The sequence below is a fragment of the Oncorhynchus keta genome, chromosome 1 (genome assembly GCF_023373465.1).
Source record: "Oncorhynchus keta strain PuntledgeMale-10-30-2019 chromosome 1, Oket_V2, whole genome shotgun sequence".
In the NCBI taxonomy this organism is placed as follows: domain Eukaryota; kingdom Metazoa; phylum Chordata; class Actinopteri; order Salmoniformes; family Salmonidae; genus Oncorhynchus; species Oncorhynchus keta.
This window is the reverse complement of record NC_068421.1, coordinates 40,766,290-40,883,202: the sequence shown is the minus strand read 5'-3', so window position 1 is coordinate 40,883,202 and position 116,913 is coordinate 40,766,290. Positions and strand designations below refer to the sequence as shown.

At 42.9% G+C, this 116,913-nt stretch overlaps 4 protein-coding genes, 1 long non-coding RNA gene and 1 pseudogene across 10 annotated transcripts; 3 read left to right on the top strand and 3 right to left on the bottom strand.

The window, feature by feature from the left end:
* The first annotated feature begins 28,754 nt into the window (after positions 1-28,754).
* Positions 28,755-62,052, top strand: gipr (gastric inhibitory polypeptide receptor). Of its 4 annotated transcripts, XM_035772305.2 has the most exons (16): positions 28,755-29,064; positions 45,686-45,716; positions 47,463-47,523; positions 49,621-49,791; positions 50,279-50,375; positions 50,636-50,743; positions 53,492-53,613; positions 55,107-55,213; positions 55,664-55,817; positions 55,965-56,124; positions 56,216-56,276; positions 56,372-56,441; positions 57,354-57,442; positions 58,327-58,465; positions 58,689-58,730; positions 59,173-62,052. In XM_035772305.2, exons 4-16 carry the CDS (start codon positions 49,738-49,740, stop codon positions 59,527-59,529), a joined length of 1,560 nt encoding a protein of 519 aa, XP_035628198.1. In that variant the 5' UTR covers positions 28,755-29,064; positions 45,686-45,716; positions 47,463-47,523; positions 49,621-49,737; the 3' UTR covers positions 59,530-62,052. The 4 variants fall into 4 exon arrangements, with proteins under 4 accessions (XP_035628198.1, XP_035628208.1, XP_035628188.1 ...); XM_035772315.2 differs by lacking the exons at positions 45,686-45,716; positions 47,463-47,523 and adding an exon at positions 31,230-31,355; XM_035772295.2 differs by lacking the exons at positions 45,686-45,716; positions 47,463-47,523.
* LOC118385298 (cytochrome P450 2M1-like) lies at positions 61,951-73,511 on the bottom strand. The gene is made up of 9 exons (XM_035772326.2): positions 73,181-73,511; positions 72,280-72,442; positions 71,983-72,132; positions 71,557-71,717; positions 65,942-66,118; positions 65,581-65,722; positions 65,032-65,219; positions 64,808-64,949; positions 61,951-62,406 (listed from the first exon to the last, which is right to left on the bottom strand). The coding sequence occupies exons 1-9, from the start codon at positions 73,370-73,372 to the stop codon at positions 62,207-62,209; spliced, it is 1,515 nt and encodes a 504-aa protein (XP_035628219.1). The 5' UTR covers positions 73,373-73,511; the 3' UTR covers positions 61,951-62,206.
* LOC127931716 (uncharacterized) lies at positions 67,408-71,216 on the bottom strand. Its single transcript, XR_008142673.1, has 2 exons — positions 70,735-71,216; positions 67,408-70,338 (listed from the first exon to the last, which is right to left on the bottom strand). It is a non-coding gene; the product is annotated as an uncharacterized LOC127931716 (long non-coding RNA).
* Positions 73,512-79,916: 6,405 nt separating the features above from the next.
* LOC118385265 (CAP-Gly domain-containing linker protein 3-like) lies at positions 79,917-97,360 on the top strand. 2 transcript variants are annotated; one of them, XM_035772257.2, is made up of 15 exons: positions 79,917-80,084; positions 83,171-83,323; positions 84,222-84,361; positions 87,747-87,840; positions 87,996-88,157; positions 88,735-88,853; positions 91,046-91,282; positions 91,575-91,634; positions 92,349-92,484; positions 92,675-92,824; positions 93,304-93,438; positions 93,558-93,681; positions 93,936-94,003; positions 94,122-94,194; positions 94,328-97,360. In XM_035772257.2, the coding sequence occupies exons 2-15, from the start codon at positions 83,191-83,193 to the stop codon at positions 94,380-94,382; spliced, it is 1,686 nt and encodes a 561-aa protein (XP_035628150.1). In that variant the 5' UTR covers positions 79,917-80,084; positions 83,171-83,190; the 3' UTR covers positions 94,383-97,360. The 2 variants fall into 2 exon arrangements, with proteins under 2 accessions (XP_035628150.1, XP_035628158.1); XM_035772265.2 differs by lacking the exon at positions 91,575-91,634 and having other exon boundaries at positions 79,923-80,084.
* A 60-nt stretch (positions 97,361-97,420) lies between these two features.
* On the bottom strand, positions 97,421-99,036 carry dharma. Of its 2 annotated transcripts, XM_035789013.2 has the most exons (4): positions 98,792-99,036; positions 98,212-98,265; positions 97,848-98,035; positions 97,421-97,744 (listed from the first exon to the last, which is right to left on the bottom strand). In XM_035789013.2, exons 1-4 carry the CDS (start codon positions 98,835-98,837, stop codon positions 97,604-97,606), a joined length of 429 nt encoding a protein of 142 aa, XP_035644906.1. In that variant the 5' UTR covers positions 98,838-99,036; the 3' UTR covers positions 97,421-97,603. The 2 variants fall into 2 exon arrangements, with proteins under 2 accessions (XP_035644906.1, XP_035644897.1); XM_035789004.2 differs by lacking the exon at positions 98,792-99,036 and having other exon boundaries at positions 98,212-98,731.
* Positions 99,037-112,246: 13,210 nt separating this feature from the next.
* Positions 112,247-116,913, top strand: part of LOC118396388 (uncharacterized) — an 8,251-nt pseudogene continuing 3,584 nt past the window's right edge.

Genomic DNA, 116,913 nt, shown 5'->3' with positions numbered 1-116,913 from the left:
GGTTTAGATTGTACAATGATTGTTTTGTCACAAACTGAAATTAGGCAAACTATTAGGATTTTAGCAAGCAGGAAACAGTGGAGTGATTTCTGAAAATTACACCTTAAAGAAACAATGTTCTTCTGTTGGAAATTCAGTATTTGTTTCCTTTTGATTCTATTTAAAGTCATGTTCTCAAATTGTTCTGAGAACGTTAAAAAACTTTCCATAAAGAATGCAATGAAACTTTAGTAATATTCAGAGAACATTCTAATAATGTTATTTAAAAACATATACATTCCGTTCTCAGCATAAATAAAACGCTCTATCCTCTATTGTGTGGTCAGGTGTGTTGGCCACACCCACTAATTGGCCGCACCTGATCTTACTGAGAGCTTGTTTCCTTTGAAATGGGGTATGTTTGAACAGACTAAAATGAGCAACTTTGGACTGCAAGTCCAATCCAGGGGGCGCAATAGAGTAATTCCATGGATAGAGAAGAGAAGATCATAGGTTCAAATCCCCCTGATGCTATGTCACAATAAAAATATATATATTTGCATGATTAACCTCCTCCACCTCTTTAAGGAATACCTAGGATAGGATAAAGTAATCCTTCTCACCCCCCTTAAAAGATTTAGATGCACTATTGTAAAGTGGCTGTTCCACTGGATGTCATAAGGTGAATGCACCAATTTGTAAGTCGCTCTGGATAAGAGCGTCTGCTAAATGACTTAAATGTAAATGTAAATGTAAATTAATTCCTAAGGATATGAATTTCTATTTATGCTTGGAATTCAAAAAAGTTAACAAGAAATAAGCTATCAGTGTTATTAAAAGTCTTATTGAAACATTCTGTGAAAGTTTTAAGGAAGTTACTGAAAAACTCAAAATAACCGATCATTTCTGTTCTCAGGGAGTTAATAAAACTTCCCAGGAAAACTTTCAAGAGTAACATTTCAGAGTAACATTTCTCAGAACCTCCCTGCAGCTTAAGAATAAATGTTTCCAGAAATGAAAAAAAATAAAATAAACGTTTCGGTTCTCAGAAAATTTAAAAACATTCTGTTTTACCGGTCAGGAAAAACCAATGTGAAACCAAAAACATACGTTCTCACAACTTCCAAGGACCCACATTTGCTAGCTAGGTAGGCTGCTTGTTAATACTGGAACACTTCCACGATGATGACTCACGGGTTTCATTTAGCCTCTACTCCTCTATGGTGGGGATTCTTCTAATTCCCCACAGTTTAATATTTTATGAAGCAGCCTTTCTCAACAGTCAATCAGGAGTCTCGCTGAGTTTCTGTGGTGCTTGAATATTGTTAGTTGATCCCTGGAGTCCGAGATGTCCCTTGTCTTTAAACTATTATGTCTTATAGAATAACAACAACAAAAAACATAACATTCTAGTGTTATAGTATCATGGTGGATCCATGGACAAATGAATCAATAGAATGATGTCTAACTCATTGTCATTCGTTGCTCGGTGATCTCTGTGTTCACTGAAGCAGCTCTCTGTGTCTGGACATAAACTCCACCATTGCATTCCTCGGAACAAGCAATATTTCTGCAATACGTCTGCTTTACCCCTACTGCCTTTACACAACACTAATCTACAGAGACACCAAAATGAGCAATTCTGCATGTTCAGAATAACTGCAGCTGAGGAGAGAAGACATGGTCAGATGCCATTGATGCTGCACAGCGTGACTGTCTGCTTGTGGAAGTGTTCCATTATGAACCAGGTTCTATAAATACACCTCCATTTAAATGTTTTAAAAAACATGATTGATACCACCCAGTGTACCGCAATAACTCCAGGTAATTGTTTTCCCCCTGTGCTTGTTTGCACATTGAACTCTGGGTGAATGGAGGAAGAGTTGAAAGAGGAAGGCGGCAAGAGAATGAGTAGGCTGTGTGCTTGAGATGAATTCGGAAACTACCTTGCGTCTCAAACGCGGAAAGCGGCCATGCCCATGTCTCTGAAACGATGCCAGTGCCTGTCCCTCCAGTCCCATAAGCAAGGCCATGACGTAACAGGCAGCATTAGGGACCCAGGCTGGTATGGCCAGATTTGAATGTTGACTCGGGGAGATTTTGCGAAGGGTGTGGTCCGCCACGGCCATCTGCACACATCTAGAGTAGGATACCGAGGGCAGCTGCTTGGTCGAGTCAACAGACTTTCCAAGTCGATTTTTTTGGTCAGAAACGGGCAGCAAGGGACGTGCTGGGTAACCAGGCAGCATGTTTGAGTGGGCACAAAGGTCAGTGTCGTGAATGATTTACATCAAACTCCACAGCCCCTCATTGAGTATCCTTTACCTGTGTGTGTATACACCTTTATGACAATAACTACATAATAATTACAGCTCTTGCAGTGGAAATGTGTGGAATTGAGAGTTTCAGGAATAGTGTACAGAGTAAGGTGTCCTGGCTTTAATGTTGACTTGTGGTGTATTTGTATGCGCTCATGCACTCTTGCACAGTATAGAGTATGTACTTTGTAAGGCATGCGCAGGTAAGGGTGAGTATGTGCAAGCTCTTCTTTCAATGTGCAGGCAGTTTGGAGGCTTACCTTTCTATTCATACATTGAGCTGAATTCTGATGTTGTAGAGAAAGTGGTTAGGCTACATTCAAAGCTGTCACCACCTCGTTCTCATTCCCTGCCAAGATTCCATTAAGGAAACATTAAGGATTTTTTGACCTTCGACTAACAACACTGTTCTGACACATTCAAATACTACCTCTGGGCTATTTTCAAAGTACACCACCCACACAATCTACACAGTGTCCTTCGGTAGTGGTTAGAATCATGAAAATGTATCAAGACCGCTTGAGGACTTAACCAAAGATTCTCGGCGGTACCTCTTTTACATTTAACAGTTACCATGGTTCATTTGATGTGTATATTGCTCTCAACAGCCTGTAAGTCCCCATCAGCCGTGGGCTATATTTTTCTTTGCTATAACTATGTTCTATATATTAAGAATCTGTCTTTGATTTGTCCAAATCCATTTCAGTTGCAATGCAATATTTTGGCGTTTAAGTCAATTGTGTCATAATATATTGCTTGGCTATGAGGATCCTTCCGGTTCATATGATCCGTTATAACATCATGGCCACCTAATCATCCCTAGCTTACAATTGGCTCATTCATCTCCCTTCTTCTCACCTGTAACTATTCCCCAGGTTGTTGCTGTTAATGAGAATGTGTTCTCAGTCAACTTACCTGGTAAAATAAGGGTAAAAAAAATATATATATATATAAATAAATTCTCATCAGCAAACCGTTAAGGATTAACAGACACCTGGACATAGTGGTTTGACAGATGTAATACACTGCTTATTGTTCATCATTGTTATCATTGGTTTCACTACAGTGGAATTCTTCCATCCTGTTATTTGATTTATGAGTCTAGATGGATGTTGAAATGTTGTGATGCACTACATTCCTCAGCACCTAAAACAAGCTCTTATTTTGATATTCGCCAGTGACCATCTATCTGTCCATTAAGCGTTCCTCTAGTCCCATAGACGGTGTATCACCCGTAGAGCCACACACTTTAAACCATATGTCCCTTCCACACTGGCCTGGGGCCCCGCTATGGCCCGCAGATGACACCCCTATGGTGTGGTCTAAGATGGGTGCAGATGATAGTTCCTTTCTGCCTCCTGGGGGGATAAAGGTTGGAGGAATGTGTCCATCATGCTTTACCTACCGAGATCTCGAGAACTTGTGATAACAGTCTACAAGCAGTTCCAGAAATACCAGCGAGGCATGTTTACTATGATATGTAAGCCCTTAAAAGTCTGTTTTCACAACACCAGAAGGTAAGTATAGTATTAACACATGGGAGAATGTGTGAAGGAGGGTGTGAGGGAGAGAAAGAGAGAGAGAACAAGAAAAAGAGAGAGAATTAGAGAGAGCAGACTAAAATTCACACAGGACACCAGATAAGACAGGAGAAATACTCCAGATATAACAGACTGACCCTAGCCCCCCGACACATAAACTATTGCAGCATAAATACTGGCGGCTGAGACAGGAGGGATCGGGAGACACTGTGGCCCCATCCGACGCTACCACCGGACAGGGCCAAACAGGCAGGATATAACCCCACCCACTTTGCCAAAGCACATTCCCCACACCACTAGAGGGATATCTTCAACCACCAACTTACTATCCTGAGACAAGGCCGAGTATAGCCCACGAAGATCTCCCCCACGGCACGAACCCGAGGGGGGGCGTCAACCCAGACAGGAAGATTACATCAGTGACTCAACCCACTCAAGTGACGCACCCCTCCTAGGGACGGCATATTTCTTGAGATTCATTCTGGGGATTTTGAGGAAGTGAAATACGCTTCCGCATCTACAGTGTCTCATGGGGGACAAACATCATCAACCAAATGTTGAGTCGGTCAGGAAACTGTGTTGACTCTGTTTCGGTTTCATGTTTCTACAATTTTCCTGTCTCCTGTTTTGTACTATGTTCTATTTATTATTTAAATTATTCGCTCCCTGTACTTGCTTCCCAGCTCATCAGGCTTTCATGCCTCAGCTGGCTCGTCAGGTTTTCAAGACTCGGTTGGCTCGGAAGGCTCCCCATGCCTCAGCTGGCTCATCAGGCTCCTAAGCCTCAGCCGGCTCTACAGGTTCCCGTGCCTTGGCCGAAGCAACTGGGGATGCCGCAGCTGGCTCGACAGGTGGCTCGACAGGTTCTCAAGACTTGGTTGGCTCTGCAGGCTCCCATGCCTCAGCCAGAACTACAGGTTCCCATGCCACGGCCGAAGCAACTGGGGATGCCTCAGCTGGCTTGTCAGGCTTCCATGCCTCAGCTGGCTCGACAGGTTCTCAAGACTTGTTTGGCTCAGCAGGCTCCCCATGCCTCAGCCAGCTCATCAGACTCCCATGCCTCAGCCATGAGCCGGTTCGTCAGGCTCCCATGCCACAGCCGGCTCGTCAGGTTCCCGCTCCTCAGCCGGCTCTACAGGTTCCCACGCTTCAGCTCCCTGTACTTGCATCCAAGCGCACACGTTACATCGGTCACATCACTTCCTGTTAAAGCCTGATTGGACAGTGTTCTGAGGCAGTCTGCTGGCTAGGAACAGATGGTGATGAGATACCACTGGCCATTGGGGCATTATGGAACCCGCTGTAATTGTTTGTTCATCATAAATAAAGAAGTGCTGCATAGACAACACTGCCTTAAGGGACACCTTGAGTGTTCTTTAGATCTGACTACACATGAGTCATTACATGAATAACCAAGCAGTAGCCTAGGCTATAGGTCATTCTAATCAGCATATCCCTCGACCTCTGTATCATCAAATGACATTTGACTTTAAGAGATGCACTCTCAAACTTGTATATCATTTCAGCCAGTGGTTTTAAAAGTGTGGATCACGAGCCAAAAAGGGTCCCCGTTTTTTGTATACAAGGTCATCCAGTTGTGTACTACGTCATCCATTTCACGTTATGTTAACGAATTTAGCCATTTGTATGATATCATATTTCTAAGTGTGAGTCTATGCTGTATGTACATATGTATGCAAATGACAAAGTTTTCCCGGGTTGCAAACTTGCGTTAGTCAATAGCACACTACAATCTCCAAGACTCTGGTTCTTGTCCCCAACAGTGCCAGACTGTGCCTGACATGACTAGTCACAGTAATGATAGAGGGAGCCATGTTGGTGGTTAAACGGCTAATATGCCCCAATAGAGGAGTAGAGGAGGGGTGTGTGCAAGGCTGACGGTCCAAACTCAATAGAAAAAGAGAACAGACTCACGGTTCAAAATAATCATTTGATGAGGTCATTTGACTCAAGTAAATCAAAATCGACAAACCATGACATGTTTTTATTTCTCTGCAATCCAGAATGTGTTGGTCTGTTTGGTAATGTGTGTAAATCTTTGAGATACATCAGATACATCATTTATTTTTTTATTTTTTTTAATCTTATTTTTCATGTGTAGCAGACGTTCTAATAGAGATTCTAACCAGCAGTTGTTAAGTCCAGCCCTGGTTTCAAACAAGGCTTACATTTGTGTGTTCCTGGGAAAGTGAGGACCAAATTACAGTTACTATGGATAGATGTGATTATAACATTCCCAGCTCTGGATAAGAGCGTCTACTAAATTACTGAAATGTAAAAATGTAAGTGGACAATATTGGTTTTGTGTAAGTCCTTGATATTGGATGTCAGACGTCTCCCAGCAATCAGGAACATTCCCAGAACATTATCTAAGTTTCACTTTAAGTTCTAGTTAGGGTTTTATCTACTGTGACATTAGGATGATACCAACAAATGTTAGCAAATTAAATATCTTTGGAGTGTTCTCCGAAAGTTCACTAAAATGGTGTGCACAACGTCTGTAACAACCACCACAGAACATTCCCCAAATGTTCTCATTAGGTTTCCAGGTAACGTAACAACACAATGTATCAGTTATGTTTTTAGGACATACTGTGATGACAAAATGTCAGCGCAATCAAAATGATTCTGAGAAAACACTATGGGAACGTTCTGCTAATGTTGATGGAAATGTTATTAAAAACACCCATAACAACAAGCAGGGAATATTCCTACAAGGCTCTCATAAATATATACTGTGACGTTATGACATGATTTTTTCCAGTAAAGTTCCCCAACAATTATTCAGCAATCATGTCTGGATGAAATCAGTTCTGAAAAATCATGACTGGATGAAATCAGTTCTGAAAAATCATGACTGGATGAAATCAGTTCTGAAAAATCATGATTGGAAAGCTCCTCTAACTTTAAGTAGAGGATGTCCTAAAAATGTCCTAAAAACATAACTGCCTTATGTTGCCAGGGAATGTCATAACACAATGTTCCGGTAATGTTCTTGGCGCAGCGGTCTAAGGCGCCACTACAGACCCGGGTTCGATCCCGGGCTCTATCCCAACCGGCCATGATCGGGAGTCCCATAAGGCGGTGCACGATTGGCCCAGTGTCGTCCACGTTTGGCCTTACAAGTAGGCCGTTATTGTAAATAAGATTTTTTTCTGAGCTGACTTGCCTAGTTCAATTAAGGTTAAATAAATACACAAAATGTGGGAACAATAGAATAGCAAGCAGGGAATATTCCTACAATGGTCTCGTAAAGTTATAGCGTGACATTATGACATGATGGCTTTAATAATATTTCCTGAGCATTCTTCAGCAATAAAACGTTCGAGCAATAGAAGCTGTTCTAAATAAAAACATATTCAGCTAATGTTGATGGAGACGTTACCACTAACAGAGCAAGAATAAGAACAAACAAGAAACATTCCTGCGAGACTCTTAAGAGTTTCTCTGTAGAGATGGAAGAACCTTCCAGAAGGTTCTGCAGCACTCCACCAATCAAGCCTTTATGGTAGACTGGCCACAAACCACTCCTCAGTAATAGGCACATGACAGCCCGCTTGGAGTTTGCCAAAAAGGCACCTAGAGGACTCTCAGAAACCGGTAGGCATTATGACAGTAACCTTATTAAGCCTATTAGATGTTGCTCTCCTTTTGATCTCCCTTCTCCCCCTCTCCTCTTCCCTTCTCCCCCTCTCCACTCTCCCTTCCTCTCCTCTTCCCTTCTCCCCCTCTCCTCTTCCCTCCCCCCCCTCTCCCTCCCTTCCCCCCTCTCCTCTTCCCTTCTCCCCCTCTCCACTCTCCCTTCCCCCCCTCTCCTCTTCCCTTCCCCCCCTCTCCTCTTCCCTTCTCCCCCTCTCCTCTTCCCTTCTCCCCCTCTCCTCTTCCCTTCTCCCCCTCTCCACTCTCCCTTCCCCCTCTCCTCTTCCCTTCTCCCCCTCTCCTCTTCCCTTCTCCCCCTCTCCTCTTCCCTTCTCCCCCTCTCCTCTTCCCTTCTCCCCCTCTCCACTCTCCCTTCCCCCCTCTCCTCTTCCCTCTCCCCCTCTCCTCTTCCCTTCTCCCCCTCTCCTCTTCCCTTCTCCCCCTCTCCTCTTCCCTTCTCCCCCTCTCCTCTTCCCTTCTCCCCCTCTCCACTCTCCCTTCCCCCCCTCTCCTCTTCCCTTCTCCCCCTCTCCTCTTCCCTTCTCCCCCTCTCCTCTTCCCTTCTCCCCCTCTCCTCTTCCCTTCTCCCCCTCTCCTCTTCCCTTCTCCCCCTCCCACTCTCCCTTCCCCCTCTCCTCTTCCCTTCTCCCCCTCTCCTCTTCCCTTCTCCCCCTCTCCACTCTCCCTTCCCCCTCTCCTCTTCCCTTCTCCCCCTCTCCCCTCTCCCTTCTCCCTTCTCCCCATCTGACTCCACATTAGGGGTCCAATCAATGCTGAAATGGTGAAATCTTTAAACCCCCCCTCTCACACTGGCTGGGGTGCCTTCCACACAGCCTACTTTCAACCTCTGGACATTAATAACATGGGTAAAATGCATGCGTGCTACCCAGGAGAAAGGTATTTGCTGAAGGATAGGACGGCCTGTAATGAACGGCTAGTGATTGGCCTTACGTCGTCATCTGGTGCCAAGCCTCCACTGTCTGCCTGACATTCATCTCCAAAGGATTGAACCTCATTGGTGAGTGGTTTTTAAATGTAATACATCATCGCCAAGAGTCATATACTGAATATAATGCACCTGCTTCATCACATCCTAATGGACAACTTTCAGCAGTGCTCCATCCATTTATCTGGAGGGTTTGGCATGTGGCCGTGGCCAGGACAGTGCCTTCAAAAAGTGATTGGCTGAGGAACACTTTTTACACCCCTCTTCCGCTTTCCCTGCTCACCCTTGCTTTTGAATGATGTGTTTATATTCACCTCTGAAAGGGAAAGGAGCCTGTCCTTCCCCCTCCATCTCCACTGAGAAAAGATTCCTCAGGGACTCTGTCCCTTGTTAAACCAATCCAGCAGCATTATTACATAAGTAGCAAAAGCACTAAACTGGCACATTCAGGAGTCATTCCTCTGCTTATTAATCACCCCACTAATTCCAATCACATGAAATGGGGGCTTAAACCAGGGGTGGGTGAGTTTGACAAAAGCCGTGGTTGGTTTGAGAGCCAAACTTGCATAAGCTCACTTACTAAGCAATGATATTTCTCTGGTACGTTTAACGACAATGTTACGTTTTATGGCTCCAGTCCATGGCCAGTCTGTGGCTAAAGTCTGGGGAAGATCAGCTCTGTGTTCTCTCACAATGATTAAGCAGTTTAAACTAAGTTGTCATAAATTGACCAGAGTCTGCAGATCTGCTTTACAGTGCAAGCTCCCGAAATGCCTCAGTATATAAAACATTGTCAATCAACACTGAATAAGCCGCCATGATAATCCAAGTCTTAGAGTGGGAAACAAACACTTGAAGGGGTTGACCTAGGACCTAACTCTGATGAAAGAAATACCAGTCGTTTTAAAACCATCTTAGAGAACGTTGGAGAAAATAGAAGGTTGGTGTATATTTGTTTAACCTTAGTTTCAGTGATGGTTGAAATGTGGTCCCTGAGAACCAGACATCTATCCAATCTCTATGTTTGTTTGTAAACTGACTGGGAATATAAAACTATTGCAGGTATAAGACAGTGGTTATGGACTGGTGGTGTTCACATTTGCAAAAACTAGCACTCCTTGCTCTAAAGCCATGTTATGGCTGTGCCTTGCTCTACATAATAATCCAGGATATGTGACAGAGAGGTGAAGGGAATTAGCCATGCGATGTGAAATGTTATATATATCCAGCCCAGTAAGCATGCCCCTGGATGACGGGGTATTTCGGCTGCCTGTTTGTGTTCATGAAGCTCATTAGGCTTACAGCAATCAAGGCTTGGATCACTTCCACCTCAGCCACAGCTATTATGCAATGTCATGGATTGTTTCAATGGCCACTTTCCATTTCTTTTTTCACAGGTTATCCATTTGTTATTCACCAACCCCTTTAACGGCTTGGATAACCTTCACACTGTTTTTTAAATGTATCAATGGCAATACAGTGCCTTGCAAAAGTATTCATCCCCCTTGGCATTTGACCTATTACAACCTGTAATTTGAATGGATTTTTATTTGGATTTCATGTAATGGACATACTGTCACACCCTGACCATAGTTTGCTTTGTATGTTTCTGTTTTGTTTGGTCAGGGTGTGATCTGAGTGGGCATTCTATGTTGGATGTCTAGTTTGTCTGTTTCTGTGTTTGGGCCTGATATGGTTCTCAATCAGAGGCAGGTGTTAGTCATTGTCTCTGATTGGGAACCATATTTAGGTAGCCTGTTTTGTGTTGGGTTTTGTGGGTGGTTGTTTCCTGTCTTTGTGTTTGTTGCACCAGATAGGGCTGTTTCGGTTTTGCCACATTTATTGTTTTGTATTATGTTCATGTTGAGTTTACCTATTAAAAAACATGAACTATAACTACGCTGCATTTTGGTCCGCCTCTCCTTCCCAGGAGGAAAACCGTGACACATACACAAGAAAAAAAAAGAACTTGTTTCAAAAAATAAAAAATGGAAAAGTGGTGCCTGCATATGTATTCACCCCCTTTGCTATGAAGCCCCTAAATAAGATCTGATGCAACCAATTACCTTCAGAAGTCATATAATTAGTTAAATAAAGTCCACCTGTGTGCAATCTAAGTGTCACATGATCTGTCACATGATCTCAGAACACCTGTTCTGAAAGGCCCCAGAGTCTGCAACACCACTAAGCAAGGGGCAACACCAAGCAAGCGGCACCAGGAAGACCAAGGAGCTCTCCAAAAAGGTCAGGGACAGAGTTGTGGAGAAGTACAGATCAGGGTTGGGTTATAAAAAATATCAGAAACTTTTAACATTCCACGGAGCACCATTAAATCCATTATTTAAAAAAGGAAAGAATATGGCACCACAAACCTGCCAAGAGAGGGCCGCCCACCAAAACACACAATCCAGGCAAGGAGGGCATTAATCAGAGGCAGCAAAGAGACCAAAGATAACCCTGCAAAGCTCCAAAGCAGTAATTGGAGTATCTGTCCATAGGACCACTTTAAGCCACACACTCCATAAAGCTGGGCTTTACGGAAGAGTGGCCAGAAAAAAAGCCATTGCTTAAAGAAAAAAAATAGCAAACTCTTTTGGTGTTTGCCAAAAGGCATGTGGGAGACTCCCCAAACATATGGAAGATTATATACGGGTCAGATGAGACTAAAATTGAGCTTTTTGGCCATCAAGAAAAAAACTATGTCTGGCACAAACCCAACACCTCTCATCACCCCGAGAACACCACCCCCACAGTGAAGCAGTGGGATGGCAGCATCATGCTGTGGGGATGCTTTTCATCGGCAGAGACTGGGAAACTGGTCAGTACTGAAGGAATGATGGATGGCGCTAAATACAGGGAAATTCTTGAGGGAAACCTGTTTCAGTCTTCCAGAGATTTGAGACTGGGACAGAGGTTCACTTTCCAGCAGGACAATGACCCTAAGCATACTGCTAAAGCAACACTAGAGTGGTTTAAGGGGACACATTTAAATGTCTTGGAATGGCCTCGTCAAAGCCCAGACCTCAATCTAATTGAGAATCTGTGGTATGACTTAAAGATTACTGTACACCAGCGGAACCCATCCAACTTGAAGGAGCTGGAGCAGTTTTGCCTTGAATAATGGGCAAAAATCACAGTGGGTAGCTGTGCCAAACTTATAGAGACATACCCCAAGAGGCTTGCAGCTGTAATTGCTGCAAAAGGTGGCTCTACAAAGTATTGACTTTGGAGGTGGGTGGGGGGGACATTTGTTTCAAGATAAAAATATTTTGCATCTTCAAAGTTGTAGGCATGTTGTGTAAAGCAAATGATACAAACCCCCCAAAAATCTATTTTAATTCCAGGTTGTAAGGCAACAAAATAGGAAAAATGCCAAAGGGGGTGAATACTTTCGCAAGCCAATGTATGTCAACTGTAAAAGGGTATTGTTACAATTATTTATTTCCCACAGTGTCTGACATGGCATATTTTGCTTATGGAAAAGACTTCTGTTTCTTTTAGCGCTCTTCATGTTACATTAATGTATAATCTATACATGTACTTATTGTATACTGCATCATCTTTTTATTACACCTTGTATGCTTGCCATATTCATCCTTTAAGTAATAGTTACACAGTGCTATAATGCATTTGAATGTCACATTGTTCATGTTTGATTGTTCAATAGTACAGTCGTGGCAAAAAGTTTTGAGAATGACACACACATACATTTTCACAAAGTCTGCTGCCTCAATTTGTATGATGGCAATTTGCATATACTCCAGGATGTTATGAAGAGTGATCAGATGAATTGCAATTAATTGCAAAGTCCCTCTTTGCCATGCAAATTAACTGAATCCCCAAAAAACATTTAGACTGCATTTCAGCCCTGCCACAAAAGGACCAGCTGACATCATGTCAGTGATTCTCTCGTTAACACACGTGTGAGTGTTGACGAGGACAAGGCTGGAGATCACTCCTGTCATGCTGATTGAGTTCGAATAACAGACTGGAAGCTTCAAAAGGAGGATGGTGCTTGGAATCATTGTTCTTCCTCGGTCAACCATGGTTACCTGCAAGGAAACACGTGCCGTCATCATTGCTTTGCACAAAAAGGGCTTCACAGGCAAGGATATTGCTGCCTGTGTCCGGAGAAGGCAAGGTGAGCACGACCATCAGTCCTGTGTCATGCCAACAGTAAAGCAGCCTGAGACTTCTCCCAACCATCCAGGAACAGTGTGGTGACGAACAATGCATTTTCCAGCATGATGGAGCACCTTGCCATAAGGCAAAAAGTGATAACTAAATGGCTCAGGGAACAAAACATTGATATTTTGGGTCCATGGCCAGGAAACTCCCCAGACCTTAATCAGGATGTGGCCCAGAAGTTAATTGATAGCATGCCAGGGCGGATTGCAGAGGTCTTGAAAAAGAAGGGTCAACACTGCAAATATTGACTCTTTGCATCAACTTCATGTAATTGTCAATGAAAGCCTTTGACACTTATGACATGCTTGTAATTATACTTCAGTATTCCATAGTAACATCTGACAAAAATATATAAAGACACTGAAGCAGCAAACTTTGTGGAAATGAATATTTGTGTCATTCTCTAAACTTTTGGCCACAACTGTAAAATAAAGGGTTCACCCATCAACAAATATCCAAATTTTTTTTTTTTTTGCTTGGATTGTACAGCAGTAATTAAATTATATACTGTATTTGACAGATATTAAACAAATGGAGCCACATAAAAGCCACATCATCTCCGAACGTTTCTCTGTCTTCTTCTGAGAGACATTCTGAGTGATATGGATCACATTGGAAATGGAATCGTTTGTTTATGTTATCCAGTGAAGAGTACATAGCATTAGCACCTGGCTGAGATGAGGCATTCATACAGATTATTTAAAAAATGTCGCTTTGTTGTGAGCCTAAAGAGGTCATACTCCTTCTCATGTAGCCAATCAGGATTCATCATAGCACAGCAATGCACTTGAGACTGCAGAGACAGAGCTGTTTAGCGTGCTTGTTGAATGGTTTGCTTCTTGGAATAAGTCATTTTTTACTGTTTTGATATTGTATTACTTAGTAATGGAATTGTTGTCATGCTAGAATTGTTATCGTACTAGAATTGTTGCCCAACAAACCATAGTAAATGTATTTGCCTAAGCTGTCACTTATCAGCTTCCGGCGCCGACTGAGATGGCCGCCTCGCTTCGCGTTCCTAGGAAACTATGCAGTTTTTTGTTTTTTTACGTGTTATTTCTTACATTAGTACCCCAGGTCATCTTAGGTTTCATTACATACAGTCGAGAAGAACTACTGAATATAAGATCAGCGTCAACTCACCATCAGTACGACCAAGAATATGTTTTCCGCGACGCGGATCCTGTGTTCTGCCTTACAAACAGGACAACGGAATGGATCGCATGCAGCGACCCAAGGAAACGACTCCGAAAAAGAGGGAAACGCGGCGGTGTTCTGGTCAGACTCCGAAAAAGGGCACATCACGCACCACTTCCCAGCATTCTTCTTGCCAATGTCCAGTCTCTCGACAACAAGGTTGACGAAATCCGAGCAAGGGTGGCATTCCAGAGGGACATCAGAGACTGCAACGTTCTCTGCTTCACGGAAACATGGCTCACTGGGAAGACGCTATCCAGGGCGGTGCAGCCAACGGGTTTCTCCACGCATCGCGCCGACAGAAACATACATCTCTCTGGTAAGAAGAGTGGCGGGGGCGTATGCCTCATGACTAACGGGACATGGTGTGATGAAGGAAACATACAGGAACTCAAATCCTTCTGTTCACCTGATTTAGAATTCCTCACAATCAAATGTAGACCGCATTATCTTCCAAGAGAATTCTCTTCGATTATAATCACAGCCGTATATATCCCCCAAGCAGACACATCGATGGCTCTGAACGAACTTTATTTAACTCTTTGCAAACTGGAAACCATTTATCCGGAGGCTGCATTCATTGTAGCTGGGGATTTTAACAAAGCTAATCTGAAAACAAGACTCCCTAAATTTTATCAGCATATCGATTGCGCAACCAGGGGTGGTAAAACCTTGGATCATTGTTGCTCTAACTTCCGCGACGCATATAAGGCCCTGCCCCGCCCCCCTTTCGGGAAAGCTGACCACGACTCCATTTTGCTGATCCCTGCCTACAGGCAGAAATTAAAACAAGAGGCTCCCACGCTGAGGTCTGTCCAACGCTGGTAAGACCAAGCTGACTCTACACTCCGAGAATGCTTCCATCACGTGGACTGGGACATGTTTCGTATTGCGTCAGATGGAAATATTGACGAATACGCTGATTCGGTGTGCGAGTTCATTAGAACGTGCGTCGAAGATGTCGTTCCCATAGCAACGATAAAAACATTCCCAAACCAGAAACCGTGGATTGATGGCAGCATTCGCGTGAAACTGAAAGCGCAAACCACTGCTTTTAATCAGGGCAAGGTGTCTGGTAACATGTCCGAATATAAACAATGCAGCTATTCCCTCCGCAAGGCTATTAAACAAGCTAAGCGTCAGTACAGAGACAAAGTGGAATCTCAATTCAATGGCTCAGACACAGGAGGCATGTGGCAGGGTCTACAGTCAATCACGGACTACAAGAAGAAACCCAGCCCAGTCACGGACCAGGATGTCTTGCTCCCAGGCAGACTAAATAACTTTTTTGCCCGCTTTGAGGACAATACAGTGCCACTGACACGGCCTGCAACGAAAACATGCGGTCTCTCCTTCACTGCAGCCGAGGTGAGTAAGACATTTAAACGTGTTAACCCTCGCAAGGCTGCAGGCCCAGACGGCATCCCCAGCCGCGCCCTCAGAGCATGCGCAGACCAGCTGGCCGGTGTGTTTACGGACATATTCAATCAATCCCTATACCAGTCTGCTGTTCCCACATGCTTCAAGAGGGACACCATTGTTCCTGTTCCCAAGAAAGCTAAGGTAACTGAGCTAAACGACTACCGCCCCGTAGCACTCACTTCCGTCATCATGAAGTGCTTTGAGAGACTAGTCAAGGACCATATCACCTCCACCCTACCTGACACCCTAGACCCACTCCAATTTGCTTACCGCCCAAATAGGTCCACAGACGATGCAATCTCAACCACACTGCACACTGCCCTAACCCACCTGGACAAGAGGAATACCTATGTGAGAATGCTGTTCATCGACTACAGCTCGGCATTCAACACCATAGTACCCTCCAAGCTCGTCATCAAGCTCGAGACCCTGGGTCTCGACCCCGCCCTGTGCAACTGGGTACTGGACTTCCTGACGGGCCGCCCCCAGGTGGTGAGGGTAGGCAACAACATCTCCTCCCCGCTGATCCTCAACACGGGGCCCCACAAGGGTGCGTTCTGAGCCCTCTCCTGTACTCCCTGTTCACCCACGACTGCGTGGCCACGCACGCCTCCAACTCAATCATCAAGTTTGCGGACGACACAACAGTGGTAGGCTTGATTACCAACAACGACGAGACGGCCTACAGGGAGGAGGTGAGGGCCCTCGGAGTGTGGTGTCAGGAAAATAACCTCACACTCAACGTCAACAAAACTAAGGAGATGATTGTGGACTTCAGGAAACAGCAGAGGGAACACCCCCTATCCACATCGATGGAACAGTAGTGGAGAGGGTAGCTAGTTTTAAGTTCCTCGGCATACACATCACAGACAAACTGAATTGGTCCACTCACACTGACAGCGTCGTGAAGAAGGCGCAGCAGCGCCTATTCAACCTCAGGAGGCTGAAGAAATTCGGCTTGTCACCAAAAGCACTCACAAACTTCTACAGATGCACAATCGAGAGCATCCTGGCGGGCTGTATCACCGCCTGGTACGGCAACTGCTCCGCCCTCAACCGTAAGGCTCTCCAGAGGGTAGTGAGGACTGCACAACGTATCCCCGGGGGCAAACTACCTGCCCTCCAGGACACCTACACCACCCGTTGTTACAGGAAGGCCATAAAGATCATCAAGGACATCAACCACCCGAACCACTGCCTGTTCACCCCGCTATCATCCAGAAGGCGAGGTCAGTACAGGTGCATCAAAGCTGGGACCGAGAGACTGAAAAACAGCTTCTATCTCAAGGCCATCAGACTGTTAAACAGCCACCACTAACATTGAGTGGCTGCTGCCAACACACTGTCATTGACACTGACCCAACTCCAGCCATTTTAATAATGGGAAATGATGTAAATATATCACTAGCCACTTTAAACAATGCTACCTTATATAATGTTACTTACCCTACATTATTCATCTCATATGCATATGTATATACTGTACTCTACATCATCGACTGCATCCTTATGTAATACATGTATCACTAGCCACTTTAACTATGCCACTTTGTTTACTTTGTCTACACACTCATCTCATATGTGTATACTGTACTCGATACCATCTACTGTATGCTGCTCTGTACCATCACTCATTCATATATCCTTATGTACATATTCCTTATCCCCTTACACTGTGTATAAGACAGTAGTTTTGGAATTGTTAGTTAGATTACTTGTTGGTTATCACTGCATTGTCGGAACTAGAAGCACAAGCATTTCGCTACACTCGCATTAACATCTGCTAACCATGTGTATGTGACAAATAAAATTGGATTTGATTTGATTTGATTTACTGTGCCTGGGAGAAATAAGCTTGTCAAAACTGGTAGATGTTGATTCAAACATAACACATGCAGTATATTTATCCAGCCACGTCTATCACAGGTCTGCATGCATATTGTCACAGCTCTGTGTAGGGCTATTGCTCTGTATTTGCACTCTCTTCAGTCAGAATCCTCTTGTGGCCATCTCTTAGGGTTTATATTGGCACAGTGTGTACAAATGTCAATAGTGTGACTGAGAGTCTATGGTGAACTGTGCCAAGCACCTGTCTCTGAACTCAGTGTCCCTCAATGTTGTGAAATGGTTATCCTCGTGGAAGGTTTCAGTGAAACCTTGAAAACTATAGGCTGCCATAAGTCTGCAGGATAACCACTCCTCTCACAGCCCTAAGTCTAGATTTAAAGCTATTAAACTGGTCTCTGGATTCTGTATGCCTACATTATGCTATTTTGATAACCCATGGACACTGTTTTTTCTGCAATCTGAGAATGTGGTACAGGTGTGCTGTATTGACTATGGCCATGTCTGAAATCTGGCTTGCGTACAATTTACTTAAACTGCATACTGTTTACAAATTTTACTACATACTACTTAGAATGTCCTGTTGAATACAAATGTCTGCAGTAAGCAACGAATATCAACATATACTCATCCCCTATTCTGATGATCAGCTGTTGTTGAACACATGTCCCACTGGGCATTGTCGTGACGTTAGCCTGGGGGTAGGTTTATGACAGTCATAAATACCTCTTCCCCCCTTTTTCCTCTCTCTACCCTACTGATGTTACATTTGTAAAACCCTTGGTTAACATAGAGATTCTGGAAACATCAGAAGGTGGGGGGAAATTAACTATATTCTGGTAATCCGACCAACTGAACATATGCGGTGGTACTTAATGAATATGATGTCAGTTCGGTTGTCATCTGAGACATTCTCATCAATGATAAGATGATATAAACTTTAGAGTGGAAAGTCTACACATCAGAGTTATCAGATTGACATGGAATTGTTGTTCAATTTAAATGTTTGAAGATTAAATTATTCGTGATGGGATGAAATGTGATTTTAGCCTCTAAAATGTGAGATTTGGGTTTCACTACAGAAGTGATACCTCCTAGCCGTTGAGTTAGCAACAGCCGCTGCAAACGAGGGTTAGGAAGGAACAGACAGAGTATTCCGTCTACCACACAACAACGTTACTACAACGTATTCAATTTACCAGCAGAGACATTCTTCAAAGGACTTGGTTGGGCAACACGGCCTTCCATCTACCACCAACCTACTGAAGCGCAGCTCAGAGTAAATATTTATTGCATTTTCCTTTTCCAAATGGGCAGTAATTTAGAATGCATAAGATACTGTATTTACGATAGCACAGCTTCGCCCTTTGTTCTTCAGTCTTCCCGCTCTTTCACTCAAACCCAGCCCCTTTTCTTTTGTGTAACCAACTGTCATATCTGTTCCGCCCTCTAGGGACGTTTTCCTTTATGACATAAATTGTCATCAAGTTATGATTTAATTATGTGTATGTGTAATTCTGTGTGATTAGTTAGGTATTTAGTAAATAAATAATTCAACCCAATTTTGTATTGCTGATTCAAATTGTTAACCAGGGTTCGTGCAGATAACCAATAATTTACAACTTTCAGATGAGACTGATTTAAGATGACGATTAATATTGACTGCTATGGATGTAAAACATTACTGGGTCTTTAAGAGTTTATTCGGAAGATAACAGCTCGATAAATATTATTTTGTGGTGCCCGACTCTCTAGATAATTACATTGACATGATTAGCTCAATCAGGTAATATTAATTATGGAGAAATTATTTTACAGAATAGCATGTCATATTACTTAATCCGGCATAGCCAAAGACACGACAGCACAGACGTCAGTTCAACATCTACGTTTGATTTACATTTACTTGAGTTGTCAACTAACGTCAATTCAATTTGAAATCAACAAATACATTTACCATGTCATTTGACTTAGGTTAAAAAGTTAGGGGATGACCTTTTCAAATCCAATCAGTTTTCGACATTGATTCAACATCATCACATTACATTTTTTTGTTAAAATGGCATAGACAAAACATTGATTCAACCAGTTTTATTCCTGGTGAGGTGGTGTGGAAAGATGATTCTCTTCCTCAATAGTCAAATCAAATGAAAAAAATTGTATTTGTGTCATGTGCTGAATACAACAGGTGTAGACTTTACTGTGAAATGCTTACTTACGAGGCCTTTCCCAACAATGAACAGTTACAAAGTATTTTTTATTTGTTTTGCTAAATAATGGTAACTCAATAAAATAACAACAGCGAGGCTATATACAAGGAGTACCGGGACCAAGTCAATGTGCAGGGGTATGAGATAGTTGAGGTAATTGAGGTAATATGTACATGTAGGTTGAGGTAAAAGTGACTTGGCAATCAGATTATATAATAAACAGAGTAGCAGCAATGTATGTGAAGAGTGGGAAAGTGTGTCTATGTGTGAGTGTGTGTGCGTGTGGTGTCAATATGCGTGTGTGTGTGTGTTTACTTTTTGTGTGAGCATATGTAGTGTGCGTGTGCGTGCGTGTGTTGGAGTGTCAGTGTAGTATGTGTGAGTGTGTGGGTGGAGTTCAGTTAGTGTGCATAATAGAGTCCGTGCAAGAATGTCAGTGAAAGGAAAATGTGTGCAGTGAATTCTACTCGATAAAAAGCAAAAATGAATATGATATTTCAACAGGAGAACAGAAAGATGACAGAAATCTGTCAGTCATTGTGAGAGGACATAATTTCTGTATGTGAATCCATGACAACAATGATGGAAAAATCTGATTATCTCGAGGGACAATGAAGGCGGAACAACATTGTTGTGGACGGAAAACCCAACACCGGCCCAGGTGACAGGCCCAAGCCAAATGTGTTCAAGTTTCTGGGGTTCAAGGACAAGGTAGCTGTTCTGGAAAGAGCCAAGAACTTGAGAGGAACGTACATAATCCTCAAAGAGGACTATCCTGAAGCTGTGCGCCAGAAGAGGAAATAACCAAACCATGAAAGCTGCCAGAGCGCTTGGGGACATTGCTTACATCAGCTATGACAAGCTCATTGTGGGAGCTGTATAGTTACATTTCAGTGCAGCCTTTGATACTATTGACCATAACCTGTTTTTGAGAAAACGTATGTGTTATGGCTTTTCAACCTCTGCCATATTGTGGATTCAGAGCTATATACAGTGCCTTGCGAAAGTATTCGGCCCCCTTGAACTTTGCGACCTTTTGCCACATTTCAGGCTTCAAACATAAAGATATAAAACTGTATTTTTTTGCGAAGAATCAACAACAAGTGGGACACAATCATGAAGTGGAACGACATTTATTGGATATTTCAAACTTTTTTAACAAATCAAAAACTGAAAAATTGGGCGTGCAAAATGATTCAGCCCCTTTACTTTCAGTGCAGAAAACTCTCTCCAGAAGTTCAGTGAGGATCTCTGAATGATCCAATGTTGACCTAAATGACTAATAATGATAAATACAAACCACCTGTGTAATAATCAAGTCTCTGTATAAATGCACCTGCACTGTGATAGTCTCAGAGGTCCGTTAAAAGCGCAGAGAGCATCATGAAGAACAAGGAACACACCAGGCAGGTCCGAGATACTGTTGAGATACAAAAATATTTCCCAAGCTTTAAACATCCCAAGGAGCACTGTGCAAGCGATAATATTGAAATGGAAGGAGTATCAGACCACTGCAAATCTACCAAGACCTGGCCGTCCCTCTAAACTTTCAGCATACAAGGAGAAGACTGATCAGAGATGCAGCCAAGAGGCCCATGATCACTCTGGATGAACTGCAGAGATCTACAGCTGAGGTGGGAGACTCTGTCCATAGGACAACAATCAGTCGTATATTGCACAAATCTGGCCTTTATGGAAGAGTGGCAAGAAGAAAGCCATTTCTTAAAGATATCCATAAAAAGTGTTGTTTAAAGTTTGCCACAAGCCACCTGGGAGACACACCAAACATGTGGAAGAAGGTGCTCTGGTCAGATGAAACCAAAATTGAACTTTTTGGCAACAATGCAAAACGTTATGTTTGGCGTAAAAGCAACACAGCTCATCACCCATACACACCATCCCCACTGTCAAACATGGTGGTGGCAGCATCATGGTTTGGCCCTGCTTTTCTTCAGCAGGGACAGGGAAGTGGTTAAAATTGATGGGAAGATGGATGGAGCCAAATACAGGACCATTCTGGAAGAAAACCTGATGGAGTCTGCAAAAGACCTGAGACTGGGACGGAGATTTGTCTTCCAACAAGACAATGATCCAAAACATAAAGCAAAATCTACAATGGAATGGTTCAAAAATAAACATATCCAGGTGTTAGAATGGCCAAGTCAAAGTCCAGACCTGAATCCAATCGAGAATCTGTGGAAAGAACTGAAAACTGCTGTTCACAAATGCTCTCTATCCAACCTCACTGAGCTCGAGCTGTTTTGCAAGGAGGAATGCGAAAAAATGTCAGTCTCTCGATGTGCAAAACTGATAGAGACATACCCCAAGCGACTTACAGCTGTAATCGCAGCAAAAGGTGGCGCTACAAAGTATTAACTTAAGGGGGCTGAATAATTTTGCACGCCCAATTTTTCAGTTTTTGATTTGTTAAAAAAGTTTGAAATATCCAATAAATGTCATTCCACTTCATGATTGTGTCCCACTTGTTGTTGATTCTTCACAAAAAAATACAGTTTTATATCTTTATGTTTGAAGCCTGAAATGTGGCAAAAGGTCGCAAAGTTCAAGGGGGCCGAATACTTTTGCAAGGCACTGTATCCACAGCACTGACACACACACTTACTCAATCAGACATGCCACCAGGGGTCTTTTCACAGTCCTCAGGGCCAGAACAAATTCAAGGAAATGTACAGTACTATACAGAGCCATGATTGCATGGAAATACCTTATAGCTCATATTTCGCAAGTGAACAGCAAACCTGGTTTCAAAAAACAAATAAAGCAACACCTCACGGCACACCGCCTCTCCCCCACGTGACCTACTTGTTGTGTGTATGTACTGACATGTATCTGAAACTGATAGATGGACACACACACACACACTACATGTAGCACTGTTTTTAAATGCATTTTTTGTTATTTGTCGGACCTCAGTAAAACTAGCAGTCGCCATTGGTGTCGGCTAATGAGGATCCTAATAAATCAATCAAATCTAAAGTATACTCGATTTTCTAAATTTCATGTACTATAAAACTTTGTTTTTTCACATACTCAAATGGCCTACTATCTAGGATGCAAGTATGCGGTTTTGGACACGGCCAATTCCATGAGGGTTTTCATCAGTGCAGTACCCTTTAGACTAAATGGATGAATTTCCCATATTTAGTCCTTATGTTTGTTCTTTTTCCATCTGTGTTGGAATGTCACATTGAAATCCCACAGGGAAAAGTATGTTTTATTGTTGACTTAAACACTGCTGTTGGAAAACTCCAAGTTGAAGGACCAATCGATGTGGCCTGTCACTTGAAATTATATCAACAAATTTGACATCCAAATGACATAACACCTTGGGACCACAACTTGTCACATAGTTCATAGAACTGCAGAGTCTAATGTGGTGCATTCCTAATCGACATAGCTACAGCTTCTAACATAAATTCATGGTCATTCGTGTTCCAGGCTGTATCACAACCAGCTGTGATTGGGAGTCCCATGGGGTAGCGCACAATTGGCCCAGCGTCATCAGGGTTTGGCCAGTATAGGCCATCATTGTAAATGAGAATTTGTTCTCAAACTGACTTGCCTAGTTAAATAAAGGTTACATTTAAAAATGTAAAAATGAAAACTCCATCGACAAAAGAACAACCAACATTTGCATTGTTTTTCAGTCAGAGGTAATTTAACAGTACAATTGCATTTTGACTTGGTAAAACCTGACAATAAATTCATTTAGAATCTTTGTTTCCATTCGCAGGTATTTTATACTGGTGTTTGTTTGCTTTATCCATGGTTTCTTCCAGGGGACGACATGAGAAATGTAAACCGTTCTTTACTGTACAAACACAGCTTAATCACCATGACACTTGAGATTCATGGTCTAGGAAGGTGCTACAGTTCAATGTCTTTAAATATGAGGCATGAAGGGTAGACATGGCTGGGGAGACACACAGCACTGCACTTCATTTGTTTCATGCGTTGTTCCCCCTGCTTACGATTTATCACTATTTTACTCTGCTCACTGGCTGGTTCCTATAATGGAAACCGACTGTATGCTAATGCTAATGAGGTCATTATCACCATCTGTTGTGTGTCAGGTAGGATGGGCAGTACTTGAACAAGAGACCCTGAGAGGAGCTTTTCCTGTGCAATTTCCTTGAATGGATCTGAATCTAGAACATCTAGAGTCCATTTGAATGTATGGACCTCAATCTCATTTCAAATGGGGCAGAAACGGGAGCGGCTGCTGCTATGTGCCCTTAAACTTGCCTCGGAGCCCAAACGCTGTGCAGCCAACAGTGTGTTTAATAACCTGTAGCCGACATGCCGTTTTTATGGGCGAACAGTGGTCAATTGCCCTATCTTTCCCTTGACTATTAAGCATGAGCACTCCTGTACTTCGTTTTGGGACATTTATGAGACAGTGTCATTGTAGAACCTTGAATAGAGTCCGTGAGGATAATATAATAATAATAATATATGCCATTTAGCAGACGCTTTTATCCAAAGCGACTTACAGTCATGTGTGCATACATTCTACGTATGGGTGGTCCCGGGGATCGAACCCACTACCCTGGCATTACAAGCGCCATGCTCTACCAACTGAGCTACAGAAGGACCACCAGGATAACATACACTTAGTCATGTAGCCATGTCACATAGACAGGATGTCATTTATTCATTAGCTATGATAAATAGATGTTCCCTGGATTTCTCATGGGCCAGTGGAATAATCAAGTGGAACATTTCTCAGAGAAAACACCAGAAGAACCATAACCACACACATAAAAGTTGTGTCAACCCCATGACATGTATGATTATGGAGCTGAATATCCCTCTTTGTTTGGTGCATCTAAAAATAACAGTGACTTAAACCCTGGCACTTTAAATAGTGGTGACCTCAGTTAATCTCATCATAACTCAGTTTAAATACACTTGAATAACAGCTGTATTTATTTTCCTAAGAGGCACTGTTGACGGCATAATCTTAAGCAATGCAGTTTCCTCATTAAGAAAATACTGAAAAGAAAGCGTGAACAATGTCCATGTTAAAGGTTGTTTTTAAACCTCTGATCAAAACACAACTATCCTACTGTCTTTTCCTAGAGCAGGGCTGTCCAACCCTGTTCCTGGGGATCTACCCTCCTGCAGGTTTTCACTCTAACCACAGTTGTAACTGGCCTGATTCAGCTTTTCAACCAGCTAATTATTAGAATCAGGTGCGCTAGATGAGGGATGAAATGAAAACCTACAGGATGATAGCTCTTCAGGAACAGGGTTGGACAGCCACGTCCTAGAGCATTTATCTCCAGCGGCAGAGGTCAAATGCAGAAAAAGTCTGAGGCATTTTGGTTTAAGATTGCAATCAATGAGAAATGTCACATTTCCCTGTGACAGTACAGTCCTGGATTTGTGCGAAAGGTAAACATTTTGGTCTTCACACAGAGGCATGGTTTTTTGTTTGAGTTTTGACCTCCCTACCTGTTCCTCCATGAAACACTCTCCAAATGATGCTAACTTGGTGATTTCTCCCTCAAATATCAACCAAGCAGTAAATGATGGACCACTCTTTAATGTCAGAGCTCTACTTACGAGATATCTGAAGTATATACTGTGTACATGTACCCCGTTGACCTGTGAGTACTGCATTTTCTCACACAGCAATCAATGGTACAAATTTCCATCTCCTGCAGGTTTAAAACTTTCCGGAAAGCTGTTTATTATACAAGCACTTTACACTTAAATATTCCAGCCATCCACAGTTCAATATGGTTGGGTTGATTACCATTTCTGATAATACCCGACTGCTTTCCCTGATAAAAGTCGATATAATTTCCCTAACACTGACGTCAGTACATTAGTAGAGTCAATGTATTGACGTAAGGTTATGATTCAAGCTGGTTTAATGCCAGAAAGAGCTTGACAAAAAGGATGGCTATCAGCCAACACATTCATAATCCACCCAACAATCCCCCTGTGGCCAACTCAAGGACAGCCTTCCAATGGTTCCTGGTCTGCTGGACTTTACTGTGCTTCAGTGCCTTATTGATTAAGTTGATAATTTACTGAATGAATGTGGTAAAAAGTCACCCTTTAGGGCGGGGATCATCAACTCGATTCAGCCGCGGGACGATTTTATTCTTGAGGGGATGGTCAGGGAGCCAGAACATAATGACAAATAATTAGTAGACTGCAAATTGAAGCCCAAACAGATATGTTTGACTAAAACATAATCATTTCAAAACATTCCTACATTTTTAGAAGATCACGTGTCTCTATATTATGGTTGGGAATACTTGGGAACGGATTTCTTGAAATTAAAATCACGAGCTGATTTCTTGGTGTTTTTACAGTCTTTCATGTACAACAATTAAAACTTACTCAGAAAACTTGGGGGGGCAAAAAACTTGGCACGAGGGCCGCCATTGGATAACCCTGCTTTAGTTATCCACGAATGAAACAAGTTCATCTCAGTCAGGAGGGTGTGAGTTCCTGAAGACAAGAGAAAAACACATGCCGCAAGCCTCAATTCTTTCATTCCAATCACTCATTTAATCGTTTGTCTCAGGATGGTTGGAGTGGGCCAGATCAGCTTCCTCTCTTGTACTGAGATGGGCAGCAGAGCTCAAACAAAATCTGCTGCTATGAAGCTCATGCATGCAGCAGCTGCCAGACTGCCACTTGCCAGTTGGAGGACTTTGGCCTGCAGCCACACATTAACATTCAGCCTGCATCCCTAATGATCCCTGACAAATGATCCCGTCCAGCAATGGGACGTTTCCACTTCTGATGTCTGAAATGGTTCTATGTTTCTCATGTGTTTCCCTGCAAATCCTGATCTTGTCATCTTTCCAGCCAGAGGATATGATATGCTTCTATTACTATGTCTCCCAGTTGGTAATACTGGATCACTCTCAAGGCAACATTTATCGAAGCTTAGTGAGTTATTCAGCTGTCTCCTGTGCTAATTTATAACGTGCTCTCTTGACAAACACTGTGACTGGTGTCATGTCAGCTATCAGCAGCACCAGCCTCAGCTGCAGGAGTAACAAGACACATCTTGTGAAATGCTTGAACCTGAGAATTGTGCCAAGAGGGCTTCTGTGGGCTGCCATTGTTACCATGTGTTCAGGCAGAGACTTAGCCACCAAAGTCTCTCCGACCGCTGTCGCAGGTCTTGTTTCTTAAACATGCATACTCCACTCGATGTCACAGTATCCAACTATATGTGTACATAATATCGTAATCCTCTCATTATTTCTCTCTTGCTATTTCTCTCTAGCTACCTGCCGCTATTCCCTTCCTTGCACCCCGCCTTCTCTCCCCCTTCCCTTTCTCCTTAAATCTGCAAAGTAAGAACTTGGCAGCTCTCTTCTGACCTGGTGAACCCACTAATTTATGATGCACTGGTTCCCTTTGATTGTTGTCCAGACATTTGTGAGGCTCTGTAAATCAGGTCTGACTCCTTTCCCCTTGTACTGCTGCAGGACGTGGTACTGTCGGTTCCTTTTGCCTTGTGATGGTCATGGTGCTGGGAATTGCTAGAATGGTTTGTTTCTGTTTACCCTGCAAAAACAACAGCAGAGACAGCTTATCAGAGAATCACCCAGAGGTGTGCTGAGACAAATAATGAGTGTCAGAGATAATGGTGGTCACACACAAAGCATGTTTCCTGGTAGAGGGCTATAGACAGAATACAGGGCAATAGGTTGAATGGATAGATAACGATCTCATTGATAAAGAGAGGGAGTTACTCATATTACTCAGAATACCTGTTGGTAGCTTTTGCTAGTTGGGAGTTGTCACGTAGAGTAGGCCAGAAGGCTAAACTGGATAACCTAACCTCTATCAAAATAAAAAGATGGCGGAACCGCAAAAGTTCTTCTGTGCAAAGGTGTTTATTTACAAGTGAATTCCGGAACAAAAAACAACAGTACTGCCATCAACGTCTACCTTATGGGACAGCTTAAAAACAATGCTGCCCCATCCACAGCTCAATCCAAAATAACCCTTCTATGACTGAAAGGGAGGCTCCTTTTGTAGGGCTAGCCCCTCCCCTCAGAACAATTAACCCTAATTAATTAATCAATTAACAATGCAAACCTACATTTTCCATGAACTAAACATACTAAAGGATATACATTGCAACACGGTTTTAAACAATATCACAACATAACATTTACAACATTACATCACTACTGACAATATCTTTCAATATGCCCATATGCATTAATGAGCCATTTGGGACAGGCACTATAAAGCCAACCCAATTCCCTTAGCTCGGGTCCTTTTCCAGCATACCCGGAAGCTACAGAGATGGAGAGAGAGGAACAGAACAAACAAACAATGCACTCATCCACAACATCGATAAGTATAATAATTATTGTATCTCTCAAATATGACCACTGACAAGTGTGAAATGCCTGCACCAAGACAGAAGTTAATTAGTGTGTCGACCCACATTGTTAACTTATCTTATAATGGCGCAGGGAGGAGTGATGAATATGTGTGTGCGTTAAAGAACCAAATGCTGCCCGCGGCCAGTGACTGACTTCTACGTCACATGAGTGTTATGAGAACAATTGTGTGCTGGCAAAACAAGCAAGGTTCATGGATAAATTAGACACTTCTTTACCATGAGGGGTGGAGGGCCAACTTCACAGTAAATATCATTCCTTTGCAATACACTGAGGTATCCCTGTGTGCCCAAGAATGTGAGGCTGGAAAGTCACCCAACTGATTGACATTGAACCCTGCCCTTTGTCCATTGTAACCGGGAATGAGTTTGTTGCTGGTATGTTGGCTCTAGTGTGGGCGGTCATGTGGGATTGGAGAGATAGTTTTTGATGTGTAAACAGTCACATTACCTCTGTGTGGTCAAGTGTGCATGAGAACATGGACAAACATCGAAACAAAAGGTTGTGAAACAAACAGTGGGATTCTGGCACAGTTAATATTCACCGAATTATGGTTTGTTTGGTAAGACAGTAAAGATTCAAGTATTCTTGTCTTTTGACCTCTGAATATCCTTAATCCAGGGTCATTCTCTGATCAATTTAGAATATAAACTACTTCACATAAATATTTGGTCTTAAAAGGGACAATCTGCAGTTACTACACCCATTTTTGGAATGTTTAATTCGTGATAAAGCTTAAACCCATTAATTCTTGAAGAGTATCATTTAAAAATGCCCCTTGGATTTAGTTCAACTGTCGTATCCCATCAGAAGCTAACCTAAATGCATGTTTTTCCAATGTTTGTAAAGAAAATATATGTAAACTAACACTGTATAGCCTCAAAACATGGTTAGAACTGTCATTTTGATACCATGGATGGTCAGTCCTTGCATCCATAACTCGGTCTATGAATTTGAGTGTGGTTACATTTCTCCAGCCACACCCCTTAACCTTTTGCCAAAACAGTGAATTGTGAAAATGCTTTGTTATGGTTTCAATTGCGTGAGCGACATCATTTTCCAATTGTATAGTGTTTTTCGTGCATTTCTGAGCGCCCAGCGCAGTCGACAGAGAGTGGGCGAGCCGTGTGCTAATTTGTTTCAATTCCTTGCAGAGTGGTTTCACAAGCTTCACAAGTATTTCAGCGCTACGGGTGGAGGCGCCTCTGTCTCACAAACCTTATTGATTCCTCTACATACCTGTAATTTTGAAATACGCTCTGTATTTGCCGTTTAAAGGCCATTTCACATGCGCACGGGATCTAGAAAAGAAACCTCCACTGAAAGAAAATGATTCCCAGAACGGTAAGATAATGCTTTCATTATGAATTTCAGTGATAGTGTTTATTAATGGTCTAAATTACATTGGCTGGCAACTTTGTAGTCTGCATTGATAGATGCACTTTTGCGCATAAAGGATATAAAATAGATATATTTTTTTAAGTGGTTTAGCTCAGTGTGAGGCACATGAGCCACTTGCTGATAATTGTACATAATTTGCCCAATTATGTGTAACATGATTGTCGTTCAGCGACTTCAGGCGTCCAGGATTATGTAATGCTATTTAACATGATCAGAAAGCAGACTTTCGCCTGGAGAAATGTATATTCGGCCTAAATAAAACAATGAATTGATCATTATCACAGTAACAATTGATTAGAAATAGTAGGCTATATTATTAGTATTATTATTTGTTGTAGTAGTAGCTGTAGTGGTAGTAGTATGCCGAGTGATATTTATATGATTATTTTCCTATTATGTAGAGTAGACTTTATATTCATATGTTATACTTTATATTTGATGCTGCTGCATGTTATTGGTTTTCCTATTAGGCCCTTTCGTTTCCCTTTCCATTAGGCCTATATTTATCTGATATGGTATGGTTACATGTTTGTTTAATTTTCAAACTGACAAGTTTGCAAACGCCAGTAGGCCTGTTGTCACATCAATATTATGATAAGTGCTAGAAAGTTAGTACGTTGGAAATAACAAGTCGTGTTTGTGCGTGCAGACTGCGGGTATATGCTTCACATCTGTGCCTTGCGCACAACTAGCGCTCTCTACGCATGAATTTGCTCTTGACAGCTGTAGTGCAGCATGAGGGCGCGCTTCCAGAAACAAATGGAAAGGAAAGGGAAAGGGGGATACCTAGCCAATGGAAGGCGCTAATCTAATGTATTGATAGTTGGGCAAACAGCTGAAATCTTGTTGGTTTGAGGATTAACCTATTTGGCTAGGATTCACCTATTTTTGTCTTAGACTGTACAACTATTTGTGTGGCGTGGTAAACAATATTTTAATATGGGGGTCTTTCATTTTATAAAGAACGGAAACCTTTTACGAGAAAGCATATAAAACAATATTGCTCCTTTGTTGAGGTTTGAGGTGAGTTCATGGGTTATTGAACACAGGACCTCGTAAATAAATTTAAAAAATAGTTAATTACAGATGTATTTATGTGATGTGTTCGAAACTGGTTGGTCAAATTCTCATAGCAAGTAGCTGCAAGTAGTCCTATCTACAGGTGAATTATTCTTCAAGAGGCAATGGTGAATTCCTGACAAAAAAGACAACTGGACACTGACTTGCATCATTTTGATTAGATTAGTTGTTATAAGGCAGCTCCAAAATGCAGGTGTTTCAGCCTAGCTCAGTGCTTTCTGTGGTGGTGCGGCAGCCATCTGAAAATACGGAGCGTAGGGGTTGGTAATGTTTTCTAGTTGTGCGGTGTTTGGCTCAGTGTTCTGTCACTCATAGGGACACTATCGCCGCAAAATCTACACGAAGGGCAAAAAATAATCAAGCCCCTTGGGAACTGCCATAGATTTAAATTAGAAGTGCCCATCCATGAAGGCTCAAGGTCATTGGCCACAGATAAAATGTCAATTCACGTTATATCTACAGTAATTTTGATTGGACTGACTTTCAAAATCTTAGCTAGCAAGCTTGCAGTCATCATCATGAATCAAGTCGACAATCTACTTGCAAATTCTTTTCAACCCGTGAAATTATTGATAAAACGTATCGGTGCTCATCGGCCTTTGGACATATAGACATTGCACAATGAGTTGGAAACCGCAAATTTCACAATGGAAGGAGGGAATCAGGAATCAGTGGCTAACTGAAAGCATTGCAAAGCAATCACAAGCTTGCTATTCAGTGGAGTGGACGTGTGGTCCAAGTCTGGGTTTAAGGGTCTTTTTTACAAGCTTGGAAGGATAAACATTCAACATTGGCCATGCTGTCAATCCAGCGTGAATTCTATCGTTTTCAAAACAACTGGAAACTCAGAACTGGGAAATCTCAGACCTCAGTGAGTTCAAGACATCTGGGAACTCTGGGGAAAAAAGTGCTCAGACTGGAAAAATACATTTTGAAAGGTCATCCAACTCAGAATTCCAAGTCGAGAACCCTAGAGCTCCGACCTGAAGGTCACTAACATCATGATTTGACCTTGTTTTTTTTTCAAGTTCCCAATTGTCTTGAAAGCACCATAAATCCAGAGAATGCCAGACTTTGACAAAGTTTGATGGCAAAATGTGCCCACAAAGGAATGCAGCGCCAGCTTCCTGTTCAAGTGAGCACAGCACAACACGGTGAGTCCAAACATGTCTTGTATGCTGCTGCATAAATTATGTAATATGCCAGGGATGTGTGTATACCATAGCTAAGAAAGTAATAGTGTGTGTAGTAAGCTGTTAGTAGCCATTTCACCCTCATACTTTAGCCTACTGTTCTGACTTGGTGGTGCACATGTAGCCTATAGCCTGTTGTAGAGAAATGTCATCATTGAATATTGTACGCTTGCTTATATGCCCCCTTTATTTATCCTACGGTTCTGTCTTGGTGTACAAGGAGAATACTGTAAGAATGGCCCATGTTCTAAATTTTGTCGCTGTAAATATAAAAAATGCTGAACAAATAGTTATATTGACTACGTCCGTCCTAGCTCGCTCATTAATGTCTTTATCGAAATTCCCTCTAATCTGCTTATGCCATAGTTTATGACCGACCACCTTAAAAGCGTCTGCTAAATGGCATATATTATTATTTATTATTATTGATCCGGTCTTACGTAGCAACATTTGAAATTGTTTTTTTATTTTTACAATGGATGAAAGCAGACACAGAGCTACAAAATGGTATTTGTATTTGAGGAACAATAATTCTTTTAACCTCACTTTTGAGAAAATGGCCTCTGAATGTTTTGGTGCCTACTTGAGAGCTCTTCTTTGTCTACACCCATTCAGCATCATTCACACCCTCTTAACCTTTAGTCCCATCCAACTCTTTAAGGGTTGATCCGAGCATTCTGTCCTAACAACAAAAGTCAAACACCCAAGCTAACTGGCTAACATTGGCTAGCTTGCTATTTCCAGACACAAATGAGAAAACGGCTCACTGACCAATCTACTCCCCCTAGCAGCTGGTTAGGCTGTGTTTATGTTATCCAGAGCGTTGGTGACTGCAACTGTGCTGCTGGCAACAATTAAAACATTTTTGCCAATGTTTACTGACATGACACTGGCCATATTCAACGGATGTCAGGCGTTCATAGATTAATCAGTTATTCTGCGCTCTGGCACACTCAGACGAGATTCCTCTGAAATCGGAGTAGATAGCCAGAATAAATTTACCAGCTACTGTCTATCAACAGTTGTCGCAGTGACATTCTATTGAAATGGTTACTTGCATAGTGGAGTCTTTTGTTAAGAAGTGTAGCTAGCTAGCTAGCTAGGTAAACAATGAACCATAATCCCAACTCATGATGTTACTACCCTGCATGAATCTGCAGTTGGCTAACCAACCAGGTTCAATGTTAGCAAGCTAACATTAGGCTATATCTAGCAAAGCAAATGGCTCTGAGATATAAATAATAAGATCATACACGTAACGTTAGCTAGCGAGCCAGACAGCCAGCTAACCTAGCTAGCTAACAGTACACTTTAACTTGAGATGAAAACGACTTTCTGTCAAAATTAGAAATGAGTCATATCTGAAAATGTAGCTCTGCTGTGAAGTAGTCACCCGCGACATACGCCTAGTTTCCTGAGACAGGTCACATTTGTATAAGCAAGTCAGCCATATCAGCTATGGTTTTTAAAAGGCAGTAAATGTTGCTGAATGAACTGTCATGCTGCCAGACAAGGCTCTGCTGATAGCCAGTTGTAACAGTGGTAAGGTTTTGGAACTGCTGTTGAGACAGCATTATCTAGGCCCTAACAGTTTGTGGGCATCGTTTGTCACTGTTATAGTCCAATGAATGTATTATTCAGTGTTGTTTAGTGTAGTGGTTTTCCCCACGAAGATTTACATGCTAAAATCACAACTGATGATCACTATGATTTATGTTTAGAGATGTTAGTTCGGAGTAAAGTGTCCGTACAGTACTGAGTGCTGATAGGCAGAGATTTGGCTGAATGATAATACTGATGGACTGTCACATGTGTTTCCCGTCGCCCTCTGCTCTCCACCCTCCTGTTAGTGGTAGGGGCTTATGCAAACAAAAACCTTGGCTCCCATTGTCACGCTGTACAAAATGACAAACAGTTCATCTTTTCTTTTTTTTTAGACCAGCGCTGTTTCCTAAACATCATCCCCATACACAACCACCTCACTACCGTTGCCTTCTACTGGTAAAAGCATGCAAGCAAGATGAAAGTTATTTTTGAACATGTGAGAAGAAAGCACAGGGTAACAGTTCAGCGTGGCTTATTGCGTCTTCTTTCGTAGCAGGTGCTGTCAGAAAGTTACATGCAGTGCATATACACATATATACACATATATACACATATATACACATATTTGTACGTCCAGATGTATTTATATTCACAGAGATGCACTACAGGCTACACAGACACACATCAGTTTAGCAACTCACGCACACATATACTGACTCTCTCTCTCTCTCTCTCTCTCTGTCTGTCTCTCTGTCTCCCTGAGAGACGTGATCACGGAGGCCAGCTGTAGTAACGGTCCCATTACGTAAAATGAGAGCTCTTTCTGCCGGGCGTGTCAGCGTTAATTGGGCTGGCACCTAATGCCTCTGTGTGCTCCTCTGTTAGAGACACAGACAGTTGTGCCGTGTGTCTGTCAATGCGCTGGCCCACGCACCTGACACCACTCAGAATGACAGGGTTGTGACATCAGGCACTCCAGGGATGTGGTGCTAATGGGTTCAGTAATCACTGTTTAGAGCAAAGGAATTTTATACCAGCAGGGGCGTCTGGTTGCTGGGATATGCCACAGCTCCTACACTTTACAAGGAGTCCAGGAGTGCATTGCTGTAATGCGTTGGTTGGCTTGGTAAACATCCGTGGCTTGCAATTTGTTTAAAGAGAATCCGCCGCAATTACGTGCAGACGGACACAGAATGGATGTCGTGAGCAAGTAAAACGTGTGTGGGCATTGTCCTATGGCACCTGAATGAAATAGATTACTGCCGTATTGACCTATTTGTGCTGACAGTGAGCCAAAGGCCCAATATGTCTTGTTTGATTTTGATGGATTGTATTCATATATGTGCACGTACAATCTAGGAAGATTGGTCGATGCTTGATCAAGGTGTTCTACTTTTGAAGATTATAAAATGTATCCGTCCTTGAATATTATCAATGATCTTCCAAACATGTTTTTTTTTTAGGATTTGTTTGGGATTTTCTGTAATGGATAGTGTTTATGTACCGATATCAAGACGGGGAATTTCCTTTGTACCTGTTTGCCGTCTTGAAAATATAAGTAAACAACACAAACATCTTGTAGGTTGTTAATTGATTACTTTCCTCATTTCAATTACACATGCAGTATAACTTTCCATTCAGTCATACCCATGATCCGATCATGCACTCAGATTTTAAAAAAAATCTAATTTGGTCAAAGAGGTCAGCATGAATGGGCTATGGAGTCCCTAAGTTGTACAGAAAGTTGATCATGGCAGGATAAAGGCCAGTAACAACATATTTTCAGTCAGACAAGCATACATAAAGCATCTATGACCTTCTTATGAGACACCACCCTGCATAGACAACAAAAAAACAACCCAACAGCAGACAGCAGACAGCAGACAACAACAAAAAAACAACCCGACAGCAGACAGCAGACAACAAAAAAACAACCCAACAGCAGACAACAACAAAAAAACAACCCAACAGCAACAAAAAAAAACAACCCGACAGCAGACAGCAACAAAAAAAAAACAACCCGACAGCAGACAGCAACAAAAAAAAAAACAACCCGACAGCAGACAACAACAAAAAAACAACCCAACAGCAGACAACAACAAAAAACAACCCAACAGCAGACAGCAGACACCAGACACCAGACAGCAGACAACAACAAAAAAACAACCCAACAGCAGACAGCAACAAAAAAACAACCCAACAGCAGACAGCAGACAACAACAAAAAACAACCCAACAGCAGACAGCAGACAACAACAAAAAAACAACCCAACAGCAGACAACAACAAAAAAACAACCCAACAGCAGACAACAACAAAAAAACAACCCAACAGCAGACAACAACAAAAAAACAACCCAACAGCAGACAACAACAAAAACAACCCAACAGCAGACAGCAGACAGCAGACAACAACAAAAAACAACCCAACAGCAGACAGCAACAAAAAAACAACCCGACAGCAGACAGCAACAAAAAAACAACCCACCAGCAGACAGCAGACAACAACAAAAAAAACAACCCGACAGCAGACAGCAGACAACAACAAAAAACAAAAAAGTTGCTTTAAACATCCCATCCTGTCATTCACTATGGGACGTTCGCGTCTCGATTTGAAGGGAATACCTTAACTGGTATGCTATTGTTGCAGGTCTTTCTGTTGGCACTTCTACAGTACATGGGAACCCCACGAACAGTTCTCCCCTCATTTCCTTCACCCTCTAACTTAGGTAGACTTCTAAATTGCCTGAGGGGTTTAATTTGTTTCTAATCCTCCTCTATGGGGATGTGCCAAGGCATAGCTCCGCTGCAGCTGGACTGAAGATAGACAGCGCATAGAGCTTTTCTTACCTGCTTTGTGTAGAGAGGGAATCTATCAGGTATCAGTGCAAATATGATATCTGAATCGCTTGACCATTTTAAGGATGATATTGAGATGTGAATCAACTTGCATCGGTCCAGAAGTCCAACCTTGGGTTGATTCTTATAAGCTACAGAGTTCTCATGAATTTACTGGGTCTTTTACAACAGTTAATTTTCTTGTCGCACCAATTGTTCATGTTAGATTCTTCTTTGATATGAGTCTTTGGTCTTGACAGAGTAGGTGAAGTCCTATTTGTTCTGTTTACAGTAAGTAGGCTATTGCATTTAGAAGGACACATTTCTTCTCATGTTTACTCAGTCCTCCATATTTCACCTTTGAACTTACTGACCTATGATTTTGACAGCCGAAGTTACTTCCAGGGAATGTCTGCTTAATGATTGATTAACTGTCTTGCCAAGTCAAGGCTGTCATGTCATGTGTTTAATTACTAATTAAAAGGACCAAGGCGCCACTTATGAGGAAATGGGAAAAATGTGCCTATCATCAAGCATTCAAGACAGAGAAAAATAAACTGGGGATTTTAATGACGCCTCCTCTTTTATTTGGCAATTTTGTTGCCTCATGATTTATCAGGGAAAGACTGTAACGTAACCTATTTGTTATGAGATGTCAGACATGGCTATTGTTTGTTTTAGCATTATTGTGTGTGTGCGTGTGTATGTGCGTGCGTGCATAACATTAATACATTTAATTTGTATAGCGCTTTTAATTACAGTTTTCTTAAGCTCTACTGAGGATATATTTTTTTAACAATTATATAATAAAACAACATTTAGAATCAAGGCAAGTTAAATAGCGATAGTGGGCTAGGTGCTAAATACATTTTGGATTGGGACAAGGACTATCAAAAATACATAGGCACGGGAGCAGAAGGCTCGGTCCCCCATAGTTCGAAGATGTGTCTTGGGGACTTGAAGCCTTAGGGAGTGGCTGGAGTGGAGAGTGCGAGGTGGCTCACTGATTGAGATGAGGTCGTTGATTTAGGTGGGGCTCAACCCATCAAGGCTTTAAATACAAGCATGAGGATTTTATTGTTGATCCTGTAGTTGACCGGTAGCCAGTGGAGTTGGGCCAGGATTGGGGTGATGTGGTCTGACTAGGGCTGTTTCGGTGACCATGGTGGTCACGAGTCATGAATACAGTCAAATTCCACGTGACCGTTTAGTCACTGTAATTAGGCTTCTCCAAGCTCTGATGGTCATGGCGGTCATTAGTAGCCGACCAAACGTTTAATTACCTGGTACTCAGTACTCTATTGTCCCTCTAATCACTCTGACATCAATGCAAATTGAAAATCTAATCAAACACTTCATGAGAGCCCATGAGTTCATGTTGCGCAACATTTCTATAGGCCATGCAATTGCAGGAGAAAACAGAGTAATGGGCTCTATTAAAAAGAGGATGATCCCATCAGCTTTCTATAGGCTTGGCCTACTATATTTATTTCTCAACTTTCCTAATATTGAGCATATTGCTTCTCTTTAAAACAGGAGTATAGCCTACCTAGCTGGTATGAAAATTAACCAAGCCTTGTCACACATATATTATTTAGTATATGTAAAGACATGATTAAATCAAGAATAGTTTGATGGGGAAAAATATTAGCCTATCACTTGTGAATGATATATTATCACTTGATGCCCAGCATAAGGCAAGAATCAATGTCTTTTTTTTGCGACTTTTTCGAATCATAGTCACACACCTCATGTAACCTAGCCCAGCCCATAGGCCTATAGGCTTTGATAAGGTTTGAACCACAGCTAAAGTGGTCAAATAACGTCTTAAAATTAAGCACATTAATCTGCTTTACAAGGGATGTAGAGCCTAACTGGCATACATAAGCCGCACGTGTGTTTCAAGTTTGGGAAAGATAATTTTCACCATGAAAATGCACCTTTAGCCTCCCGAGTGGCGCAGCAGTCTAAGGCACTGCATCGCAGTGCTTGAGGCATCACTACAGACCTGTGTTTGATCCCCGGCTGTGTTACAGCCGGCCGAGACTCATGAGGCGGTGCACAATTGGCCCAGCGTCGTCCAGGTTAGGGAAGGGGTTTTCCTTGTCCCATGGCACTCTAGTGACTCCTTGTGGCGGGCCGGGTGCCTGTAAGCTGACCTCGATCACCAGCTGGACGGTGTAGCCTCCACACATTGGTGCGGCTGGCTTCCGGGTTAAGCGAGCAGTGCGGCCGTGTTTTTTTTCGGGGGATGCATGGCTCTCGACCTTCGCCTCTCCTGAGTCCTGAGGGGAGCTTCAGCAATGGGCCAAGGCTGTAACTACCAATTGGATATCATGAAAAAGGGGTACAAGTTTTTTTTTAAATAATGCAACTTGTGGCAAATTCCTGCATGGAGCCTTCACCGTGCGCTGCCACTTTAAGAGCGCATCAGCAGTCAGAAAGGAGGAAATAAAGATGGCTCTTCCGGCTCTCTGGGAGGTAGCTCTCGGTTGGCGCGGCAGTTTGATTGGGGTGTGCAATGCTGCAGAAGTCTTCTCTATTTTCAGCGTGCTGAATTTGTGAAGTGTTTTAACTCGATCATCGGTATTGCCTCTCTAGATCGCGGTTGTTATCTTTTGGGAACGCACCAGTTATTGATGGGATGGATTAGTAGCAACATTGTTACGAAACTTTGACATACAAACAAACAAACCATCAGACGGACAGACTGTGCAACTACAAGCCTGAAGTCAACAGCTAAGACCACTCTCTCTCTCTCCAGCTTCCCTCTATCATTCCAGTGCTTTACACTGCAGCAGACCTTCTATTTTTTTCAATGTGCTTCGCTTTGATGTTCAGTGTCGCTGGACTATTATTGCCAGAAGTATCTGGGTTGACAATGTAGTTACAAGGGAGGTTGCTTGCAAGTTTATGGTTTATTGCTATTTGAACTGTATTGATGTGGGGTGATACTATTGACATGTGGCCAAGAAGGTTTTGGACATTTTAAGGCCTTTGTTTTGTCTATGAACACCCCCATTCATACACTCCCATTCATACCCTCTGCACTCCTCCACTGGGAGGTAAATACAGATTATTGCAAATCCTCTAATGTTGATGACTGGGTTCTTTCTTGTAAAATTGTTTCTATGAAGTTGCCGTTAAATTGCTCTGCCATTCTTATTGTATGAGGTATTATTAGTTGGGTTACCCCTGTGCTGTGATGTTGCTATCTGGTAAAAAGGCTACACTCGAGGCAGTCTCTTCTGCTGATGTGTGTGGGTCTGGTAGTGGTACTCTCTCTATCCTACTCTTTTCCTTTCGGCAGGGTTAATACCTACCCCTCTCTAACAATACCGCTACATCCTTTATAATAAAAGCATTACATGCATAATTGCAATTGCGGTCAATTTTCATTATGGTGTTTTCCCGCTAATGGAAGATTTGCACTTATAGCCTACTGTCATGTGCACATTGCTGCCCTTATAATGTGAAGAAATAGCCTAATACTTTATCAACATTGAAAGCTAAATGTGTTGATCTGTTGTATCAGCCACATTGTGTAAAACCTTGTTTTTATGGTAGTGCTTGTAGTCATTTGGGATCTATCGCATCCCACAACTCTCCCAGACTATGTTTGGAATATTTATTTTTCACACAGAATAGAATAGGTCATCTTTTATACGTCTGGGGATAGTAGATTGACATAGGCTAGTGCTTTTCCTGTTCGTTAGGTCTACTCATCTTGTTGGCTGACAAAGAGTAAATGTGGACAGTTCTTCCAATATCTTCAATACGCACCTTGGAATTGGTTAAAGAAATGCGTAGTTGCGTCCCCAATGTATCTGTCTTTACTTGTAGAGAAAGAATTGATCACGTGATGGAGAGCCATTTGAGTGACAGGTGCTTCGTACCATGCAGCACTCAGGGAGAAGGGCACAGCGCAGCTTTCCGGGCCAAGGGCACAACAGCCACACAAAGGGGATGCCGCTGTGAAATTCGAGGGATTATGAAGTGATTGGCAAATTGCGAATGAGAGACTGATGAAGTGTGTACAGCCTGCTCAAGAACCAAAGCAGAGATCATGCCTTTCAAGAGCCTATTTTCAAGTCATCGTTAGAGTCGCATCATGCAGCATTACAAAGTATTACAAATCAAAACATATAATCCAACGTTTGTAGAACAACTGAAGTTACATTAATAACTCTAAATTAAGCATATAGGAGTACCCGTTTCTTTGTTAACCACTCAACAAAGAATAGCCGCTTGTGCGCACTTCCTTCAAATCGTTTGGAGAAAATATCCTTTCTATTTTATTCAGCTTTGTTCAATTGTATTCTTCAAACTTTAAAATAAATAATGCCAAGGAATTCTAAGCAAATCTTGCCAGCTAAATTAACTAGTGTAACCCACAGCCATATGGCATAGCCAGATCAGGGTATGCTATTCTGTTCTTCGGAAATGGAGTATTTAAACCTGTCTAAAATAAATCATGGTTTATTGTGAAGGTGTAGGTTATATTATATGGATTTATTAGACTTTTTTAAATGTTATTATTATTATTATTATAAATGTAGATGTTCCAAAGGTCTGCATCAGTGGCTTGTAGGGCAGTAGATGCTAAATGTGTTTGTCAATTAACGCAGAGAAGGATAGAGAAGGATCAAACTTGACTCCTAAGCTGGAAGATGACAGAGGACAAGTGGATGGCCTGGCCGCTGATTATAGGGCAGATGTTTCCAGCACTGGTGACCTGCTTGGGTTTCCCAATAAGCATAGCCTCAGTCTTGCTACTGTTCAACTGGAGGAAGATCTGACTTATCCCCAGTGGAGGCTGCTGAGGGCTGGACGGCTCATAATAATGTCTGGAACGGGGCAAATGAAATGGCAACAAACACACGGTAACCATGGTAACCACCTGTTTAATGTATTTGATTCCACTCATTCATTTCCAGCAGTTACCACAAGCCCGTCCTCCCCTATCCTGTGACCCATACCCATGTGTGCGTGTGCTTTTGTATGTGTGCCCACATCGTCGCCTATGCGCGTGTGCGTCTACACTATGTGCGTGGGTGCTTAGAAGCCTACTGTTTGGGTGTGCACAGGACATACGTGAGATGTAAGGAGAGTTGCATCTTTAGCCATCTTTGTATACATTCTCTTGGAATGTTATCAGCCCTGGTGAACTTTGTGTGGAGACGAGTTTTATGAAAGCAGACAGAGAGGAATCTGTATGTCACAGTCCAGTTCTTTTTTTTAGCCTACAAGCTCTGATGTCTTGCCATCCTGTGTAGTCGAAATTGTAATTTAACCACACAGTGCTCTTTGGCATTGGGTCATTATGATTTATCAGGAGAATCGTGTAAAGTAGCCTCAATCTATTATGTATGCACAGACACAATAATGATCTCATAATTAGGGCCAGGAGTTTTGAGGCACGATGTTTTTACCGGTAATTCCAGCATTGTCCACTAGTGTTGCTGGTTGTGCGTGTACAGCATGTTCGGTAGGGGGGTGTCTAAACCAGGGGAGGCATAGCTCTACAAACCTTAATCCCACACAACCGATTATTTGTCAGGGAATACTATTTGTAGATCAGTGATTCTACTTCTCAATTTGCTCAAGCTGATCCTATCCAACAGACTCAGAAGTTGTATCTAAAAAATAGATCAGTTTAAATATATATATATTATTGTTCTTTATTTAACTACACAAGTCAGTTAAGAACAAGTTCTTATTTTCAATGACAGCCTAGGAACCGTGGGTTAATTACCTTGTTCAGGGGCAGAAGAACACATTTTTACATTGTCAGCTCAGGGATTCGATCTTACAAACGTTCAGTTATTAGTCCAATGCTCCAACCACTAGGCTACCTGCCGCCCACAGTTAAAGAGGAGAGTCAATGAAACCAACCATGGAAGTACATTGGAGCGAATTCAGGGGGGTAGCACCGACCGGGACTCGAACCGATGTCCAGTAACTGTCAAGCCAACACCTTAACCATTACAGAACATTTCCTAGGATTTCCTTCTAGCAGCAACACCAGTGGACAATGCTGGAAATACCAGTAATAGCACAATGCCTCAAAAGTGCCCCCAAACATTTTTTTTATGGATGTCAGACACTGTATTTTATCATTATTGTGTGCATGTGTGGGTGTGTGCTTACGTGGGTATGCTGGCTTGCGTGCTTGTGCATGTCTTTGCCCATTTCTGTGTACTTTGCCATATAGTATACTGGTATGTGTGCGTAAACATGTGGAAATTACAGCTCTCTCTCTGAAGTAAAAATCACAGTGGTTACTATGTGGATCCCCCCATTCCTCCCTCCCCTCCTCCACACAACAACATGATTGAAGATGGATGTCACTCAAGGAGAAGGGCCAACGGGTCCACAGCTTCCTGTAACTTTCCTCTGCTCATCAGAGCTCTGATCTGCCTCAGAGACACAACAACAGCAGGAATTCAGCAACAATTCCTCTCCTCTTCCCTTGTTGGCTATAGTGCTGAATCTGACCCCAGCTTCTGAGTTTGAATGTCTGAATTTTAAAAGGCATTCATTATTCTCATCTCTGTAGCTTACGCCATCCATGCACCACACATTTCATTGTTGAAATATGCTGCCTGTGTGCTAAAGTACTAATGCATGGAGAACGATTATTTTCTCCCCGCTGACAGTGTCTACAGCAGTGGCGACCCCGTCATTCGGGGCAGGTTTTTGAGCCCCATCTGTTCAGCTAAAAATATATATACAGTACCAGTCAAAGGGTTTGGATTTACATCTTTGAGAATGGCTAGACAGGCACTCTTCTTTTAATATTTTACTTACCATTAAAGACACATGCATTTATACTGTAAACAAGTATAAGATAGATATCTATCATTAGATTGAACATTACCCACTACCAGAATTGTAGGCTGCCATGATAGATATATGCAGCACCAGTCAAACGTTTGGACACACCTACTCATTCCAGGGTTTTTCTTTATTTTGAATATATTCTACATTGTAGAATAATAGTGAAGACATCACAACTATGAAATAACACATATGGAATCATGTAGTAACCAAAAAAGTGTTAAACAAATCCAAATATATTTTCGATTTTAGATTCTTCAAAGTAGCCACCCTTTGCCTTGATGATAGCGTTGCAAACTCTTGGTTATTCTCTCAACCAGCTTCTCGAGGAATGCTTTTCCAAACGTCTTGAAGGAGCTCCCACGTATGTTAAGCACTTGTTTGCTGATTTTCCTTCACTCTGCTCACTCTGCGGTTCAACTCATCCCAAACCATCTCATTTCGGATGTGGTCGTGTGATTGTGGAGGCCAGGTCATCTGATCACTCCATCACTCTCCTTCACTCTCCTTCTTGGTCAAATAGCCCATACACAGCCTGGAGGTATGTCCTGTTGAATAACAAGGGATAGTCCCACTAAGAGCAAACCAGATGGGATGGCGTATTGCTGCAGAATGCTGTGGTAGCCAATCTGGTTAAGTGTGCCTTGAATTCTAAATAAATCACAGACAGCGTCACCAGTAAAGCACCCCCACACCATCACACCTCCTCCATGCTTCATGGTGGGAACCACACATGCGGAGATCATCCGTTCACCTACTCTGCATCTCAAATTTGGACTCATCAGACCAAAGGACAGATTTCCACCAGTTTAATGTCCATTGCTTGTATTTCTTGGCCCGAGCAAGTCTCTTCTTATTATTGGTGTCCTTTAATAGTGGTTTCTTTGCAGTAATTCAACCATGAAGGCCTGATTCACGCAGTCTTCTCTGAACAGTTGATGTTAAGATGTGTCTGTTATTTGAACTCTTGAAAGCATTTATTTGGACTGCAATTTCTGAAGCTGGTAACTCTAATGAACTTATCTTCTGCAGCAGAGGTAACTTGAAGAAAGTTCTTGAAATTTTCCGCATTGACTGACCTATCTTGTCTATCCATCTTGTCACAACACAACTGATTGGCTCAAACACATTAAGAAGGAAAGAAATTCCACCAATTAACTTTTAACAAGGCACACATGTTAATTGAAATGCATTCCAGGTGACCACCTCATGAAGCTGTATGCGAGAATACCAAGAGTGTGCAGAGCTGTCATCAAGGCAAAGGGTGGCTACTTTGAATAATCTCAAATATAAAATATATTTTGATTTATTTAACACGTTTTTTGGTTACTATATGATTCCATATGTGTTATTTCAAAGTTGTGATGTCTTCAATATTATTCTACAATGTAAAACATTAAGAAAAACCCTTGAATGGTGTCCAAACTTTTGACTGGTACTGTATATGTCATGCCTGCTCCCGCTCCCCCTCTCTGGCGCTCATTATGCACACCTGTCACCATCGTTTCACGCATCAACGCTTCATTGGACTCACCTGGACTCCTTCACGTTTTTGATTGCCTCCCCTATATCTGTCTATTCCTCCGTTTCATACCTGTGTCAGCATTAATGTCGTTTTGTTTCCCCTGTTCTATTTCATGTACGTTGATAATTAAATGTTCACTCCCTGTACATGCTTCTCGTCTCCCAGTGTCTGTCCTCACAGTATGTATATATATATATATATATTTGTTTTTTTGTGGCTGTTTTGCATGTTATTTTGGCATTAATACGTCACATTTAAGTTTGCAAACAATGTAAAAAAATATATATTAAAAAAATCATAGAGTTAATAAAGCCGCATACAAACATGTTCTCTTTTATGCTTTCTTGAGTAAGGCAGCTCCATAATGCAGGTGTTTCAGCCTAGCTCAGTGCTTTCTGTGGTGGTGGGGCTGCCAGCGGTAAATGCAGAGCATAGGGGTTGGTAATCTTCTCTAGTTGGACTGCCTCTTATCCACTCATTGTTCCCTTATGCCATAGCTTGAACAGCTCAACAGTCAGTAGAAACCACATTTGTTATGCAAGTCAGCCATATCAGCTATGTTTTCTAAAAAGGCAGTAAATGAGACTGAATGAACTGTTTTGTTGCCAGACAAGGCTCAGCTGATAGCCAGGTGTAGCGGTGGTAAGGATTCACTCCATGGTGCTGAAAAGAAAGCTCTGCTGTTAGGGCAGCATTATGTAGGCCCTAACAGTTTGTCAGCACCGTTTGTCACAGTTATAATGCAACAAATGTATTGTTTAGTGTTGTGTTGTGTAGTGGCTTTGCTGGCATGCATCTAAAAAAAAAAGAAGAGTTTGCCCCACCAAGATTTACATACTAACTTTGCCACTAGTCTACAGCACTATAAAGTGAGCAGTGGGAAGCTGACTTGCCCCAGCTTGCCGTATAGACAGCGTCTATCTGTCTAAAACTGGTTGGGTCAGGTAGCACCCGTCCATTGCCCTAATTATGCACACAAACTCAAATCCCCAGTTCTAATCTTTCCCCTGTTTGAAGCTGCCGCACTTCCAGGCCTTAGTGTTATTACCTTAGTCACAGATGATGAGTTGGAGGGGTCACCGAGGGCCACTGGACTGACCTGAAATAGCCCGGGTGTTAAGGAGATCCAGTAGCCTAGCTCTGATCCTCTTACAGTCTCTGCCGAAACAGTTTCCCGCTTGACCAGGGTGGAGAGGGTCACACATCATCCACCCTGTTTTAAAAGCATGTCTGCCCTTGATGACAGAACTGTGACAGCACTGGTCAGAGACAGCCCCTCTACTGCAAGTTACATGCAACCAGAACCCCTGGCTCATGTGCTTCCTATTACTGTTTGTGATCGGTGAGAGATGCCAGCTTCCACACAAGATTAACTGTGTTGTAGAAGCTTGGGAAATAGGAAAAACACAACCTGAAAAACTGGGGGCGCAGTTTAGATAACACAACTGACGAGATATCCTTAAACCTTGTGTTTGGTTGGTGAATTACTTGCAGTTCTCTCTTGTTTACATTCTCAAAAGACTGTGACTCTACTCTATATCACCAGGTTGGCATTGATACATGAAGTCATTGACATGGTAAGTAGACCTGAAATACAATTAATAAATAACCGTCTAGATCTGTGCACTATAGACACTATATCAGCCAACTCCAGGCTGTCATTGGTGAACATTACCCCACTTCTTGACAGTCCCATTTTTACATCTTTCTTCAAGATCTTCTTCATCTGCTTATATTTTTGTCTATTTGATTCCAGACGAAGTGCCATTCTGTCCCGAAGCGATAATCTGTTTTTCATAGTCATTTGGGCTTAAAATGTGGTGTCGTCGAAGCCTTTTATCATTACAGGGTGACAGAGGTTTGCCAAAGACACACGAATGGAATCCGATTTCTCCTTCAAAGCGTATCGTCAGTTAAAACCTGAGCCAATGTTTTGAAGGAAGCCTAGACGGAGGACATTTCTCACATCATTTCATCTGGTGGATTGAAGCGTGCATGTGTTCCTTCACTGGGCCAAGCTTGTCACTGCCGACACAGTACAGGGATGGATTAAACCTACTTAACCTACACACAAATGTCAAAACATTGCTACCTTTATCACCCCTCATGAAAGGAGGCATGATGAACATACCATTAATTATATACAATACTCTAGATTATATCACATTTTGGAAAATCACGTGGTACCTTGATGAAGAGTGTCTGTACTGTAGCTTGGTTTTGAAAAGTAATTTCTTTCTTGACATAAGTCATCCGTGCTATGTTGCCTTTCTCCCTATTCCTCACGTCTCACAAACTTTGGCCAAACCTGTTATGGCAGCCCAGGTTGTCTCATGATGCTGCCTCTTACCCGTCTACATTCTGGCATCAGATAGGTTCCAGTTTGAGTGGTTTCCTGCCAGGTATGACTGGTAATGAGGCAGGTTATCATCATCATCACTCCCATCTCATGCCAAGAGCGCTCTTTGTATAGATACAGTCTATGTTCATACTGTAGCTGTACATTCCACTGAGACCCTACAGAGAATACCTCTTTTTCAGATAAGATAAGATACAGATAAGTCTGTAATTGTTTGCCTGAAACCCCAGCAGCTTTAACGGTAGGATCCCCTGGATGTTTTGTGAGACGAATTCCAATACTGAGAATTCAACCCTGAATATTCTGGCAGAACGTAAACTCTCGTGAAAAAAGGATTGTTTTGTTCACAGTGGTGCACTGGAATTGCCCGAGGCCCAGGGCCACGCTAACGAGGCTGGTTTTCATTAGGATTCATTACTGTGCAAATATGACCCACCACATATAATGAGCAGGTTCTCACCCAGACGATGTGCAAATCATTTCCTCATATTGTCTGTTGGATAACATGGAACTTCCTTTTCTGTCTTGCACGGCCATAGTACGTGTAATGGGTGTATTAGGGTTCAGTAGCTTGACTGACATGTTGACTTAAACGAAGATGTGTTTATCAGGATGAGATGACATGGTAATAATGGCCTGTCGGTTCTTGGTTTTAGTCCAAACCCTTCACAGGTCAAGAAAACCCTCACAGTTCGTCTGCTTGTTCAAGAGTTACTGAATAAATTAAACCAGAACCAGAGGCATCTCCAGCTTTGAACCTTAATAGTTCTTTTCAGAGCGTTCTTCTGAAGTGAAGTCTGGGCTTTTTGGGGTGTTTTGGAAATGGCTGCTCATAGTTTGCAAAGGAATAAAGTACCGACGGTGTACTTTGGACCACAATCTGTGTTTTGAGTAGCTACTCTTGATCTTGTGTGTATGCTACAGTGTTTGTCTGCAGACTTACTGGATTTTCTTTTGTACCGAGGAAAAAAATAGAGACACCTGCTGGGAATTGGCCCCTGAAAAGAAAAACAAGCTAGACGAAGGTAGGATACTGTGCAACTCCCCCTCAACTCTTTTATGCCCTAAAACTCAAACATGTCATGTTCGATGAATGTACACAGTTGGGGTTATTTTTGTAGATGTAGAACGTTTTTCAAATCACGAGAGATGTAATACAGCACAAGAAAAATAGAATTCAGAGGGGAAAAAAAGTCTTGTCAATGTGACTGATGTGATGTGTAGAATTTCCAAATTCCTTGTGCAGGAAGAATTCTCGGTCTGAAAAAGGATCCTCTGTGTGCATGAACTCTTTGTAAACAAAAGCACAAACTCTTTGTATAAAATGTTTGATCCCCAACAATGAGGTTAGTACAGTACAGTATGTACATTGAGGGAGTTGCTGTGTAGACCAATGTGTTCCAGCTCTTTAAGTAACATAGCAGGCACAATGGGAACAATATTTTATGTTCAGCGTTTGTATTCTTTTATTTTTTTAAATGAATGTTTCCCCACTTTCGTGGTTTCCAATTGGTAGTTACAGTCTTGCCTAATCGCTGCAACTCCTCTACGTACTCGGGAGAGGTGAAGGTCGAGAGCCGTGCGACCTCCAAAAACACAACCCAGCCAAGCCGCACTGCTTCTTGACACAATGCCCGCTTAACCAGCCGCCGGAAGGAAACACAGTGTCGGAGGAAACGCCGTACACGTGGTGACCGTGTCAGCGTGCATTACACCCGGCCCGCCACAGGAGTCGCTAGTGTGCGATGGGACAAGAACATCCCTACAGGCCAAACCCTCCCCTTACCCGGAAGACGCTGGGCCAATTATCCACCGCCCCATGGGTCTCCCGTGGATCTCCCGGGCTGGCTGCAACAGAGCCTGGACTCGAACCAGGATCTCTAGTTGCTCAGCTAGTGCTGTGATGCAGTGCCTTAGACCTCAGCACCACTCGGGAGGCCGTGTTTGTATTTTTAAAGATAATTCACACAGTTTTCCACACTGTTTAGCACACCCCACAAAAAAAACATTTAATAATTGACCACAACCTGGTCATACATGACTGAACAAAACACTTTGTCTCTAGATACAGGCATGCAGCTTCTTCAGAGCTATATTTACAGTTAGGCCAACTTTTAGAATTTTGAATATTGTTCTAATTCTAGACATTCAGTTACATAGCATTATACCATGGCATTGTTGGACACTCATTTCTGATTGGCTTGAAGGGCATTCTAAATTGTGCATTATTTCCCCATAACAGTGTATTTGCACGGTAGAATTCAAAGGCTATAGGTCATTCTTACCAGTTTGAGCTGCTTTTGAAAGCAGAAGAAGAATTGAAAACGTTATTGACATTGTTGAATTCAATGTTCTTAATAGCAAGCTAGGACTGATGGTTTGGTTAGCTAAACTAGCAAGTGTGTTTGTTTGGTTACCAAGGCAGTAGCCCCTCGTTGATGATCTGTTTCTTGTTTCAATTTTCCCCATGTAATATTAATGGGGAGCTAACATGGCTGCCATAATTATGTTGTTGTGACATGTAAATGCATCATAATGCAGAAACCTCAATGTCCTAACTCTCTAAATAGAGTATATGGCTCTGAGCTTCTTTATGTAGATGTTTCCAAGATTACAACGACTGGCCCCCCCATCAGATTGTTAGATAGCACTCTGGTTAGATTTCATTGAGATGTCTTTGGGAGACTTGGGTGTGGACATGCTCAAATTAGCCTACACTACAGTAGCAACAAAATGGGTGTCTTGTTGTCACAGTGTCCTTGGGAAATAGTGAGCCGAAACCGCACATGCTCTAATCAGCTACATGGCCTCATTGGCATTCATGGATTCAGGAATATGATTACATGTTGATTGGGCTCATTAACATTTGAACTAAGTGGCTACATCACTTGACGAAATTATAAATTCTCATCTGCCACAATTATTGGGCCGGCATCATTGATCCCGTGCCATTACGTTTTGACTTCCTTTCCACAAATCAAATGCCAAATCCTATTCCCATTGTGGACCCACAAGCTTGTTTTAGTGTACTACATGATAAGAAGTGTAACCCAAACCCATATTGTGTGATTGCTCTGTACTGTACACAGTAGGTCAAACTGATTGTGTGTGTTGTTTTGCAGGGTGTGGGCTATGGGGTGGAGGTCTGAGGCAATGCCTGGTTCTGGCCCCCCTGGGTCAAAAACACCCAGCAGCCCTGAGATGATGAGTGGCCCTCCGCCCTGGCACTCCTCTAAGTGATGAAGACCCCTGCCATCCTCCTCCTCATCCTGTCTGTCCTGTGCAGAACTGTGGTAGGCACATTTAACTTTGTTTCTGCTCATTACGGCAGTAGTGATTGTACTTATAACATTACTTTGCACCTTCAATCCCATCCGTAGAAGTGTGTCGTGTCATTTGACGCTTACCTCGTTAGTTTGTTTGATTGTCCTCAGGAGCCGTTATGAAATGTAAGTCATGTGAAGATGATTCACCGTTCTGAATCACTGCAGATAATAATGGTCTGTGTGCTTTATAGAACACAATCAGAGTGCTGGGAAGCTGGGCTTTAACAGTAGTGTCCGTTTGATGTGCTTTGCATCCTCAATCAATGCAGCTGGTTTAGTGAATGTATATGTCAGCTTTTATGGAGAACTTAAGTTACAACACTACACTAAGCCAAGGCATTAGTGCTTTATATCCAGTCAGGTTTTTAAACCCAGTGAGGTATTGTAGGGCTTACCCAGAAGAACCCACTGGGGTTGACCCCTGACCCTCAATCTTGTGATTTATGACCGGCAGCTTGTGTCAACGAAGACGGTGAAGCACACGGTGGAGGAATGGAACAGATACAGGAACGAGTGCCTGCTGAGAATGAGCACGGACCCCACACCCCCAGGTAAGACTCAAAAACAGACGCCTGTCCTAATCAGACAAACCCCGTTACGGGTTTATAAATCGGATAGAATAACATCTAAAACGTTATCGTCTAGAGTAGACCGTAGAAATATGCAGGTGGCTTCACAATTATAATGGCTTCATCACCCCTTAACTAATTGGTCTCTATCCTGTTTAGCTTCAGAAAAAAATGAAGGATTCAGGGTCTGTCTGCTTACTTACTTACTTACGGCTTACTTATATCTTCTCTTCTCCCCCCAGGCTTGTTCTGCGGCCGTATGTTTGACATGTATGCCTGCTGGCCGGAGGGTGTCCCCAACACCACGGTTAAAGTGCCCTGCCCGTGGTACCTCCCCTGGTACAACCAAGGTACTGGTGTGGCATTGGTTAGTGCTTTATGGTTCGGTAGGATAAATGAGATTTTGTTTCATCCGACTTCCAGCTAAGAGGTTAATGCTAACACTGTTTCTGTCTAAAGCCGTGCAGAATCAGGCCCCCAGTGTCTGGTCTGGAGTGTGAAATCATAAGCTCTGCTGGTCGGCTGCTGCGTAGCAACCTAGCGGCGCCAAAAAGCCCTGGGGCCGTATTTATAACCCTGCCCATTTCTGAAATAATATTGATTTTGATCAACTTGGCGCATGACATACTGTACACAGTATTACAAGCATACGCATGTTCCCCATTATAAATCAGCCTTGTCTTAAAACTGTGGACGCTTGACTGAGCATTAAAACTTTGCCTGGAAAACGTTTCATTCCCCTTTTGTGATGACAATAATGCCATTTATTTGCAGGATTATTTGGAACTATTGTCAATAGACGTAGTGCAAAAGACTAATTGTTGTTCAAAAGTTAATCAATAGATGATTGGGTTTTTGGATTTCCTGCCTTGGTATAGGCAATGATGTCGTGCTCCTATCGACACAGCAATACTGTAACCTACTCATACTGTCAAATATTTGACATAAGCCACCGGTCTATTTACCGTGTTGGCAGAATGTTTTCATCTTTAGCAGTAATTTATGCTGTGTCTGGAACAGGACTGTGCCCGTTTCTGAACGAGAAACAAATGGCAAATTATCGGGGACCAGTCAGCGGAACATTTGAATTCAACAATGTTTTATGATGGACTGCCCACACACTCTGAAACAAATGTAGGGCTACAACAACAACAAATGACAGTGCTCGCGGTTGTATTTCTTGTGTGTTTTTGTTCTATTTGGCTTTTTATTTAGTTATTAGAGCACTACTGATTTTCATTACTGCATTGTTTTGAAAGAGCAAGCAAGAAAGGCATTTAGCTGTACGAGTCGTGGCCAAAAGTTTCGAGAATGACACAAATATTATTTTCCACAAAGTGTTCCGCTTCAGTGTCTTTAGATATTTTGTTGTCAGATGTTACTATGGAATACTGAAGTATAATTACAAGCATTTACATAAGTGTCAAAGGCTTTTATTGACAATTACATGAAGTTGATGCAAAGAGTCAATATTTGCAGTGTTGACACTTCTTTTTCAAGACCTCTGCAATCCGCCCTGGCATGCTGTCAATTAACTTCTGGGCCACATCCTGACTGATGGCAGCCCATTCTTGCATATTCAATGCTTGGTGTTTGTCCGAATTTGTGGGTTTTTGTTTGTCCACCCGCCTCTTGAGGATTGACCACAAGTTCTCAATGGGATTAAGGTCAGGGGAGTTTCCTGGCCATGGACCCAAAATATCAATGTTTTGTTCCCTGAGCCACTTAGTTATCACTTTTGCCTTATGGCAAGGTGCTCCATCATGCAGGAAAAGGCATTGTTCATCACCAAACTGTTCCTGGGTGGTTGGGAGAAGTTGCTCTCGGAGGATGTATTGGTACCATTCTTTATTCATTTATTCATGTGTTCTTAGGCAAAATTGTGAGTGAGCCCACTCCCTTGGCTGAGAAGCAACCCCACACATGAATGGTCTCAGGATGCTTTACTGTTGGCATGACACAGGACTGATGGTAGCGCTCACCTTGTCTTCTCCGGGCAAGCTTTTTTCCAGATGCCCCAAACAATCGGAAAGGGGATTCATCAAAGAAAATGACTTTACCCCAGTCCTCAGCAGTCCAATCCCCATACCTTTTGCAGAATATCAGTCTGTCCCTGATGTTTTTCCTGGAGAGAAATGGCTTCTTTGCTGCCCTTCTTGACACCAGGCCATTCTCAAAGTCTTCGCCTCACTGTGCGTGCAGATGCACTCACACCTGCCTGCTGCCATTCCTGAGCAAGCTCTGTACTGGTGGTGCCCCAATCCCGCAGCTGAATCAACTTTGGGAGACGGTCCTGGCGCTTGCTGGACTATCTTGGGCGCCCTGAAGCTTTCTTCACAACAATTGAAAGGCTCTCCTTGAAGTTCTTGATGATCCGATAAATGGTTGATTTAGGTGCAATCTTACTGGCAGCAATATCCTTGCGTGTGAAGCCCTCTTTGTGCAAAGCAATGATGACGGTACGTGTTTCCTTGCAGGTAACCATGGTTGACCCAAGAAGAACAATGATTCCAAGCACCACCCTCCTTTTGAAGCTTCCAGTCTGTTATTTGAACTCAATCAGCATGACAGAGTGGTCTCCAGCCTTGTCCTCGTCAACACTCACACCTAAATTACGATCGGCCACCCCCCCAAAAAAAACGGTGGCCATTTTGTGCTCTAAAATGTGTTTATTATGATCAAGTTTTATCCCCACTGTCAATTATTTTAAATTCCGCTACAAATCGCGTTATTTCATTCAATCTGATCCATTCTGACTGCTACATACATTTTGTCATCACACAGGACCACGTGCGGACACAGACCAATAATGGGGGGACACAGACCAATAATGGTCATGCAGGATGAAAACCACTACATTGACCATGATCCTTTGCTAGTTATGCTAGTTACAGATACTTTCACCATGATGCTTAGCAAATTTGGGGTGCCATTCAGTCCCATTCAGCAATATGGCGCGCTTCGGGAGTTTTCCATAGGAATGTGTGGATGACTTCAGCGCTATCATCATCTACTGGTTTTAATGTCAATGTACAGAATTTAATTGGTCTCATCTGTTTGACTTCTTCCTTCATCTGTCCCTCCCCATGTCTGTGCAGTTCGTAATGGGTATGTGTTGCGGGAGTGTGGGCCTGATGGCCAGTGGGCCATTAACAACACCAGCAGCACATGGAGGGACCACTCCCAGTGCAACGCAGACAACAACCAGCAGGTGGCACAGGTAATACCCATCATGCACCATTCCTGAAATAGACCCTCTTCTCAGAGCACATAAAACACATGGCTAAGAGGAGAACAAGATACTTTCAAAGGGTTAATGCTTTTAATTACTGCATGTCATTTTTTAGAAAACTTCACCAGTAGTCTTAGGAGACCCTCCAAGTACTGACAGATGCTTTGAGAGGTTAACTAATTCATGGCCAAATAGCAATTCAAAAAGCAATGAGTAATAGAGTAGGTATTCCAATGGCATACCACCTGTAGGGGACATAGAAATGCAATTACCAGAATGGCCATTCTTTTACGATAATGCCCGAATGCTCTGATTGCTTATGGATGTTGAGGTGGGCTAGCAGCAGCAGCAGTTACTGTCCCCTCATGTTGACTTCCAATCATCCCTATCAGCATGCTCAACTCAAGTCATCCTTACCCTCTCTCAATTTCACATCTAGTGCTGCACTCCCTTACGAGCTCAGTAATGAATGGTCCATTTACTACATCAATAGAAAAGATGTCATTACTTTCGTCAGTCTAATGAATACTCAGGAGGAAAAAGGTGTAGATACACGCGGAGAGCGCGGCAGGTGTTTCTTTCGCCTTCGCAGAAGGCAGGAGCTGTGGTCATAAACAGGTAGGCAAACAGGCAGGTGAATCAAAACTAGGACTGAAGGCTATAACTGGTTCTCACAAACGAGCTAGGAAAATACTTAGTAGAGTCAAAACGAACAATACCTCACAAAGGCACAAACCGAATGTACTGAACTAAATAAGGAGCTGATGAGACCAGGTGAGTAACTAATACAGGTGAAATCAATGAACGAAAATGAAAGACAGGGCTACGTTCAAGAACACAAGGAAACAGAACACAAGGTTGACTAAGGAAATTAAATACAGAAACCTTACAGTCAGTACTACATACTGGATTATAGATCTGCCAGGGCTTCAGAGTGTGAGGGTGAGCTCTGAGAGACACACAGTCCTCTCTTTATGAAGAGGGAGACAGCCGTCACCTTGGGGTTATGTTTTTGCTGGCAACCAATGATGCAACGCTGCTTTGCCTCATTGGCACCACGGCTGAAATGTACTCCAGTCTGCAGCCAGACTCCCTGATGATAAGAAAAATAGGTTGGTAAACGCTGATCGCTGTTCGCAGTGAATTAAACAACGATCCGTATATTTCCAATGCATTTTTCCGCCACGATTGGTGTGTAAATGTGCATTTTTAATAGGAGTTTATTATAGTCTACTGAGCATCATTAAAGTGTTTTTGAACATTTTCCAAGGCATAATAGGCAACAAGACAAGAGGACTTTTTGCGGTCAGTGCATCTGCTTCGTCTGTATCTGTGTCCCTGTTTGCACTCTTCCAAAAGGACAGGACATTTAGTACAGCACAGCACATCAACAATAGAGTCAGAGAGTTATAGGTGAAAACAGGGTCATGTTGTTCCCTCGTCTACTTGGGATTTGAGTGCAGGTCTTTGTTTGTCCACAGGAGAACCAGATGGTGATCTTGGCCTACTTCCGGGTGATGTACACTGTGGGCTACTCTCTGTCCCTGGCCAGCCTTTCCCTGGCCCTCATTATACTGCTAATCTTCAGGTAAATACCGGCTCTGGCCACAGTCCTAAACAGTATACAGTCCATATTTATATGTCAGGATTTGACTCTGACTATGGGACTGTTTGTTTGGACTGAGGCAATGGCTTCATTTCTAGTCATCTGATGTGAATTAGGTAAATGTAAATCATACAGATCTTCATTTGAGCCAGTTTGCTACAGCAGGAAAATAATCCTGCAGCAAGAGGAAATGTGAATTATGTGGATTATAATTTAATGGATATTTCTTGTTATGGCAAGTTCTGAAATGTTAAAGTGGAAATTACAAACTTTAGAAGCCTTTTTAAAAGTTGAATACACCCCTACTGTGCATGAAAATTCTCATCAACAAAAGAGTGATCAAATTAAAATCCTACACTCGACCTATACTGTACATGATGCTGGAAAGAATTTTGCGATACAGTAATCTCATTGTCAAGTGTTGTACCCTAGGAAACTAAGGTGCACCAGGAACTATATCCACACCAATCTGTTTGCGTCCTTCATCCTGCGAGCCATATCCATCCTCACCAGAGATGCTGTCCTCACCAGGGACACCCCAGAGTTTAGAGACAACAGAGACGTGTCCAACGTCCTCAGTGATAAGGTCGGAACCAAAGGCTGTACACACTAACGCACGTTACAGAAACACACACTCGAGCGTACCGTTTAAAGACACAATTCGTCTCTCATACATTAGACAGCCATCCTTGACCTCCGCCCCTGACATTTGACCCCTGACCTTTGCCCCCAGGCCCTGTCTGGCTGCCGTGTGGCCCAGGTGCTGATGCAGTACTGTGTGGGGGCTAACTACTACTGGCTGCTGGTGGAGGGCCTGTACCTTCACAACCTGCTGGTGCTCATGGTCTTCTCAGAGAACAGCTACTTCTGTGGATACCTCTTCATCGGCTGGGGTAGATATACACACACACACACACACGCATGATAAATAATGTAAATGCTGCTTCCTGACAATAATGTATGGGTTTATGACACTGTGTGTAGGATCCCCAGTGTTATTTGTGGCCCCCTGGATTATAGTGCGGTACCTGTATGAGAATACACGGTGAGCCACTCTCATTTCCATTCAATCTTATTTCCTCATCATCTGTTACTAAAAACAGAATTCCGACTGAGAGATTGTGACATATCTCCTCCCAGGTGCTGGGAGATCAACGAGAACATGGCGTACTGGTGGATCATCCGCACACCCATCCTCCTGGCCATTCTGGTGAGTGTGTGTGTGTGTGTCGACTGTGCTGTGTGCCCTAAAGCAATGGTGGTCCAGGGGTTACTCATTCGTCAACCCACCGCTCCTCTTCTCTTCCCCCTGCAGTCTTGTCTCTTTGAAGTTAGCAGACCGTGACAAGCTTGGGGAAATTGTGCGAATGTGAAAGCTGAGTGGGCATGTTTTGGTTCCGGAATGCACTGTACATTAAAATGAATGGATGACTCATCAACCCAGAAGACGAAATGAATGTCACTTGGTTTCTTTCCTTTTCTTAGTAACACTTAACATGTTCCTTGAAGCTTGATCTAAAGAGTGTTTAATTAGCGTCTCTCAGTGAAACTCTGAGAGGAGGAAAATATTTTTTTTTTCCTACGGTATTTTGCATCAGAAGCAACATGCCAGAAGAGATGAGGATTCTCCTGTCACAGATGATTTGTAATTTGTCCCACAACTCTCACATTTCCTCTAAGGTCTAAATGCCTAACATCTTTTGACATAGTTAGTAATGTTAGACATAGACTGTGTTTTCGATCTCTGTTTTACTTTTTTCATTGTATTGATGTGTATATTTTTATAATTGCAAGGCTCATCTGTAAAATAGCATGACAGCCTGTCAAAATAAAGGTTAAGTAAATAGGAGTAATTCGCACGTAATACGACGTGCAGTTGCACTCTGTCACCTGGACTTTGCAGTTAATACCCCTAACATGTTGCAGTCTGACTTTGGAACTCAAACTTATCGTGGAATTCTCACCCTGCTTCAACAGTCATATAATACTGAAATGCCAGAGAACAGAACAGACCTATTTGGATACAAATCCTTTTTTTCTCTCTGACATTAATAAAGCTAATACTCGGTGTTTTGATGTTGATTGTGTTTTATTTATTTATTTTTTAATTTTGTTATTCCAGGTCAACTTTTTCATATTTATTCGGATCATACAGATCCTTGTCTCCAAATTGAAGGCAAACCAAATGAGGTACACCGATTATAAATTCAGGTAAGAAAGATACAGCACCTTTTAATCCATGAATGACATAAAAGCAGATCAAAATAAAAACACAAAACAAACACTGTATTGTATCTTATAAAAACTGATGAAGTCAACTCATTGCTTACACGTGTTTTATGTGTTTCTTTGTCACGTAACTTTGTCTATGTCATACCTTGTTAAACACTGTCGCATTCACGGAACATTACCGTACCTCGGGCAGCGCCGTTGTCACCTGTCCTCCAGGCTAAACACACGAGGACTCTAGTCTTGTGCGAGTCAGCAGACATTAGGATGACATGACACTATCCACACAATTATTTTTGTTGATCCAAACTCCGTTGACATCCATTACCTCAAAAATCCATCACTAAGTTAACTTGCCCTTTATAGTATGCAGTGTAAAGGGAGCTGTGGAATCATTTAATGTTTCTGTGCTGTTCAAGGGGTCCTTCCCGTCCTTTGATTGTGAGCCGTGGTCCTTGGAGACGGTGCATATACTTTTTTTTTTTTAGGAAACCAGCCACATCCAAGAGACCAGTTGCATGCATAATCCTCTGAACTAAGCCTGGCTTCGAGGTACGCCGGACAACATGAGTCTGATTGGAATCTAAGGTGCAGCTGATGCACTGATTCTGAGCCACCAAAAGAGTCATGGGAAGAGAATTGCCTTTCTGATTTCCCAAGATGCTTTGAAGCCGTTACTTAACATTCCTGCTCTTGAGTCCAGGTGTGGAAGTTGTGGCTTTCTTTGTTTGGCGTTTTATGTGTTTGTGTGAAAAGTGAACCATCCATTGATGTCATTGATGAAAGCGATTCACCATATAGGACCAAACAGACCTCTCTAATAGTTGCCCTGGCTTGGCTCTGTAAAGGATGCTCTGTGTGTGCAGGTTGGCAAAGTCCACTCTGACCCTCATCCCTCTCCTCGGCATCCATGAGGTTGTCTTTGCCGTGATGTCAGAGGAACAGACCGAGGGCGTCCTCCGAAATATCAACCTCTTCTTTGAACTTTTCTTCAACTCTTTCCAGGTAATATGATGAGATACAAAAGTTATTTGTCTATATGGGGGTGTGTTTGGGTATGCATGCTGTGTGAGTGAGTGTGCATGTGTCCCGTGCCCGCATGCACTCTTGCTTGTTACTCCATGAACTTTCTCTCTGCGGTGCTTCTGTTAGGTACTGTATGTGTTAGATGGGGGAAGATGGATTACCTCTATCTTCTTCTGATGCCTCTCACTCTCTCACCCCACAGGGTCTACTGGTTGCCATCCTGTACTGCTTCGTCAATAAAGAGGTGAGTAAGGAAGTGAAGTGTGCTCTCAACAAAGCCCAGGGCAAAATGAGTGCACTTGAACAGCTGAGTTTACGACACGTTCGTCTCTGTTTGTTCCTATGAGAAGCCAGCGCTTTCTGTGACCTGCTGGTTATGTCACCCTGTCACTGTGGGTTAGCTGTCACACAGAGAAGCTCACTACTTAAGTCCACAGGGCAACGGTGATGTCACTGAGGGGTCCAGCCATGTCTAGAGTCAAGAAGTGGTTAGGCCCCTGTGTGACATGAAATGTCTGAATGTATTTCCTGTTGAGATATGGCCTAGTTTGGTTGAGGTAGCATACATACTGTAGTGCTTAAAGAGAATAAAGATCAAATTTAGATACAATTTGTATCCTGGTCAGATCATAAGGTCAGGAAAAACTCATTACCTTCCCTCGTTCATCTCTCTCCATCTCTCCCAGGTGCAGTCAGAGATAAAGAAGAAGTGGCAGCGATGGAAGCTGGGCATGAACGTCCTGGACGACCTTCGCAACACGGGCAGCAACACGCCACAGGGGGGCACCGGCGGCGGGCAGTGCCACCACGACCCGCCCTGCCAGCCTGACTGTCCACAGGAGGATACCCACAACCTCTTCTCGGACGCCTCCGCCTCGGGGCCGCATGCCCACCCGCGCCCACACCACCACCCAGGGGCCAAGAAGGGCAAGGCCTACTGCTACATTTCCGCCCGCAAGCAGGTGCTGAACGGCCTTGATGGAGCTCCGCTGGAAAAAGGGGGCGGAGAGGGAGCCATCAAATACTCTGAGAGCTACTGCTGAGTGGCTCGGCGAGGGGGATAACGACTAGCTGGCTACCTTTGTAATTTCTAGTGGGTGGAATCCAAAGCAGACAACCTGCCTGCTTCAGTTGTGTACTTCCAGATCTATGTGGCCGACTGTAGTTGGTGTTTCATCGAACCCATGTCTCAATAGTTGTGTGAACATGATCCGGGACTCATTGGATGATTGCCAGAATGTTTTTTCTGCACTGGCCAATCAGGCTGTGTGTTGTGACTCCTATAGGTTTTCAGTGGCAGATAAGATGACCCATCCCAAGTGCAATATCGCCTCAATCGACCTAGATTGACTTTTACATTTTTTATTGAACCTTTATTTAACTTATTTACAATGACAGCCTACCCCGGCCAAACCCGGACGACGCTGGGCCAATTGTACGCCACCCTATGGGACTCCCAGATGTTGAGGAAAGCTACTTCAATTAGGAAATGAACACCGTCCAACCTTGATCTGCTCTGATTCGACTGTTTTGGGGGTTTTTGCTTCTTTTGTTTTCTACCTCTTGCTCTACTAGTGGACAAAATGGAAACGTTATGTGCCAACCGTGGACCGTCTTTTCATGTGCAATGGATAATTCTAACAATAGTGTGTCTATATGTTGGTATTGGACAAACTCAGTGAGGGACTTAGAGAAGGCAAGAGGTGAGTAAAACCAATATTGTCTTCCCCAGTGAGCTAGCTGCACAAACACTATGGTTTCCCTTGGCAACACTGTGTTTTGAATTCTTCTCACCCAATCGTTTAAGATCTCTAAAGCCCCTTGCTCACTCGTCATACATTTACTGCAACCTTATAGGCGTAACTGAATACAGTGAGCAAAGGAACAGCGTTCTTACGCAATATCGTAGACCTTAAGGCAGGCACATTACTATCATGGTGGTGGCTGTGTGTGGCATGACTTCTGCAAATGAGAAAGAGACATTCTCGGAATACACGCACTGTCAAAATGGGTTAAATGATTTGTAAGGTCCTGTTAACATAGTGAAAACTATCACAGAATGGAAGGTGAACGTAATCCAGAGGTCTTTTAAGCGCTGTATCTACATGCAAATGAAAAGACGATAACTGGAATGGCGTAGTCTGTGGCACCTTCTTCTTTCATCTTCTCGATTTATCACAGGCTTATGCAATCTGAAATGCAAATGATCTCTATTGCGGTGAGTTCTGGTAGCCTGTTACCCTCCGCAAATAGTTTTTTTTCTTGTAGGTTTTCCAGGCCAACCATAACCACTTACCACCCAGCTGACAGTTTTATATTCCCCTAAACACAGGTCGTAACATGCCTAGAGGGAAACAAAATGTTTTGCCCTGATTACACACTCACCCTTAGTGAAGATTTGAAATACCAATCAACCAATATGAGTTTCGCTAAAAGGCCACTTCTTTTTGTGTGTGAACCCAGCTAACAATCTCCTACTCCTATTTAAAGAAGGGTCTCAATCTAAAACGAGCACAGCATAACCCTAACTTCTCCAGATATAGCTTGACTACTCGGTGTGTATGGATCTGTCTGAGCATCCAGAGCCCTCAACTCATTTTATGGTGTGTCATTTGAGGGTCACATTGCACCTCGTCGCTATCCCCCGGTTGAACAGTGGTTCTATAGGCAATTAAACCAGGCAGCTGTCAACCTCCCTGTATTTCTGTCTTCTCATTCACTCCAAATGCGACCAACCCATTACCCAAGCATGTCCACCATCCATCTCTCAGTGTCATCAAAATGTATTATGTCATACAAATGAACTGATCATTTTTTTCACTAGCAGTATTCCTACTATGGTCATTACTGGTGCTTGCCTCGATGCCTCTGGTGGCAAAAATCATTACTCGAATGGTGTGTGTGTGTGTGTGTGTGTGTGTGTGTGTTCTTAATTTCCAAAGTGGCTTGGCTGAACCTCACAAATTCTGTAATAGCATTCACAAACTGAGCATTGTACTTCACATATCCTCTTGTATAATGTACCTTTGGCAACAGCACATGTAACCTTTTGGAATTTTGTTTGTAAAACTGCTTATGTCAGACATTGACTCTTCAATAATAATAAAAAACTATCGGATGTAGCATAGTTAGTTAGCATTGCTAGTATGTGTTACAGTGGTGCCGTGACCTGGATCTAGGAGAGTGGACAGTAAACTGTGGTCAAAGGGTGGTGGATTCCATGGATGCCTACGTTAGAACCATGCAGTGAGTTAGTACTGGACTGTCACCCTGGACCCATAATGCATTGGGTCCATTGTGGCACGTATTATGTAAACGGACATGGCCTTCTGACTTAACTCGGCATGTTCTATATACCTGTCAACGGGTAAACTGGGTGCACTGACACTCAAGTGATATTTCACTGTGTGTGAATATGTTATCATGGGGCAATTACAGTACAAAGAACAGCACCAAATCTGACATGCTGTATATGTGACATGAATGGACACTATTTTTATTCACTTTTTATGTACATGTTTGTTATTTTCACCAGTCATTTAAATTAAATTATTCTTAATCTGCCAGTTTAAGTATTTGTCTATTTTGTTGTTTGTTTTTGTTTCTAACAAAAAAAATTAGACATTAATAATGAAAGATATGACCACTTTGCTGTTGAGCCTCCTTGTTCAGAAAATACATCGCATTGAATTTCATCAAGATTAAAAGTTGTTTTATCAATTAAATATTTGCTGTCCTGAGTTTGACATAGCATGTGTAGGGGCGCGCCAGGCGGCCAATAAAGTAGGATACTACAGTATCGTCAATTTCCTCTGGAGGTTTTGTGCCCCTGAAGGTGAAGTGCTGAAGAAGGGAAGTAAAGAATAGGAAGAGCACCATCCTGGGAATCCCCATTCCATCTCCCAGGCAGGAACGCTTCCCTGAGGGACAATGAGAGAGGTTACCTTCAGTACTCAACCTACAATCCTGAGACTGAAACCTACACATACATTTCACTGGTCATCCCCAAAGCCAACACCTGCTTTGGCCGCCTTTCCTTCCAGTTCTCTGCTGCCAATGACTGGAACGAATTGCAAAAATAACTGAAGTTGGAGACTTACAGTAGGGCAAAAAAGTATTTAGTCAGCCACCAATTGTGCAAGTTCTCCCACTTAAAAAGATGAGAGAGGCCTGTAATTTTCATCATAGGTACACTTCAACTATGACAGACAAAATGAGAAAAAAAATCCAGAAAATCACATTGTAGGATTTTTTATGAATTTATTTTCAAATTATGGTGGAAAATAAGTATTTGGTCAATAACAAACGTTTATCTCAATACTTTGTTATATACCCTTTGTTGGCAATGACAGAGGTCAAACGTTTTCTGGAAGTCTTCACAAGGTTTTCACACACTGTTTGTTGCTGGTATCTTGGCCCATTCCTCCATGGAGATCTCCTCTAGAGCAATGAAGTTTTGGGGCTGTTGCTGGGTAACACAGACTTTCAACTCCCTCCAAAGATTTTCTATGGGGTTGAGATCTGGAGACTGGCTAGGCCACTCCAGGACCTTGAAATGCTTCTTACGAAGCCACTCCTTCGTTGCCCGGGCGGTGTGTTTGGGATCATTGTCATGCTGAAAGACCCAGCCACGTTTCATCTTCAATGCCCTTGCTGATGGAAGGAGGTTTTCACTCAATCTCACGATACATGGCCCCATTCATTCTTTCCTTTACACGGATCAGTCGTCCTGGTCCCTTTGCAGAAAAACAGCCCCAAAGCATGATGTTTCCACCCCCATGCTTCACAGTAGGTATGGTGTTCTTTGGATGCAACTCAGCATTCTTTGTCCTCCAAACACGATGAGTTGAGTTTTTACCAAAAAGTTATATTTTGGTTTCATCTGACCATATGACATTCTCCCAACCTTCTTCTGGATCATCCAAATGCTCTCTAGCAAACTTCAGACGGGCCTGGAAATGTACTGGCTTAAGCAGGGGGACACGTCTAGCACTGCAGGATTTGAGTCCCTGGCGGCGTAGTGTGTTACTGATGGTAGGCTTTGTTACTTTGGTCCCAGCTCTCTGCAGGTCATTCACTAGGTCCCCCCGTGTGGTTCTGGGATTTTTGCTCACCGTTCTTGTGATAATTTTGATCCCACGGGGTGAGATCTTGCGTGGAGCCCCAGATCGAGGGAGATTATCAGTGGTCTTGTATGTCTTCCATTTCCTAATAATTGCTCCCACAGTTGATTTCTTCAAACCAAGCTGCTTACCTATTGTAGATTCAGTCTTCCCAGCCTGGTGCAGGTCTACAATTTTGTTTCTGGTGTCCTTTGACAGCTCTTTGGTCTTGGCCATAGTGGAGTTTGGAGTGTGACTGTTTGAGGTTGTGGACAGGTGTCTTTTATACTGATAACAAGTTCAAACAGGTGCCATTAATACAGGTAACGAGTGGAGGAAAGATGAGCCTCTTAAAGAAGAAGTTACAGGTCTGTGAGAGCCAGACATCTTGCTTGTTTGTAGTTGACCAAATACTTATTTTCCACCATAATTTGCAAATAAATTCATTACAATCCTACAATGTGATTTTCTGGATTTTTTTCTCATTTTGTCTGTCATAGTTGAAGTGTACCTATGATGAAAATTACAGGCCTCTCTCATCTTTTTAAGTGGGAAAACTTGCACAATTGGTGGCTGACTAAATACTTTTTTGCCCACTGTATATCTCCCTCACTAACTTTAAGTGTCAGCTGTCAGAGTAGCTTACCGATCGCTGCAGCTGTACACAGCCCATCTGTAAATAGCCCATCCAACCAACTGCCTACCACATCCCCATATTTGTTTGGTTTTTCTGCTCTTTTGCACACCAGTATTTCTACCTGCACATCCTCATCTGCACATATAACTTTAGTGTTAATTGCTAAATTGTCATTACTTCGCCACTATTGGCCTATTTATCGCCTTACTTCCTTACTTCATTTGCACACACTGTATACAGATTTTTCTATTGTGTTATTGACTGTACGATTGTTTATCCCATGTGTAACTCGGTGTTGTTTTTGTCACACTGGTTTGCTTTATCTTGGCCAGGTCGCAGTTATAAATGTGAACTTGTTCTCAACAGGCCTACCTGGTAAAAAAAGAAAGGTGAAATATATATATCTTTTTTAAATAAAACAAACACATTGGCCTTGTTTGATATGCAAAACATATCAAACAAGATTTTAGCAATGTGTTTGTATATTGTGTGATGAGGCTTTTCCTCTGAGAGCTACTATGGAGTGGTTCTTGTTTTCACAGTCTCATATTATTTTATTAGCCACTTGTAACATGATCTTACCCAGTCCAAAAGCAAGAAATCCATTGTTTTCCTTAAAGCGTCCATTTTCATCCAGGAAGTTCTCTGGGTCAAACTCATCAGGCTTCTTGAACAGTTTGGGGTCAAACAGCACAGAGGACAACAGTGGAAACACCGTGGTACCCTGGAAGAATTACAAAAGAGCTCTTACATAAAACAATAAACATAATAGACGTTTGGGATAAGTTTTCAGAAATGGTGGTCACCTTTGGGATGTGGTAGTTGTGGAACGTTGTGTCTCGGGTCATTTGGTGAGGGACAGCAGTGGGAGCAAGACACATACTTCTCTGAATTTCGTGGATGACAGCGTCCGTGTAGGGCATCTTATGTCTGTCGTCAGCCGTGGGGACTCTGTTCGAGCCAATCACCTCGTCTATCTCCTTCTGAACTTTCTCTGAGGAAGAGAGACAGTCATAGACAATCATAGCATTTGGGTCCTGTCATGTATGTTTATATACCGTGTTTATAGTGTATTGAGAATGAAGAAATGCCAGCAGGTATGTGCTGCTTACATGGTATGTAATGTAAACTATCTGTTGCAGCTCTTCTTTGGCTGGTTTTCCAGACCCATATTATTCCTCTGACTAAAAACATGTCCAATAGGGAATCTCCATTCATTATAGTGCTTTTTAGTCCAGGAAAAGGTTTAATCTGCATCCTGGAAACTGGCCCATTAAGTTGGGTTGCAGTATTATTTGCTATATTTGCAATAAATGAGTATAACTTCAATAACAGTGATACAGAAGAGAGGATACCTTGTATGTCAGGGTACTTGATCATCATCAGACAGGCGTGTGATAGGGTGGAGGACAGGGTCTCTGTGCTGGCAGCAAACAGATCCCACACACACGGAAACAAGTTGTCATAGTTGAACTCGGTCCCTGGCTGATCTTTCTCCTACGGAAAGTTGGAAGATACCTCTAAATCATACACTGATAGGAAATTTATGAGAAAGTTTGTGAGAAAGTTAGACTTTGCAAAAAGATTCAGACACAAGTAATCATTGATCATATATTTAGGAAAACAGTGCTTTCTGGTGGCTAGTTGGTGCTATTACATATTTTTGATCCTGTAAGGGGTTTAACATTAAATTCCAGAAATCAATCACTGTTTTACCTCGAGCATTTTAACCAGGAATACATCAAAGTAGTCCTGGGGGTTAGAGGTGTCCAGGCTTTTAAGGCGACGATCTGCTTCCAGTCGTATGTAAGCTTTGGCCTTGTCTATGGCCTTAAACAGCTCTTGGTGTTTTCCTGGAAAGCACTCAACGATTCTGGGGGAGATGTTGTACAGCTGGAAGAAGAGCAACATAGGAAGCATGGGAAGGAAAGGATGGTTGTTATACTTTTATCATTATCCATTTTGGCAGGAAGAACAGGTGTAGATAAATAACAGGCATATCATAAGAATTCACCCCCCGTGGATTCTTTCACATTTTGTTGCATTACAAAGTGGAATTGAAATGGATACAATTGTGATTTTCTTTGTCACTGATCTACACAAAATACCTTATAATGTCAAAGTGAAAAGAACATTCTATAAATGTTTTCATATTAATAAAAAATAAAGAACTAAAATGTCTTAAGTTATAAAAGGTATTCACCCTTTGTTATGGCAAGCCTTATTAGGTTCAGGAGTCCAAATTTGCCTAACAAATCATATAATAAGTTGCATGGACAATAATAGTGTTTAACATGATTTTTGAATGACTCAACCATCTTTGTACCCCACACACACAATTATCTGTAAGGTCCCTCGGTTGAGAAGTGTTTTTCGAGCACAGATTCATCCACCAATGCCTTGCAAAAAATGGCATTGATTGGTAGATAATTACTATTTATTTAAACAGACACTGAATATCTCCTTGACCGTGGTAAAGTTATTAATTAGGCTTTAGATTGTGTATCAATACAACCAATCATGTTTTTTTTTTAAAGGGAAATCGCTGAGCAGTATCCTTCCTCTCCGGCAACTGAGTTAGGAAGGACACCTGTATCTTTGTAGTGACTGGGTGTATTGACACACCATACAAAGTGTAATTAATAACTTCACTATGCTCAAAGGGATATTCAGTGTCTGCTTTTACATTTTTTTTACACACCTACCAATAGGTGCCCTTCTTTGCGAGGCATTGGAAAACCTACCTGGTCTTTGTGGTTGAATCTTTGTTTAAAATTCATTGCTCGACTGAGGGACCTTACAGATAATTGTATGTGTGGGTACAGAGAGGAGGTAGTCGTTCAAAAATCATGTTAAACACTATTATTGCACACAGAGTGAGTACGTGCAACTTATTATGTGACTTGTTGAGCACATTTTTATTCTTGAACTTATTTAGGCTTTTGAATAGTTATTGACTCAAGACATTTCAGCTTTTAATGTTTAACCTCAAATGTAAAATGTAGGTTTCCGCCTAAATAGACATACCCAAATGTAACTGCTATTTCATGTCTAATTACATGACTCGGACATGCCAAAACGTGGTATATTTGGAAAGAAGACATCTGGGAGATTATGAGGAAATTATCAGAAGATACATAGGAGATGTAGTTCAGAATACACAAGATCAACCACACATAAAACACCTTTTTTTTGTTTTATATTTTGAAAGTCATCTTTCATTGACAAGCTATAAGTGAATTATTGATGTTCAGAGCTGGAAAGACATCAGACGGCTTCCACAACATATGAACAATATCAGAAAAAAATGGGATTGATAGACCTAACAACTAGAAATGGGCAGATGTTTAAGTACAGTGCCTTGCGAAAGTATTCAGCCCCCTTGAACTTTGCGACCTTTTGCCACATTTCAGGCTTCATACATAAAGATATAAAACTGTATTTTTTTGTGAAGAATCAACAACAAGTGGGACACAATCATGAAGTGGAACGACATTTATTGGATATTTCAAACTTTTTTAACAAATCAAAAACTGAAAGCTTGGGCGTGCAAAAATATTCAGCCCCTTTACTTTCAGTGCAGCAAACTCTCTCCAGAAGTTCAGTGAGGATCTCTGAATGATCCAATGTTGACTAAATTATTAATGATGATAAATACTATCCACCTGTGTGTAATCAAGTCTCTGTATAAATGCACCTGCACTGTGATAGTCTCAGAGGTCTGTTAAAAGCGCAGAGAGCATCATGAAGAACAAGGAACACACCAGGCAGGTCCGAGATACTGTTGTGAAGAAGTTTAAAGCCGGATTTGGATACAAAAAGATTTCCCAAGCTTTAAACATCCCAAGGAGCACTGTGCAAGCGATAATATTGAAATGGAATGAGTATCAGACCACTGCAAATCTACCAAGACCTGGCCGTCCCTCTAAACTTTCAGCTCATACAAGGAGAAGACTGATCAGAGATGCAGCCAAGAGGCCCATGATCACTCTGGATGAACTGCAGAGATCTACAGCTGAGGTGGGAGACTCTGTCCATAGGACAACAATCAGTCAGTCGTATATTGCACAAATCTGGCCTTTATGGAAGAGTGGCAAGAAAGCCATTTCTTAAAGATATCCATAAAAAGTGTCGTTTAAAGTTTGCCACAAGCCACCTGGGAGACACACCAAACATGTGGAAGAAGGTGCTCTGGTCAGATGAAACCAAAATTGAACATTTTGGCAACAATGCAAAATGTTATGTTTGGCGTAAAAGCAACACAGCTCATCACCCTGAGTCCAAAGTCCAGACCTGAATCCAATCGAGAATCTGTGGAAATAACTGAAAACTGCTGTTCACAAATGCTCTCCATCCAACCTCACTGAGCTCGAGCTGTTTTGCAAGGAGGAATGGGAAAAAATGTCAGTCTCTCGATGTGCAAAACTGATAGAGACATACCCCAAGCGACCTACAGCTGTAATCGCAGCAAAAGGTGGCGCTACAAAGTATTAACTTAAGGGGGCTGAATAATTTTGCACGCCCAATTTTTCAGTTTTTGATTTGTTAAAAAAGTTTGAAATATCCAATAAATGTCGTTCCACTTCATGATTGTGTCCCATTTGTTGTTGATTCTTCACAAAAAAATACAGTTTTATATCTTTATGTTTGAAGCCTGAAATGTGGCAAAAGGTCGCAAAGTTCAAGGGGGCCGAATACTTTCGCAAGGCACTGTAAGTGGTGTCAGGTGTGGTCACGGGTCGTTTCCAAGTGTCCCTAAACCTCTCCAAATGGCATATGTCTGTAAATTAGATAATACCAATGCTATTACATATTTGCAATCCCAAAATGCTATTTGTTCAGTATAAAAACCATTTCTACCATGTCACCCCAATTGTGGTGTTATGTTATCCAGGGTACATTCAAGTGTCCTTTCAACCACTCCAAAGTGTCCAAATGTGGTAATTGCACTGTTTTTGCACACTGGATGTGCCTAAAAATGATTGTTCACTATAAAAACTACATTTCTACAACATCAACCTCTCTCAAACATTGTGGTGGTGTCCGGGGACATATAGAGGATATCCAAGAGTTTTTTCAACCTCTCCAAAGTGCCTGAACGTTTAGCCTAGACATATCCAATGTATTGGTCCCACACATTAATTAATTGTTTACAAAAACAATATAAAATTAACAGATATATTCAAAAAAATATATAAAATGTCTTATTAAACACAAACTTGGTTACACACGTGTCCTTCACTAAAAAAGGTTCAAAAATATAAATAATATGAACTATTTACAAATGGCATTTGTGTTTGTTTTACAACCCAGGTGTAGATGATTATATTTCATATTCACCGTAGCTTGTCCATGTCGTGATAGGCTTTGAAGCAGTCCATCTCTGCCAGGAAACAAAAAGCTGGCATTTCGGACATAAGATCAGCCATTTCACCTTTCCATCGTGTTTTGTTCAATGCTTGCAGTTCTTCCTTTAGTCTTTTGGCATGTGTGTTGGATAGTGGCGCTCACCTTGAGTGTGGGGTCTTGTGCTGGTTGTGAGGTTTCTTTGGGCCCACAATTCAGACATCTCTAAAAACCAGCTGCTCTCGGAAGGAGGGGTTTGACCTTTTGCTTTGGCCATCTGCTTGTGGAGAATGAAAGCATTTACTGTAGCAATATCCACAAAGTGGCAAAAAAAATGTATTATACCACTTCCTGGTCTTGTGGGGGACCTGGTAGTAGACTATGAAAGCATCAGATAGGTTGACACACCACATGCTGGCATTGTAGACCTTCACAGAAAGGGGGACATTCTTCCTTTTTTACCCTTCTTGAGACACGGTTGTTATTGAATGCCTTATGCTGTGTGGTTAGCATGGTTACTTCCCTAGTGTCCTTCCATTTCACAAAAAGCAGCTTGTTAGTCCTTTTCCAACGTATTGGTCCCCCTCTCCGCTGTCTTTGTCATGTTGTTTACCTTGGTCTTGGGGAAACTGTTAGGACAAATGGTGCCACAAGCCCTATTTTCTTTTTCAAGAGGGTGACTGACATAGCAGTGGGGGATGAAGACCTTGACCGGCAGGGGTGCTTGCTGGGGAAGGGTGGCTCCCAAATGTCATGCATCCTCCACTCTGTGGTGAATAAAATACAGGGATATATTGTTGTAAGACACACATAATTACTGTTGACTAAATTCACAAAACAACATTACTGTAAAGTAAAAACACCAAGCCTAAACTTTATCTGTACGGTGACTCACATAGGTGTGAAGCACACACAGTGCAATCAGTGACAGTTTCGAGGTGAAAAAGACAAATAAACAACGGCCATGAGAGTTTAGTGGCCTTTCCAAAGGATGAAACTAATATGAAACATAGACAATAAATAATTTAGAATTATGTAACATTGAAATGACTTGTTACATAGGCCTATGTAAACTAAGTCCAAAGCACAAAAAGCATACAACTTAAAAAATAAAATACATATACTAATTTAGCTATATAAAGTAATGAAAATAATTTACTTACAGATCTAAAAGTGGATCCAATCCTTCTACAAAGCAGTCTTCGTCGGCCGAGTCGAAATACGCATTGTCCAAATCGCTCCCCTGATCCAGTATTTTATTTTAAGTTTCTGTCGGTATACTTATTCATAGCTGCCTTTTTTTTAGCTGTTTGACATTCTTAGTTTGGTCAACAAAAAATCCCCCTTGAGAAGCGATCTTTTATGCTAAAGAGATTAAATTAAAGCAATGAAATCTGTTGACAATGTAATACAGTGTGCTTGGTGCTTCTCATCTCTCGTAAAATAAAAATTTAGACTCTCGGGGCTGGTGATCAATAACAGTAGGTCACAGGCAGACAAAGAAGATATCCTCATGATCTGTGGAATCCCGGCTTTCGGTGTGAATCGACATATTCCGTTTATTTCGTTTATGCTCCACAACGCTAACCAGAATGTAGGTGGCAGCCATCTTGAAATGAGGTCATTGGCTCGGCCTGCCCATATACATTCGCATACCCATTTATGATAGTAAGTAACACCAAATATTTTAAGGCACAGATCAATAGCCAATATATTCAGCTTTTGCAGCTAGGGGCAACTGTTCTCATATCAGACTGAATTGAATAAAACATCTAATAGGGTCCCCAAATATGGGGACTTTACATTTAAGAGGTTAATTCATTTGTAGAAATGTATAAAACACAATTCCACTTTGACATTATAGGGTATGGTGTGTAGGCCAGTGACATGTTGTTTTTTTAAATTCAGGCTGTAACACAAACAAAAATGTGGAAGAAGTCAAGAAGTGTGAATACTTTCTGAAGGCACTGCATGTGCTACCATACCATTGACACTTTGCTTTTTAGCATGTCGAAGTATGTATAGACAGGCTTGTAGAAGATCTGAAACTCTGGGTCGTTGTATTCAAACCTGCGCCCAAGGACTATGGACCAGAATAGGTTGATGATAGTATGGAACAGGAGCTCTTTGGGGTTCACAGTGGAATCTGGAAGAGACAGCAGACAAGCATAAATACGCATGCATGCACACCACAGGAGGTTGGTGGAACCTTAATTGGGGAGGACAGGCTCGTGGTAATGCCTGGAGCGGAATTAGTGGAACGGTATCAAATACATCAAGCACATGGTTTCCATGTCTTTGATGCCATTCCATTCATTCTGTTCCAGCCATTATTATGAGCCGTCCGCCCCTTCGCAGCCTATTTTGATGCACACACACACAAACAGATGTCACAGACTTAAACAACATACCTCCATATTCACTGAAGGCTTTCACTAGACTCTTAGCTTCCTCTTGGACCCTCTCCTCGAGGCTTCTGCATCCTATTCCGAGGTTTTTCAGGGACGTCAAGGAGAAGTTGCGAAGAGTTTTCCATCTCTGCCCATTACTTGATCCCACCCCTAGATTGATGAGTACGACAGGACAGAGGCACAGACAGATAGGATGAATATAGCACAGTAGTTCCCTCTTCTAAGAAAAGTCAATTTTCACAGAGATTGACTATGACACGTGTGTCAAACCATCCCTCTTCCATTCATTTCACTCACCGTGCTCGTTAAAGAGTTTCAGGGTAATGGCAGGGTTGGCTCTTCCATTGAACTCTTCTCCTTGGTCTACCAGAGCTTCCTTGATGGCCTGATAGCCAGAGACCACCACTACAGGTTTGGGGCCCAACCACACAGTAAACACTGAGCCGTATTTCTTACTGAGCTGATGAGAGGAGGTGAGAGGTTCTTGAAGAATATAACTTATAACTACTTCATGATCTTAGTACAACTGTCTTATCCCCACACAACCCCAAATAAGGCTGTTTAATCCCATTGTCTCTAAACAAACGATCAGGGTTGGGTAGATTACTTTCTGAATGTTGCTAGGTGCCTGTCCCAAATTATAATCAGTAATGTAATTTTTGGAATATACAAACTCAGTAACATAATCTGATTACTTTCAGTTACATTTTTGATTACTTGCCCCTTTAAGAGGCAATAGAAACATATAAAAATTATCCAACAAATGGATTTGGTGTGTCATCATATTGGTCTCTGATTGTTCCACTTGCTCAGGTGGAACAAACTTGAACTTTTGCCTTTTTTAAACGCTGAATTGAATGTCATTTATGGGGGAACAAATGTTGTTGTCTTTCTCGCATTCATCCTTTCTGAATTTAAAAGTAAACTGATAATCAATCATCTTGTTTTTCAAAAGTTGCTCTAATCTGATTACAATCATTTGGGTGGTAACGTAACTGACTACAGTTAGTTTTTGTTGTAATCAGACGACATGTATCTGATGACAGCACATGTAATCAGTTACTCCCCAACCCTGCAAACAATGTATACTGCAGCTTCAAATGATTAGAACTATGATATTGATCTATGACTGCAGCGCTTGCCTCCATAGCTCCATTTATGACTGAGAAAATCAGACAGCTTGTGGCTTTTAACTGACCTCCATGTAGGACTTGTCCGGTCGTTTCAGATCCATTTGTAACAAGTTACCAAGAAGAGGAATTAGTGAAGGACCCGGTGGCAAATGTCCATAACTTCTCTGTTTCCCCATGTACTTCAAAAGTAAAATAATAACCGCTATGGCCATTATTATGGACAAAATGTCAGTCTGCAGTACATGCTGTAAATCCATGTTCAAGTCACTTGAGGATTGAGATGTGTCAGAGCAACGTGGCAGTTACTCTTAGCTATGTAGGCAGAGAGAGAGAAAGACCACATGAAACCTAAATAAAAAAGCTGCTACAGGTTAGCTGTGGTTGGAAGGTAAACAGGGAACTATACTTGAACAAGAAAGACGTGTTCCCACAACACCTTTAGGGTATGTACACCCTCCTGCACTGTATATAGCCTATTTTAACAGACGACTTGCATAACTGTTTTGTAAACATTTTATGCAGACAAAATCATTGAAGGAAATACCCGCACAATAGACAGCTTCAAATCTAATTGTATTGGTTGCGTACACATATTCTGCAGATGTTATTACAGATGCAGTGAAATGCTTATGTTTTGTAGCTCCAAAAGTGCAGAACCTAACAACAAAAACAATACAAACAAATACAAAAGATAAAAAGAAAGTAATTTAAAAATATCGTAACGAGCAATATCAGACTCCAGAATATGAATGTATATGTATATGCTTGTGTGTATCGAGATTATGGACAGTATGTGAATAGAACACGTGTGTAGTTGTAGTTATATAGGAAATAGGAGCCTTGACTAGAATGCAGTAAATACATATGAGGTGGGTAAATTTGTAAGTCGCTCTGGATAAGAGCGTCTGCTAAATGACTTAAATGTAAATGTAAAACAGTATGCAAACATAATTCAAATGACCCGTGTTATATTACTATATATAAAAGGCAGCAGTTTATAAGGTGCAGAGTAAAGTACTGGGTGGTAGCTGGCTAGTAACAGTGACTAAGTTCAGGGCAGGGGACTGGGCGGAGGCTGGCTAGTAACAGTGACTAAGTTCAGGGCAGGGGACTGGGCGGAGGCTGGCTAGTAACAGTGACTAAGTTCAGGGCACGGTACTGGGCGGAGGCCAGCTAGTGGTATCTATTTAGGAGGCCAGCTAGTGGTATCTGTGTGAAAAAGTAATTGCCTCCTTACAATCAATAACTGGTTGTGCCACCTTTAGCTGCAATGACTGCAACCAAATGCTTCCTGTAGTTGTTGATCAGTCTCTCAAATCGCTGTGGAGGATGTTGGCCCACTCTTGCATGCAGAACTGCTTTAACTAGCATGACCTGCTCGCTTCAAGTCCTGACATATCTCAATTGGGATTGGGTCTGTATTTTGACTAGGCCATTCCACAACTTAAAATGTGTTGCTTTTTAACCATTTTCATGTAGACTTGATTATGTGTTTTGAATCATTGTCATGTGTAACGTTCGTCTTCCTCCTCTTCTGAGGAGGAGTAGCAAGGATCGGAGAAAAATGTGCAGCGTGGTACGTGTTCATGATGAATTTATTAAACACAGAACATTAAAACAAAAATAAAGAGAATGACATGAAATGAAACAGTCCTGTCTGGTGACATACACAAAGACAGAAAACAATCACCCACGAAACACAGGTGGGAAAAGGCTACCTAAGTATGATTCTCAATCAGAGACAACTAACGACACCTGCCTCTGATTGAGAACCATACCAGGCCAAATGCAAAACACAACATAGAAAAACGAGGGAGCGGGACGTGGACCCCACTCCACCATAGTCTTTCTCCGCCTCTTAACCTGCCTCCGTGGCGCCTTTCGAGCGGCGACCCTCGCCGCCGACCTCGGACTGGGGACCCTAGCAACGGGTCCCAAATGGACGGGAGATTCCAGCAGCACCGGACAGGCTGGAGACTCTGTCAGCTCCGGAGTGAAGGGTGATTCCGGCAGCACCGGAGTAACGGACGGCTCTGGCAGCTCCTGACTGACAGGCGGCTCTGGCAGCTCCTGACTGACCGGCAGCTCTGGCAGCGCCTGACTGGCGGGCGGCTCTGGCAGCTCCTGACTGGCGGGCGGCTCTGGCAGCTCAGGACAGGCTGGAGACTCCGTCAGCTCCGGAGTGAAGGGTGATTCCGGCAGCACCGGAGTAACGGACGGCTCTGGCAGCTCCTGACTGACAGGCGGCTCTGGCAGCTCCTGACTGACCGGCGGCTCTGGCAGCGACTGACTGGCGGGCGGCTCTGGCAGCTCCTGACTGGCGGGCGGCTCTGGCAGCTCAGGACAGGCGGGAGACTCTGGCAGTGCTGGTCAGGCGGGAGCACCTGTAGGGAGGAGACAGAGAGACAGCCTGGTGCGGGGGGCTGCCACCGGAGGCCTGGTGCGTGGAGGAGGCACCGGATAGACCGGGCCGTGGAGGCGCACTGGAGGTCTCGAGCACCGAGCCTGTACAACCCTACCTGGCTGGATTCTCCCCGTTGGCCAGGCCAGTACGGCGAGGTGGAATAGACCACATTGGGCTGTGCTGGCGCTGAGCCGGCTTCATGTCACCTGGCTCGATGCCCACTCTAGCCCGGCCGATACGAGGCACTGCGATGTAACGCCCCGGGCTATGCCTGCGCACCAGGGACACCGTGAGCCTCACGGCATAACACGGTGCCTGCCCGGTCCACCTCTCTCCACGGTAAGCATGGGGAGTTGGCTCAGGTCTCCTACCTGACTTAGCCACACTCCCCTTGTGCCCCCCTCAATAAATTTTTGGGGCTGTCTCTCATCCCAGCCGCTCTGCCGTGCTGCCTCCTCATACCACCGCCGCTCAGCTTTCGCTGCCCTCAGCTCTGCTTTGGGGCGGCGATATTCCCCAGCCTGTGCCCAGGGTCCCTTGCCGTGCAGAATCTCCTCCCATGTCCATGACTCCCGAGATTTCTGCTGCTGCCCGATACCACGCTGCTTGGTCCTTTGGCGGTGAGTGATTCTGTAACATTCGTTTTCCTCCTCTTCTGAGGAGGAGTAGCAAGGATCGGAGGACCAATGCGCAGCGTGGTACGTGTACATGATGAATTTATTAAACACAGAACACTAAAACAAAAATAACAAAGAGAATGACACGAAACGAAACAGTCCTGTCTGGTGACATACACAAAGACAGAAAACAATCACCCACGAAACACAGGTGGGAAAAGGCTACCTAAGTATGATTCTCAATCAGAGACAACTAACAACACCTGCCTCTAATCGAGAACCATACCAGGCCAAACGCAAAACACAACATAGACAAACGAACATAGACAACCCACCCCAACTCACGCCCTGTCCAACCTAAAACAAAGACATAACAAAAGAACTAAGGTCAGAACGTGACATCATGCTGCATGACCCAGCTGCACTTCAGCCAGACCCAACCACACATATTCCAGTAACAGAGTTCTGATTCTGTGGATAAGGCTGTGGCATCATGACATTTTTTCAGCCGGTGATTGTCAAGCAAATAACTGCCAGTCTCATGGCAATTGACCGTTAATTAACATAAACACATTTAGCATCTCCTATCTTCCACGCATAGCCTACAAGCCACTGATGTGGACCTTTAGAACATTGTCACGGATTCCCCCTTACACTGCTGCTCATTCCGTTCACCAGCTCCAGAGGTCTAAGTCACCGGCCTTATAGGAGTGACTGAGCTGGATCATTACCACCAACCCCGGACTGTCTTGTCTCATTACGCACACCTGGTTCCCCATTCCCCCTGATTTGTTCCACAGACATGTGACTAACAGAAATGGAATAATGTGTCCCTGAACAAAGTAAGTCAGTATCTGGTGTGGTCACCAGCTGCATTAAGTACTGCAGTGCATCTCCTCCGGTGAACTGCACCAGATTTGCCAGTTCTTGCTGTGAGATGTTACCCCACTCTTCCACCAAGGCACCTGCAAGTTCCCGGACATTTATGGGGGTAATGACCCTAGCCCTCACCCTCCGATCCAACAGGTCCCAGGCGTGCTCAATGGGATTGAGATCCGGGCTCTTCGCTGGCCATGGCAGAACACTGACATTCCCTGTCTTGCAGGAAATCACGCACAGAATGAGCTGTATGGCTGATGGCATCGTCATGCTGGAGGGTCATGTCAGGATGAGCCTGCAGGAAGGGTACCACGAGGGAGGAGGATGTCTTCCCTGTAACGCACAGCGTTTAGATTGCCTGCTCAGTCTGATGATGCTGTGACACGCCGCCCCAGACAATGATGGACCCTCCAACTCCAAATCGATCCTACTCCAGAGTACACGCCTCGCTCATTCCTTCGACGATAAACGCAAATCCGACCATCAACCCTTTGTGAGACAAAACGGCGACTTGGCAGTGAAGAGCACTTTTTGCTTGTCCTGTCTGGTTCCAGCGACGATGGGGTTGTGCCCATAGGTGACGCTGTTGCCAGTGATGTCTGGTGAGGACCTGCCTTACAACAGGCCCTTAGTCCAGCCTCTCTCAGCCTATTGCGGACAGTCTGAGCATTGATGGAGGGATTGTGCGTTCCTGGTGTAACTCGGGCAGTTGTTGTTGCCATCCTGTACCTGTCCCGCAGGTGTGATGTTCGGATGTGCCAATCCTGTGCAGGTGTTGTTACACGTGGTCTGCCACTGCGAGGACGATCAGCTGTCCGTCCTGTCTCCCTGTAGCACTTAGGCGTCTCACAGAACGGACATTGCAATTTATTGCCCTGGCCACATTTGCAGTCCTCATGCCTCCTTGCAGCATGCCTAAGGCACGTTCACGCAGATGAGCAGGGACCCTGGGCATCTTTCTTTTGGTGTTTTTCAGAGTCAGTAGAAAGGCCTCTTTAATGTCCTAAGTTTGACTGTTAGTGTCTTAACGACCATTCCACAGGTGCATGTTCATTAATTGTTTATGGTTCATTGAACAAGCATGGGAAACCGTGTTTAAACATCAATGAAGATCTGTGAAGTTATTTTTTTTTTACAAATTATCTTTGAAATACAGGGTCCTTAAAAAGGGACATTTCTTTTTTTGCTTAGTTTAGTTGCGGAGTCCCTGTAATCCTAGAATCAGATCATTCAGGCGAGAAAAAACATCAACCAGATAGGTCAGTCATTTGAGAAACCTTTTTTAAATCATGCAATGCTGTTAGATAAGCGAAAATTATAGTCAGTAAAGAAAACTTTAACGTCTGTCAATTTTTAAAAAAATACTTTGGCCCTTGTTAACCAGCGCACTTCTGTATGTTGTAAAAGCGTCACTTGGTCGCTGCCCATATCATTGCATAGTGCAGAAAATACATGAGAGTTCAGGGGCCTTGCCATAACAAAGTTAACCATTTCCACTGTAGTGTACAAAACATAATTCAAGCTGTCAGGCATTCCCTTGGCAGCAAGAGCCTCTTGTGGATGCTGCAGTGTACCCAAGTGGCGTCGGGAGCAACTGTTTGCACGCACATTACCACTCCACTATGTCTCCCTGCCATGACTTTTGCACCATCAGTACAGATACCAAAACATCTTGACCACCAAAGTCCATTTGATGTCACAAAGCTGTCCAGTGCTTTAAAAATATCCTCTCCTGTTGTCCTGGTTTCCAGTGGTTTGCAGAAGAGAATGTCTTCCTTAATTGACCCCCCATAAATGTAACAGACATATACCCTCGGTAGCTCACCATATAAGAGGCTTCTAGCCCCTTCGTAGTAATGGTATCTGTTGCTTTTATACATGTATTACTACTCAAAAGTCATCTTAATTCTCACTCAAAAAGCTCCCATGGTTTATTTTTCAAATTGGCATGTTTTGTTTTTAAATGTCTGCGCAAGAGTGAAAGTTTAATCGAGTTGTGAGATAGTACTTTTGCACATATAACACACTGCGGCTGAGGAAAGGCACTACTCCCACTATAAGTGAACCCCAAAACAATGTAGTTCTCATATTTGCACCTCTTCGATGGTCCAACATCCGTGTCTGTTGTTCAGTGCTTTCCCCGGTAAGGGGGCAGTAGCTCTTCGGCTGCATCAGATTTACAACTGTCAGTGTCCATGCTAACTGGGCTAACAATGTAGAATTACTGATGCTAGCAGTGGATGTGCTCGTGGAAGCAGAACAACTTGTGTCGTCGACAGGTGCAGGTGTAGTACTGCTGGTAGTAGCAGTACTGCTGGTAGTAGCAGTACTGCTGGTAGTAGCAGTACTACCAGTAGAGCTGGCATGTGTCTCTTACTTTTTTAACCACTTATCAATTGTCGCTCAAACGGAATGAGCAGCAGCTACGTTTGGCTACATATGGACCATTAGTGGAATTCCCCGCAAGAGAGTAACGGTTAATGTGATTGGATGTTAATTATTTGACATGGTATTGTTATTTCGCTGAACACTAGATGGTTTCATTTTATTTTTGGCAGTGAAACGAGGCTACTCAGGCGAGAAACCTCACCCAAATGTATAGCCCCGTTAGAAAATATAAATGGACTGTTAGAAAATGTGAAGAAATATATGTATATACATTTTGTAACAGTCCATTTATATTTTCTAAAGGGGCTATACATACAAGCTCTGGCCTTTATTTTCTTAAAATGCGATTTTAAATGTAACCTTAACCTTAACCACACTTATACCGAACCCTAATCTTAAATTAAGATTTTAAAAACCCATTTTTTACCTCATGATTTTTTTAATTATAGCCAATTTTGTGGCTGTGGTAACTAGGCGAATTCCTGTGCCAAGGAAGGACACTCACAATTGTGCTCGTAGCCTACGTTGTGTATGGTTGTGGTCCATGCGTGTTCACGCCCGTGACGCAGTCACAGAGAAAGACCTTCGCAGCATTATAGCAGCATCCTCAGCACCATTGCTGTTCTCGTTTAGCTGAACCGCGAGGAAAAGCTTGAGATAATCAAAAAGGATTGTTTTGAGGTAAGATGAATATCATTCATGCATATAAGATTCTAATTATTATATTTTGTTTGATACAATGTATTTGCTTCCTGTGTTTTTCACAGCATGTGTGTTTGTCTTGATACCGAGCCTAGAAAGATGGATGCTCTGAAAACACTGTTCCATGAAATCTCACTGGCGGATGTTTTTTTTCCGCCCATTTTATCATATAAGCGCAAACATAAGACATCGGCCCATGTATTATGCGTTTTCTCATTGTTATTGGATCAAAGGAATAGTTTCACATGTGATCTGTAAAATCCTCCTCCAGCATATTTCTCATTGTTTGTCAACGGGGCGTTATTTCTCGTTTTTTCCCCATTTTATCATATGCACGTTGTAGAGCAATGCAATATGCACATTTTGCGTTATTGCTCATTGCAACACTAATGTATTGTTGTTATTTATTGTCAATGACTCAAACATACAAGCTCTGGCCTATTGTTTTTGTCAAATTCAGTAGGATGGCATTAGTGTGACCCAGCCAAATGGTCAAATGCTATTCATTCCATTACAATAGGTATTGAATAGAAGATCAAAATCTGTAAGGTTTGTTGCACCTGTTTTTCCTCATATTTTGCTATCTAAATGTATTTGCCTCCAGGTTTTACACATCTTGTTGACTCATATGAGCACTGTTGCATAAGACGTAGTCATATACAGTACTCGATTTTATTCAAACAAATAATATGCTCTTGCTAATTATACATCACATTTATTCCAGTGAAAATGCTGTCTTTGACTGAGACTTCATTCATAAAACACATTACTGTCAGATCAGGGCTAGGAACTAAGAGGAGCAGGGCAACTCAGAGGAGACGATGATGGCTGCCATTACTGGACTCTGTTAGTAGAATAGTCATAATTGGTGACAGGTATTGCACAGCACAGGTATATAGTTATCTACCAGTCATCGGACCCTATATCTTGGATAGACTTTGTTTCAACATAATCCTTTTGGGGTGTCAGGAAACTTGTTGTATCACCCATTCTGCAGTGGCTATTGATTCAGGGCAGATCATGGGAAGCACTTAAGAATGTATATAACTAAAGGAAGAAATCCAAGTCAAATGTAGGAGCTCGTGGGTAAAGTGACTCACTGCGCAGGGACATTTGCTCCCAAATCATCCAGGCTATGATATCTCTTGACTATGTATCCATGTTATGTTTCCATATCCAAACACGACTAGGAACCCCCTCAATATGATGCAACTGAAGGAAACAGGCGATTTGTAGAGTATCAGGAGGATGGTATCTGCCTGAGTGGGGGCTGTTCATTTGGCTTTGAGTCTGTATCACAGCAGAATCGGTCTCTGTTAATGCAGTTACCCTAACACGGAACCCAAACCGGCTGCGCACGTGCGGCCAAATGTATTTTGTCCCACCCACACCAAAAGCCATCATGACACGCAGGTTAAAATATCAAAGCAAACTCTTTATGGCTAGTTAGCTTGCACTTGCTAGCTAATTTGTCCTATTTAGCTGGCTTGCTGTTGCTAGCTAATTTGTCCTGGGATATAAACATTGAGTTGTTATTTTACCTGAAATGCACAAGGTCCTCTACTCCGCCAATTAATCCACACATAAAACGGTCAACCGAATCATTTCTAGTCATCTCTCCTCCTTCCAGGCTTTTTCTTCTCTTGACTTTATATTGCGATTGGCAACTTTCATAAATTAGGTGTATTACCGCCACTGAACTCGTTTGTCTTTCAGTCACCCACATGGGTATAACCAATGAGGAGATGGCACGTGTATATCTGCTTATATAAACCAATGAGGAGATGGGAGAGGCAGGACCTGCTGCGCGATCTGCGTCAGAAATAGAACTGATTTCTATTCTAGCCCTTGGCAACGCAGACGCTCGTTGGCGCGCACGAGCAGTGTGGGTGCAATAATTGAATAACATAGATTTCTACCTTTATTTTGCAATGCGTGTGGTCAGCCTGTAAGTGTAATGAATACAGCACAGACCACTGTATGGCCTCTGTTTTGCCTCACTGTTTGACCCGATAATGCTTGAGTTGGTAGACTGATACAATAGCACAGCTGCGCAATAGGATAAGGCTTTTACTGATTGTGTGATGAGCTCTCTCTCTGTCTCTCTTCTCTCTCTCTGGACTTCTTTCAAAATCCTAAAGGATTAGCAGAGGCATGGATGGACAATATAGTCTGTGTATTAGATTACTTGGCAGCATAATCATGTTCAGGCCGGATGGATCTGTTTTAGATACATGTGGCGTGCTCACCGTGCAGTCAGACTTTGGAAGAAGCAGCCCTTGGACGTGACAAAAAAGACCCAGTGAATAATTGACGCTATATCATAGACTGTTCCCATTTCAATGTTGGGATAAACCGTTTCTCAGTTGTGTTAGTGCTTCTGTTCTTAAGGGGTGTTTATAATAAATACATATAGCTTATTCTCTGACCCTAGATTGAACATTTATTTCACGGTGGAAATCCAGTCAACGTAATGGGCTAAAGGGTCCATTGTGTTGTATATAAATTTCATTAGCATCGACATCCTGATACTATAAGGCTTTTGCATAGATGTTTTACTGTTTGTTCAGCAGCCCCTCAGAAATGAGTGCTGCAATGTCCAACACATACTGTACAGTACATGCATCCCTGATTTCCCATAGTCAGAACGGATGTGCAAAATCTGCTGCTGCATATACTATTTGGAAAATATAGCTCAGCCCTTTAGCTATGTCCAGGACAATGATGGACATTAAGACTTAGTATTAGCATGCACTGACATGGTACAATCAATTAGACTGCCTGTTAGCCTGTCTGCTCTCTGAGTCTCCTCATCTCTTGTCAGTAAGTGCGGTCAGTGAGTCACTACTGACCGTCTCTCACAGGCCCTAGAGCCAAACATAGAGCCTGTCTGCTCTGAGGGTATAGACTAGGCTGCCATGGGAACAAGACTATTGTAAGCTACTACTTCATGTGACTCTTGGCTGAGTCATAGACGTATGAGAACTGTTCAGAGAAACCTGCGATGGAGCTGTTTGTTCTGTAGTGCCACTCAAGGAATGTTTGTCATCCATCTTGTTTTCCAGGCCCGCCGACGTCTAGCAGAATGACTAAAGAGCATACTGCCGAGGTGGAGGAGGAGGCCCAACCTGCCTCTGAGTACCAGAGCCCAGTTCACGAGCCCCGGAAGAGGCCCATGGTCCACCCATCTGCCCAGGCCCCCCTCCCCAAAGACTATGGTGGGTCCTAGGCCTCAGGCTCCAGGGCCCGTCTCATAGTAGGAGTGCTGATCTAGGATCAGTTTAGCTTTTTAGGTCATAATGAATAAGATTATATAGACGGGAGTGACCTGACCCCAAATCAGCACGTTGGGACGTTTCGTGAATACAGGCCAAGTCCCTCTGTTATAATGCTCCCTACTCAACACTCCTTTATATGTAACAGTGGATTTTGGGCTCTGGGCCATGTGCTGCTGTAGCCTCGGTCCACAAAGAGCCTTTCACCAAGCACAGACCACTGCCTGGTCAAAACAACCTCGGCAGATTCATAGAATCATAATGAAAATATGTAATAAAATGTATATGATCTATAAATAAGTGAACAAGGCCTTTTATGGCATGTTATTGATCCTTTTAGTAGATGGATTTTGACTTTGGGGCTGTTATATGCAAACAGTATGGCATTGCTGGACACTTTATGCCAATGAATGTAAGTGGTTTCTGCAGGCTAAAATGATGTGAAGCTTTTTATTTCAGTTTGCCCACAAGCTTCAATGCATTTACTATGATGGTGTATTATAAAAACAAAGTAAGATCAATTGTGTTCCCACTTCGGTAGGGCTTCAATCTACCACATCCTGCTTTTAGAAACAGTGCTTTTAAACAGGACAGAAATATTGGACGTCCCACAGAGAACTCCATAAGTAATTAAATAGAGTGCACTATCAGGCCTGTAAAATACAACCCAAAATATATGTATATTTTGTAATAATAAACAAAAAATTGATATTTAATATCACACATTCAGAATGAGTCAATATGCTGTCTGACAAAGAACAAAAAAATAGCAAGAGAGGCACATGTAATACTGATTTGATGAGGAGGATAATTATCTTGTTGGCATTCCCTACCCTTCCAGCCTTCACATTCTTTGACCCAAATGATCCTGCGTGTCTGGAGATCCTGCTGGATCCGCGCACCACCATCCCAGAGCTGTTTGCCATCATCCGTCAGTGGGTCCCACAGGTCCAGCACAAGATCGACCTCATCGGAAACGAGGTGAGTTACTGCCGGTCTGATTTTCAGCAGACTACAGGCCTGAATACAGCTCAGACACAACACTGGAGGCCACAACAAAAGTCTTAACTCAGTGGCTCATGGATCTGCACCACATTCATACCCACACATGCCGTCCGAGCCGGCCCTAGCCATTTGTTGGGGGGGACCCTAACTTGCGAGCAAAACATTTTGCTGCTCTTGACAGCGGAAAGGAACAATTGACATTTTAAAGTACATTTCCTCCAATTCTACACATTTTACCATGGTGCATATAAAAAATATTAGTTATAAAGCAAGTTTGCTGCTATTCTACAGGATTTGCCATGGGGCGGAGAGAAGATTGAGCAATTGTATAACTCATTTAATGCAATTCTAAACATTGTGCCATAGGGTGGAGAGAAATGTTTGCAGTTTTTAATGTGATATTTGAATGAGAGTGACTAACAAAATCAATGGGGGCCACCCAGTTGGTAATTTGGCTATGATTAATACAAGTTTAGATAGCTGGTTAGACTAATTTACTGATCTAAAAATGTTAGCTGACATGGGCTAGTTGAGTGACTGTCCAACTGACATAGCAGGAGAAAAATTGCTGATGCACAACCAAATTTGCACCTTGTGTATTCTAATATTGTAACTCTCAACAATAAGTTGAGATCCCGACTGAGTTCCTTTTATGGACATTTTTCCGCAAGCCTACAAAAGAGGCGGGACGCCAGATGCCCATCCCTGGCCTACAAAGTTGAATTTGGCGTTTCACAAGGCTCTGTGCTTGCACCCATATAATTGTTTTCTTTATTTCTACTGTACATAACAAACCGATAGAGTATATTACTGCATAGTGCAGCAAAGATAGAGGTCTCCAACCAAAATACAATACACACAGGAAAGTAGTCAGTAGTTGAAGAGAACATGGAAACGCTCATCAACATACTGTAACACACAACAATGCACACCTTTTAGCTCAAATTCATTGAAATCTCATGAACAATATCAATGTATTAAATCCCTTACTATCTAAAGAGCAGTGACCTTTCAGCTGCATGCAACCTTCTAGAGTTGGTCACCATCACCACATGCTGCATTTGCAGTAAGGAGAGAAGTCCATTGGTCTGTGCTCAGCTTGCTGCTCTGCTCTCGTGCTCTTCAGAGCTGCCAACAGGGCAGACGCATCAAGTTCCTTGATCCCTGGAGGAATGCAGTCGATGCAGGCCTAGTAATTGTGTTGTTCGACCGCTCTTTGTGGTGAACTCCTGCGGCTCTGAGCCGGTCAGCAGCGGTACACTGTTGTTGTTGGCCAAGGTCCTGCTAGAAGATTACAGACTCGTTATCACACTAACCTAGTAAGTGAGTGCTTTTTGACAAAACCCACTAGTAGAGCCTCAACGTTGGTAAGGCTCCACAAAGAGAACCCATTAAGGCACAAGGCAAGCCTAAGATGAGTTTTTCCCAGTTCCATGCCCATACACAGTATGTGCTGTTGAATAAGCAAGTGTATGTGTATGGGCATGGGATTGGCAAATACTCATCTTATGTTTGTCTTGTGCCTTAATGGGTTGTTTTATATTGGGATCTGTATTGTTGGGAGGCTTGGTGGCTTTGGCTTCTGTTCATCTGTTGCTCAGATGAAAGTGCACAGCTTTAGCTCAGGACCAACCATTACTGCAGTGTGAGTAGTGTTAATGTGACCATAGGAGTAGGAACTCTCATAACCCTGAGGGGGAAGAGTGATGAGGGTGGGATGTGAATCAACATAAAGTATGCATACTTCAAGTTTCAGACTCATTTCCTAATCCCGCCCTACTGTCTTGGAGAGAGGGAAGATATGCCCCATAAAAACACATGTACACACACCAAGCAAATACACACTCTTAGTTAACTCGGTTTCCTCTTAGCCTTGCAGCTTTAGTGTTAGGATTGATCGTAAAGTCAGCCTGGGTGTCCCCTGGGACTCCATGATGGCTGTGATTGATGGCTGAGATAATAGGGTCTTTCCATTACCCAAACAGGCTCTGCACTAAGGCAGACTCTAAATCAGACCAGGCTGTCAGATATGGGCAAAGAACCACTCTGCTGCACTCTCAGTAGACAACCTCAGCCCTCTGGCAAATAGTCAATGTCTTTTTGACAGTATTTGAGAGAATTTTCATTAACAGAGATGCATTGACTTATCTGCAAAAGGCTTATGTGGATGTAGGCTTTTGCTCCAATCAAATCAGGAACGCACCTGATTCAACCTAACAAAGTCCTAAATGAAGTCGAATCAGGAGTGTATGGCTTTGGCACATACAGATTGGCCACCGCTTCTTAACAAGCTACTTGGACAGTAAGAATTTCCACCAATATCAGTTACTAGCCCCAAATTCCTTTTCGACAATGTTAGCCTCGTGTTAGCATTGTAGCTACAGGGATCCATCTTATAGAATCCATGTTGAATCATGAAAGTGTGCATGGTGGTGTCCTCATTAAGCCTCAGGAGAGGACTTGTCTGATAATATCTTGTTCATTCAGTTGGACTACATGCCTCTGTATGAAAAGGCATAGTCTCAGGGCTTGAGGAGAGTGTGCTCATTTCGTCTCTCTTGATTGACACGGGTGGATATCGAACTGTCCCGAGATAGTTGCTCGTCCAGTTCAGGAATCAGGATGGGTCCTTTTTCACCTGTCACTCGACACCCGTCACTGCTGTCTGCTGGCACTAGAGGAGAGAGCTAATTAACTGGAGTTTCACTGCATCTTCATATCTTCACCGTTGGGAATATGGCTTTACATAGCACATCTGACACTCAGCGAGACATTGATGGAGGTTATTCGACGTTGTAAAGGGTGCCATGAATAGTTTGCTGTTATCTCCCATTGGTACTGTTTCCAATGTACCGAGTACAAGCTTAGATATTCAGTTGAAACAGCATAGTTAATGAATGTCACTTCCAGTAACGACTGCCATCATTTCAATACTTGTCTCCCTCAAATGTTTTACCTATCCAAAATGGCTGCCGGTTCCTCATGTAGATGGATGCTACTCAGCAAGGACAGCCTCTGATGAAGTTGCAATACAGTGGAAATTAACGTGGCGCTTAATTCATGACACAACAGGAAGCTATCCTCACCTTCCCCATCATTAGAGTTCACGAACACGTGACGTCTGTGCTATTTGGGTGTGAATGGCTCATCCTGCTAATGTGGCTACGCTAAGCACAGGGAGCATCACTCAGAGAGATGAGAGGCTATGGCCCTGGGGTGGTGTGGTCTGTATGTGTGAGTGATGACTGGCCTTAGTGTTTCATAGTGTTTTAAAGGCATCTGATAGTACTTCTCTCTCTGCCTTTCCCCTAGCCTCTCGCTCTCTCTCTCTCTTCACTGAACAGTCCTTGTCTCCTCTCAGATCTTGAAGCGTGGTTGCCATGTCAACGACCGTGACGGACTGACAGACATGACCTTGCTCCACTACAGTTGCAAAGCCGGGGCCCATGGAGTCGGTGAGACTCTCAAACAAACCCTCAACTGATTGTTCATTTCAAATGTCTGAATCCTTAATAAAGCTTTCATAAAATAAAGTGTTTTTAGTTTAAGATTCAGTGCAGTTTTACTGTAGATTCCTACAAATTTTGTCCATCTTTGTGACCCCGTCCAGGTGACCCTGCCGCTGCCCTCAGGCTGTCCAATCAGCTAATTTCCCTGGGGGCAGACGTGAGTCTCCGCAGCCGCTGGACCAACATGAATGCCCTGCACTACGCAGCCTACTTCGACGTGCCAGAGCTGATTCGCATTCTCCTCAAGGCCTCCAAACCCCGAGGTGAGTAGCGTCAACACAACCCATGTAGCCTACCTAGCCGACTAACAACATAGTCAGTCCTCGGGAGCTGTTGGACACTAATAAACCTCTCCAAACACTCCCCAGAAAACTTCCCTCACCCTGTCCGCACACTCACTCACTGTATACACACACACTCGCACTCCAAAGCTCCTGCTTGGACCTTGTCAGTTCTAGCATGCTCCTGGTTTATGTCCTGTATGTTCCTGTATTTCTCCTCCCTCCTCTCCCTGGACTTCCAATCAGAACGAAAACTGCATCCAGCCCCTACCAACATTGACCCAAGGCCATTTCATTAACTCCTACATTGATTTATCATCGCTCCACCACACCTGACCATTGATTGTGGCCGTTTTGTCTCAATTGTTATTCTCCTGCCTACGGACCATGGGTCTCAAGCACAACACGAGACTCCTAAGAGATTAAATTGGCAATGCTTTCAGGGACCCCTAGGAGAAGGAATTGGCTTACGCTTTTAGAATAAAACTAAGACAATAGGTGACGTTGGCTTTACAATTCAGATTGATTTGATCTGAACCTGGTTGTACTGTCTCTGTAGTGCTGAATTCCACCTGTAGTGACTTCCACCATGGCACAGCCCTGCACATCGCTGCCTCCAACCTGTGTCTGGGATCAGTCCAGTGTCTGCTAGAGCATGGAGCCAACCCCACTGTCCGGGTAAGAGCACTATTGACTAGACCTCTCTTTTGTACGTCTCTTTCTCATGGTAACTAACTACAAACAGAAATGCTGAAATTGAATATGGCATATACACTCACTGGACAGTTTATTAGGTGCTTGATCGCTCCTACAGACAGTGAGTCTTATGGCCTGCTATATAAAGCAGGCAGACAGGCATCGAGGCATTCAGTTACTGTTGGATTGAACATTAGAATGGGCAAAACAAGTGACCTAAACGACTTCGAGTGTGGTATGATTGTCGGTGTCAGGTGCGCCGGATCCTGTATCTTAGAAAGGGCTGCCCTCCTGGGCTTTTCGCGCACAACAGTGTCTAGGGTTTGCCAAGAATGGCGTGACAATCAAAAACCATCCAATCAGCAGCTGTCCTGTGGGCGAAAACAGCTTGTTGATGAGAGATGTCGAAGGAGAGCAGCAAGAATCGTGCAAGCTACACGCTTAGAAAAAAGGGTTCCAAAAGTGTTCTTCGGCTGTCCCCATAGGAGAACCCTTTTTGGTTCCAGGTAGAACCCTTTTGGGTTCCATGTTGAACCCTCTATAGAAAGGGTTCTACCTGGAACCCTTTAATTTTATAGATACACTCTTAGAAGAAAAGGTGCTAACAGGCGGGCAGCAAACACATAAATAACACCACAGTACAACAGTGGTGTGCAGAATAGCATCCCGGAATACACAACTCGTCGATCCTTGTCATGGATTGGCTATCGCAGCAGACGACCCCACCGGATTCCACTCCTTTCAGCTAAAAACAAGAAGAAGCTGCTCCAGTGGGCACGGGATCACCAACGCTGGACAATTGAGGAGTGGACATCGCCTGGAACATGACAGCGAGTTCAGTTAATTTTGAGTGTCCTGGTCAGTCCCCAGACCTCAACCTAATAGAATATCTTTGGGTTGAGATGGAACGGGCTGTTCACAGCATGAATGTACCGCTGTCCAATCTGCAGCAACTGCGTGATGCCATCGCGTCAGCATGGACCAACATCCCTGTGGAACGTTTCCGACACCTTGTGGAATTCTCCGAGGAATTCAGGCTGTTCTGAAGGCAAAAGGGGGCCTGACCCGGTACCACAGTATATAGGTGGACCTAATAGAATGGGTGTGCATCTGAGGTTTCATGTCTCTTTGATATGGTTTCTTGATAACTTAAAAGGGAGCTGAACCTCCTGATTTGGCCTCGTTTTTCAGCTTGGTCATTAAGAAGCAACTTCATAAGAAATAACTATTTTGTGTGTGTTTGCACGTGGCAAGCAGTCTTTGGTTTGTACATTCACTCTCTCAAAACAGTACACGGTTACAGTCACTCACCCTTCTAGATAACGTGAAACAGTCTAACAGGCCTTGAAGTCGCTTAGGAAAGCTATTGCTTTTTTTTAGCCAACTTCTTTCACCAATTAGCTTTAGTCAGCTGGTGTGCGACCGTGGCAAGTTGGTTTGACATTTGATAGCTCTGGGGCTTGTTAGGGACCATAAATAATTTACACAATGTAAATGGCGCAGTATTTTTTATGTTGCCCACCTTTTAGTTGTCTCATTAAATTATTTCAATATTTGTATTTGAATTTCTACAATTTATAGTTGGTTTGAGGTTGTTAGATCATTGAAATTTGGAGCTATTGGCATTTAAAAATATTGTCCCATGTACACTGTGTAATTTACTGATTTCCCTAACTAGCCCCATAGGGCTATCGAATGTCAAACCAAATTGACCATGGACATTATGATCAGGTCTCATGCAGCTGTGCACCGAATTGATGATTACTTGGGTGCTGCCAGCTGTAGGCATGTGGGCAGGCTTAAAATAAACCCAACCAAAGCTAAACTGTTACAGTACCCTTTTATTCCGTGAAATACACTTTATTTCTATCATTTCGCAAATCTCAGACTGACTTTATAACCAAAACTATCCTATTTAGACTTTGTAGTCAATTTTAACAGTAGAATAAATGTTTATGGCTCATATCAATGCCACATAGACCATTTTCAAAATGAGAAGTTGCTTTTTAGGGGGAGTCGCTCTTTAAAAACACTGTTTCAGATAAAACAGATTCTGTTTCTGTTTTATGTGGGGATGACTTCGACACAAATATGCCAATTTATTTCTGATGTCCCTTTCTCTCTCCCTTTTTCTCTCCCTCCCCTCCCTCCTTCTCTGTCTCGCTCTCTGACAGAATGATAAGGGCCAGGGGCCGGCCGAGGTGGTCCCTGACCCCATGGACATGACTCTGGACAAAGCAGAGGCGGCCATGGTGGCAAAGGAGCTGAAGCAGCTGCTGCTGGACTCTGTGCCACTCAGCTGCAACCTGCCCCGCGCCACCCTGCTCAACTACGACAACATCCCTGGCAACCTCATGCTCACCTCCATCGGCCTGAAACTGGGCGACCGTGTGGTGCTGGACGACATGAAGGTGTGTGTGTGTGTGTGTGTGCGGTTTGTCAGGATTGGGAGGCAAAGGGTGAGAAATGGGAGCCTCAAAGACTGAAAAAAGTGAATTAAAATAAACTGCTGAATTTTATGAGCGCGTTTATGTGCTTAAGACCATTGAAATGGCTTTCAATTATCTTTATATATTTTTTTATAGTGGCCAGTATGAGGTATCATTCATCCTATATGGTGGAGCCCTGCTGCTTGTTGTACTGTGTGAGAAGAGAACGTGAATTCTAGCAAACATTTATTCCCACTTGTGTTAACACGTATAGCTCCCCAAAAAATCGAGCAGTGATGAAATTGACATCTCAGCTCTGCATCACCTGAAGCAGGTGGGTAGCCCTCGACCTGTGTCTACTTGCATAACTGAACACATTTAATCGTGTTTTCAGTATTTCCATGACTGACCGCATTACTGACTGCACTAAACGACGTAGTCTCCCTTGGTGCATTCATTTGGTATTTACCATGCATCACTAACTGCACTTCAAATGCATTGAAAACCTATGTGTGGCCTACTGTATGTCAGAAACTGGAATCCAATCAAATGAAATGGTGTCCACATACTTTTGTATATATAGTGTATGCCCTACTGACCACAGTATAATCACTTAAAAAATATGTTATTGTGTTGAGATGGGTAGACTACTAACCATAGCCTAGTCACAGAGCTGGCCAACCCTGTTCCTGGAGAGCTACCCTCCTGAAGGTTTTCGCTCCAACACTAGTAGTAACTAACCTGACTCAGATGATCAACCAGCTAATTATTAGAATCAGGTGCGCTAGATCAGAGTTGGAGCAAAAACCTTCAGGATGGTAGCTCTACAGGAACAGGGTTGGCCAGGCCTGGGCCCTAGTATCTCAGTAGTAAAGAATGACAGAAAAGTAGCAGATAAGCATGCTGCCCTGGTCTAGAGATGTCTCTGAGACTAGTCCTACCTCAGTGCTGTGGAGAAGTGTTGTTAACCATTTAATCCTGCCTGGTATCACCTTCAATAATACAAATTTGATAGTCAAAATCCAATATAAATGTCTCTCCTCCACAGACGGGCACCCTGCGCTTCTGTGGGACCACGGAGTTCGCCAGTGGCCAATGGGTAGGGGTGGAGCTGGACGAGCCAGAGGGCAAGAACGACGGAAGTGTGGGGGGGGTGCGTTACTTCATCTGCCCCCCCAAATTGGGTAACCACCTGTTATTTCACTCACATTTTGGGAATTCTTTCTTAAATCTATTGAAATGCGCTAAGATTCCCCGTGAGAAAAGAGCAAAGAGAAGACTTGATTTCATAACTTTCTTTGTCAGTTTTATGCAGGTTTTATGCAATGCAGGTTTTTTTCAGGGTTTTCTCTAATCACTTCTATTGTCCTGAAGGTATCTTTGCTCCAGTGTCGAAAATCTCCAAAGCTGTTGAGCTGGCCCCCTCCTCTGTCACCTCCACACCCAAGACGCCCCGCATGGACTTCTCCCGCGTCACAGGAAAGAACAAGAAAGAAAAGAAGGAAATAATGGAGAGAGAGAAAGGTACAGGAAAGTGAAAGGGGACACCTAGTCAGTTGTACAACAGAAATGCGGCTTCCACAAAAGAGTTTCCCCATCAAGGGCCATGACATTCATTCTCATAGGAGCACAACAAGCCATCTGTTGAATCACAGACTTTATAACACATAAATAACACATGACTCATAGACTTTATAACACATTATAAACTGGTTCGAGCCCTGAATGCTGATTGGCTGACAGCCGTATACCACGGGTATGACAAAATATTTGTTTTTGCGGCTCTAATTACGTTGGTAACCAGTTTATAATAGCAATAAGGCACCTCGGGGGTTGGTGGTATATGGCCAATATACCAAGGTTAAGGGCTGTATCCAGGCACTCCGCGCTGCGTCGTGTATAAGAACAGCCCTTAGCCATGATATATTGGCCATATACCACACCCCCTCGTGCCTTATTGCTTAAAAATAGCATATTAACTAACATTTGATTTCCTCCATCAGCTCTGAGGAAGAAGTCTATGTCCGTGGCCAGTCTGGACCCAGATGGGGTGAAAGTGGAACTTGGAGACCGGGTGCTGGTTGCTGGTGTGAAGCAGGGAATCATACGCTATTACGGAAAGACAGACTTTGCCCCAGGTAGGTCTGCTGGGAAATCAAGTCACTGCAACACTGGTGGTGGTAATTTCAAGAAATGTTTGACAAATGCTTAGAAATGTTTAATCAAGTTGAACTATTGATGATGTCTGTGTGTCCAGGTTACTGGTTTGGTGTGGAGCTGGAGCAGCCCACAGGAAAGCATGACGGGTCTGTTTTTGGTGTCCGCTACTTCACCTGCCTGCCCAAGTACGGTGTCTTTGCACCCCCGTCTCGCGTACAGAGGTAACATTACCTATTTTAACACCAGTTTTTTTTTTTTTTTTAAATGACCCTAAGGTAACGTAACGACTTTATTGATAAGAAAGCATTTTACTGTACAGAACATGTGGCATAAGCATGTTACTATGCTTAACAGTCATTCTCAGGCGAAGAGCTTGACAATATCAAACGTTCTCTGTTGTGATTGTAAAGGTTCATTCTGAACAGACTGACCGTCTTGTACAATACTAAGCGCGGCTGTTTTAATGATCTCTCAGAATCGGCGGATCAAAGGACGGTCAGAGCGGCGACGGCACGATGGTGAAGAAAGTCCACCAGGTGTCTAGTAAGTATCTACGGTCAAATCCGTCCGGTCATGTGGTCATGTTAGCCAGCCCATGTCATCATGTACCTTCTCCTCCCACGTCTGCATTCTATCCAAAGATGTTCTTTGTTTATTCTAGTGAACCAGCCAAAGCGTAAATTCAACGCGGTGAGGTCACCTAAGGACATCACGTCTGAGAGCTCAATATCCAGGTAGAGTCTCTTCTTTTCCTCTCTGTGTTGTCTCTGAGTCAACAAATAGCACCTTAGAAATAAGCTCCTGTTGATGAATATGTCCAGTGACGCGAATCCCTCTCCTCTTCCTCCTGCTCATCCTCTTCCTCAGGTTGCTGTTCTGCTGCTGGTTCCCCTGGATGCTGCGAGCCGAGATGCAGTCCTAACCACACTCTCCTTCCACCTCCTCTTCCTCCTCCTCAAAAGATCTACTGCTCTCCTCTTAGTGTCCATCTTTCATTTGTGCTTTTCTCTGGCTGTTGCTGTCAGAATTACAGTAGTGAATCACTGCCCCCCCTCCACTCTCCATTCCCCTTGATTGCAGTCAGTCCTATAGCAAAACCTAGTGCCTTGTATGTTAACTAACATCCTGCATTCCGTTTGTAACACTAATAATGAGACAAAATAATTGTAACTCGAAATCTGGGACACAAACTCTACAAAAGCAACTATCTAATAGATATATTCATTTAGTTTTTGTAAGTTTCTCTATTTTGGTGTCGATTGCTTGTTGTTACCCTGTCAGAAGTTGCCAAAACCCTTAGACCAGTCAGCCAACTTCTCATGCCATGGAGCTTCTACTAGGGAACCTTTCAAATGACTAAGTACATACTGATATACTTTGATTTGCTGCTGCTTCATCCTCATTTCCAGTATTTCAGAGGAGACCAACACATTGTCTGTCTGTCGTACTAAAGGGATTGATCCAAAATGTGTTACTAATTTATTTTCCCATAAACATGCCTTTTTATTGTGAAAAGATGTGACATGGATATATGGTCATGTTCTTCTAATGTCATATGTCCTAAAGAAAACAGGGTTTAATATTATTCAGGATTCCTACATCCACTATTTCTCCACTTGCACTCTGAGAATTTTCCCAAATGTGCAATTGGAAATTTGTATATAGTATTGATATGCTTGTTAATGGGCTTGTGTAATTGTAATATGCTCACACATGGTCCGAAAATGAAGTTCCTGGTCTCCGGAACTAAATTCTTTGAGAGATCCCTGTTAAATACTAGTTACCAGTTTTAGGAAATGTAATGCTAGCACGTACGTATGTCAATCATAATGTCCCAACTTAATTTCTGAAGGACATCTTTATCTGCACAGATAACTTCTCTACCCTTGAAAGACAATTTTCTAGCAATGGTATAAATCGTAGTATTATAGACACCTCTATTTGTCCATAAGTGGGTCAAATAAGACTTTCATAACTTGGTTTTAGGTGTTTATTGCACTTTTGAACCAGTTGGTCTCAGATCCAAGTTACGTTAACCAAAATAGCTGCTCACCCCAAAATGTAATATAAGGGAAAACCACTTAGGTTAATATTGTTAAAGCTGTTTTCTTTATTGTGTAGCATGAAGTAGCAATAACTTTTGCTTAACTTTTAACTTAAACGTAATGTTTAAAAAAGCTTTATTTGCCCACATTTTTAAGTTTTGTTTATAGAAATAGGAAATCTACAGGGGTACCAAAATATACTTGTTCAAGATATGCTTCTTAATAAACTAGTACCCTCCTCCCCATCTGTAGGTTCCTTGTGGCACCAAAAGTGTTAATCTCAGGCTAAATCTGCACAGACGGAACATCTGCTAGCTCAGTGCTACCATAGTTTACACCCTCTGTTGGCTATCCTCTCATGCTTCTCTCTCCTTCTCTCTCAAAGTTAGGCTTTGGTAAGTTTGTGGGTGTGAGCATTAGGGAGAAAAAAATATGACCGTCTAAACTTGTGTGCGCTTTAATGTCAAAGTCTATGAGTATGTGCATAAAAACAGCAATATTTAACTGTGTACTTTGCAATGTGGATATGGATAGTGTCTTTTGTCTACTCAAACACTATGTAAGAACACCATGAGGAGGAGAGAAAACACCTGAACTTCCTCCTGCACTCTGAACACCGTTGTGAACATCCTGTGTTAACAGCACTGCGGAACAACGACAAAAATACTCATTATCAGGAAGTGTCTAAATACTGTTGCACCATGTCGTTTTCCAAAATCGCCCCTTGAAAAGCGTGGTTGTTTTTGATATTGCTAGTGTAAAGTTATGACTAGGTCTGTAAGAGAGCCGCTGAACAACAAGGATACTATGAGGGAATCAGCTTCAGCTTGATTTGATCTGAATAAGGGAGATGAGTATATCCAGTTTGAGAGAAACTCGTCCATTAAACATCAAAGTCATTTAATGGGATACTTAAGATCCTGTGGCATTTGGAACTTTTCTCCTTTTTTAATTTAATTGAATTACTATCTCAACACAAAATGTTGCAAACTTTATCAGGACAGCTCGCTTTGTTAAAATCCTATGTTAGCCAAGAAAGGCTCAAATTATACTGTGTCAAGGACTGTGAGTTTCTTTACTAGTAGATAAACAAATCCTCGCCCCATACTGAAGTGCTTGATAATGAGTACGAACACATCAGAATGTCTTGTCTTTACTACTTATGCTGGAAAAATGTCATTAGAAATAAGTATAGCGTGCAACATTGTTCATACTTACTACATGGTTGAGTTCAATAGTTGGTTGACTGGCAGATTTTATGCTCAAGAAAAGTCGTTTGATGCCAAGATTGACCAAAATGGTGTAGTTATTGCCTCGATGTTACACTCTGGTAGCATAATGTGTACCATAATATGCCAGTAGATGTCACTAATGTGTTACTTTGTTATCATCTACAACTAACAACTTGACAAGAATCTACGTTGATGAGTCAGTCCTCTCTTCAAATGTTATGTTCATTCGAGGACACTATGAACATGTATGTAATCTTATTAAGTGGTGTACTGTCTTTTTTTTTTTTTACTAAAAAAACATGTTATTCTAAAACTCTATCTCAACAATGGTTAATTTTCTTCATAGACATGTCGTTGCAGTTTGTTAAAAATATATTTAGATAATTTCACTAAGTGTACTTTTATTTTCCAGTTTTCCAGTGTGTTGGTGCCTGTGTCCAAAAATAGTTAATTAACTGGGGGTTGGGGGTGTACTGTTGGATTTATTATAGTGTCGTGAATAATATTCATTGCATGCTCTTTATTTGCTGAAAGTTTCTTTTTACGATGGTGTATCTCAGCATGAAAATGCTTATAATTACAACTCTGACTATGAATCTAATAAAAGTTGATGTTGTTTTCTACATTTGCTGTTGCTTGCTTTTGTTCAAACAACTTTAGAGATAAATCACTCAGACACTTACTGTAATTGCTCAAATGTGCATTTATTGCAGGTCTAACAATTAAATTTAGTTTTTACATGAAATGCCCACCGATGAATTGCTATCTGGGGATATTTACGCGTTGTGAGTGGGCCTAAAGGAGTATGAACTCAAGTGAACATAAATTAGTGTAAAGAAATCATGTTCTTGTTATCATCAGAGGAATCATGAGAAGCTGTTTCCCTGGAAGCTGCGCTTGTCGTAGACTGTTGGCCGGTCTCTTTTCGAAGTAGCCAGGTCTGGGGATTCGGCCTTGGTGCCGCTCTTCTGCCTCTTTCGGCGCGCGCGACGGTTTTTGAACCATACCTAGAGAAATAGAACAAATGATGTCAAGTCCAGAACATAACTTGTAACTTATACAGTTAAACAACCACTTTTCTAAAAGCAAACGTATCCTTCCTTCTCTTACCCTAACACTTTCCTCCGTGAGGCCCATGTTCCTGGCTAGTTCAGCCCGTCCCTCGACGCTGGGGTAATTCGTTTGTTCGAACAGCTGATCCAGTTGTTTGGTCTGGGTGTCCGTGAACACTGTGCGCATTCTGCCACGATTTTTTTGGTTTCCACCTTGGTTCAAGTAAGTGCACAGAGGCTGAGACCCTGAGATTTAAAAAAATATTTTAAGAAAAACATGATTAAGCAGTCAAAAGCAAGCAAAGAGAAGAAGAAAAATGGTAGGCCTAATACTTTGTAACAATGTAGCACTACAGTTCAATACTTTGTGGCCTCAACATACAATCTATGTAGTGACATAATCAAATGTAACACTATCTCACCTCTTTCATCGTTGAAAACTCTGTGTTGAGTTGCAGTAGGACACAGATTAATATCTGCATGATGACAATGAAATGATCCATAACTAAGGTAACTGCTACTAGAATCAAACGTGTGTGATATTGTCGGAACCTGCAGCATGTGTGCGGTTGTCAAATCCCTAGGCATACCATATTTCCAGTTTTCATTATGTGGATTTGAGTGTCCATGGTGGAAGGTGCCAGACAAACATGCAACATGTTGTGAAGATTCGGCTCCAGTTGTATAAGAAGGTCCCACTTCAGTGCCTAAAATGCGTTCAATGCTGAAGTTTGAAATGTTGTTCGTATCCATGCTCAGGGGTAAAAGTCCCTCTAAAACAGTTAGGTTCGTGCTCAGGGCTACTTTTTTTTGTCTCACCTCTCCAACCAGGGACACTGTCCTCCTTCAAATGTGCAGTCTTATGATCAACCCCAGATTATATACTCATCCATTGACAGTTCAAAAACAAGATAAATTGTCAAATGTAACCCCTCATTATTATGCCATTTTACATCCCTTTTTGTACTAAAGAAAATGCCTAATGGCCCATAATGGCTTTACCTTTTTTGAAGATGTCCATTTCAAACGGTCCACGCAGATTCATCATAAAATAACATATACATATTTGGTTCAAAGGATAATGACTTTGATCTCCTCTAATCAAAGTAATATACGCAGTGATTGGTTGTAATTAGTGTTTTTTGACTGATTAGATAGGACGGTCGAAACGGACGATACTAACCTTATGGTGCTTTATGGTGCTTCTGGGATTATACGTGGACAAACATGTCAAGCATTTCTGTTAAAATGGTGTCAGACTACTCTCTGTGATCCAACGTCAATGTAAAGAAACTCAATTGGACATCAATGAGGGAGATAAGAAACCAGACCATAGCTGGCTCTTTGATGTTAACTCTGGATTAACTAGATGTAACAATGAACTCTAAATGGAAGAGTATGTATAAAACAAAACAACTTGAATGAAGTGATCGGTCTCCCAGTGGCAGTTTAATGTTTAATGAATGGGATTGTATGGTTAACATAGTCATGTATGTGTTTACATTGTCTTGCCAATTGCAGTATCCTACAATGTAACATTTTACATAATGACAGATGTGCTATCGAATTAAATCATAGGCTACGTTATTTACAGTTCATTTAGGTGTCACTACGCACTACAGAGACTCCGGAGAAAAAAAGAGGCCTTTACTGTTTGTTTTACGCATAGATTTATGGGTTTTACGCGCTCTGGGATTTAATAGGATGTTAATTGTATCACCCTGTTGCAGGAGAACCTTCCTGCAATGCAGAACATGTCTAACTCGTAGTGTATTTGAGGTTTAAAAGGCTTCTGAAGTTCGTCATTTTCACTTTGAAATGTCATACTTGATTTTCACTTACGAAAATTGGATCCACTCCAACAACAATGTCTATTAATTATAGTCCACACAATAATTCACATTTCCTGTTGTGGCATGATTGTTTTCCTGCTATATGAAATTGGCTCAAATTAGGATTTTACACAAGACATTTGCATGAGTGAGTCTTATGATCTTTCGTATATGTGGGCAACACAGACGTCCATTTTCAACGTCAAAAATGATTTTGTGAGCATTCACAGCAAGCCTTGTGTAGGCATAGTCATTCATAACTCTGAATAACTGAACACAGCCAGCCAATAACTGTACACAGCCTGTAAATAGAACACCCAACTACCTCATCCCCGTATTGTTACTTATCCTATTGCTCTTTTGCATCCCAGTATCTCTACTTGCACATCATCATCTGCACATCTATCATTCCAGTGTTAATGCTAAATTGTAATTATTTCGCCTCCATGGCCTTTTTATTGCCTTACCTCCCTACTCTTCTACATTTGCACACACTTTACATAGATTTTTATATTGCATTATTGACTGTCCATTTGTTTATGTGTAACTCTGTGTTGTTGTTTTTGTCGCACTGCTTTGCTTTATCTTGGCCAGGTCGCAGTTGTAAATGAGAACTTGTTCTCAACTGGCCTAACTGGTTAAATAAAGGTGAAATAACATAATTAAAAAATCAAATAAATAACCCAGTTATGTAAGATCTTTGTCTGATATATGCTGCTATTGTCTTTGTAACCAGCTGGTGGAGCCCTTTTCCTAAAGACTCCAAATATGTGCGTTTACTTTGATCATTAGAGGCGTAAGTAGGGCACGAGCACAATTTATTGAACAAAGCGAAAATACTTCACAACGAGACAACGAAACCATCAACGACTGATACTAGCACCCGACTCCAATTCACGAACAACGTTTGTGAAATAGTTAATGTCACAATTGTCGTGTTTGAAACCTTTTCGATCCGTGGTGTGAGACGGCACATGTCACTGTTTACGCACTGAACGGATCAAGAGTAATGCGCTTAACCTACTCCATTCCAGTCAATTACCGGAGCCAATCAGAGATGCTTTGTAAATCCCTACGTAAAATAACCGAATATAGGTTAATATTTTTTTTTTATGTACGCTGTTCATATCTGTCTAATAGACTAACATATGATTACTTTTGTCCATCGAAGGCAGTGCGTCCCCATAATCACGAGGGCATACTATATATTAGTATCAATAATATTTGGGAAATATATATTTTTAATCATACTGTACCTTTTGGAATACATTATGTATGGCCATTTATACCTTTGACCAAAGGGGGTTTCATGTTCAAAGAAAGTTGTTAGAACTAGAATTTATATTTCACCTTTATTTATTTAACTAGGTAGGCCAGTTGAGAACAAGTTCTCATTTACAACTGCGACCTGGTCAATAATGACCAATAACTGCGACCCTGGATAATAGTTACGACACAAGTAGCCATATGATATTTAGATGGCACATGATCTGTATAGGTTATATGTAAATCCATGTTTTAGATCAAAGAGGTGTCATCTCGGGGGCATGTTAGACTTGCAAATGCTGACAGTAACTGACAGGACTCAAAAGGGACTAGTGTACAGATCAATCATCCTACTCTCTGTGATCCAACATCAATGTAAAGAAACTCAATTGGACATCAATGAGGGAGATTAGAAACCAGACCATAGCTGGCTCTTTGATGTTAACTCTGGATTAACTAGATGTAACAATGAACTCTAAATGGAAGAGTATGTATAAAACAAAACAACTTGAATGAAGTGATCCGTCTCCCAGTGGCAGTTTAATGTTTAATGAATGGGATTGTATGGTTAACATAGTCATTTATGTGTTTACATTGTCTTGCCAATTGCAGTATCCTACAATGTAACATTTTACATACTGTGAAAGAAAAGCATATGACATCCTTGCATGTGAAACCTGACATCATTACAGAAACACAGCCAGACAGGAGAAAGAATGTCAGGCCTGTGCTACAAGGATTCATTATTACTACCGAATACTGTAGTTTCAAGGCTCAACCTCTGAGAAAAATATTACCCCTCTGCCGGCTGTGAAGGATTTGGACAAACATTCCCTTAACAAGACTCACGTCATCACTCAGCTTCCCTGTCTACATTCACTGAAAGTTTACAATTCTAGAGTTTTGAGCTTTAACCCAGAAATGACCTAATTCTCATAAAGACGACCTACATGAAATACAGAAATAAAATGTGCTCATTGTGCAATATGCTACCATCAGGGTCAATCTCGTTAAACTGAATAATCAAAATACAGGGATTCTTTCTTCCCGACGATATGCCTCTGCACCAATCTATCAGTCATACATAGTCTGTTTGTGTGGCAAATTGAGAAACATCACTGGTCAGCATCAGCATTCCTCCCTGACAAAGAGCAGCATTGACGTGTTTTAAAAAAAATCATTGACTCTTCTAAGATTCAATCAGCTAGGATGCTAACCAAGGCTTCTACCTGCCCTGCTCCCGCTAAGTGTAATGCTAAAATATTTACTCTTGTCTGAGATGAAGACCGGAGCTGACAACTGCAGCTTTTTCCAATGGGAGTACGAAACTCTACAATAAGGAGGGAGGGTTCATGTAACTGAGCTACTTTTTTGTGTTTACAATTGGGTTTAATTTGTGGAAATTATAGCCACTTGGGGTTATTGCGATGATGTGACTTGTTAAACCTGGACCTTGAAAACAATCGTAATGCCTGAAGAATAGCTTACATTCTGTAAATTGTGTCTCACACAGGTAATATATATGTAATGGCTCAGTAATGATAGTATTTGTCTCATGTTTTGAGCTCTACAAATCAATGCCGATGACTTAATCATAATTTATCTTCAATTCGTCACCATACAAGGAATGTGAATATTATATGAGTATCGCATCAAGTATGCATTGAAAAGCAGCTCAATTTGCCAGACCACTTACATAATGATTTGACTTATCAAAGATGATCAAAGACTATCTGTCTTGTGTAGTGCAAGCTATGGGCAGTAGGAGGCAATACACATGCCCCAAAATTATAATACTTCCACAGCCATTACATAACATTCCATGCTTTAGAGAACTCCTATAGATGTGCTAAGTCTAACAAAGGCACCAGACAAAGTCAGTCACAAAGATAAGGCTGTGACTTACATTGGAGAGCCCAATTAGCATAAACATCAACAGAATAGGGGCACCATTTCATGCTAGGTTAATAGGCCAGACCAGGGACGGACATTTTGTGCCCTCCTGGGAGGGCTCTGCGTAAATGGAAGGGATCCGCTGGAAGGGAAATGAGTGTCCCATCTACTCTACCAACCTTGCCCCCACCCTATATATTGTATGCCATGTCACTCGAGGCAACGCAGTGTCCAGTTCCTGATACTATCTGTCCACGACATATCTCAATGGAATTAATTAAGTTGACCACAGAAGACTAGGTTTCTTCCTTCTGTCTCAAATCAGGTAGAAATATGATCCAGTCAGGGCTGCAACCCTCTCTATTGACTACTGAGGTGCCATGCCATTCGGTCTGTGGAGCTCTGATGACGAACCTCATCCCTGCACCCTGTCGAAATGAAATGAAGCCTCACCTTTCTGCCTCAGTGGCTCTGTGCTTTTTTGCTACCCCGGAAAGGCCAATTGGAGAGCCCACTTCCCTTCCCACTCCAATGCATAATTAAAACAGAGAGGACAGAGAGTAAAACCACTCTGATGCATAATTACAGTGTTTTTTGTTCATAATTAGCAGAGTGGGTAATCCATTCAGACGTGCTCACTGAGTTATCTCGCACGCCTCGTCCCTTCCCCCCATCTCCCCCCTCCCCTTTTTAAAAAAGAGATTTGACGTTAGCTTCGGTTGGAGAGCGGGAACACGGTAAGCATATAATCTCTCTCACTCACTCCCCCTGTTCCTGCTGAAGCACAAACGAAAATCGTCTGACTGAGCCCCCTCTAAGACATGAGCTGAGAGAGTGAAGCCATCATCTCAGATTGTGATGTGCAAGCCTGAATCTCTCTCTCTCTCTCTCTCTCTCTCTCTCTCTCTCTCTCTCTCTCTCTCTCTCTCTCTCTCTCTCTCTCTCTCTCTCTCTCTCTCTCCCTCTCTCTCTCTCTCTCTCTCTCTCTCTCTCTCTCTCTCTCTCTCTCTCTCTCTCTCTCTCTCTCTCTCTCTTGTGCTGTATCTCGCTCCACACTGAGGCTCTGTATCTTGTATATGTGACTACAGTGGGGTGAAGGGCTCCCGAGTGGCACAGCGGTCTAAGACACTGCATCTCGGTGCTAGTGGCGTCACTACAGACACCCTGGTTTGAATCCAGGCTGTATCACAACCGGCTGTGATTGGGAGTCCCATAGGGAGGCACACAATGTCCCGATAAGAATTTGTTCTTAACTGACTTGCCTAGTTAAATAAAAAAAAAATTAAAAAGTTTGCCTTGCTGATGCCTCTCCTTTGTTTCACTGTGATCAACAACAAAGGGTCTCCTTGGGGAGGGGGGAGGGGCTGCCTATTAGTACAGTGTGAGTTAATCTGCTGTGCCTTCTATTATGACACAAATACAATTACAATGCACCCTGAATCTGTATAGATCCCATCTTCATTCACTGTCCCCTAAAGCCACAGGGTCTACTCTAAACCACAGGGTTTATGAGTCACTTCTTTATATTAGTCAATCCACTATTTCTGGAGGCCTGATATTCTCTGTGTTCAAGTCAACTGGGGTGAAAATGATAGTATACTCATATGAGTATACGGTGACTGCAGTTTAGAATGAACATCTGATGCAATTCCCTTCAACCTCTTTTTATGCCATCCTTATGTAACTGGCCTACAACATGCCTTAATTTGAATAAAATACATACAGGGGGCAGATGAGCCATGCACACAGCCTGTATAATTCATATAAACATTTGCAGTTATTTCAAATGATCCAGACATCTCATTGATGTTTTTTATATTACACTCTCGAAATAACCTTTGATGAAGATATTATAGTTTTTTTTTATATATAATTAAAATAATATTCAACTTAATTGTCCACTGCATTTTTAAGTGATTTAAGAACTGATTTTTATTTGAGAATTGTGAGTACATTTAGGTACACGGAAGTTTAACGCAGGTGAGTACTGCATGCGTTTGAGGGGTGTGGTTTCAAACTACCAGTGACAGGTCAAGTCACCGGGTACATTCTAAACAACGGCGTGCTCTTCCGATAGTGATTACGTTCAACCAGAGAAAGCGGATAAACCTCACAAATGACATCCTATGGTTGATGATTCAAACGTGCACATATTCCCTCCGGATTTCGAGTAGGTGTTTATCATATTTAGGCATCGAGCGAAATTGAGCTCCCAAGTGTCAAGACCTCCCAGCTTGCATGAATCCCGCCTGTGAATCCGGACCAAGCAGAATCGCAAGTTACCTGTTTATTTCCCAGTCTCAATTCTATTGATGATTTTGACGTCAACATAGCGTAAACTTTCGAGCTGGCCTATTAAAATGTAAAAGTGCATGTTATTTCATTCGGTTTTGTTTTGTCGAGAGACAACAAAGTGGGTCATTAACAAAACATTCAACATTTCGTCAATGTTATTACTATATCCAAGAACATGGGAGGTGTTTATCTCCAGAAGTACCAACTTGTAGGCCCAAAGTGCCATTTCCACGTAAATTGTTTTCAACAGGAACCGGTTACTGTATGTCTGGCAGCTGTGTTATACAGTATGCATGACTCATTGTTACAGGTGGATTCCCTGTCGTGCCTTGAGGTTATTTATTTTGAAGGATGTGGCATCAATAGCCTTACTGCTGCACCTACAACTCCTAGTGGAACCAAATGCTTCTCAGCCATCTACGTTTCACTGACAAATTGTGTTCTATTCCACAAGCTAGAAAGCACTTATACACAACAAAATGCACTTCACTTTTGAGGGCCGATGTCTAAAAACCAATGTAAGTAATGCCAATGAATGAACCAAGTTTGTGTAGGCCTAATGGGAATGACAGTGTATCTTCACAGCCCTTTGACAGTCATTTTTTCATCAGTGACCAGTAATTAGATCAAACGAGTCTGCTCTTTTGAGCAGTGCTTGACCAGAAGAACTTGGTGTCAGCTAATTAACTACTGAATCAGTCAGCAACATCCCTTGGACAAGTGCCAGGCCTTGGATCAAGAAGGCTGACAACAGGCTGTGAAACCCAACTCATGTGAGCAGTCATGAATCAGGATATCTTGGATAACTAACCTACTTGACTATCCCTGACCAGAGATAAAGGGTGTGAGGACAATAATCAGAATGAGAATCGCAGGCCTTTCTCATGTCGGTATTGATGATACCCTCTCATCATTCAGGATTATAAATCGTAGTCACACAATGTCCCCTCTTCAGGGGCTCAGGTCCTCAAGAAGAGCATCTATCTGGCAGTAGAGTATCTCTCCAAGCCCACTATGAAGAGCTGAGAGGGAAGATGGACAGGAAAAGGATTTCTGAACTGGATTAAGGGTCAGATTTATTTACCTGATGGTCTCCTATAAGCAACATTTATTGTGTAACAGGAACTTTTCAATGTTGTGATTATTTTTTGATTCCATCCAGACATCCGTTTTGATTAAGTCTGTCTATCTGTCCGTCAATGCCCCGCTTGCAGACTTCCATTGCAGGCCTCTAAATTGTTTCCCAAAAGGTTGTGTGTGTGTGTGTGTGTTGGCTTTCATTCCAGTCAATTTCCGTTGCATTCATTAGCTTGCTCTCTTAGGTATTTAGCCAAACACATTTAATTCTGTTCATTTCCCCTGATAACGTCGAATGAAGGAATTGTATAACACAAGGAACATTGTAAGCCACTGAGTCTAATTGAGTGAGGGCTCCAACCCTATAAGAATTTAGTTCCATTCCCATGTCCTATATACATGTATACTGCATTGTGTGTGGATGCATGATGCTCACCCTAAAGAGAGGTGCGGTCACTAATGAAGGAATGTGTTCTGCATTTGGACAAAGATGATCCCCACAAAGCCATTGTACTCTACAGTGCTGGGCTCTCTTTGTGATCGTTTTTTTCTCTCGTTCTCTTAGCAATAGTACAGCCACGATATCCAGAGCACCAGTTTCCCATGCCTGATCAAGCACTACATTTTAGATACACCCCTTATTAAAGAGATTATATCTGACACCAAGGATAATCTGTGTAACCTAAAGTGTACTTGGCCACACAATCTCTGCCTGTTCCCAGCCCAGCCTCTTGTTCCTTTGTGTTCACATAATTTCTCTGTTTTCTGTCCTTGTTGTCTTGTACTCATCACCTACTTTAGGCCTGTATACACTATACAGACACTTGAAATCTACAGACTGGGGTATTGCTGTTGGAAACATCTAGTCGGATTTCACCAACGTAGCATTGTATTCCAAACACACCTTTTTAGTTAATATTAGTAAGAAATGCTTGGTAATTCTAGCAGCCTATGAAATATGAGAGCTTTTGTAGTGTATTTGTTGTTTACCCATGTTTTTATTAGAGTGCAGTAGTGGTAGAAAGTAATATTTGTCTTTCAGTCACTGAGGGCATTGTCCCAGGGACTTGCGGCACACATCTTGCCAGAGTGTTGTCTCGATACTACAGTACACAAGTCACTCACTCTATCATGATTTCTCCTATCTGTCCCTCTCGGCCTTTCAATCTGTTTCTCTTCTCTCTCACTTCTGCTTCGCCCTCCATTTTGTCTGCGCCATTTCTTTCTCTGTCTCCCTCAATTTAGGAACAACCTAGTTAATGGTGAAAGAAAGTTTCCATCCAGGGTCACCAGATCTCTCTCCCGGCCCAGACCTGCTCCGTTTCTCCCGCACAACTGACCGTGTTAAGTGTTCTGATCTTGGATCAGTTCGGTGTGACTGATTGGGGGAGACTCTCTCCCTGGCTGCCTCGATCTCTGTGCAGAAAGTGGGATAGATCAGGTGTCCCTGGCCTGTCTTTCGCACTCCATCCGGACAGCAGAAAGGCACATTTGTTCACTTTGAGTCTTTTGTGCTCCCGAGACAATGGCCGCAGTCTCGGGAGCACAGAGAGTTTGAGGGGGATGGGTAGGGAGCAGCAGAAGACGTGAAGCCACGCTCCATTTTTCTCTCCTCCTCGCTGGCTGTCCCGCCAACCTGTCACTGGAAACACAGATGTCCCCCACGGCTGCTGCTCCTGACTCTGCCCGCGTTGTGGCACAGAAAGGAGTGGGCAGGCACGCTGCATAACATAGATGGGCACTGTGGACGCGTCAATAGGCACGGTAAATGTTGGGATGAGAGTAGATGTAGGTGTTTTGTAAAGATGTCATTATTTCAGCTATGGTGACGTGCACGGTTGTCACTTTTCACAATTAGTTATGTTTCCCATGGCTCTGTCTGTGTGCTTGCTATTTGTTTAATGTTGCGTACTGTGCCTGGTCCCTTTGATCGGATTGCATTTGCCCTCAGAGTTGTCGAAATACTGAACTAGTTGGCATGGACAAAAAAATGCTGAAGTTAAGGTTTGTTGAGCAAGACCAACCACGGGGTCACTGGAGGTGCTGTAGAGCCCATCTAATACTATCCAGGCAGATAAATGTGATTCATGCAGCGGTGTGGTGCCTCGGTCTGTTCAGCCCTGAGCCTCTGCTCCAGGCATTGGACCTGCATACCAATAACAGTTTTTTTTTTTTTTTCACCATGAGGAGAGGAGCTGCCTGCCCACACCCAGACAAAGAATGACTTGTCCCAGCTGCCTATAAATGTTTAGTGTCCACTGCAAATCAGACGGTTAAAGGGATGCAATTGCCAATTATTGTCCCCGGACACTGTCCCACTAGACACAGGCCTGGGCAACTCCAGTCCTCAGGGGGTCTGATTGGTGTCACACTTTTGCCCCAGCTAACACACCCGACTCCAATAATCAACTCATCATGATCTTCAGTTAAATGCAATTATTTTAAATCAGGTGCGTTTGCTAGGGATGGAGGAAAAGTGACACCAATCAGGCACGCGAGGACTGGATTTGCCCAGGTCTGCTAGAGCATGTAGCCAGGAGTACGTGAGCTGGAGGTTGAGTCAATGTTAGGCAAATGACAGTTAATACGTTCTGTCAAGGACTGAATAGCAGACTGACTCCATAGGTTAACGATCCTCTTGTCCCTGGTAATGTTCCCGCTCCCAGCCTGTCCGTCAGGTGGATCCAGGATGCTACCGGTGTCAGTTGACGAAGCATCCATCAAGGCAAGGAAATGTCAACTGGCCAATCACACTTTAATGGCTGTGTTGACGATGTCATTATTTTTCGTTTGTCTCGTACAGCAGCAGGGCTCGTCCGGGCCATAACTGGCTGACGACGTCAGCAGCTCACCTTTTGTCTGAGCCGGAGAGTTTTTGTTTTTTCTTCCATAGCAGACAAGCACTTTCACTGTTTGGCTTCATTCAGCTCCGTCTCACTTATTCAAATGCGGGTATTGTTATGGAAAACTACCAAGATGCACCTGCTTTGCTCCACCCCTACCCCGACAGCAAAATGACGCATGCACATTGTGGGCGTAAGCTGGCATTAGTTTACTTGTCATATCCCTATTCATGTATTCATGGGCAAGTAGTTGCACTAATCTGTGCTGAAATGGTGACTTGATATCCAGTCTCTTTGGACTTCACTATACTATATACACTGCTGGCCTCTGCCATACTCTAAAGAGCAAGGTTTAACAGAGTAAATGTACTGTCATTGAGAAGTAGCCTATTGGGACAGTATCATCACCTGCAGCCAGTGAAGCCCCTTGTCCTTTGTGCTGTCTAGAGGGGACTGAAACCCACCCAACCCTCTCTCTCTCTCTCCGTCCCAGCACGCAGAAATTACACGAGTGCCCTTTCGAAGCTGTGACATCTGCAGGTTCCATTATTGGGTGAGCTCCCCTAACAGTAATAAAACTGCTTTCGATTTTCAACTCCACCGCCTCGAGGTCCAATGCGGTGACTCCGTGCCCTCTTGTGATGGAGCAGTCGGCCACACGCGCTTATGAATGTTGAGATCTGACTGACGCTGCTCTCTCATGAGTAAAAAGAAAAGGACGTTTCATGTTATTCATATTTAACTAATGGCTGGCTAGCAGCCATTTTGAAAGCCCTGCTTTCTCTTCTATCGAAATATGAAGCGGAGAAGATGGCTGTTGATAAATCTGTGTCTTGTTGGTACTGTTATTCCCTGTCTCATTAGTCTAAGGGCAGAGGTCAATCTCAGGCCGGTCGGTTCTGCAGAAGTCCGTCTACTGTGCTGGATTATCAAGTGTGACATTAGCCCAGAGGGGTTCGTTGACTTGCCGATGATTAACAATGGGTCCCCGGTAGCAGAGTAGCCGACCTTCCATGGTGCATTCAGCAGGTAAGGGACCGGGGGAAATCTATTTGGCATTTTCTTCTGCCAGGGCCAAAGTGGTGCCCTCATAACTCTTCTGGGCACAAGTGTGAAGTGATTTATCGGCCTCCAAGGCTGAGGGAATTCTTAAAGAGCCTACAGGCTACTTCCACTGTCGGGATTTGTATTTAACTCTGCATTAAAAATAAATAAAAAACTGCCATGGAAAAGAACACTCCTGTGTTAACTTGTTGTGAGGTTTTGAGTCTCCAGGGCATCTCAATTAAGTTGTTTACGGGACTTTTGATTGACAACACTAGTAATGTGAGCAGATTGGGTTGGCATAATGCCATGGTAACCATGTGAACCTAGTGCCCCCTGTTTGCTGTCTCCGTGAGATAAGCACTAATTACATTGGGGTGATAAAATCATCCCCTTTTTTTGATGTGGTCCTTTAACTGCTATCATCATGTGTGATACAGTTATCAGACTCCACCGACAGCCTGGCCTCACATCTGCCCTGCGTAAAGTTTTATCTTGGCAGTCGCTATGACCTATGGACTTCAGTTTAGTCATTAGAGCTGTGGGCATGTCACTCTCAGAGATTGGCTGAAATGGAAAGTATCTCGCGGCATTGTGCCACACAAATGAACCAACCGAGAACTACATAAGACGTTTGCCAAGAGTTCCAACTTGATTGTGAAATCTGTGCGTTGACTCAAGAACTTCTGCAATCCTGAATGTTCCTCAGGAGGGATATGAAAGGAATATTAAGTATAGATAGTTGGGCCGATGGACTCTCACAGGTGGGATTGTAGCTTTCTGGTGATGTGTATTGGAAACATCCTCCACACTGTTCTACTTACCCAGGAAGGAGCTGTCATTCCTTTTCACATATCGACATGCCTTTCGCACTGAAGCACGGCAACATGGAATTACTTTTTAAGGAATGACAATGAGAAGACTGCATCAAAAAAATAACCTTCAATTCATTACATCAAAATGAAAATAATAAATTAATAAATAATAATAATAAATTCAAATATTATCTTTCTCAAAAACGTTTGTATATTGTCCCATACAAAATCTTTGTTTAGTTTTTGGCGACCCCACAGAAGTCCCCCCCCACCCTGACCCTACTAGGGGTCAACACCCCAAAATTGAATGCCTCTGCTCTAAATGGTATTTAGACAAACAGTCTTTTTGCTGATCTTTTCAGTTTATCAAAGATCTGACCGCCTCAAACCTGTGCCCACACTGAAACGTTATCTGACAGGCTGCTGCCCAGTGTGCTGTCCAGTGTGCTGTCCAGTGTGCTGCCCAGTGTGCTGCCCAGTGTGCTGCCCAGTGTGCTGCCCAGTGTGCTGTCCAGTGTGCTGTCCAGTGTGCTGCCCAGTGTGCTGCCCAGTCACTGAATAAAAGCGAGAGAAAGGAGGAAAGAGAGAAACTCTACTGTAGAGATGACAGACAAACAACCAGGATTGAACAGACGGGATCAGACAAGTGCATGTTTCAGACAAGTTTTATTACACATCCTCATCTTTTGTTGTAGGATTTTTCTAAAGGTAGACAGCAATGGATAATGTCAATATCGGTGAGACCAAAAGACTACTCTACTGTTATCACTTCCTATTCAACAGTCCGTAATGTGAAAACGTTCTGTTTTCAGCTCCTAACCCCCTTTAGAGTGGTCTGAAGTGTGGAACTGCTGAGTCATAATTCATAAGAGGGATTGCTACTGCAAAACGATTAGATGGCCCAGAAAATAACCGCTTGGCCATAAGGGTACTTGCCTCACTTTGGGAGAGGCATTCAGCTACTCGCCATCTGCGCTGTCTCTCTCAATTCCTGGGCAGTCATTCAGAACTCTATTTGTAATGACTTTTATGAATAACCCATCAGGGTGAACTCGGGTACTCACCCAACACTAAGTGTACTCAAAGATCCCCCCTTTTACAATAGTTTTTTCAAAGATGGCACCTTTACTGGGTGCATTGAAAGCATGTAGGTTCCATCTGATAACATACTATAGACATTATGTTACTGAGAAAAATACACTCAACGCAATCCATTTGGAAGTATGTGTTAATTGTCACCTCATTTCGGAGTGTTGTAATGCAGTGACACTTTCGCACACCAAACAGGTGGAGCCACCCAGGTGACAGGTGGAGCCCAAGATGCCTGTGGGAGTGCCACTCCCAGCCGGTAGTCATGGATACCATTGTCCCTGCACCACAAGAAGTGACATAATGTCGGAGGAGGATGAACGTCGAGTCGCTACCAAGTCTATGAACAGCCCCTTGGGATTGGACCTGATCCTACAACACACTGAGCCCCTACTTTCCGAATACCACTTCCTGCCTCTAGTAGAGCTCAATGAGGAGCCCCAAGACTGTCTGCCACTGGGAACCTGCTTGATCCAAGATGGAAGCCCATCTCTGGATGGATGTGTCCAATGAGTGTTTCCCAACTCAACACATTTGTCTTCTCTTCTGACCCCAATGGGGTTTTCTCAAGTGTATTTGCTGATTGAAGGATTAAGTCCTAATTAATGTGGACAGTTAATTAATGGATAGTAGATTATATTGATCAACTGCAGTGAACCACACTACCACACTACCCTAATTAATGTGCTTTTCCATTTACCAGTCTGGCCTTTGTTTGTTTATGTATCTCACCAAGGTTGGAAAAAAAATGGGTGCTATGGCATGAGTTCATTCATCTCATTCATCTCTCAGCAATTGGCTCCGATTGGCGGAGAAGGCTGCCGACTCCCCCAGATCTGCCCATGTGCTCTTTGTCACTGCCAAGGAGGAGCTCGAGTAGGTTGAGGTAGGAGACCAGATCAGACCAACTAATGGCCATCTACAGGCCCATGTTGGTGTTTATGTCCTCAGTCATTGCGTAGAGACACTGTCCTTGTTATTACAGGTTTAATAGAGATGTTATTTCAGAACTGTTTCGTTCACCTGTATAATAGAACGAGTATCTCTCTACTGTTCAATCTAAACCCCCAGTTGTTGTGCTCTCCCCTCCCAGAGCCTGAGGACCCAGGCTGGGGCTCAGGTGGTGCAGCTGGACAGTCTGACTCTTAGGAACAGGACCCTGACCAGGCTCTTTGATGGGGCCATGCGGTCACGCCTGTTGGGCATGGCCAGGGACTGTGGTCAACGCTGGGACCGCCTACATGGGACCATTGAGAGTGTTTGCCGCAGACTCACGGTAAGAGGTGCAAGATACCCCTTCCTTCATCACACAGATGTCTAAGGCAGGGGGACGTTTTCTTTTTTGAGCTACATCTTATTCCTCCCAAATGTATTCAGATGCCAGCATTGGACTAGACTATTATTCTGTATCTATATTGCTATACCTCCACCTCTCTTGGCCTACAATGTTATATTTCCCCTCCCCTCGCTTCACGTGCTCTCTTTCCTACCCAGTCTCCTCCTGCCCCTCCCCTAGCACCGTGTGTCCCAGCGGGAGGAGTTTGAGGGCCAGCGGGAGGAGATGGCTGTGTGGCTTGCTGACATGGACCTTAGGCTGACCGAGGTGGAACACTTCTCTGGATGGGACACCTGTGACAAGATGTGGGAGCTGCAGGTAAAGGACATGGCCTAGGACTGTACTGGACAGGACTGACCAGCCAAGTAATCTGACCACGCAATCAGTGGTCCTCACTTTTGCCTAACAACATTTTGCATCTGCTTTACCTGGTCATTTATTCCCATGAGCGAGGCGCTGATCCAGAAGAGCGAGCCAGAGGACGCCCAAGACATCGAGGCGGGGCTGCAGGAGCTGCTGCTCTACTCTGCCCACGTATTTGAGGGAGTGGGTCGTCTGCACACACGCCTGCTCAGCATGAGACTGGTAGGCTACGCTTAACCTGTATCTTTAACTGCACCAGCCACTCTAAGGCCCTGCTTTTCTGCACGATTTCTTCTCTTCTTCTAAGCTTCTGTCCACGGCTCTGAAAGGCCTATATGGGTCAAAGGAAGCTAGTGAAGGAAGGAGAGGGGATTTGGGGTTGTGGAATATGCCCATGCTGTTCCAGGCCAAACTGAGAACAACTCTACCATTTTTAGTGTGTTTTTATAGCATCCTGTAGTAGTTCTCTTCCATTTATATGTCCTCCTTTCCTCCCTCTCCCTATCCTTCCTCCCTCTCCCTATCCTTCTTCCCTCTCCCTTCATCCTTCCTCCCTCTCCCTCTATCCTTCCTCCCTCTCCCTCCCTCTATCCTTCCTCCCTCTCCCTTCATCCTCCCTCCCTCTATCTTTCCTCTCTCCCTCCCTCTATCTTTCCTCTCTCCCTCCCTCTATCTTTCCTCTCTCCCTCCCCCTATCCTTCTTCCCTCTCCCTTCATCCTTCCTCCCTCTCCCTATCCTTCCTCCCTCTCCCTCCCTATCCTTCCTCCCTCTCCCTCCCTCTATCCTTCCTCCCTCTCCCTTCATCCTCCCTCCCTCTATCTTTCCTCTCTCCCTCCCTCTATCTTTCCTCTCTCCCTCCCCCTATCCTTCCTCCCTCTCCTATCTTTCCTCTCTCCCTCCCTCTATCTTTCCTCTCTCCCTCTCCCTATCCTTCCTCCCTCTATCTTTCCTCCCTCTCCTATCTTTCCTCCCTCTCCCTATCCTTCCTCCCTCTATCTTTCCTCCCTCTCCTATCTTTCCTCCCTCTCCTATCTTTCCTCCCTCTCCTATCTTTCCTCCCTCTCCTATCTTTCCTCCCTCTCCTATCTTTCCTCCCTCTCCTATCTTTCCTCCCTCTCCTATCTTTCCTCCCTCTCCTATCTTTCCTCCCTCTCCTATCTTTCCTCCCTCTCCTATCTTTCCTCCCTCTCCTATCTTTCCTCCCTCTCCTATCTTTCCTCCCTCTCCTATCTTTCCTCCCTCTCCTATCTTTCCTCCCTCTCCTATCTTTCCTCCCTCTCCTATCTTTCCTCCCTCTCCTATCTTTCCTCCCTCTCCTATCTTTCCTCCCTCTCCTATCTTTCCTCCCTCTCCTATCTTTCCTCCCTCTCCTATCTTTCCTCCCTCTCCTATCTTTCCTCCCTCTCCCTTCATCCTTCCTCCCTCTCCCTTCATCCTTCCTCCCTCTCCCTTCATCCTTCCTCCCTCTCCCTTCATCCTTCCTCCCTCTCCCTTCATCCTTCCTCCCTTTCCTTTGTCAGGTGTTTGAGGATGACTGTGTACTGACTCAAGCCTCTGACTCCGGCTGTCCGTCTGAGGTCCTGTTGGAGCAGGATGGTGTGTTTGAGAAGAGCAGCGCCTCAGACCAGCAGAACCCCCCCCCAACCTGGACCACATGGTGCTGGAGTGGGACCCCTCCGTCGACATCGGGGGCCCCGTCTCCCAATCCAACGCCGACTTGTCATATTTCAGCGCCAACACAGGTAGGCGATTTAAAGAAAGGTTAATGACGCCGATAGAATAATCCACTTGTTCTATCCTCATCCATTGGGGTGCCATGAGAACATTTTTAAATGATTAACGCTGTCATTGTTTTCGGTGAGGCTTGGCACCAGATTTGAGGTGTGCTTGATTAATTCGAACAGATCGAGAAAAGCCATTGGCCAGAGATGGTGTAAAGAGGCGGAGTTACCTCAGCTACATAGGCTCTCAGTCCGATATAAATGACAGAGCAGCAGAGGAAATGGTGAGTAGACCGAGCTCCTCCTACTGATCTTTATTTTGGCTCTTCGCTCGACCACTGTTCCCTTAGGCTCAGAGGCACACGCAGGTCAACATGTTTTTGCAATATTATCAGGAATGTAAACTTGTGTTCAACCGGCAAAGGAATTTGAATAATGCGTTGGACAGTGAATACTGAAGTATGAAACAAATAATGATCCATTGAAATGATGACACACACTGTTGTTCTTCACTTCGATTAACAAGTAGTATGTGGGGTGGAGTATGTGTATGTGAGGAAAAAGCTAACATAGCTCTTTTTTTAGTTAAGCCTAAAGCCAATACTTCCATTATCATCGGTGTCAGTACAGAGAAGCTTTGTTTTGCTGGTGTGACTAATAATACTGATTGTTTTGAACTCGTAACCAAACCCATTGGATTTTATAGTGGAAGATGCAGAAATGTAGGTATGATTTTAGCATCGGATTTAAGCCAGAAATATAAAGACTTCAAAGAGTCCTCTGGGTTTTTGCATATTAAAACCAAAAATCTCAATGACATGTTAGTTCATTCCAGGTCAAATTGACACAATCTATCCTCACTTGTGGCTGGTGTTTCCAGAGGCCGGAGAGGAGGTTTGATTATGCAGGCCCAGTGGTGTTCTCACCTCCCACAATCCAGAGTGTCAGAGATGGCAAACCTCTACTCTCTGGCCACTGGATGACATCCATGCCTGATGGACCCTCCCAGGAGCCTGTGAGCTTTGACCCGCATCAGCGCCTGGCTGGGACAGACACACGGACACACCGTCCCCTCTAAAGCCCCCTCGGTCCAACAGCACAGAGCCTGCTCCAAGGTTGTCCAGACCGACAGTACTTGGAAGGTACACTTAAAACCCTGTAAAACTCCTAAGCCTTTTAACAGACTGATCCAGTGTCCCGCCCCCCGAACCATAATATTGCCTCCAAATTAGAGTGAAAACACTGTCTTAGACAGAAACCGTCTGATCCTTTGAGGACATTCAACTTGGCACACACCCAAAAAAGAACAGCCGGCGCAGTCTGAACTGAGTGAAGTTGGAGGAATGAGGTGCTAGCAACAGTACCTTTCATTGAGCAACATATTGCATCCCATGAGCATCCTCTAGCTTTCTGGAATGGCAGAGAAATGTGCCCTGGAGCTTCCACGAGACTCCTGACCTTCCACGCTGATTAGGTTCTGCTTGTGGTCCAGAGAGGAGTGTGTACTGTACAGTGAGACATGCACACAAAGGTGTTTGGTTATATGCAG

What these genes read in the sequence shown, in the direction of transcription:
- LOC118385265 (XM_035772257.2), top strand. Translation starts at nt 83,191, where the DNA reads ATGACTAAAGAGCATACTGCCGAGGTGGAGGAGGAGGCCCAACCTGCC. An exon ending in TGGTGCTGGACGACATGAAG is followed by an intron (nt 91,283 to 91,574) that starts GTGTGTGTGTGT and finishes TAACACGTATAG; the next exon opens with CTCCCCAAAAAATCGAGCAG. An exon ending in CATCTGCCCCCCCAAATTGG is followed by an intron (nt 92,485 to 92,674) that starts GTAACCACCTGT and finishes ATTGTCCTGAAG; the next exon opens with GTATCTTTGCTCCAGTGTCG.
- LOC118385298 (XM_035772326.2), bottom strand. Translation starts at nt 73,372, where the DNA reads ATGGATTTACAGCATGTACTGCAGACTGACATTTTGTCCATAATAATG. An exon ending in GAAACTCTTTAACGAGCACG is followed by an intron (nt 72,133 to 72,279) that starts GTGAGTGAAATG and finishes TCATCAATCTAG; the next exon opens with GGGTGGGATCAAGTAATGGG. An exon ending in ATTTCTTGCTTTTGGACTGG is followed by an intron (nt 62,407 to 64,807) that starts GTAAGATCATGT and finishes ATTGTCCCTCAG; the next exon opens with GGAAGCGTTCCTGCCTGGGA.
- gipr (XM_035772295.2), top strand. Translation starts at nt 49,738, where the DNA reads ATGAAGACCCCTGCCATCCTCCTCCTCATCCTGTCTGTCCTGTGCAGA. An exon ending in ATACCTCTTCATCGGCTGGG is followed by an intron (nt 56,125 to 56,215) that starts GTAGATATACAC and finishes CACTGTGTGTAG; the next exon opens with GATCCCCAGTGTTATTTGTG. An exon ending in ACTGCTTCGTCAATAAAGAG is followed by an intron (nt 58,731 to 59,172) that starts GTGAGTAAGGAA and finishes CATCTCTCCCAG; the next exon opens with GTGCAGTCAGAGATAAAGAA.
- dharma (XM_035789004.2), bottom strand. Translation starts at nt 98,542, where the DNA reads ATGGATACGAACAACATTTCAAACTTCAGCATTGAACGCATTTTAGGC. An exon ending in AGTTTTCAACGATGAAAGAG is followed by an intron (nt 98,036 to 98,211) that starts GTGAGATAGTGT and finishes TTTAAATCTCAG; the next exon opens with GGTCTCAGCCTCTGTGCACT. An exon ending in TCACGGAGGAAAGTGTTAGG is followed by an intron (nt 97,745 to 97,847) that starts GTAAGAGAAGGA and finishes CTATTTCTCTAG; the next exon opens with GTATGGTTCAAAAACCGTCG.